At 47.0% G+C, this 141,006-nt stretch overlaps 3 protein-coding genes across 4 annotated transcripts; all 3 read right to left on the bottom strand.

Moving 5' to 3' along the window:
- Positions 1-21,674: 21,674 nt before the first annotated feature.
- LOC144133880 (uncharacterized) lies at positions 21,675-22,157 on the bottom strand. Its single transcript, XM_077666947.1, has one exon. It carries the CDS (start codon positions 22,155-22,157, stop codon positions 21,675-21,677), a length of 483 nt encoding a protein of 160 aa, XP_077523073.1.
- Positions 22,158-43,457: 21,300 nt separating this feature from the next.
- Positions 43,458-82,078, bottom strand: LOC144133879 (protein-cysteine N-palmitoyltransferase Rasp-like). Its single transcript, XM_077666946.1, has 9 exons — positions 82,058-82,078; positions 81,269-81,463; positions 71,600-71,824; positions 66,572-66,687; positions 64,711-64,917; positions 60,824-60,859; positions 57,631-57,832; positions 54,910-55,051; positions 43,458-43,637 (listed from the first exon to the last, which is right to left on the bottom strand). The coding sequence occupies exons 1-9, from the start codon at positions 82,076-82,078 to the stop codon at positions 43,525-43,527; spliced, it is 1,257 nt and encodes a 418-aa protein (XP_077523072.1). The 3' UTR covers positions 43,458-43,524.
- Positions 81,962-110,089, bottom strand: LOC144134696 (uncharacterized). Of its 2 annotated transcripts, none has more exons than XM_077667545.1 (4): positions 109,923-110,089; positions 103,068-103,147; positions 87,145-87,227; positions 81,962-86,642 (listed from the first exon to the last, which is right to left on the bottom strand). In XM_077667545.1, exons 1-4 carry the CDS (start codon positions 109,979-109,981, stop codon positions 86,340-86,342), a joined length of 525 nt encoding a protein of 174 aa, XP_077523671.1. In that variant the 5' UTR covers positions 109,982-110,089; the 3' UTR covers positions 81,962-86,339. The 2 variants fall into 2 exon arrangements, with proteins under 2 accessions (XP_077523671.1, XP_077523672.1); XM_077667546.1 differs by having other exon boundaries at positions 86,532-86,642; positions 103,072-103,147; positions 109,923-110,076.
- Positions 110,090-141,006: the final 30,917 nt, after the last annotated feature.

The raw sequence follows: 141,006 nt of genomic DNA, 5'->3' as shown, positions 1-141,006 counted from the left end.
TAGGCTTGCATGGCGCTAACACGTTCTCGAGCGCGAGAGCTCGCAAAGAAACTCGACTGCGCTCCGATGAATGAGCAGGCACCGAACCATTCTTCCGACCAGCCGGGGCATTCTTGCAGGAAAACTGATCCGTCTAAACCGCATGACCATGACCATGAAGGTGTTCTCGAACCAGCGGTAACTCATGAAATCCAAGGAACTGCCGCTTCCGTAGAGAATGGGGCAACAGGAACCAACGCGAAGGGTTCGACATTAACACCTGCTTCGACTTGTTGGGAGGAGTTGGCTAAGGTTGATAGGAAAGCACTCATTGCAGAGCAGAACAGCGACCAATCGTTAAGAGCTCTAAGCAATAATGTGAGAGAGGGAGTCGCCGGAAAGAACATCAGCTTTCACGAAAAATAAGGCCCTCAGTACCGGAAATACTGCGACTCAAAGGGACGCGCATATGAGCAACTCCTGGTGCCTGAGAAGCACCGGCGGCAGCTTCTAGAGCTCGCACACGGAAATGCATGGGCGGGCCACCTGGGCATAAAGAAAACAAAAGCTAGATTAGCCCTAGAATATTACTGGCCTCGCTGCTGGAAAGATGTGGAACAGCTTGTTAGATCATGCGACACCTGCCAGCGGGTCGGCAAGTCGACGGATAAATGGAAAGCGCCCATGACACTAGTTCCCATCATTACAGAGCCCTTTCGGCGTCTTGTAAGAGATACTGTCGGCCCATTGCCAGCGTCCAACTCTGGTTGTCGCTACATTCTGACCTCATTGTGCGTGGCAACCAAATTTCCTGAGGCCATTCCCTTGAAGAAGCTAATTTCGCATGTGCTGTTGATGCCCTTTTGTCAATTTTCTCTCGCGTGGGGTTCCTTGCAGAGATACAAAACGATAACGGGAGCGTGTTCACAAGCTGCTTGACAACAACGTTCTTTGAACGGTGTGGGATTAAAATAATCCGCCGTTCTATTCACCACCCTCAGTCAAATCCAGTCGAGCGTATGCATGCACTCAGTGGTAAAGCGGATACTTAGGTCTATGTGTTTTGAGCATAAGGGAGATTGGGAAGGCGGCATTCCAGCAGCACTCTTTGCAATGAGATCCGTCCCCACGAAAGCACAGGATTTAGCCCCGCTGAACTAGTCTACGGGCGTGACTTGAGGACCCCATTGCGCATGCTAAGGGAGTCATGGGAGGGTTACGGAGAGCATCTCTGTGTAGTGGAATACGTCCTGAAACTACTGGAAAGACTTGCGAAAACCAAAGACGCCGTGAAAGCAAATGTCAGAGCAGCGCAGTCACTGTCTAAAGTGTACTACGACAAATCGGCACGCAAGCGCACCTTTCAACCTGGCGACCAGGTGATGTTGCTGCGTCCATCAAAAAGGAACAAGCTTGAGGTGCAATGGGAAGTGCCAGCTAAGGTGGTATCCAAGCTTTCGGGCACTAACTATGATGTCAATTTTAAGAAGAAACACAATCGGATAATCCACAGTAATTTGATGAAGCCTTATGTGCAGCGTCAGGCTATGGTTAACATGGCGCTGAACATGCCAGAGGAAGAGATCTCAGACATACCTTATGTCCCTCATGAGGAGGAGCAAGCAGCGAATGAGCTGCTAAATTCAATCGACAGAGAGCCACGTTTGACGGAAAGTCAACGAGGAGACATGTAAAACATCGTCCGTGTCTTTGAGGCGGTGTTTTCAAACAAGTCAGGAAAAACAACCCTAATCGAACACGACATTCAGCTGTCCAGCGAACAGTCGATCAGGAGCAAACCGTAACCTCTCTATCCAAGACAAAAGGAAATCATTGAGACAGAGATCCGCCGTATGTGCGAACTTGGCGTCATAGCTCCCTGCGGAAGTGACTATACGTCACCAATCATTATTGTAGAGGTTCCAGGTAAGGATCCGAGACCTCGCGTTGACTACCGGAGACTGAATTTTAATCACAGTGGACCAGACCTACCCCATTCCGAACATCGAGGAGAGGGTTGAAACAGTCGCTAAATCAGAATATATATCCACCCTTGATATAGTTCGTGGTTACTGGCAGGTGCCACTCACTGAGCGCGCCAGCAGGTACGCAGCATTGGTGTCCCCCGCGGTCACGTTTCGCCCTGTAATGTAGAGCTTCGGCTTGAAAAATACTCCGTACTGTTTTTCAAAGTTAATGGACCAAGAGCTGCGGGGACTTGCAGATTTCGCTCTCGCCTACATTGACGACGTGGCCGTTTTCTTACAAAACTGGGAGGAGCACATTGAACACCTGCGTATTGTGTTGAGCCGACTGCTTGAGGCTGGTTTAACTGTGCGGGCGGGAAATTGCCACCTGGGGTGCGCCGAAGTGAACTATCTTGGGCACGTGGTTGGACGAGGCCAACGCAGACCTGCAGAACTTAAAATGGCTGCCGTGGTGGAGTACCGTCGCCCAACCACAAAATGAGAACTCAGGGCGTTTCTTGGCCTAACAGGCTATTATCAGCATTATGTAAAGGGCTACTCTGATTTAGCCAGCCCCCTGACCGACGCGCTGAGAAAAGGTGAGCCTACCAATCTTTCTTGAGACCAAAAGAAAGAGAAGGCATTTCAGAGTCTGAAAACGGCCCTAAGCGAGCACCCAATACTGGCAGCGCCAGATTTCTCGAAACCCTGTATCATACAATGTAATGCCAGCGACCGCGGGTTAGGCGCTATTTGCCAGGAAAGCGATGGCAGGAACACATGGCCTGTCCTTTACTTGAGCCGCAAGCTCAGCACGCGGGAAGAGGCGTATAGCACGTCCGAAAAAGAATAGGCATGCCTCGTTTGGGCTATATACAAACTGGCATGCTACGTCTCCGGGTCCTGTTTCACAGTAGAAACGGACCATTGCCCTTTGACTTGGCTGCACAATATGTTGACCAAAAATGGTCGTCTACTGAGGTGGAGCCTGGTACTCCAGCACCACAGCTTCGAGGTTCGCTACAAGAAAGGCAAGCTCCACACAAATGCCGACGGGCTAAGCCGAGCCTTTCAGCTGGTAAAGATTTTACCAAAAGGGGATGTCGCCCAAAATTTTAGTTTTGGAGATTTATTACATATTCTCTTCCTAATGGAGAGCGTATATCTCCAATTTTCTTTGCAGCAATGTTGTTCATAATCTGGTAACATACCTAGGAGTACGTTTTCTTTCTTTCGGCCAAGGATATGTAAGAGCGAGTGGTGTAACCTGCTTCTGACTCTGAGGTATTGGGGCGGGCAAAATTGAACGCCACGTCGGCCAAATCCAGTCACCTATTCCCGTACCGCGTGCCCTCTAAGCACCAACCTGATTTCATTTAGCGAATTTTTCCCTTCCAAGTGCGCCTCGAGCAGAAGCACACGCCTTGGTCAGGTGCCCTGTCTAAACTCCTCGTCGGGAGACACCATGTGCTCATTCAGGCAAAACAGTTGACCTCTTCAAGTTTTAGTTGAAGTTTTTTTGCTAAGTGCAGATTTGGCCCTGAGTTTTGGTCTGGTGGGATGAGTGGTTTCTGAGGGAACTTGCTTTGGTCGGGTGTGGTTTGGCGTCTGTGATCCCTTTTGGCTAGCATTGCAGAAAATTTCCCAAAACGGCCATCTGACGAGGGGAAGCGATGCCGAGCTTCGGCGCTGAAGGTCATCCGAAGACTCCCAGAGAGCATCTGGTTCCTGGCACGCCCAGTCAGCTGAGCTACGTGCGAGCAGTTCATCTTCCGTGAGCAATACCTGGCGGCGGGGGTGCTGTTGTGCTCGCGCTTCCTTCCTGCTGTTGAGTTCGGCGAATTTGGACATGTGAAGGATTCCCTGAGGACCACCGCGAAGGTGAATGAGCCCTCTGGAAGAAACGTGGCTGCAGGAATATCGGAAGCAGCGACGATAATACCGTCCCCACGTGTTCGTTCCGGTCCTCAGACGACGAAGTACAAGATCAGTGTTGCCCTCTTCAGTCACGCTGGGGTTGAACAATTGCCCGAGTGCCGCGCCTTCGACATAGGTTCCGCGTTCCGGTCATCAGTACAAGATCTTGTAACCCCTGCTGGGAGACAGCCTGCATTCCTGTGTCACGCAGGCGCCTTCCGGCTCCACATGGGCGCGGTCCGGACACACGTGCGCGCCCTCCTGGAGGCCGCGTGGACGACAACGTGACCGGGTCCTGTTCTCTTTCTCTCGACCTAGCTTCGAGAGAACATCAGGACCGCCCTGCCATGGGTGGTACCATCAGTGCCGTCGTGTGATTGGACATCATTCTTCGAAATGTATTCCCCAGCTAGGGATCTGGGGAATAAGAAGAGTATTAACGAGCTGCTGGTTTGGTACCAGAAGAGAGCCCCCTCTTGAGAGATACCCTTTGCTGGGAGAGACTCCCAACGGCTAAGAAGCTTCCTTTAGTGAGAGGCACTGAGTTGCCCTTGCTTGTACATTATGTAAATAGTCTGTATAAAGTTTTCCAAGTTCTCTTCTTGCGATTGTCCTCGTCTCTTCTCCGGCCCAGTCACGCTACATGAATGCCAACAACTGGTGGCAGCGGTGGGATGCTGCTACCTGAATCTCGACAGTATATAGCCTCTCCTTCTCCATACTTCTTGTACTAACGTCACCTGAGGATACCATGTCACACGTAATACATATGCCCGGCCTGAGCGATTACGATATCTTGCATTTCACGTTCGATTTACCATAGTCAACACGCTACTAGATAGCGACTATGACAAAGCTCATGTTGTAGCCCTTAATAACTGGGCTCCTTTTTAGATATTGTCTTATCAGGTTATCCGCGAGCACTCAGTAGAAACAAACTCGTGCGTGTGCCGAAATAAAGTGTCTTAACTGATTTATCGTCTTATGATTTGGTTTAGGGGGTTTTAACGTTCAAAAGCGACCCAGGCTATTAGAGACGCCGTAGTGAATGGCTCCGGAAATTTTTACCATCCGGGGTCCTTTAACGTGCACTGACATCGCACAGTACACGGTCCTCTAGAATTTCGCCTCCATCGAAATTCGACCACCCCGGCCGGGATCGAACCAACGTCTTTCGGGCCAGCAGCCGAGCGCCATAACCGCTCAGCCACAGCGGTGGCTTTGATTTATCGTCTTATCCCTCTTCGGCGTGTGTACTACAATAGCCACGCTCCATGGTATAAATATAAAATATATTTAAAACGATTTTATAACATAAAAGAAAACACTTTTTCAAACTGCTAAATATTCGTTTATACCTGGCGATTGGACAACATGCAATACAGCTGCTTCAGCATATTGACGAGCACGGAAGTCTACTAAACGCACCTTCTTTAACCTAACCCTCCTGAACATTCTGAAGACTAATCCAAAACGCTTCTGTAACATAATAAAACCTGGACAACGTGAACAGGGAGCTCCTGTGGAACGTATTAAAATATGAAGGCATTGGTCATGAGGTAATTGATTTTCCATAGGAAATATACCGAGATAATAAAGTTGAAATTACATGGGAGAGATAAAAAGTACGGCTGCAGTCGAGCTACACAAAGGATTAAGAGAATGTAGTCCTCTATCATCGCTGCTATTCATGATTTATATGATAAATATGAAAAGAAGGCTACAAAGAAGCAGTCTAGGTTATAATCCACCGTACACATTAGGCGGAAAAACTGTTGAGCAACGACTACGGGGTTTAATGTAAGCGGAAGATATTGTGCTGTTAGCAGATAACCAGGAAGATTTGCAAATTCCGGTTAATTGGTGTGAAGGCGAAGGAGACAGTGTAGGTTTCATTTTTACGTGTGATTATTTTCAGCGATACGACTGATCAGGCGCTTACAGTAAAAGGCCATCAAATACCCAAAGTGGCATAACACAAATGTCTCGGGGTATGGGTAAACAACGGGCATATGTACACGGACAAGCCCGAGCAGTCTCTGATAGCAAAAGGGCGGAGAGATGCCGGGATAATGAAACATGGGGCATTATGTGGGCACAACGGGTATGAAGTACTGAGAGGTGTTTGGAAAGCAATAATGGTGACAGGGCCTTCTTTTCGGGATGCGGTTCTGTGCTTAAGGGAAAAAAGTGCAATCTGCACTAGAAATCAGTCAGAGAGCTGTTGAAAGATTTTCACTTGGAGTTCATGGCAAAACCCCAAACGAGGCAGTACAGGGGGATATGGGCTGGGCATCGTTAGAAGCACGGGAAGCTCAGAGTAAAGTCCTAGCTATACGAAGAACGGCTGAGGAAATTGGATGATAACAGGTGGGCAGCTAAGGTGTTTAAATACTTATAAGGAAAGAGCGTTGACTCAAAATGGCGGAAAAGAAACTTATCAGTAAGTATGCCGGACACTACGACGGAGAAAGAAAGATCATTAAACGACAGGTTAAAAGCCCGGAAGGTAAAAATTGTATTAATTCAGTGGAAAAGATTCATAGTGTAAATCTCTCTCTCTCTCTCTCTCTCTCTCTCTATATATATATATATATATATATATATATATATATATATATATATATATATATATATATACACTCTAAAAAACAGTGCCCTGCTCTTTGAAGCTAGGTTCGGATGTCTTTGAACGCGCAGCTACAAAAAGAAATTAAACGAAGAAGACACATATGCTGTGTGTGGTAAATCTGTAGAAACAGTTGAACACCTCATACTCAAATGCGATGGCATCCATTTGGATGTCGATGCAGGCGCACTCACCCTTCCTGAGGCCCTATGGTTTAGAGATAACAATGGTCGTGTAAATAAATCTGCGGTGGAAGGTAGTGAAAAGTGATTGGAAGAGCGATTGCTCAAAAGCAGAGATGTGATATAAGATTAGAAATGTAGGAAAACGTATTTCCAGGAAATGGCAGATTTTGATAACAATTTACAATACCTTTAAATAAAATAAAGCCGCACATGGTGGCAACTGTCACCACACCGTTTCAAAGGGGACGCTCGCTCGCTCCATCCATCCATCCATCCATCCATCCATCCATCCATCCATCCATCCATCCATCCATCCATCCATCCATCCATCCATCCATCCATCCATCCATCCATCCTTCCATCCATCCATCCATCCATCCATCCATCCATCCATCCATCCATCCATCCATCCATCCATCCATCCGTCCGTCCGTCCGTCCGTCCGTCCGTCCGTCCGTCCATCCATCCATCCATCCATCCATCCATCCATCCATCCATCCATCCATCCATCCATCCATCCATCCATCCATCCATCCATCCATCCATCCATCCATCCATCCATCCATCCATCCATCCATCCATCCATCCATCCATCCATCCATCCATCCATCCATCCATCCGCCCGCCCGCCCGCCCGTCCGTCCGTCCGTCCATGATATGTTAGTTCGCACGCGGACACATAGCCCTACGGGTTGAACAGCTACCCGGCCTCACCATTCCCTTCAAAACACGTCCACAAATACCGCTGGTATTAACAACTACCGTGATTTACTAAACACTCCGACTGTCACCTGATTTCCGCATACCGCAGCTGTCGCAGGTTGTGAAATATCGCAGGCTTTATTTGAAGCTAGAAGAAGGAGACCAAGAGCGTCCAGAAAAAAAAACTTCTCGGATCGTCAAGGCAGTTTTACTGTGTAAGCACTTGTCCGATGGGTACAAACCTCGAGCACAATGCCTTGCGCAAGCGATCCGTTCTACGGCACTTCTCGCGCATCACCGTCTTCTACGCACAACTTATCTGGTGGTTCTGACCCAAGAAACTTCTTCTCGAGTGTGCGCATCTGGCCTATATCGCGAGCGCTCTGTCCCACTGCGATGCCCACTCCTTGACGTCTTCTACGTGGCACCAATCTATGCTTTCGCATCGATTCGCATGTAATCAACATTGTCTGTCGTTTTTTTATCTTGATGCTGCGGGACCTAACAATGGTGGATGTCCACATTTGCTGTCTTTAATTCGAGTTTACGAACAGATGACGGGACAACGATCAGATGCGACAAACCTTTCACCGCAGAGGAGGTAGTTGTCGCAATAGCAACGACCCACAGCGCCTCATAATATATCCTAACGCACCCCAAACTCTATTAAGAACCTTTATGCCCACGGCGGTGGCTCAGTAGTTATGGTGCTTGGCTGCTGACCCAGCTTGAGTAGGCTGCTGCTGGATTCCCAGCTTGAGTAGTGTTTCTTTTAACGCCCTGATTGGAATACCGAGAGCTCTCTTCTATGCCTTCCTAACCTGGACGTTGATTTTCTCCTTGTCTGCTTTCTCGAATCTAAGGTACGACGCGACGTACACAATTATGCTGATTATGTAAGCCTACAATATCTCTGCAAGGTGTCTTTCTTTTTCATGCAAATTCTCGTGTTGATTTTGCCTATAATTTCTGCCACATGTTCTGTAGCCTCTGCCAAGCGTCTTATTATTTCTTGATCATGGTTGTTTGCTATCAGCCCTAAGATTTTTGCCCGTGGAACTTCCCAAATTCAGGCTCCGATAAGGCCCACCTCGATGGTGCTTCTCCTTTTCCTGAATATTACAAAAGAGGAAGGACAATTTATTTTAGAACCATGGTTCCAGTCACTTTCTCAGGTCTGAGAGCTTGTTCCACCGGGTTTCTCGACCGGGTTTTAAAAACCCAACGGGTTTCTTCAACGCATAAAAAAGAACTCCTCGTGGAGATGGAATTGCATAGCCAGGCATGGGGTGCGGCCTGATCTCGGTGACCAGAACCGACACCGCACTCCCTCACCAGAGCAGATTTTTGTCACCTTGGTGCAGTGCTTGGCCACAACCTTCTATGAACAAACCAATTACCATCGGCCCTCAGTCCCCAGCGACTGCGGAGCAACTGAACAAGGCGGTGGTCACACCTGTGACACAGCGGAAGGTGCTAAGCGTCAATGACTCCGTACAGGCCGCCATTGGAATTTGAACCTTATCCAGTGAGACCAGCCTAGCAGTGCTGCTCCAGGAACTAGCGACCATTAAATGGGATGTCATAGGGCTTAGTGAAGTTAGCAGGACAGGTGAGGCGTATACAGTACTAAAGGGCGGGCACATACTGTGCTACCACGGATGAGCGGAAAGACGAAAACTAGGTGTAGGATTCTTCATCAATCAGGACATAGCTGGCAACAAAGATGAGTTTTTAGTATTAACGAGAGGTAGGCGGCTATCGTAATTAGGCTTAATAAGAGTTACAAGCTGAAGGTGGTGCAGGCATGCGCGCATACATCCAGCCATGATAACCACATCGTTGAAAGCTTCTATGAAGGCGTGGAATCGGCAATGCGCAAAGTAAAATCACTCGATACTGTACTAATGAGCGACTTCAATGCGACAGTAGGCAAGAAGCAGGCCTGGAGACCACGCGGTAGGCAACCATGGCATAGGCTCCAGGAATATCAGGGGGAGTTATTAGTACAGTTCTCAGAAAGGAATAATCTACGGGTCATGAATACCTTCTTCCGGTAAGGAAAGAACAGGAAGTGGACAAGAAGGGCCCCAATGGCGAGGCTAAAAATGAAATAGGCTTCATACTATGCGCTCACCCTGGTATCGTGGAGGATGTGGAGGTCCTCGGAAAAGTTCGTTGTAGCGACCACAGAATGGTGAGGTCTCGATTTAGCTTAGACTTGAAGAGGGAACGGAAGAAGCTAGTGAAGCGGAAGTCCACTAAATGGGCTGCGAAACTGTGCTCGAACGGATGTCGGCTACACTTCAGACGCCTAGCTGACCCAGCGATGCTTCATCGTCACGTCGACGGCGCAGAAGGGAACATTGATCAGTCACGTTCAATGACTTATGGATCCAAACTCGAGCGCGAGAGATACTGCGCCGGAGTAACGGCCTGCGCAACATACTAGATACATTTAGCATAGCACGTACCGCTACTGCTTACCGCGTACCATGGCCCGCCACTTTGAACGAGCTGATTGGTCACGGCAAGCAAGGCGCGCACGCTGTTGACTAAAGCCCCTTGATGTGCCCAGCTAAATGGGAAAATAATGGCTTTTTTCTTTGTATCCTTCCCTGGGACCGAAAAGAACCCATGTAGAGTGCAATGGCTTGATCGGATCAATTCCTCAAAGCCGTTCTCAGATAAATAAGAAATTTGCGGTGATGCGGTGGCAGCAGCTTGCACAGGACAGGGTTAATTGGTGAGACATGGGAGAGGCCTTTGCCCTGCAGTGGTCAGGGTTACTTCATCGTTTTAGAGAATGTTACATTTATGTTCCTTAAATGTTTAGAGAATAATATTTGAACATTTATTGGCAGCAGTACAAAGACGCCCCAAAAAAGGACATTCAAACATTGTTTCGCAAAACAAAATTGCAACGTTGTTGGAAAGTTTTGGCGCTACCTGGGAAATGGATATTCAGTTGGACTATTCAGTTGGAGCAATCTAATTTCCAACTTGTGATATGAATTGATCTTTCCACTTGTGTCCAATTGGTCTGTCCAGCTGCAGCCAATGTATCCACGTGAACATTTGCATATGTCCCAAAGAAGGCAGAATTATGGTTCTCATGGTAGGCATCAGCTAGCTTCACCTGCCAAATTGTATTAATCAGATCTGCACTAGCACTGTGGTCGAAATTAAATATTTGCGCTCAGTCGGCAAGTGCCACTGGCTCCAGCATGAGTGAGTTCTCTGGATGTGCTTATGTGTGCTATTAGTGCATGACTGTGTCGTTTTTGGGTGTGTGATGTATGCGTGTCTGTTGGCCTTTATTTCCATTAAAGCATACGATTTTCAATTCGCTTGTAAAAATGTTGATTGGCGCCAGGCAGAGTGTTTCTTTGCAGTCCTAACAATCAGTTTTCCTTTTGCGCATTTATGATAATTTATGTTATGGAAATATTTGTCACAATGTTTATTTTGGTGAACTTAATTATGGGGTACATTTTGTGAATATTTTCTGGATGCAAAAACTGCCGAAGGCCTAGTGAGTGCAATTGGTCGCTTGGATAAAAAAACAATTGAACCAACTGTAACCATTTGGACTGCCCAATGAGTTCCAATTGAAATTTCCAAAATTCGTTTTTTGACTGGACGGTGTTGGCGCATACATGCATCCCTCACTACCTCCGTGCGCCTAGCGCCAGGTAAGGGAACTTACGCGAGCTAAGAGCGAGAGAAGGAAGTCGGGAGGAGGACGAAAAGCGAAGATATGAGCCATTATAACGAAGGACCGGGATTGAGCTCGCACCGGTCTCAAGTGAAGAAGCGCCTCAGATTTCGACGAGGAATGCCGGAGAGAAAACCTGCTCCAAGAATCGTAATATTAGATCATGTAAACCAGCTTCCCTAATTAAAACTTCTTTAAACGCAACTGTTGTAGCCGATGACGACAACCCGCGACTGACATGGCGGCGAGGAGGAGGAGGAGGAAAAACTTTATTTATATTTGATGTTAGAATGTGTTACTAGCGGTCGCGGGCTGTCTTCATCTTCCGATGAGTTATTGCAGCCCGTCTTAACAGGGTTGGGGCCCCTGGTCCAGGGCTCCAATGAGGTATGCCGCCAGGTAGGCTCTCCGCACCAATCCGCGCTGGACGGCCGGGCCCTCACTGGAGAGCATCCCCTCCCACTGTTCCGCACTCGGGTTTTTGTTTATTGCAGCTAGATCCTTGTTTTTCTGACACACCCACGTTATGTGCATTAACGTGGGTTTTTCTCCACACCACGGACATTTGCTGCTGTATTGCGTGGGGTAGATTTTACTTAAGGTATTTAGATTGGGGAAAGTCCCCGTTTGCAGCAGCCTCCAGCCTACTGCATCTTGTTGGTGTAGGCTGTTATGGGGTGGCGGATATTTGAGTCGCGTTTCCCTGTGATAGTTTAGAATGTCTGAGTAGCTCAGGGGTACCGGGTCTGCTGCTGGGTTGTCAAGGTCAGTTTGAGTGGAGGCTCGGTTTGTGTGCTCTCGAGCAATCCTATCTACCTCTACGTTCCCGGCGATCCCGGTGTGTCCTGGTACCCACATGATTACGTGTTGCAGTTGTTGTTCCTCGGTTTTGCGGCATTTTGGCCGATTTAAGGATATGTAGAGCTTTCCGTCCTATTTTGTCATTCATGTAATTTCGGCATGCTGCTTGCGAGTCTGTTAATATTGTTAGAGACCTTCGGATACGGTAGCCCTCCGCCGCCGCCAGGGCGATGGCAGCCTCTTCGGCTTCCTCGGCCGCACAGTCCTTGAATGATGCGCTGGCTATTTCCCTGTGTGCAGAGTTTATTGCCGTTGCTACCATTCTGTTTCTGATTTCTCGAGAATCTCTCGGGTACGCAGCCGCGTCTGTGTACAGTGTGTTTTCTTTTGCGGCTAGGATTTGTTGAACGTATTTTGCCCTAGCTTCCCTGCGTCCTTTATGCAGGTTTGGATCCATGTTTTTCGGTATCGGGGCTATGCTGAGTGTGTTGCGATATTCGTCAGGTATCCGCTCTGTTCTTCTTGTTTCTTGCAGCGCACCTTCGTAGCCACACCTATTTAGGAGCGCTATCCCAGCTTTGGTTTGTTTTAGCCTTTGTAGCTGCGCCGCAAGTTGGGCTTCTCTCAGCTCTTCAAAGGTGTTGTGCAAACCCAGGGCTAGGAGTTTCTCCGTTGAGGTAGCTTGCGGTAGGTGGAGCGCTAACTTATATGCTTTCCTTATTATTGTGTCTGCCTGAAGTATTTCTCCCTTAGTGCAGTTGTAGTATGCGAGGCTGTATGTTATTCTGCTTACTGCGAGGCTTCTGACGAGTGTTAAAGTGTCATTTTCCCGCAGGCCGTGCCTCCTCCTGGAGACCCTGGTTATCATGCGCGCCACTTGCGTCGCCGAGGCTTTGATTAATTCTAGGGTGTGTGTGCATCTTTGGTTCGATTGGATCCACATTCCCAGTATTCTAATGATCGTTTTTTCCGGAATCGGTTGTCCTTCTAGATAGACGTTTATCCCGAGTTCCTCCTCCTCCGGTACTGTGTGATTTTGTCTGCTTCTCCAGATTCTTAAGAGCTCTGATTTTTCTGTTGAGCAGGCAAGGACTCTATCTCTGACATAGTTTTCTACGCATGTGGCTGCTTCCTGTAACTTTCCCTCTTTCTCACCGAGCGAGCCCTTCGTGACCCACACTGTGATGTCGTCGGCATATATTGCGTGTCGTATGCCTTCTACATTTTCCAACTGTTTTGCTAAGCCAATCATCGAGATGTTGAAGAGGATTGGGGATATTACTGATCCCTGCGGCGTTCCTTTATTGGGCGTGTGGAAACGCTCGGAGCGAATTTCACCCAGTCCTATCGTTGCTGTGCGGTTTGTTAGAAATGCTTTGACATACCTGTATATTTTCTTGCCGCAATCCAAGTTGCTGAGGCCTGTTAGTATTGCCTTATGGCTGACGTTGTCGAACGCCCCTTTAATGTCTAGCGCCATGATTACGTGCTCTCCTCGTCTCAGGATGCCGGTTAAAACCTCGTCTCTAATTTGGAGTAGTACGTCTTGCGTTGATAACTTGCTTCTAAAGCCAAACATGCTATGTGGGTATAGCTCGTTGTCTTCCATATGGTCTTGTAGGCGTCTCGTTATTATCCTTTCATATAGTTTGCCATGGCACGATGTAAGAGATATCGGTCTGAGATTTTCGACCTGCAACTTTTTCTCTGGTTTTGGGATCATTACTATCTCCACGTGTTTCCAGTCATCCGGGACAGTCTCACTGTCCCATAGCTTATTTAGGTATTCTGTTAATTCCTCGACCATCCCGTCGCTTAGGTTGCGGATGATTGCGTTATTGATTTTGTCTGGTCCCGCAGCCGTGTTTCTGGTCGAGCTTCTTATGGCAGCGTAGACTTCCTCCCTTGTTATTGGCCTGTCTAACTCAAAATTTTATTGCCCTTGGTAATGGCCCGTGTAGGCTGCTGGGTTGTCGTCTTCGAAACATTTATACTGGACTTGTTTTATGAGCTCCGAGTCCGGTCCCTGGAACTGATGGACCAGTCTATGTATGGCCTTGTTCTGTCTATTTCTTTGGTGTATTTGCGTTGCTTCTCTTTGAGCATGCTCCCCCATGCCTCAATTGAGTCTATGCTCTCGCGCTGGCTCTCTTTGCATGCCTCTCTGAACGCGTTCCAGTCCGTAATTTTCGTGGTTCCAATTCGGCGTTGGTTTTGCCGATGTGATTTGCGTGCGAATAATGTAGTGATCGCTCCCTAAATTTTCAATGAGGTTTTCCCATGTCGCCCGTCCTGTTCTTTGACGTAGGTTAAGTCTGGGTAGGTGTCCATGCTGACGCTGTTCCCGGTTCTGGTGGGGGTGCTGGGATCTGTCACTAGCTGACATCCCAATACCTCCGCCGCTTCCTTTATGTGTTTGCCCTTTTTGTCAGATACCTTGTACCCCCAGCTAAGGTCCTTGGCATTGAAATCTCCCACCACAACTAGTTTGTTTCCTCGCGCTAGTCTGCTAACACCGTGAAAGTGTTCTTGGAATTTTGCAGTTTTCTTCTTCGGGGAGCTGTAGATGTTGACCACAAAGGTGCTGCTACCCTGCCTTTTCTTCTTTGGAATAATTTCGGTAATGACGTGTTCCACGTCCGTCTCGGCTATGCTGTCGTGTGCTATAGCGACTAGGTGTTTGGCAATGAGTTGCTGTTTTGTTGCCCTCCGGGTTTATGTAGCATGTGAAGCCCTGAAGTGACGGTGTGATGTTTGTTTCTTGTAGCGCTACTACGTCGGGTGGTGTTAAATGCGTGTTTATATATTGTTGTAATAGCCCCTTCTTCTTCTTATACCCTCTGCAATTCCATTGCCAGATTTCTAAGATATCATTGTTTTGGCTGCGTTTGGTTTCGCCGGCCATGATTAATTTTCTAAGTTGCTCGTTGCCTGAATCGGGCGGCGGACGTTGAATTTGTCCTTGACGCCTTCCGATAGTTTTTGCTTGCGCTGGTTGCGGACTTCTGTCCCTATCATCTCTACGCGCTGTTCCATTATTTGTAACTTCTGTCTTACTTCTGCCATAAATTTGGTGAGGTCGTCTTGGCCTCCTACTTTTGATGTTTCTGGCTGACTACGCGGCTGCTGTTGCGGTTTAGGAGAAGGGCTACATGTCCCTTGACCTCTAATCAGACCTGCAAGCTCTTCAATCTGTTTGCTTTGCTCTTCTATTAATTTGCGGCTGGCCTCTAATTGCTGCCTGAGTTGCCTGTTATCTTCCTCTAGTTGTTTCTCCCTTTTGCTAGGGTTATTCTTTTGGTCGTTACTGTTATTATTACCCGAGTGCGGAGACAAGGAACTGGGAGGGCCTGCTCCCCAGCTCACCTTGGTGCCTCCGCCCTGGTGGGTTTGCCTTTGCTTGTTTTGTTGCTGCGGCCCGTTCTTGATGGCCGGGGTCAGCGGCGGGAAGGACCGTGATCTTCTCCGCGACCGGCTCCGTGAGCGGCTACCGGACTGGTCTCGCGGCCGCCGGGTCCGGCTCCGAGATCGGCTCCTGGAGCGGTTCGAGTCTCGTTCGGAGCTGAACCATCTCGGGTGGTGCTGCTGCTTTGGCTGTTCTTTCCATTTGCTGTTGTTGTTTCTGTAGGCCGGGCCTCGCAGTTCTCTTGATGTTTTAAGGCGCTGTTGGCAGTTCCTGGCTCCGATGGCGTGGTCGCCTCCGCAGTTCAGGCACTTTGGTTGGCATGTGTGTCCCTCCGGCGGATTCTGTGCTCCGCATTGCCTGCAGGTCTTGACGTTTGGTGTCGGGCACACGTCCGACCTGTGTCCCTGTTGATGGCATACGTAGCAGACCTGCCTTGTGGGACGGTACGGGTAGCACGTCAGCTCGCCCCCGCAGTAGATTACTTGTTTTGGGATGTAGGGGCCGTCGAAGGTAATCACGGCTGTCTGTGACTTCCCCAACATCCTGGCTCCGAGGATCGCAACTCCTTGGGACCGCAGTCGTAGCTTCGCTTTAAGAAATTCTTCCGATGTTCCGGCGTCGATCCCGTGGACCACCGCTCTCTTGAAGTCTTCTGGTACCGCTACGTAGGCGTTTACTGCGTAGTTATGGCCTTCCACGTTCAGGGTGGTTATTCCTCTGATCATTCTGGCGACGTCTTCTTTTGGAGTGCTCGCTATGATGATGTTAGAGCCTGGCCTAAGTCTTATAATGAAGTCCTCGTCCTTACACTGGTTCTTGCACGCTTGTACTATGGCTTGGGCCACTGTGTACCGCTTGAGCGTTCTGACCGGTAGGCCGTTTTTTGGTCTGATGATAATCTTTGCAGCCTCTCGGGAGTGGCGGGGCCCTGCGTCGCGGCTGCCGCGCCGCTTCCTTTTCTCCTGTGGTATTCGCGATTGTAGCTGGCGTGGCTGACGTCACGCCACCTGTCGCTGCACCGCCGGCTGCGCTGCTCTGCCTTGCGTCATCCGCCGGCGCCATCTTGCCATTGTTCTGCCCCGAGTGGGGCTCCCCGTCTTTCAAAATGGCGGCTTGCCGTAAACCGCGCTTGTGAGCCTGTTTTTGCCGTCGGGATTGGTATAGGGTCCAATCTAATTCACTTTTTGGCTGTTCGTGCAGTCCAGCCAAAGCGTCCTGCATGCTGGTGTCCCCGCGCTCGCCGGTCCCCGATGCCTCGGAGTCGGAGAGATCGTCGAGGTGATGCGCCTCCATGTCCTCATGAACTTCTGGCGAAATGTGGGCCATTACGCGGGGGGTGGGTCCGAAATCGGTATTTTCAATAGCGGGTATTGTGCTAGCTCCCGTAGCTGCCGTGGGGCTGACTTTCACGCTTGCGGGTGCCGGGCAGGCGCCGGCCCCGTGCTAGGCCTAACGGTGCGTTCTCCGCTGTCGCTACGTGGCGTCTTTCAGAACGCGATAAAAACCTGAAAAATTGGCCTACCAGTCCGAAAGTGGTATCCTCGTGGTCCTGCCCTTGGGGGGTCTTCGGTCCAACCAACGGTTGATGGCTTGATGAGCTTTTGCGGTCTTGGTGGGTCAAAATCTGCGGAGCCCATGCAGCGCACGTCCGCACCCTCCGCCTCGAAGCGTTCCTCCTCCGAGGATGGCGGCGAGGATTATTTAAACGGACCTCAGGTGGACCAACAGCAGCTAAAGATCGAAACTAGGGCCCGTGAACGGAACTCTGCAAGTGCAACCAGCGATTGCGGATGGCATGGAGAACGTTAACACGATGAAGCAAAAAACTCCGCGCTGTTTGCGGACGCAGCTGGGCCCGGCAAAGACGACACAGACACGAGATGCTTTCGGATTTCAGACGCCGCGAAGTTTTTCGCATTCGGTTGCAGCGGTGAAGTCGCGTACGTACCAGTGAGGTAGTGCAGCAATGGATAAAGGTAAATGGGAAAAGCAGCTGCATTATTGCCCTATTTTGGCGATGTGAAATTAATGAGCGTTGGTTAAAACAGATTTCTTGAAATAGGTTGTCATCTCACAAAGACAAGTGAAGGTCACTAATAGGCTCTCTTATTGTTTTTCAGTGCGTTTAAATATGATGATATAGACTTGAGAAAGTGGTTCTACAATAATTTTTCTGCTGTGTAAACTGAGTAGCTTCATCTCTCTGCTTATGTATTGCGCTTACATTTCGTCAAACACGATGGGTGGCGTTCCCTGCAGTTCTGACCGCGGCGGTCAGTGTGCCTTGACTCCATGTTTGTCACAGTTTGTGTGTAAAAGATTTCACTGAAGAACATTTGCAGCACTGTACAAGTACAATTAACTGAATAAAGCGTGAAAGGGAGCCTAACAGGTGAGGAATTATGTTGCTCTATTGTCTAGTTTTGTTTGCTTTTCTTATGCATGCAGTGGCTTTATTTAACACCGTGCGCAATTTTGCACACGAAAACAACTCTAAAGGTGTCTGTGGATGAGCCTTGAATGTAGCCAAGAACAGTTAATGTCCTACTGTGTTGTTTACGGCAGCCACTTGTTTCTTTTTTGTTAGTATTTGATGAATCGAGGCGCGCAGTATTTAAAAAAAAGCTGTGAAGTGCATTCAAACCTTGAGGTCCATTAAGTTTTTTTCCAAAGAATAGAGCTAGGTGCCATCCCAATATTTCTTTTAGCATGTATAGGCCTGAGGAGACGAGATGGCACCATTGCCCAGGTTGTAAAAGTAATGTATCCCATATATAGCCATAAGCGTTTCTGAAAGTGGGAACGGCTACGATTTCACTACAGGAATGTGTGCTTAGCAATTTTGTAGCGATAGCTTCATTACGCTAACATTTCGAGTGCTCAGCGTGGCAGCGTCGTGGCGGTGGCTGCGCCGCCACGCCGTGGGCCGGCGCCGTGGCTGATCACGTGGTTGGCGTGGTGCGGCGTGCCACGTGGTGCGGCGTGCCGGCGAAACCGAGCTGCCACAGCTGTGCACATGCGCCGTGTCAAGTGGGACGAAGATGAAGAAGGAACGCCCAGAGAAACAAAGAGGCGAAAGACTGACACTGCGATTAAACTGATCAAGTTCCACTCGGCCAGCTGTAGCTATCACGTCACTCCAGGTTTAACCAAAGCTAAACCACCGCCATTTTTTTCACCTGCATGATATGAGACTGAGTGAAATTATTATTTGTCTAAAACAGACATGTGACATGTGAGGATGTAAAAAATGGTTCCCTAAGGAGTGTGATGGTTCAAAGGAAGCCACTCATTACCCGAGAGCAATGGTCTTGCTGGCTTCTCTGAGAGAAGGGTGACACGTTTCCGCAGCAAGCTCCTTTCTTGAGGATTAAGGCCTTTTTCCGACAGGTAATTTTGATTAGAGTTTCCTGGTACTATTATCTTCTCCTGTTCTGTTCCTTTCCTCTCTGCCTAGTCCTTTCTATCCTTTCCATTTTTTTAGTCTGCCTGGTTGTGGTCTCCAATGGTCATGCAGTTTTTAATTTTTCATTGTGACGATTGTGATTGTATTGTGTGTTCTCAATAAGCTGCAAATATTATCTGTGATTATGCTGCTCCAATAAAGTTGTTTTGATGGTCTATAATGATTTATGAAACATCTGCGCTTTCTTCTTTTCCATCAAGACTGTCATGTATAGGGTCTTCTGGGTCCTGTCGAGCTCCTCACTTAGATTTTACCTCAAAAGACCACCCAGATCTTTTTCTTGTATGAAAAATATATCACTAATCAACAATTCTTGCAATGTTTTTGAATGCCGTGTTGGCCTACATAATTTTTTTAGAAATTCTAAGCTGCAAAGCACATCGACACTCTTGATTTGCTACTGATGCTTTAATTGCTTCTTGCCCCTATAGTTTGACATGAAAGCGGTTTCCAACTGATATCTTACATTTGCTTTTTTTTCTCTCATGTAAGATCATACGTTTCGTTTTCAGTGATTGCCCTCTAAACACATGTGCAAATGGAAGTAGCAGTAAGCAGTTTTTATTGCAACATAAAAATGAAAAGGAAGGTAAAAGAATTTTGCTAACCCCGGCATCTCCCATCGCAACGGCGGCGGCACCTGAGCGGGGCAGCAGAAATGAAGGATAGCAGGCAGTTTGAAGAAGCCAAATGAAGGAAGTGGGCGGCAGTAAGAAAGGATAGAGGGAGAGGTGATAAATACACTATTTACATAACAATACAGCAAATGTAACTGCAAATGCACATTACTGTCAAAGCATTAATTATTTCTTAGTTTCAAATGCAAAGCACCATTTCAGTCATTTCAAGTCAGCTGCCTGCATTGTATAAATGCAAGAACATGAAACATTCCCGAAACTGTTTTGAAAATATACTAAGGCGACAGCCTTTAATGGCTCATACTCCCGGTGACCGTCCGTCCGTTACATCGCCACCAAGGTCACGTGGCGCAACGCTCGAGCCAGCGGCTCTTCTCATCAGTCGTGAAATGAATTCAAGCGCGGCAAAAACAAATCAATGCAATGCGTCGCAAACGGCTTTCGCCTTCCCGCAGTTAAGAGACATCTAAGTGCCGGCAAAAAATTATGTACGAATATTCTCCAGAAACCAACAAGCGGTAATAGTGATGCACATACGCCGCATGCAACAATCCAAGTGCTCAGGTTTCACTGTTACAAGTTGAAACACATAGTGTGATCTCTATAAATGGTCATATATGACGGAGAAAACACGCCGGACTGTCTGTTGACTTTTCACATCCTGCGTTCACACATTAGCAGGTAAAAAAAGAAATGTCTTAAATTTTCGCAACAAGAAATAAGAATGTGATACGTAAATTGGAAATCTGATTTTAGACTGATGCTAAAACACGAGGTATGAGTTTCCGTTGAGTTCCTTGTTGCTAATTAGGAAAACATGAAGACGAAACCAGAAAGTCTAAACCCATTTTCTTAAGAGAATGAAGTTCTAAAATCGTTGTATTGTTGGCATGACTTCCGGCGAAAATGTTAACCTGATGAGTACAGGTGATGAGATGGCTTCCATATGGGTTGTCAAGACATCCCATTTTAAATCTTTAAAAACTGGGGATGAACTAAAAGATAAATCTATACAGGCAATTTTTTCCTGAGTTAGGGGAATAATAGGTTGGTTTTCCTATGTTTAGTTGGACAAATATTATTTACTGAATATAATAACCTCAATAAGTTGTCCTCAAGTGCTGGTTTTGTCACTACCGCAAAAGATGGAGGGCGCTTTAAAATCTCCGACTTTCAGATACGGCTCTGGTAGCTGCTCTAAAGGATCTTATAATTCCAGGATGTTTTCTCTTGATATGCGCAGCACATCGTAATTGTTTACAATGGGTGTAGGGTAAAGGCCACAGCTTCTAATCTGGTTTTAAGCTTATATTCTCGAGCTGCAAATACATTTTTGACTATGATGGCTACGCCACCCGAGAGTCTGCTCGCCTGCTCTCTGTCGCTCCGGAAGGCCTTGCAGTTTTTTAGAATGTCTTTGTGCTTAGAACCTAAGTTTGTCTCTTTTAAACACAAGGCCACAGGTGAGAGAGTGGCTATAGTATGTCTCTTATGTCATTTAGGTTATGCAGGAATGCCCTGCAATTCCAGCGTATCAATACCATTTGTATTATATCAGTGTAGTGAAAGAAATTGGTATTGTTCTGAGGCCACGGGATTTGGGAATTCTTTCTTCTGTGTCGATCAAAAGAGACGCGCCGCCCATCCGACATGGACGGCACAGGACAGCCCTGAGTTGTGTCCATGACATACTAGGATTGCTGGACGTGAGTGCAGTAGCGCGGGTATATTTCTGCTGGCCCTCGCTCTGTGGGGTGAGGCCTTAGGGACCGCTGACCTGGAGGGCCCGGCGGTATGTTTTGTGGGTGGTGGCACAGCGCTACCTGCTTCCACCTGGAGCAGGGACGCCAGAATTATATGTTCAGTGGGGGGGAGGGGGCTCGAACAAGTTTCTTTTTACTTGTTTTTTTGTTTATGTACCAAGGTTTTTAAGATATTACAATCGAAGTTTGACTCGACAGTGAACAATTAACTGCGTGGAAAAAATTGTTTTCCTTATTCCTTATACAGTGTTTCTTTGATCGCTAGATTATGAATATTATACAAGCATTAACAAGAAAAAAATTACAAAATGAATTTTCGGTGCGCACATATTTATTGACATTTGACCAATTTACATATTTAGGCATTCGCGCATGAACAAAACCATAACTTAAAGCAATTTAAATACCACAATACAAGCAAACGCGCTAAAGTAAATGTATACAGTTACCAATAGTGCACGCAAGCATCAGAAATTTCGTACAGTGCTGCTCTTTGTAGGTGCTTAGGCGGGACCAAAGGTTGCTGCTCGCCCCGCTGTTCTGCATACAAACTCCCTGATGACGTCGTCTAAACTTAGGAGCGCCGTTCTTTCTTTGTGTATATGCAAAATCAAAAGATGCGATAACCTCTTTTGAGTCGTTCGGCTGCGCAAATACGTTTTGATTCTGCGCAGAACACCGAAAGAGCGTTCCCCAGAAGCGACAGACGCTGGAATGAAAAACAGAAGCTGAACATACCTCACGACTTGATCGGTCAACTCGCGAATGTTTTGCGATTCCCTTTGTAGGATCTCCAAAATGCCCCGAGTTGCGGTAGAATCAGCACCGTTTAGAAGAGTTGATAATAGCATAAACTGCGCCGAGATTCTGCACAAGTCAAAATCAACTGCATGCACTCCCAAAGCCGCCTCTAGTTGATCTGCTGTATACCGACTAACTCCAGCGGCGCTGGTTAAGATGTCTTCTTGTTTTACGAGCTGTTCCATACCCGGCTGCTGAAAACACTGTTTTGTTTCACTTGCGATTCGATCGCCAGTAGCGAAAACCTCCTTGCGCAGCGCGGTCTTAACGTCAAGTGCAACTGGCTGGACAGGTCTATCAGTCGTCTCATACCTCGCAGTAGGTTTTGTCGGCCTTGACATACGAGGTTTCTTCAGGCCTAGGCGCGCTGCTGCTGGGCTCGTGTGCTGCCACAGCTTCTCAAACGCAGTTTCAGAGTGCAACTGGGAGATCGGCTCGCAGAGAGCCTCTGCCGCCTTTTTTGCACCTGCGGCGCAATAAGTTGAGCTCTGGAGAGCCCTTGCTAATTCTTCACAAGGCCCAAAAAAGGCTATGAAAATGTGAATGCCTAACAAGGTTTCAAATTTCTGCAAAAGCCGATCGTAACCTACAAAAATAGCCTTGCTGCTTTCGGTCACTGAACCGGGTGTCTGCAAGAGCTCTTTGAGGTTCTCTTGATCTCTGGCGTAATTCTCAACGAATCTTTGCATCGACTTGACTCTAACGGTCCATCGCGTCGGGCAAAGTGGAAGTAAGGTATCTGTCCTTGATTCACTCTCCACAGCTGACTCGCGTCCTGTAGGAAGCACTATGTTAGCATAAACACTTTTGCGCTTCTTGGAGTCGAAGACCGCGTTGGAAACATCCTTAACAGTGGTAAGAGCATCTCCAATTATGTCACAACTCCTGCTAGCCTCTTGCAGTACCAGATCTAAACAGTGATTACTGCAGTGGGCCTACAATGACCGTGGCTCACAATCACTGAGTTATTTTTGCACGCCTGAAAAACGACCGGACATATTAGCCGCCCCATCAAAGTAGTGGCCTCGTACACAGTGAAAGTCCAGGCCGAGGCGCAAAATGATGTCCTTGATGGCCGAGTATAGGGTCTCACATCTGATGTCAGGCGTGTTATACAGGCCGAGATACTCTTCCCGAACATCTATATTCTCGCTCTGCACCCACCACACGCAAAAGGTGAACTGCTCTTCACCATTTGCATCGGTTGTTCTATCAGCAATGATACCAAAAAATGGAGTAGACTTCACGTCCTCTATAATTTCTCGTTGCACACTATGGGCCATAATCTCTATAAACTCATTCTGCATGTCACCGCTCACCCATTTATCACTTAGTCATCCACGTCTTCAGGACCGGGATGTCCTCGTACCTGTCGTCGAGCAAATCGAGCAAATTTCAATCACCTTTACCTCGTCCTCGAAGAGCTTGACCTGTGCGGCAGAGGTAGCGCACAGAGCTAACTATGACACGAAGTGCTGCCCTGGCCTCCTCCCGCTGTTTGTTGTATTGTACAAAAGGATACGCAAAAAAGGAATGCCTGCCTGGCATGAAAAGTTTCAGCTCACGGAGGCCAAGTGAAATTTGCTCTTTTGATGTGCATGGAACTTCTAGATAGCATTTTCCAATTGTTAAAACCAACCTTAACAAATGCTGGTTCCATACTTTCAGCACTGTCCCCACTTTCATCGAAATGTCGACGGTACTCGTGAAACAAGACTACGTCACTCTTGCTTTCATAAAAAAGCCAAGGAGATCGCAAAAACCAATCACGGTGGAACGATCTACCGCCTCGGTTTCGGGGGAACCTGTAGGTTTCGACTGGAAGTGACCAACAGTCGTACAGCGCTGACTCGTCCTCCCTCGATCTGTTTCTTTAATTCGTGAAGGCAAGCGAATGCACATTGCTTGTTTCATCAGTTAGTTCCTCCTGCTGTTCGACGTGAAGGCCCCGGTGTTGGAGCTTCTACAATTGAAATCAAAGACGTATGGTCACATTTTGCTTTTCACATGGGGCTCGTTCTGCAACATTCAGTGAATGGTTTTTTAAACATGCGAAATCACATTTTCACGAATAAGTGTATAACAAGGTATTATCATTAGCATAGCCGATAGGCGACTTTCCTTTTGGTTGGAAACACTGAAAATGCTTACCCGCGAAGCAGTCTGCGGATGGTCGGGACAGCTCGGAATGATGGGTAGAGTCATCGCCGATTGGTTGAACATCGTCGGCGTTCGTGCTGTCGGGACGGGCTTGACTGACTTCTGCAGAAGAAGCGCCATCTGGTAGCGACCGGGAAAAGCGAAGAACCAAAAAATGTGATTGAACGGACGCATTGGCACAAATGGAAGTCAGGATGAAGTACTGAAACCGCCGCGGTGGCTCAGTGGTTAGGGCGCTTGACTACTGATCCGGAGTACCCGGGTTCGACCCAGACCGCGGCGGCTGCCTTTTTATGGAGGAAAAACGCTAAGGCGCCCGTGTGCTGTGCGATGTCAGTGCACGTTAAAGATCCCCAGGTGGTCGAAATTATTCTGGAGCCCTCCACTACGGCACCTTTCTTCCTTTCTTCATTCACTCCCTCCTTTATCCCTTCCCTTACGGCGCGGTTCAGGTGTCCGCCGATATGTGAGACAGATACTGCGCCAATTCCTTTCCACAAAAACCGATTATTATTATTATTATTATTATTATGAAATACTAAGAACTGTAAGATATCTTACCTTGAGATTCTCCTCTTCTTAATGTACGCATTGGAGCGCGTATGAATAATAATAATAATAATAATAATAATAATAATAATAATAATAATAATAATAATAATAATAATAATTTGTTTTGGGGGAAAGGAAATGGCGCAGTATCTGTCTCATGTATCGTTGGATATTATTATAATAATAAGTATGAAGAAACTATTTATCTTTTTTTGGAAGCCAGAAATTACGTGTAAGGCTGGAATTGATACACTAGCGAATACAAGTGACACGGAAACACCGCTTCAATGCACCGTGCATTCAATGCATTCAAGAACAGGAACACAGTCAGAGATCAAAAGTGAACTTCTCTCCGAAGAGAGGATCTTAAGGTAAGATCATAATGTAGGATGCAGATGCAGGATGCAAAAAGGAGCATCTCGAAAGGAGCATGATTCACTGAACATCGTCGTCCAGTTTTATACTGTTCTCCATCAATAGATTCCACAGGCTGAGGACGTCTCCGCCAGGGTAGGAGTGGCCTAAAACTTGCATTCTCGCGCACAAACTCGCACGCACCAACTGACACCTCCGCACACATGGACACAACCCAGGCATAAGTTGGGCACGAGGGAGAGGGGGATGCGGTCGGGACACCGCCGGGCTGGTAGGTGAGGTCAGTTGGGCCGCCAACTCTCCCACGGTCGACGAACCCTATTCTTCTATCAAAGAAGCCGACGCGCTAAGCCTGAGCGCACCGTCGGGAGATAATACAAAGTTGTTGTGCCATTAGCAAGGCTGACGACTGCCGTGGACGAGCGGCACCGAAGACCACCGAAATGGTTGATTTCCACTCTTGAGCTCTTGCTTGTTCGGATCCCGGGAAGCCATAATTGGTTGTGCCATTAGATAGTGCGGGGAAGGTATGAAGACTCCCGCGGCCGCTGGCCGCCGGCGGCGGCGTCTGGTCTCCTGAAAGGGGATTTTCGCAGAATCTTGCTCCCCGTTTTGGTCCCACACCACGACAGGGCGAAGCGCTGTAGCGGCACCGCGCTGACACATGGGCCCACCCAGTGCAGCAGCACTCAGTGCGGCCTGGGAGCGATCGTCAAGTTGCTGACGATGAGACCCGCTGGCGCCGATCTTAACAACGCGCATCCATGTGGCCCTGTTCGGCGTCTGGCCTGACTCGAGATGGTGGTGAGAAGGCGCTCACTACTAGCCGTGTTTGCGACTTAAAAAGAAAAAAATTCTTTGCGCTTCTATATTTGAATCAAATTTTTATTTGCTTATTTTGTGCATTTTTATTTATGCACATCTGGAAATGGTGGCAATCAATAATGCTGACTTAGCTGATACACGTGACTACGGCCCGGAGGGAACGGCATTTTGGGTATAATACCCTGGGCGCAGCGCGAGCCTCCGAAATGTGCAAGTATTATATGGCAATCTTGAAGGCATGAAAAAACAGCAATAAACTCAAAAGTTTGTTCGCCGTTATGCCGGTTGTTGAATCATATTACTAAAGCGCTTACATAGCTATCCCGTGAAGCCCAGCATTTGCTTCAATAGTATTTTAACTCTATGGTTTCAGTTGGTTGAACTGCTCAGGACTCCGTGAAACACGGGGAGAAAAAAACGGCATTTGAGCGTGACTAATCAGTCAAAATTATATCATAAAGCACTCACAAAATGTCTAGAAACTAATCGAGCACACACAAAAAGCTCTTTTTTGTATACACGATTTTAGTTTCGATACCTGGGCGCCGCCATGTTTGTTTTACCCGAGCGCCACCTGCCGCTGACGCCATCATGGGCTGATAATCTGCAGCCTGCGGGCTGCAGCGTGTGGTTTCTGGCAGTGTCATCCACCCGTTTTATTGATGCCAAGCCTAAAAATGGTGCGTTGGGGTTCACCTCGTGTTCATTCTCGTGTGTGCTGTGCCATTATCGCCTGCAACAACGAGCGGGAGCAATCGACCATGCTTCGACGGAGCGAACGATCATGCTCGCAGTTAGCGCTTGTGGTTTTTGTGGCCGGTTGCCTGTACGGCAAACGTTGCACAGTGTTGCATGTTGGAAAAACGAAATCGAAATGTGCTGAAACTCAAGTTCGCATAGATCAATCGAATATCTCATCTTTTGTGGAGCGCAGTTTCTATTAACGCTTGGGCTGCCTGCTTGGACATAGCGAGTGTGACAATTTAGATGCAGAGCTTAAGACAGAGTACTCTGTTCACAAACTGAACATTCGGGAGACAACAGCGAGTTCTGTGACCGAAACGAATCCATTTCTGATCATTGCAGTGTTTGCGGCGATACGCGCGATAAAATTGAAAATCACTCCCTCCTGCCACTCGCGTAGGGCTGTTCATACTACGAGCGTTGCAAGCCGGTTCACTGAAAGCAACACGCATTCTTTCCTACTCTGCTCCCGCCAGTACTCACTTGCCCACAAATACCAGAAAATGTGTAATTACACGGACTGAAAGGTTGGTACGCTAATGGAACTCTATTACCGCTTATTGACAGGCCGAATGGCCGCACCTGTGTTGAGAATTCCAATCTCAGTCGTGTAGGGGCACTGCTCAAGTCGTTTCGTTTGTCTTATCTCTGGCACAGTCATGCATAGTAGATTTTCTTACAGTACATTCGATGTGATTTCCCGTGCATGCCGTATGTTCTTTCTTCTTACGTTGCTGTGGATGCATTTTTAAATGCTCGATTTGCAGTTGGGTAAAAGTTCGTTTCGCCTTTATCATTTATGCCACTGTGCAAATGAAATTAGTATTTTGTACTAACAGTATGTTTTTTTTTCAGGTGGCGATGCCCACACGCTCCCGATATTTGTGAACATGGGGGGGGGGGGGGGAAACAAAGTTGTGGCCACATTTGCGAAGTCCTTACATCGTGTACTGCCGAATTAAAAGAGCTTTGCCAAGACAATAAAAAAGCTTGATCTCTTAAAATTATGTACAGGGTATATAGCTTAACGAACCAGGCGCTGTGCTTCGTTCCGCGCCCGATATTAAGCACGGGAAATGGGTTTGCTTCTGTCTGGATTTCCTTCACAAAATGCGCTGATGCGTCAGCTTGTTGTTGGCGCAAGTATTTTCTTTTCGCTAACTACGTCCACTACCAGTGCAACTCGGGGCCGGCGAGAAAGCGGTGAAAAAACAGACATCGCAGACACGCTGAGACCTTCCCATAACATGGTGTGCGTACATACTTGCGGATTTTTTTTACTTCCGTCGACTGTTGCTGCAACCGGCAATAAAACATTGATGTCTAGAGGAAGTTGGCTTTCCGTACAACATTGCAGTTTTTGTTGTGCAGACGCAAGCACGTGCTTGACCGGTGGCTAACCAGCCGAACGTTGCTCCGCGCGCCGGATTATCAGTCCAGGGGAGGATGGCAACAGGGGGGTGTCGCGCAGCGCACGTGTTTGAGGGTATTTGTCCCTCTCTTCCAGCTCCTCGTAAAATGGTCTATAAGGAGTGATGTTAGGCCGTGTAAAAAAACGAATGAGGAAGGGCCCGTTGCTTCGGTTAGAGTCGCATCAAGCCAAATTAATCTCGTTTACTGGCTTAAGCTAGCCACCATAGTACCGCTACTTCCGCTTATGATCTTTCCCATGGATGGAAAAACGTGACTTTTCTACCAGCGGAACGGCTCTAGTTCATTTTACCAGCGCGAACCGCTACAGCAGTTTTTTTTGGCGCTTCCGTAAGTGTCACTGTATCATCGTGATTCGTGCGCATGTAGGGCAGAGAAATACGTTTACCTTTGTGTTCACCACGAAACCCTGGGCATGTTTCAGTTGTTCGGCGTGCATCATGAATCCTTCGCACAGCGGCGGTAGAGGCGTTGTTGGTGAGGCAGCAATGACGGTAGTGCTAACCGTTGTGTGTTCGATCACGATGGTAAAAATAGAGATGTCTTAACCGACGCGAAAGAATGCAGGGAGGAAGCGGTACCGGCCCACTCTGTCTCTTGCTTTGCAGCGGACGGCGCGGTTTTCCTCGAGCTAACTTTGTGAACCATCACTTGGTCACAGCATCCCAGCTGCTGATTGCAGTTGCCGGATTTTATACGCAGATGAGCCGGCACAACGTAGGCACCGATGCAGTGCTGCATGTAACTGAAAAAAATTATCGCTGTGGCATATGTGGGTATGTGCATTGAGGATATCTAATTATAACGTATGAGATAACCTCACATTTTCATGTCCCTACTCGGTGGTTTCGCTAGCTATGGCGCTAGGCTGCTGAGCCCAAGGATGTTGGATCGAGTCCCGGCCGTGGTGGCCGCATGTCGATAGAGAGCAAATGCAAAAACGCTCATGGGCTGTGCGTTGTATGCGCGCATTGTACCCATTGGCCAAGTTTAATACGGAATCCTTCGCTATGGCGTCTATTATAGCCCATGGTTTGAGCTGCAATACCTTCCTTTAAGATTTAAATAAACTATATACATGGATGTGTGCGAAAGTTGACAACTGGTTTATGGAACAATTCCCAATTGATTCCAGCAGTAACCGAATGAAAACCAGTTTGAGCAGTTAAGATTTTCCCCTGGAATTTGACTAGTCACATTTTAAATGCGAACTGTGCTTTTGTTTCGTTATGGAAATTTATTGTATGGCAAATAAGGTCTCATATACTTACGTCAACATAGGGACAGCTGCGGTCCAAGGAGAGGGCTGAGTCGGGCTGGTTGGTTCATGTTGAACGGTACGACGAAACAGCGCTGACGGACGGGACAGAAGATGAGACAGACACATGCGCTGGTGTCTGGTGTCTGTCTCCTCTACCGTCCCGTCCGTCAGCGCTGTTTCGTCGTAACGTTCAGCTGTGGTTAATAGTCATCTGACCACATGGTTTACTTCTAAGCCTTGAATTGAAACTTTAACATCTCCAAAGACCAAAATAAATGGTGAGGACGAGGGTCTTCTGCACATCCCTAAGACAGCTTCAATTCCCCCCCCCCCCACACACGGCTCAAACAATGTTACTGAAATATGAATTGTATTTTGACAAAGAATATATTAGGCTGAAAATAAGACGGAGCCATGGTAATATGAAATCAAGCACCATGGGTTCTCGGTTTCATACTATTCCACCGCGGTGGTTAATGATGACCTGACCGCTGTCAGTGCTTGCACATAACCTGTATGTTTAACAAATTTTTCCATTTCAAAAGGAGCAAGACTAAGCAGGCATACTCAACTCTAATAATAATGTAAGCGCAGATAGAGCAGTACATAACTGAATAAGCCCCCCAAAAAGCTGGAACTGTCCACGGAAGTTGACAAACGGCGCCGGCCTTACTTGATCACGGTACAAGCTTCCGCCAAGCTCCCTAAAGACCGACCCCCCCCCCCCCCCCAAGCCCTCCCCCAGCGCTTCTTTATATATAGACACTGGAATGGACCACTTTTCCAGTAACGTCCTGAGCATGCATAAGGCCTCCTCGTCCGTCAATTTTGACGACTGAATTTTTGAACAGGAGACGAGTTCGCTGAACGTGCTTTTCCACGACGTCCCCTACTGCACACTAATGGACCATCTGAAAAAAATCTAAGTCAGTTTTCTGCAATGCTTGTGTCCCAACCAAAAGTTCTCATTCCGACGCGACACTCTCGCATGCTTTGTGCAGTCGGGTTCCCCTTCTGAGTAACTTCTGGGATATCGCAATTTGACTTCAAGATGGCCTCGAGAGAGGGGACCGCTGTCAACCTCCTGTAGCACTACAGTAGAGGTTACGCAGGAAATGCAAAAAAACGGGCTTTGCTTCCATGACGGCAGGAGTGGGCTCATACTAAACTTTCTCAGAATTTTGCGCTGAACAAATTAGACTGACCCCGCACCGTCGCGCCAAATTCTTCCCTTCACCCCTCCGTACCCCTAGCCCGAACGATGAACAGCCGAACAGCCCACCAGCCACTTCGCGACGACAAAGATCTGTCTCCCCCATTTTCATGCACCGCACTGAGCGATGAAACATCATACTGACAAAGGCGACGGTGATGGGGACTCTCGGAAAACTTCCCTTCGCATACGTTAATGGACTTCGCCAGTTTTGAACGAAGGAAAAGAGAAGACAGCTCCCTGTTTTTGCTGCTACTGCGGATTGGTACCGGTGCCAGAGTGTTTTTATTGTTAAAATTGCCGTTCTATAAAAACCAAAATGAGGGCTAGCACTCTAATTCATGCCTGTTCCAGAGGCTTGGAGGTGTCTTCAACGTGTAGTTTCCTACTGGGACGTCATGGCAACGCGGAGGTCGTAAGTTAGGTTACAGCAAAAAAAAAATGTAAATAAGGCAGGAATTCAGGTGGGGGAGGGGTTGAGCCCCCTCATGAAAATACTGGGGGGGGGGGAGCCCCTGCTCCCCTGCTCCGGCGTCCCTGACCTGGAGCATGGGTGGCCTTGCTCCAGCCTCACTGTGCGTGACCTGGGCAGGAGCCGAAGGCCGTTGTGATGTTGTGCCCTGTTGCACCACAACGAAGTAGCCAGGTTTGTGCATCAGCGAAAATTGTTTTTGTGGTTACGTGAAGGGTGTGTTTTCTTTTACTTTGTAACCATCTCCTTTTCTTGTTTCCAAACTGGACATGGGCGCAAGTACGCAGAATGGGTTCCCTCGAAATTTATCCACATGTGTGGTTCAACTTCGGAGTTCTCCGAGTGAAGTTCATGAAAAGCACACTTTGAACATTTTAGTTAATCTCGGCAGCTCTGAGAGCTGTGATCATTCCGCTGGCACTTGAACCAGAGTCGTGGATTGGGTATGTAATGCCTAAGTTGGAGTTTTATGTAGCCATTTTCTACGGAGTCTGAGAGGATGTTTCATGCCAAAGTAAGAACAGTGCACATGCTTTTGTGGGTATTTCATTATTGTCTCCTCTCATTTTTGTTCTGCATACGTTGGTCAAGCCCTGATATTTCAGACATTCAAGAAATTCTTTGGTCGCAGGGTCATCATCCGAGATAACTTCATGAAATCGCTCGAAACCGTACCATGAGAACCAGTGAACGACGCAGTGTAGCTTTTTTAAACTCGGAAACGTCAGGTGCTACAGTGCGGACCATATAAGACAGTTTATTCAGTTAAATGCTAACAGAAACGGTTTAAAACTGCTCTGCAGTGAAAGAGACAAAAACCGTGACATGAGGTATAGAAGACACAGGGAGAGCCGTTCTTGTGCCGGGTGATTGGTGCACGTGTCTAAAATTTTATTTAACAGAGCGTAAATGGCACATTAGAAAAGTGACAAATAAAAGCGCCGGTCATCCAGTGGGAGTTTTGTGTACGCATGGAATGCTCTCACACATTTTAATAGAAAACAACATTAAGGAGATATGGGACTTATCAAAGCGTAGCTGCTGTGGAAAGTATCACCTTCAAGCGTGTCCATTGAAACACGGGAAAAACTGATGCATATATTGTATTTCTTGTGCAGATAACAGGCCTCGAGCTGTCGAACACTACTTGATAACTGCTTCATGGTTCAGAACCTTTGTTGCAGCTGCACTGCATTTGCACATTACACTTAATTGACTGGTAACAAGGAAAACGAGTACAACGGATTTACATGCAATATCACTTCACAAGGGTCGATATGCTTGACAGAGTGATTGTGGGTATATCTAGTCATTTGTTTTATAGATACCCGTTCCCTATTCTGCTATGTTTACTTCTTTTTGTCTTAAGACTATAGCATATGATATGAATAGCCTAGAATTAAACGCCTGGTATGAGGCGGATAAAAGGTGCATCGAGAGCACTAAAGAGCTCATCCCTTAGTCTTCCGGGCACTAATATTGGTGTTGATAAACTCACGATTTCAATATTTTGCGCACGTCAACAAAAAGCCTCTTACTTGATTAAAGGGCGCGCTAATTCCGGACACGACGCGTGCAAGTGTATGTAAATTATATAGTGCGACTTTGGTAGCTGCGGTATGAACCGTATGTGTTTGACGACACGAGCACCTTATATGAGGGCCCTGTGAGCGGGGATTTGTAATAATTAAAAAAGACAAACACACAACTGGTGGTGGCCTAGCTCGCCGCTTGTCATTACCGATCCCTCGCCGACAAAACTATGCATACGTGGTTCATGCCTCCAGTGTACAAAGTTGCAACGCGGCAAATGGGCAGTCGCATAGGCGAGCTACTGCGCAACACCGCGCGCAGTCAGAGACTAAGCCCGACGCCACTTGCCCGTTAAGAAAAGATGCGGCAAAAAAAAAATAACCGACAGTCATAGATTGCTTCTTCTAGTTATTTAATGTTGACTTTATCCGAGTAAAATCGAGAAGGAAATTCGCTGTTATCATAGCTGCCGCTGGAGTTTTTTGTGCGTCTTGACGCTGCGATGGCACAGGCGAGACAAGCGAAATAATTCGGCAGGAGCTCCGTACCTTCGGAACCTGAGAATGATATATTAAATGCCAGGAAAGGAGTAATCGTTCGACAGGGGCGGCAAGAACAGGCAGTCGTCGTCGATGCATCGAATCCTCCTGCTCCAATCGCTATAGTAAGAAGTAGGTTAATGAAACGATGTGCCATTGCGCTGACGCGCGTTGCGGGACGCTGCAGAATTGGTTTCCCGTTCCTCTTTTTTTGTTTTCGCGGCTTCCTGAGCGTTACGCTAATTGTTGCGCTCGTCAATACGTCGTCGCTCGTCAACGCAACCTTGAACGATCCCATAGGAGGGCGAAGCCTGTTTCTTCCTGTGGGCCTCGATCCCCTCGTCTCTTATTGGATTAGACGGGAGAGACATTGCACAATGGTTTCCTGCGGCCGGACCAGCTCTCAACTCAGAGGCAACGGGCGTCACTTTGACGCGCCGCCTGCTGACGGCAACGCTCCAGACCGGCAGCGGCGGTGAAAGGTGTCTGGCGACGACCCCGAAGACCTTCAGTCACGCGCAGCTCGCCGGTGCACGTGCAGCCTACCACGTGACTCTGCAATTTTGCGGCGACGGGGTGACCGCCGAGAGAGTGCGTGGCATAGTGATTGGTAGCCTGTTCCAAGGGCGTGGGGAAAGCAGAAGAGGGGGATGTAGCGCTCCGCCCCAGGGCGTGGACATGTGTGTGATTGGAGTTCTTTGTTTTGGAACGGTTTTTAATTGTGTGTTTTGAGTGACCAGGAGGCAGATGCAATAAACGAAGTAAATCTTCGTGTCTCAGCTTGCCTCCAAGGTAATCCAGGCGTACCCCGGATTAGGCCAAATTTTTTTAACACTTTGTGCGCGGATATATTCGCTCTTTCGGGTATCTGTGACACTTAGAATGCATACTCATTTTAAAAGCGTTTCCAACGCTTAGCACTCGAACACTGCCGGCGTGAGTGACGCATGGAGTGAAGAACAGCCGTTCTGAACAACACTCTATAGGAGTAATGAGAGATGTTTGAGAAGTCTGCGTAAATATCTCCGACACTCTTATTCGTGCGAAACAGCGCGACAAACGGGACAAGGAAGACGGACAATACGATACCTGACTATCCACTGGCGATTTTTTAGAAGGAAGGAAAATGTAGGCCTCGAACGGCTTGAAAACAAAAGGTCAGAAATAGAAAAAGAACAACTTGGCATATGATAACAGCGGGCAGGCACAAGTCCAGCTCGACTGTTAACAATTGTGCGTAAAAAAGGAACAAAAACAAGGAGGGTCAGCAAAAGTGTGTAAACAGCAACAGCAAAAGGCTAACTTCTGGGTTATCGCGTGTTTAGGAAATGGTGGCTAAGAAATATGATTTCCTTTGGGAACAAGATGAGGGATGATGTGCAGGAGTAAGCATGAATTATCTTACGAATGATGAAGGCTTTCCATATTTCGCGCAGTTGTCATAATACTTCTTTAATATGCGTGTTTGGTTAAGAAGAGGAAAGCAATCTTTATAACGTGCGCAGCGAATAGGAAGGTTACAACCTGTTGTCGCTCGCTCCAAGAGAAATAGCGTGCACACGCAACCTCTCATCGATATACCTTCCAGTTTTTCCTACATACTTGTCACATGAAACCGATATTTAATACACAACAAGCGTCTTACATTGCGTTAATCTTCGCCAGTGGTTCGTGTCACATGCTGCAACGTGAGCCTCATCTGGGTTAACCCGCTTACAGAGGGTCACGAACCTGTTAGCACCGAGAATACTAGAAGTACAGTAGACGACAAAAGTGCATGGACCATGTGTCCCTCAAAAGAAGCCGATAGCTCTGCTATTAGCTGGCGGCTGGAGACCACACCTGTGGAGGTGAAAGTGAAAATTTTGTTCTTCTATCTCCACATGTGTGATCTCCAGCCGCCAACGAACAGTACAGATACCGCCTTCGATTGAAGTACGCGAGGTCCACAGGCTTTTGTCTCCCTATTGTACTATTGCCCTCCCTGCTGTTTTCTTGAGCCTGTGTGACATACCCTGCAAATACTGAATGGCAGCGATTTGTGATCAGTCGACGCCTCGGCGCTCTTTCTTGGAGTGTTGGGGCCTGTTTTTCAGTAGTTTTTTTACCCAGACTCCACAGGATGTCGCCAGGAAATCCTGCGGGTGCCAGTCTGTTTATTTGCGAGAGGAAGCTTGTGAAGACCAGATACGGGCACGACAGGCAGAGTGCATTTTCATCACAGAGGTTCCTGTGCCTCGGTTGTCTAGCTTGGAGTGGGCAGAAAGAAAATGGGAGCAGGCTTTTCTGTGTGCGGGGCATGAAGCGCGAGCAGACATGGTTTTGTGAAAAAAGTTTCCGAAAAATTCAAGAATCAAAGCTGGTTTTCCACATGAAGTCCCTTGGTCCAAGTAAGGCCTTTAGTCCGGAAGCAAAAAACTGCTGTGACGTCTTGTAGTTCTTTCTAGGTGTTTCCTGATGTACTTTTGAATATAACGAGTTGGTCATCGACGTACTACATGACGATTCGGCATGCTACTGTATTCCGAAAGCTGGCCTTTATGCTTCTGTCGTAGCTAGCTAAGATCAGGTTACTGAGCACAATTGCCAGGCAAGACACAATGCAGATGCCTTCTTTTTTATGTACATCTGACAATTGAAGTTAATTGAAGGCTATTGAAGCTCTACACTTTGGTTAACTGTAGAGTTGGAAACATTAAAGCACAGTCTCTCTAGAAACTTGCTCACGTCAGTTCCACTGGCATTTTGTAATCGAACACTGCCATAGCCGTGGATGCACTTCCAGACGGTTTGCAGTAGGGCGGCAAGTGGCAGGGAGTGGTATAGGTCCTTGATAGCTAAAGAAAAGACACATACAGAGGGCAACACACATGCCTAGAACGGCAAAAAATGTGTGTTCCGCAGCTCCCAAAGCCGCTGCGACCAGGAAGTCAAATAACGGTAAAATCCTATGAGTTTGACTGTCCATGCTTACATCCAGACCATTTTTTGACCGAATGTTATCACTAGCTATCGCGTATTGAGCCCGAAATACGCCCAAAACCTGTTCTAGACAAGCGCTTTTGCCCTCTGTACACCTTCAATTCTGGTAGTTCACTACTGCCGCCGAGTTTTTCAGGAGGTAGGGGTCCTCTGCCTGTAGCACATCGGATAACATGTGCAGGTAGACGCCGAGAGGCTTTTGCAACTCTTCCGCTCGCTGACATCGACGCGAAAAAGGCACCAATCCTTGCGGGCTTTTGGTGTGAAGAAGGCTTTGAGGCAAGGCCTCTTGCCGTTCTTGACTGAAGCTGCCAGTCTTGTCAGCTTTGCCTCTGTGCATTTTCTTTCACCTTCTTCCCGCAGCTTCATTTGATCAAGCTCCAAACAGAATACCCCTGCCTCCTGAAAAGAAAAAGGAAATGTAGGGCCCGCCCCGAGGGACTTCGCAGGCATATTAGCCAGTTTAGTTCCTTTGCTGTAAATTTCGGTCAATACGCATTTTTGATAGCCTTAGCCCATGGCAACATTGTGTAATTCTATTTAGAGAGACCAGATATGTGGGAGTTCTCAATTTCTTAAAATAAGGAAATTTCATTCCTCGTGTTTAATAATAAATAAAAAGGTGAGGAAGGGTTGAGGGGTTTTGTCACTATTCTTTATCATAGGAAGTTTCAGCTTTTTCGTATCGAATAGCGCCCTTCTGAAAACGTGCGATTGACACTTGATACTCTATCAGTTCCTTTGGTTGTGATGTGGAAACGGCACTCCACAAAACCTCCTCCGTAAGCGGACTTATTTGACTCCAACGCATCGCTTCAAACTTTGCTTTCACTGGCAACAATCTCATATGAAAATCGTTGTTCAGCGTCTGAAGTCGAAATTTGTTGTGTAAAACAGTACTGCGACTGTCAATCTAAAACCTAATAAACGATATTGCAATTCTCTTCGCTCTACGGGTACTGGAGGTCCACATAGGCCTAAAAGAAGCATAACATTTCAAGGCACAGGTTACAGAACCCATAACGGTTGTCATACCCCAGTATACACGCGTTCAGTTTTCCGGCTAATGTAGCTGGCTTCGACTACCCGCCCAAAACGAGGCCACTCCCAGCCAAGCCAGCACTATGCTCACAGTGTCTTTGTTGTTGCATACGTGGGTGCAGGCGACCCTACATGGGAATCTTCAGCTGGATATATGCTGTATGTTTGGGAAATTTTACCGGATTTCCACATCGTCTACGATATCATTCTCCATGTGCTTCGGTTTGAAATACATTTTCGACACTTCTCATTGCGTTTTCAAAGAACAGTGAGCTTAACTCACGCACTAGGTACGCAAAAATCCTAGCTGCCCCGATATACACTCCAAGCATATCATATCAGCTTTTTAAGGTTTTCTACTAAAGTACATTTGTGAACTCGCCGAAACAAAGCTTCCAGCCTTGTTGCCTCTTTCGGCGTTTTTATTTTCGCCAATATTTCGTCCAATGCGCTTCACAGACAGCTGCGTCGTCCTCTGCATCGAATTTTCAAAGCTATTTGTAGAAAGAAAAGCGAGACACGGCTAGCTCGAACACTTCGAATTCATTTACCAAATGAAAATTCTACAGGGCACTTTATCGGCGCCGTGTATGCTAGCCGACGCTACACTGTTAGTAGCACGTTGCTCACCACAAAAATAAAAGCGCGCCTTCTCTCTCTGTGCAGCGTTTTACTCGTTAATTTGTTTTTTTTAAATTCCTGTGTTGAAAGTACTTAACGGCAGCCACAATAAATCAAGGCATTGTGTATACACACTTCACAGCCGAGATTTACTGTACTTGCCTAATTTTCTAAGCTGGTAACTTAGGCCCTCATACTGCAGTCAGAAAGCCTTTGTATGAAGGTTTTTTGTCACTCTGCGCAAACGTTTGCCCGGACCTCAGAAGAAGAAGAGCGCTGCGAACGGCAGCATCTCTTGATCGAGCTCCTGTTTTTTTGAAATACTTTGTGCTTCTGTAGCCTTCAAGGCAACCTCGCCGTCCCAGGCGATGGCGGATGACCCGCCGCCTCTGCTGCCTTCTGTGGCTAGCAGTGTGAACTGCACAGATCAGCCTGGATGCAGTATGGATCTCCCCTCAGAGCTCCCGGGATCGTCCAGTTTCTCTGACTCGGATGACATGGAGTTCGACGGAGGCTACACCGAGATTGTGAGTCGGCGCCTGAAGAGGAAGCTTTCCAAAACCCCGACTGAGTGTGGGCCCAGTGTGTGTACGAAGCGGGCTAACAAGTCCATTGTGCCAGCGAAGATGCCTCACCAATCCAGTGTGAGCAAGAAAACAACCAACGAGGCCAATGTAAGTGAGCAATCTCTCACTTACACAATTTCATACATGCCTGTTGAGGAAGAGAATCTCAACTCCATCAACAGGCAGACTTTGACTCTTCTTCTTGAACGACTGGTTCCGGGCCAAGTCAAAGAAGTGCGTATTAACGCAAGAAGGAATATCCTCTCTGTTGATGTCTCTAGCCGGGCAACCCTGGATAAGTTGAAGACCGTGTCTGTCCTTGGCAACATACGAGTCCGCTCGTTCTTCGCTCATGGACTTAACACTACTGCTGGTGTGATTTCTGACGTGGACATAGAGATCAAGGATATGGACTTGGTGCAACTGCTATCAAGTTCTGTTCGCATAACTGACATCCATCGTTTCGGCAAATCACGGTGTGTCAAACTAGTGTTTGAGGGTACTACTTTACCATCGCATGTGAAAGTGGGTTTTGTGAGGCACCCAGTGCGTCCTTATGTGCCCCGACCGGTGCAGTGCCGAAAATGCCAGAAGATTGGACATGTAAGTGCTGCGTGTACGAGCACGAAAACATGTCCGCGTTGTGGTGGCGTGCACGATGGACCTACATGTACGATTGAGTCTCCAGTTTGTGCCAACTGCAAAGGTCCTCATGAGGCAACATCTAGGGAATGTCCGAAGGTGAAAACAGAGATGAAGATCTTGAAGAAAATGGTGAGAGACCATTCTACTCACCGAGAAGCAGCAATCGCAGTACGTCGCTTCAGGAGGAGGACACGAAGTCGGCAGAAGAAATTGAGCTCAGTAAATGACGTGTCAACACATCAGGAGGACCGCGACCGCTCTGCCGCGCAAAAGCCACTGCCTCCAGCTCCGCAAGAGCCAAGACTGACAACCCCCCAGGAGGACCCCGCAGAGTGGCCACTTCTACCATCGCGTACTGTAAGCTCTGTGACACGTCCGCCTGTGCGTCCGCCGGCTGTGTCGACAACAGATGATCAAATCAGGGCGATGCTGAAACAGCTGATAGGCACCTTACGGCTGATAATTGCTGGAGTGGACACGCCAATTGCTAAGGCTGCTGTCCAAATTTTAGACGCTATTGAACCGGTGCTTGCCACCCTTTAATAGCAGTCAAAATTATGGCTCTACCGTCGTCAGCACCCTCACTGCAGGAGAGAATCTCTCGATCGGCAGTATTACAATGGAATGCTCGAGGTCTGCGAGGCCGCCTAGCAGATCTCAGGCAGAGGATCTTCAAATACCGATTTCCGGTGCTTGTAATATGTGAGCCCAATATCACATCTCCTTTTCGACTGTCCGGTTATGAAAGTTTCCTCTCTGAAGCGGCTGGGCATTTGAGCAAGGTACTACTATGCGTCCGTCGTGACCTCACTTACGTTCGGCATCAAATTCCTGGGGGCAGTAGCAACGAGTATGTAGCAATCACTGTGACTTTGAATGGGCGCACAATCTCTATTATAGGTGGCTACATACCACCAAGGGGTCGATTTGATGCCCTACGACTACAATCGCTACTTGACAGCGTTTCGGAACCCCATATAATAGTAGATTTCAATGCGCATCACCACGGCTGGGGAAGCGCCGTTACGAACGTTCGAGGACGGGATATCGCCACGTTCATGAACAATGCAGGTCTCGTTTTGCTCAATGATGGCACGCCGACATTTCTACGCGGGACTACCTACAGCAGCTGCCTGGACCTTGCATTTGTATCCAGGCGCCTGTCATCGTTCGCAACGTGGTGTGCTGATATTGAAAGTTATGGAAGTGACCACATATCGACGTATGTGCAGCTACGGTGGTTTCACCGTCTTCCAAATGCCAAAATACGTTGCACCGACTGGAGTGCTTTCCGCATTGTTCTAGAAAAAACCTGTGGGAAACTCGCTGATCCAACAGATGTGGAACAGCGTATTATTTCGGCCATGCACGATGCAACACGCAATATCTCAGCGCCAAATTCCACAGCACCAGTGGATGTGATCTACGCGCAGCTTCGGGCGATTCGTCGGCGCGCAGAAAGAAAATACCGGAGGACAAAGGATGTCTCGGATCTCCGGGCCTCTCGACGTGCCCAGAAGCAAATACAGCGCTATTTGGAGAACCTAGGCAAACAACGGTGGCGGTCATTTTGCAGCAGATTGGATCCCCGCAAACCACTCTCCACAATCTGGCACGTTGTTCGAGCACTGCCGACATTTCCCCAGCAGAAACACCCTTTCCGTGCATTGGCACTTCATGATAGACGGCAAGAACTAGAGGTGGCGGAGGATTTCTGCTCGAGAATTGCCGGAAGCGCTTCTTTACCTCGGCAGCATCGATGTGCTCCCCCCACGATGGACGATCGACTGGACATCCCCTTCACAATTCAAGAACTGAAAGCAGCTCTTTCTGCTTGCACGCATCCTTCATCCCCAGGACCTGATGGAATAACATACAATGCGCTTCGTCATCTAGGCCCACAGGTAATGGAAGCCCTCTTAACATTGTTCAACCACTCTTGGGCCTCTGCCACTGTACCACAGCAGTGGAAAAGAAGCCGCATTGTGGCCTTGCTCAAACCAGGGAAATCGCCACTCACATTAACATCCTACAGACCAGTAGCTCTGGCAAGTTGTATTGGCAAGACGATGGAGCGTATGGTGCTAACCCGTCTAGAATGGTTCCTTGAAAAACATGGGCTATACCCTTCCACAATGACGGGTTTCCGCAAAGGCCGGTCTGCCATCGACAGTGTAATTGATCTCGTGTCAACGGTAGAACATGAAAAACGCCGTCACAGGTTGACTGCTGCTCTTTTCCTCGACATAAAGGGCGCATTCGATAATGTTCAGCATGATGCAGTACTAAATGCACTCGAAGAATGTGGTATAGGCGGACGTCTACACAATTGGATTGCAAGCTATTTGACAAACCGGACAGTCTACATGGAGACTCTTGAAGGTGACACAGCAGATCATCATGTTGCTTGTGGTGTTCCTCAGGGAGGAGTGCTCAGTCCAACGTTGTTCAATCTCGTGCTCATTGGCCTTTTCAAACAACTACCGAAGACTGTTTCAATATCCGCCTACGCAGACGATATTTGCATCTGGACATCAAGTGTCACGCGTCCCCAAGTGCAAGCAAGATTGCAGCGTTCGGTGTCCATTACGTCTGCGTACTTGCGCCGCCAGGGGCTTGAACTTTCGCCAACTAAAAGCGTAACATTGGCTTTCACACGCAAGATAATGGCGTGGTATCCGGTCACAATCGACGGGCAAATTGTTCCATACGTAACACATCACAAATTCTTAGGTGTTACGATAGACCGTGACCTGTCCTGGACGAAGCACATTTCTGTGCTCAAGAAAAAGCTCGACAGCTTTGCAAGCATTGTGCGGTGTATGGCAGGAAAATGTTGGGGTCCCTCTGAGCGATCTTTACTACACGTGTACCAGGCGCTGGTAGTCGGCCTTCTCAGATACAGTGCACCCGTTCTCTCGGGGGTCAGACTATCAGGCCTGCGTGTGCTTGAAAGCGCGCAGGCTCGTGCTTTAAGAGTATGCTTGGGTTTGCCATGTAAAACTTCTACATGGGGCACATTTTATGAGGCCCGCGCCTGCCCAGCACGAATTTATTTTCAACAGGAGCCACTTCGTGTGCATTTGCGGCATCTGACCAGGCATCGTCATCACCCCTGACTAACATTAGTGCGGTGCGTCCAGATGCAGCCTTTTCCAAAGCCCTTTGGATGCAGCGCAATGCGCTGCCTTCGAACTACGCGCCACATCAGATTGCGGAGGTGCCACTTTGGGCAGTACCAAAACCATCTATAGGGACAACAATCCCAGGGATAACAAAGAAAACGCACATTCCAACAGTCGGACTGAAACAGCTGGCGCTGTCATACATTACATCTATGTATACTAACACCCAGCATGTTTTCGTGGACGGATCCGTTACAACCACTTCTTCAGCTGCAGCGGTGATAGTGCCAGGAAATGCCTCATGTCACCGTTTCAGGCTCATGCACAAAACGTCCTCTACGGCAACCGAATTGGCAGCCATACGAGAAGCCGTCCTTTATATTGGTCACCAGCCAGCGCAGCAATGGACTATATTCTGCGACTCGAGATCGGCATTACAGGTCGTACAAACTTATCTAAAACCAAGAGCATGCGAGCAGCTGGTTCAACAGATTGTGCTTTTGTTAGCCGAGGCTTTCCACCGCGGCCATATCATAAAGTTTCAATGGATACCGAGCCATTGCGGCATAGCGGGAAACGAGCGTGCTGACGCCGAGGCTCGGATGGCACATAGTGATGGTGCTTTCATTGAGATAGCCTTTTCAAGATCAGACATTGGAGCCTTGTTGGCGCATTTAATGCAGGCGGCAATGCAGTCGCACTGGCATGATCCGAGTCATCAACAGGACCGCGTGTGTAAGCTTGACGCTGGCTCACGATTACATTTCCCATCTGTGGTGGTGCGACGTCATGGGACTTTACTCCACCGGCTACGGCTTGGCGTTGCCTACACCAAACACTATCTTCACAAGATCGGCATCGAAAGTAACCCAAATTGCGCACAGTGCAACACACCAGAGACTATTGGACACCTTCTTTGCGCGTGCCCGAAGTATACTTCTGAAAGAACAACATTGGAGGCGACCGTGAAAAACCTGGACTCTCGCCCTCTCTCTGAGGAAACTCTTCTGGGCGCAAGGACGAGACGTTCTGATTGGTGGCGTGTGACAAAAGCCCTGCTCAACTTTTTGTGTGAAACAGGCCTGGATACTCGTTTGTGACCGCCTGTGCACAACCTACATGGTTAATGACATGTGTCGGTGTTGTGTTGCAGACACCAGTTTTGAGTTTTATGTGTGTCCAGTAACCGCGATGCGAGCGCCAGCCAGTGTTGTGTGTGTGTGTGTGCGTGTGCATAGACATCACCCGTGCAACTCATTGTATTATGTCATCATCAGCCTTCATTCACACTTTCCTTTTCCTCCTCTTCCCTTTCCCCTGTGTGGAGTAGCAGGCCAGGGCCCTGTTACCACCGGCCGACCTCTCCGCCTTTCTTTCATTAAAATTCCCTTTCTCTCTCTCCTTTGTATGAACGTCCACACTGTATGCATTTGGTGGCAGTGAACGCACTTCGTGCTAGCAAGCACGCTACTGCACTCTGCTTTTCTCGGCAGCTGATGACTCCCACTCCATGACATCTTGCGACGCATAAGCACCGAAGTACAGCGAGACCAGCAATGGAATCAGCGGCATGGGGAAACCTGATGACAAAAAGACAAAAGGCACTTTAGAAAACATCACATTGTTATACAACTTTTACTATTTTTAATCTACATTAACAATCTTCCCAATAATCTATCATTGACTGTTCGGTTGTTCCTTGAAGACTGCGTCAACCACCGAAGCATCACTAACAACAGTGACTCATTCCATCAGCAAAATGTCTTAGCACTCATTGGAAATTGGTGTTCTTACTGGTTAATGATACTGAATGCTAACAAGACAACGCTTGTCTCCTTTCTTCGTCGTTAGACGTATCATCCGTCAAGTTACAGTATACGCGGTGGCGCGATAACACACGCACCACCATACAAATACCTAGGAATCCGCCTAACATATGACCTGATTTGGACGTGCCACATCAAGAATATTACTAATGATGCTAACCGGGTCCTTGACTATCTAAAACACAACATAAGGCTTACTCCGCCGTCAGTAAATCTGACCGCCTATTTATCTTCAGTCAGGCCGAAACTTGAATATGCATCTGCCCTCTGGGACCCCCATCAAGTCAACCTTACCAAAGGCCTGGAATCATTGCAGAATCGCACGGTGCGTTTCGTATTGCCGCGAATCTTTGTAGTGTTTGTTTGTTCATTCTTCAAAGCTGCCGGAACGCCCCTTTATCGCTTTGTTTGCGATGCAAGACGCGACCAGATATATCTCGATTGATCGCATCCAGACAGAGCTGTGTCTGCGTTGTTCCAGAATGTTCTATTAACTTTGCACGCTTTATATCGAAAGTTCGCTATCAGCTTTAAATTGAGCATGGCCGACAGCGGCGGGCATTCTGTTCGACGACCGCGGAGCACGCTTGTTGCTATGCCACCGCCGAGTGATTCAGTCCATTGTGGGCGCAAGTCAGCCCAAATAAAGAGCTTTGTTTAGACACCATTTTAGTAGCCTTTCTGCTCCCCTGACTGGTAACCATTTCGCGACATCTGGTTGAGGTGCTGGGTTACCTTCCATGTACCGGACACCTCCTTTAAGTCGTGACGCCAGCCCTCTGCGCTTCGCACACGAGGACGGGCCAGCAGCTCACCGAGCCAGCCGACGTCTCCAGGGAGAGCAGCCTGAGTTCGGGACCCTACCGTACCGCACCAGATAACGAAAAGACGCTGGTACGAGCACCGCAACCTCGCCAAAGATGTCGACACCGATAATACTGTCAAAAAAGTGACTGTCAAAGGACATACCTATCCTGCGACCTTCTTTGTGCCCCGGCAATGTTCCTGCGAAGTGATCTTGGGCATGGTTTTTTTTAATGAGCATCAGGTGATCATTGGCCTGCGATCCAAGCCGATCACGCTTTCGACGGACGAGGCCATCCCTTCGATGAAAACTCTGGAAAATCACGTTGCCCTGAGTGTCCTGGAGAAAGAAGTGAGCGTCCCATCCCGATCAAGCGTTATCCTGACCGTAGGTGCCACGAAAGCAATTAACGCTGAAGGCATCATCGAGGGGGACATGCAGTTGCTTCTAGACCGAGGAATCAGCATCGCAAGAGGAATCGAACATTTCCACAATGGCCAGGCCGAAGTACTGGTCACTAACTTCAGCGAAGAATACCGGCACATTAACAGAGGAACAATGATTGCTTTCTTCGACGAAATATCCGAAGTACGGGACCTGATCGCCTTTTCCGACCTATCTGTAGAAGATTCGCCTGATCAAGAGACCTCGCCCACTTTCGACATCAACCCGACCCTGCCCCGGAACAGACAAGAACCACAATCTGCTTCGAAGCTACAGCGAGTGTTTTTCGACATCGCCGAATGTCCGACAAAAACATATTGCCAAGCATCGCATCATAATCGACCAGCACACCCGACCTCATCGTTAAAACCCCTACCATGTGTCGCCGCCAGAACGACTAGCCATCCGGGACCAAGTGGAAGATTTCGCGATGACGTCATCCTGCGTTCAAACAGCCCATGGGCGGCACTGGTTGTTGTAGTGAGAAAGGAAGACAGCGCACTTTGATTCTGCGTTGATTAAAAACGTTTGAACAACATAACAAAGCAGGATCGACGTCTACTCCCTACCCCGCATCGACGACACATTGGACCGGCTCTGCCAGGCCAAGTATTTTTCATCGATGGACCTCAAGAGCGGCTACTGGCAAATTGAGGCCGATGAAAGGGATGGCAAGAAGACGGCATTCATCACTTCAGATGGGCTCTTTGAGTTCAAGGTGATGCCATTTTGTCTGTGTTCCGCACAAGCGACGTTTCAGCGAGTAATGGATACAGTGGTGGCAGGCGTAAAGTGCCAAATTTGTCTGGTATAGTTACATAACGCCGTCGTCTTCGCATCGAACTTTGAAGAGCACCTCAAAAGACTTCGGACAGTACTAGACGCCATCAAGTCGTCTGGTCTAACCTTGAAAGCAGAGAAGTGCCACTTTGCCTATGAAGAGCTGCTGTTTCTAGGCCACATCGTTAGGGAGGAGAAGCACGCCCAGACCCGCAGAAAACAGCTGCTATTGAACAGTTTCCACCGCCGGCCGGTAAGAAAGCAGAGCGAAGACTCCTCGGACTGTGCGAATATTACCGGCGATTTGTGAAAAACGTTTCGCGCATCGCCGAGCCCCTGACCCAACTGACGAAGGTAGACGTGCCATTTAAATGGGAAGCGCCACAAGCAGAAGCCTTCAAAGAACTTCAGCGTCGTTTACAGTCCCCACCGCTCCTCGCCCATGGACGAAAGCGCCGATACTGAAGTTCATACCGACGCAAGCAGCGTGGGCCTAGGCGCCGTCCTGGTTCAAAATAGCGATGGGCTGGAGAAAATCATCGCATACGCTAGCCGTTCCCTTTCCAAGGCCGAGGATAACTATTCGACAAACGAGAAGGAGTGCCTTGCCATCAGCTGGGCAACGTCGAAATTCCGCCCCTACTTGTACGGACGACCCTTCAAAGTGGTCAGCGATCACCACGCGCTGTACTGGCTTGCCAGTTTGAAGGACCCCTCTGGTCGACTCTCTCGATGGAGTCTGCGCATCCAGGAGTTTGACGTCACCGTCGTTTACAAGTTTGGACTCAAGCAGTCTGAAGCCGATTGCCTCTCCCGAGCCCCTTTAGATGCACCGCTGACGGACGACGATGAGGACGCCTTTCTGAGACCCATCAGCCCCAGCTCTTTTGCACAGCAGCAACGCTCTGACCCCGACCTAAAACGCCTCATCGTGTACTTGGAAGGCAATGTTTCTTCACCACCCGCCTCATTCAAGCGAGGACTGTCGTCCTTCTGTGTACAGAATGATGTCTCCGTGAAGAACTTCGCAGCGAACAAAACAGCCTACCTCCTTGTTGTATCTACTTGTCTCCGCGAAGAAGTTCTAGAGGCTTCACACGACGAGCCGACAGCTGGACATCTCGGGTTTGCTCGCACCTTCTGCCGCATTCAAGACAATTATTCCTGTCCCCGACTGTTTGCCGATGTCGCACGTTATGTGAAAATCTGCCGAGATTGTCAGCGACGAAAGACCCCTCCCAGCCGACCAGCAGGATTTCTGAACCCCATTGAACCTCCCTCAAGGCCCTTTCAGCAGATCGCCATGAACTTGCTTTGCCCTTCCCAAAAGTCAACATCTGGAAATAAGTGGATCATAGCGCGGTGTGAGAATAATATACTGAGGTGTCGACACTCATCTCCCCCCCCCCCCCCCCCCCGCGCACGAGAGCGCCGTCCGCTCGCGGCCACAATATGTTCGGGGGGGGGGGGGGGGGTTGCCATGGCAACCGGTCGCTAACTTAGAGGGCGCTGCGAAAGGCGGGCCCACGCTGGGCGGCTCGGTCCGGCGTGGCGCGGGACTGCGCACGTGCTTTGCCACATTTCGGAGTTTACGGCTGCATTTCTGTGCTGTTTTAAACACGTTTTTTATTTTGCATCAAGACCTATTCTTCGGCTATGGTCGGCAGAGTAGGCCACAGCTGGTGAGTGCTGCGCTGTGTGCTACGCAATGGGAAGAAAGTGCTTCGTGCCGAACTGCAATTCGGGCTACCGGACATGTGCGGAGCGTGTGCCATTTAAAGCTCCTTCCGACAATGTTCGTTTGGAGAAGCAGCGCCGTGCGATTATTAGGGCAGACCGGACATTCGTTTGCAGCATATGTAGACACCCAGACTGTATACTGGGACACAATTTATGGTGTTCTTGACAAATACGCCACTATTTTTCTACTTGATGAGAACAAGGAAGAAACAGTGGCTCAGTTGCTTCACTGCTATGTTAGCATGTGGACGAGGCAGCACTGCAGGCATGTTAACATGAGAATGAAAAAGGAGGCTCGAGAAAAAAAGAATCTGGCTGAGCTGTGTCCCTTTTAGCCGCAATTTTCATTAATATTTTCCTATATACAACAGTTTTGGCGACTTTTGCTGTTTACGTTAGACGGAAAACTGGCGCTACCGCGAATTGACACTGTGTATATCTTGAACATTTCACCCAGTTACTACATGTTTTGTTCGCACTGGGCATATGGTGTGTAACAAAGTTGTGAAATTTTTCATTCCGTTTTTTAATTGTGGGAGTACATGACAGTGTAACGTTCTGAGATGGTGATTTACTTACATTTTTTTTAACCTCATGGTGAGTTTCTAAAACGTACTTGGCTGAACGCTGACCCCTGCACACTTGAGTTCGTCAAGAGCCATTTAGCTTTCAATAGAAAGGAGCTTATTGAAAATTATGACCGTTCTATGATAATTTGCTTCGGAATAAAAACGCCTTTTTCTCAAGCTTTCATGTTGGGTTATGGTCCATGATCCGAGGTGCGCTTTCGGTTTGGTTTGGTTTATGTGTGTTTAACGCCTCAAAGCGACTCAAGCTATGTAGGACGCCGTAGTGAAGGGATCCAGAAGTTTCGACCCCCAGGGGCTCTTTAACGTGCACTTACATCGCACAGTACACGGTCCTCTAAAATTTCGCCTCCATGAAAATTCGACCGCCGCGGCCGGGATCGAACTCGCGTCTTTCGGGTAAGGTGCCGAGCGCCACAAACACTGAGCTACCGCGGCGACCGACGCGACCTTTCATTCCGTCTGATACATATTCCGCGTGTGAAAGTTTTTACCTAGTGCGCAGCCTCTTCACAAATTATGTCGTAAATAGCTGCGTTATACTAGTGCGCTGCATCTTGAAAATTAGACCACTCAGCGAAACAAGGTTTGTACGATCTTCATATAGAGTGAAGAAGCAACAACAAGCGTGGAGCGAAAAATTTCCGGTGCAATAATTTTCTGCCATTGTGAACGGAAAAGGCCACGAGAACACCAACTTATATTTAATATGCTTAGATCTATGATTAGTTTGCATGAAACATGAATTGAGGGAGGAAGCGAAAAGTGAATGGTCTTTGAGTGCTGCTATACAGAGTCTATATCATTAACGGCTTTAAACAAGATAATTTAATACAAATAAGTTTTAAGACAGGAAAACTACTGATTTTAATTTCAAGCCACTAATTTCCTTATTGTCTTTAATTAAATTCACGCCACCAAAGCGAAAATTGAGCTCGGATAGTGGAATCTCAAAGCGCCAGCAGCGCTCAACTCGGTGGGTGGGTTGGTGGGTGGATGGGTGGATGGATGGATGGGTGGGTGGATGGATGGATAAGGCTGAACTTTTTAAATCGGGCGGTGGTTCAAGCCACATAGCCATGTATTGTGAAATTTTACTCTTGACTTGATTTTAGCCACAAATCAGATAACCTTCGCTTGGTTACTTCTACCCGCTTGAAATCTACTTTCCCTCCACTTTCCTTAAGCCTCAATGCCTTGGATAAATCAGCCCCGTTGCTTTCCACTGTAGGGTGAAGCCCTTTGCAGAAAAGTATCAAGTGTTAAGCCATTTCCGCCTCCTCTCCACACGCAACGCACAAAGTGTCTATCCCGTGGTACCTGACTCTATATGTCTTAGTCCGCAAAACTCCCGTCCTGGCCTCAAAGAACAACGATCTTCCCTTACAATTATCATAGATATTTTCTTTGGCAATTTCCTGCTTAAAATCCTTTTTGTTCCCAGTGCCGATTTCGTCAGCATCCCTGTTTTCCACAGAGCTCTCTCTGTTTCTTTAACCTTTTTCATAACCCATAATGGCTTATTTGCCCCCCTACTGCGGTCCAGATATTTGCTTGGTAATTTTCTAGTTCGCCTTCTCAATTTCAACATTCCTTATGTACAAGTATCTGAGAACTTTCCTACCCCACCGTTTTTCCCCCATTTTTCTCAATCGCTCCTCAAATGCTATCTTACTGCTAGCTTCTCTCCTCTCGAACGACACCCATCCCATATCACCCTGTACCCCCTGATTTGGTGTATTGCCATGTGCTCCCAAAGCTAGCCTCCCTACGCTGCGTTGTTTGATTTCTAACCTTGCTTGAACATCTGGTCTCATGCACAGGACCGCATTACCGAAAGTCTTTATTCATTACATGGATGGATGGATGGATGGATACGGCTTGAACCTGTAAATCGGGTGGTGGCTCAAGCCACCTAGCCATGACTTATGAAATTTTCGCTCTTCTCTTGATTTCAGCCACCACTCAGATAACCTTCGCTTGGTTATTTCTACCCGCTTGAAATCTACTTTCCCTTCACTGTCCTTAAACCCCAGTGCCTTGTGATAAATCAGCCCCGGTGCTTTCCACTGTAGGGTGAAGCCCTTTACAGAAAAGTATCAAGTGTTAAGCCGTTTCCTCCTCCTCTGACACGGCTGACATCGGCGCCGTTTGTCGGCTTGCAGCTGAACTGCAAGGAGCGCTCCGCCGCGTCCGGACATAATCTGGACGCGCCAGCGGGCGCAGTGTTAACACCCCAGTATTTTTGCACCGTGATCATAGCGACCGAGTACCTGACCAGTTACGCCGAAGCAAACGCCCTACCGAAGGGAAGAGCAGCAGTAGTCACCAAATTTTTCGTGGAGTGCACTCTTCTGCGACACGGCGCCCCTATGTGCTCATCACGGAAAGAGGAACAGCATTCACGCCGGAACTAACGCAAACGATCCTGCGTTACAGCCAAACCTCCGACCGGAGGACAACTGCATACCACCCGCAGAGGAACGGACTGACCTAGCGCCTGAACAAAACCATCACCGATATGCTCGCCATGTATGTCTATGCAGAAGACCTGGGACGTCATATTGCCTTACGTCGTCTTCGCCTACAACACCGCAGTGCAGGAGACTACTCAGATGACGCCTTTTAGGCTCGTCCATGGCAGGGAGGCCACGACCACGCTAGACACCATGCTACCAAACGTTACAGAAGAAGAGAACGTCGGCGTTGCCGCCTACCTTCAACGCGCAGAAGCTCGAAGGCTTGCCCGATTACGGATCAAAGATCAGCAGCGGCCCGACGCCAGACGCTACAACCTACGAAGATGCAACGCGGAATACAAGCCAGGAGACCGAGTCTTGGTTTGGACGCCCATTCACCGCCGTGGATTGAGTGAAAAGCTTTTGCATCGCTGCTATTTCAGCCCGTACAAGGTTCTTCGTCGGCTAGGTGAACTGGATTAGGAAGTCGTCCCTGACCCATTGACTGCGTCCCAGCGACTCCGCGTACGACCAGAAGTTGTCCATGTAATCCATCTGAAGCCCTATTATGCGAGCTGAAGGACGCTATGTTTCCACACTGTGTTTATTTTCGCATGATCCGTTTTATTTGTTGCTAGTCGCCTTTTTGTTTCAACGCATCGGGTCGATGCTTCGTTGAGAAGGGAGTAATGCGGCGAATCTGCAGTGTTTGTTCATTCTTCAAAGCTGCCGGAACGCCGCTTTATCGCTTTGTTTGCGATGCAAGACACGACCAGATTTATCTCGATTGCTCGCATCAAGGCAGAGCTGATTCTGCGTTGTTCCAGAATGTTCTAGCAACTTTGCACGCTTTATCTTGGAAGTTCGCTATCAGCTTCAAATTGAGGACGGCTGACAGCGGCGGGCATTCTGTTCGACGACCGCCGAGCACGCTTGTGCTACCCCGCCGCAGAGTGATTCAGTCCATTGTGGGTGCAAGTCAGCCCAAATAAAAAGTTTTGTTTAGACACCATTTTCGCAGCCTTTCTGCTCTCCGTACTACTGCCACCACTTCGTGACAATAATTTCAGATTATTCTCCACAGCGGTGGCCTAGTGGTTTAGCATCCGCCGCGCATGAAGGTGGTGCGGGGTTCGATCCTCAGTGCCACCGCGAGATCATCATCATCATAATCATAATCAGCCTGTCTGCATCCACTGCAGGGCAAATACCTCTCCCATGTCTCTTCAATAAACTCTCTCCTTTGCCAGCTGTGGCCCCCGTATGCCCGCAAACGTTGTAATCTCAACCGCCAACCTAACCTGTTCCCGTCCCCTGATACGCTTTCCTTCTCTTCGAATCCACTCCGTTACCCTTAAGAGCCAGCGGTTATGTTGCCTTCGCCTTACATGCCCTGCCCAAGCCCATTTATTCCTCTTGATTTCGACTAGGATGTCATTAACCCGCTTTTTTTGCTCTCACCCACTCTGTCCGCTTCCGGTTTCTTAACGTTACACCTATCATTTTTCTTTCCATGGCTCGCTGCGTTGTCCTTAACTTAAGCTGAACGCTTTTAGTTAGCCTCTATGTTTCTGCCCCGTAGGTGAGTACCGGTAAGCTACAGCTGTTGTACACTTTTCTCTTGAGTGAAATTGGTAACCTGCCATTCATCTGAGAGAACTTGCCATATGCGCTCCACCCCATTCTTATCCGTCTAGTTATTTCCCTCTCAAGATCCGAATCAGCTGTCACAACCTGATTACCACTTCCAGGCCATCGCTGCCAATTTTGAACTGCTCTTCTCTTAATTGCTAGACTGTTGAACATTATTTTGGTTTTCTGCACGTTAAATTTTCGACCCACCGTTCTGCTCTGCCTGTCTAACTCATTGAATATGATTTGCAGCATCCTCCTGAGAGACTCAGCACCGCAATGTAATCAGTGAGTCGCAGATTTTTTAGGTATTCTCCATTAACTCATATCCCCAACTGTTCCCAATTGAAGGCTCGGAATACCTCTCGCAAACTGGCGGTGAATAGCATTGGCGAGATCGTGTCTCCTTGCCTGACGCCCTTCCTTATTGGAATTTTATTGCTGGCTTTTGGAGGTCTATGGTGGCGGTGCAGTTGCTATATGTAGTATCTCACATCCACCGCGTAGGCTATACAGTGGGTACAAGCTTCCCCTGCCTGGCACTCGGCTTAATCAGGGTGAAATGCTTGGGAAATGGGTCCTTGACCCCACCAGGAGCAATTGAAAATACCTTGTGCCATGGCGCTCTTTGGCCGCTGACGCCCTTGCGCCATAAAAATTCACCATCATGATCATCATCAGATTATTCTTATCATACCAGCGTTACATCACCAAAATCTCGAGCTAATCGCCCCTGCCTTGAATCGCACTGAAAGATAAGTGGACTTTGCCTTTATCATAAGTTCTACTACTCATCCCTGAGCTCTTACGTTATCACCCCAACCCACCGTTGCTCACGCCGCCTTAACCACCCGAAAATGCCGTGCGTCCACCTCGAGCATCACCTCTGCTCATCTGAAGTCATTCTTAAGCCAGACTGCCAGACAGTGGAACTACTTGCCAATAGAAACTGCATTACATACCACCCCGGACCACTTCAAGGCATCATTCGAAGAACCATTTACTTTATTCATATGTCAGCCCATCCTTTACGTAATTCCCCCTTGCAGGCCTTTGAGGTATACAGAAATAAATAAAAACATTTTGAGCGTTTCCATCCAGTTATTACTGCACCAACAAAGCTGCGGAAATATTAGAGAGTGAGACAGCGAACAGAATGCAGGGAAGTTAACCATGTAATATAACAGTAAAATGTATTGTACCGTAAGTGCTCGCATAAATGAGCGCCCTTTTTCCCGACAAATTCTATGAGAATAAGTGGCAAACCTGGTCTTACTGTTGTCACGGATCTTAAAGGATAGCGCTCAGGCAGATGGAAGGAACATTGCAAGCGTGGTAGCTCCACAAGCACACTTATAATACACGCTAAACAACAGACGCTACAACAGAAAGACTACAAACAAAACCAACACAGAGACTATCCCGAGGCGCGTAGGGACGTTTTTCGACCGGCATGGTTCGTGCAGCCAGCTCTTAATTCTGGTGTATTATTACTTATTACGATTGCACAGTGTACGTAAACAACGGAATCATTCACATTTATTCGCTGTGTGTATATTATCCACCTAAACACATTACTAATGCAGACGGCATGGTTGCTCAGTGGTTATGGCGCTCGGCTACTGACTCGAAAGACGCGGGTTCGATCCCAGCCGCAGAGATCGCATTCCAATGGAGGCAACATGCTACAGGCCATAGTGTACTGTGCGATGTCAGTGCACATTAAAGAACCCCAGGTGGTCGAAATTCCCGGAGCCCTTCACTACGGTGCCCCTCATAGCCTGAGTTGCTTCGGGGCGTTAAGCCCCCATTAACCAAATCAAACATTACATATCAGTATGCTGTCAATCAATATATTGTATCTATGGCAGCTCTGTATTCATTCCTACTATGGATGCGTTGTATATACGTTCACGCTTATCGCTACACTCTTCATTGAGCTTTTTGTATATAATTATCATGACTAGCGACAAGCATGTAAACAGCGACCGATTCTGTGCTATACCTGTGTGATGTTCTCGTGTTCTCAGGTCTCACGTGGAAACTGTTTAATGTTCTCTACTTTCATCATTCTTGCGTCTCGTTACAGCTCGTTCCCGTTCTCAGTCTCAAATAAACTTTTCGAACAACCCATTACCATCGGTCTCCGTCCGCCGTGGTAGACCAAATGCGCCGTTGTGCTTTCACTCCTTCCCGTCGACTGGGGAGCCAAAACGGCGGGACTGAGAGCCACCGGTCAATTTTGAGGAAACGAACGGCATAGTAATTCCCTCTTCACGTTTTACAGCTCAACCTCTAAGGCGTTAGGCGTAACGCATAACGCGTTATGGCTGCAGTTGTACCCCCACTGCCTTATACAAACCCAGAACAGCTTTCGCTATTATTAGAAAATGCGTGTTAATTTTAATAAAATCGCCAAAAATCAATCGCCAGTAAAAAAACAAACCTCGCGGAAGGCTTGCTCTTGACGCACACTGCAATTTAGAAACTTAAGCGATGCTCACATTAAACCTTGCTCATCCATGCTTTCTCGTTCAGTACAAAAACTTTCTTTGTTAAGAGATTCAAATGAATCTTACCGAGGATGACTCTTTTGAAGAATATTGTGGTTATTTCCATGTTGGTAAGATAGAACATGCAGGCGAATATGGTGAGCAGGTAGTGGGGTGATCCAATGGCGGCTTTGAGAAATCTGGCCCAGCCGGGGTTCATATTCTTGACCTACGAGAATGAGGGGTTTGTTAATTAAGGCAATGGAACGCAGGATATCAACATAGAATAGTGGTGCTTTGATAAGCATGTCAATTATAACGGAAGTTATCGACGACAATAAAAAGTGCTTAGTGACATTGTTTAAAAAAATCTCAAGAAGTGAATGAAGTTCTACCTAGGAAAAAATAAAGTTTGCGACACTAGCAAGGTGTTAGATGTAAGCGAACTTTCAGGACGGCATTTAAGATGTGAATGAGCATTTCATGGGCACCCCAAGTAATGAATCGCATTTTGCCGATGCTCATCAAAGAAAATGCATAAAACGAATTTTTTTCTCGTTATTGAGGCCGTAACTAGTATTTGTTTTGAAACTTGGCATGAGGCCGACGACTGCAGATTTGTAGGGCTGTGGTTCTGAAAAAGGTGTTAAAGGAATTCTCTTGTCAGAAAAGAAATGTTACTCAGTGGTAGAAAAGCCGGAAAGAAAAGAATTGTCTGAATGCCGGTCTTTTGCAAAATAGGGTATCAAGGCGAGTAACAGGTTATAGAAGGTGAAAAAGTGATGATGGGGATCACAACTCGGCAGGCCCATACAAAAATGTCCTATGGCCGGCTATAGAATTTTGGCCCAAATAGCTATAGACCTATTCTATTTCTGTCTATAGCTGTCTATACAGGCTGATATATTTTTCTATACAGAGCTTAAGACAATTATATGGTTCCAAAGCTATAGCTTTAGTGGCATAGATTTTTCAATGGCTGGCAATAAGCCCCTCTTGGGTGCCTATAGACGTTCATAAAAGGCCATAGACGGACATAGCTTTTTCCATAGACACCCATAGGACTTTTTTGTAGGGGGGGATAGTTAGAATGTTGAGGATGAGTAGAGGGATATTAACCGCATTGTGGAAGCCAGCTGTTCGTGGTCTTCTTAACGATGCCCATGAGTCTAATAACAATGATGGAGACTGAATGTTTACTCTAAGTTAAAGAAGTGATCAGTCCTCAAGGCAATTATATACGTTGTTGGAATAATCCACGCATAATTTGAACACACACGTCAGAGAAAAAACAAAAAAGGACAAAAAATCGCAGACGAAGCCTGTGCTTCACTACTTTCGTATTGTTTTTGTTCGTGCTCCAGTTGCCAAGACATGTACCAACACGCCCGATATGTCACATTAGTCAGAGGTTAACATAGCTTCGATAGCAGCTCGCTACCTGCCTATTTGGGCCTTTTAATGAAACTCGGACTTTTCTTTCCGCTAGAAAGGTTTCAGTGCGTGCCACCGATGTGCAGCTAAGAAGGCATGAGACGCAAGCAGAAGGAGAAGTAGGGACGAAGCCCTCTACTACGAAATTCAGGGAGGACCCGTTTTGTAGAGGTGCCCAGTAGGCTGCCGCTTAAGTTCGTACTACAGGTGGTAACCGTCCTTCTAGATTTCTACTGATAAAACAAACACGGCTTCTACTACTGCTACTACTATTAGTACTACTACAACTGCTACTACTACTATTACTACTGCTACTACTGTTACTCCTGCTACTACTGCTACTACTGTTACTGTTGCTGCTACTGCTGCTACTGCTACTACTGCTGCTACTACTACTACTACTACTACTACTACTACTACTACGACTACTACTACTACGACTACTACTACGACTACGACTAGTACGACTACGACTACAACTACGACTACTACTACGGCTACGACTACTACGGCTACTACTACTACGACTACTACTACTACTACGACGACAACTACTACGACGACTACTACTACGACGACTACTACTACGGCTACTACTACTACTACGGCTACTACTACTACTACGACTACGACTGCTATGACTACTACGACTACGACTACAACTACTACTACTACGACTACTATTACGACTACGACTACTATTACCACTACTACTACGACGACTACTACTACTACTACGACTACTACTACTACTACTGCTGCTACTACTGCTGCTACTTCTGCTACTACTACTACTACTGCTACTACTACTACTACTACTACTATGATAAATGTGCGACTTTCTTAAGGCAAAAAGGGGTGCAGTGCCAAGCTGAAACAGCATTTCGAGTTGCACTGTCCAGTTGGTAACATCTTCACTGCAAGTAACTTGCCCAGAGTGTTAGCGGTAAAGGGAGGGCCATTTCTTAGATGGAAACTTTTAAGCACGGGCTCGACTACATCAACGGATGCCAAGTACCTTAGAAGGCAATATTAGAAATGAGCACAGCACCCTTTTAGACCGAACAGAACCGGCACTGACTAGTTCCCCATATTTCTACTGCTGATGAGTGTGATGTTTTGCTTTTACCGAAAAAAAAGGTTTACGTAAGCAATGTGTTCTGCAGCTACACGCCAAAATAATGCTGCAAAATGAGGTCTAGAAGTCGTTACACTCCCAGAAAAAGATATCAGCCATTCATTTATATACAATGTTGATATTGCGTCGTGTTTTCATAGCACCTGCCAGCTATAGTAATTGAAATTCACTCCTGAACGCATTGACATTACAAGCGTGCACTTTTGTAGTGTTTCCACAAGCAACAGCTTACGTACATCAAACCTCTTGCAGCAGTTGAGTCTCTTGATTTGTTCTAGTGCCACCTCGAGTGCGACACCAGCGAAGCTTAGCGTTGCCCAAAAAGTAACGGCGGTGGTCATGCTGTGCCAGACCCAAACGCATCCGAAAGCCATAGCGATTGCCATCACCCTTCTCATGGCACTCCTCTTTGCACCCACGATGGGCAGATAGACGTACCTGCGAACATCGAGTGACCATTAATAGAGAAACATGCCAAAGAAAAAGCTGGTTAGATGACAATCACGACTCAAAAGAGCAAAGGTAACGAAGGCGTTTTTATTGTGTGGGACATACCCCTTTCCAAGTATCATTGATAAAAACATGGGTAGCACGTGTGTAGAAGTGACGGCTATAGGGCAAAACAGAGAGAAACCCAATTAGGGAAGCGGGAGAGAATAGCGAATAACAAAAGGGAAGGCAGGTGGTAGAGCAAAGGGAATATTTAATTTTCTGCGTTGAACAGGGCAGAAGGGGTTGAATGGACAAGGGAAGAGAAAGAGGCAAGCTGTAAAATACGGGCGCATGAAGCGCCCGCCCAATAGTATTAAAACCACCCAAGGGAGAGGCCTTTATGGTGCATCATCATCATCATAATCATCATCATCAGCCTTACTACACCCACTGCAGGGCAAAGGCCTTTCCCAAGTCTCTCCAATTAACCCTGTCCTTTGCCAGCTGCATCCACCCTTTGCCTGCAAACTTCTTAATCTCATCCGCCCACCTAACCTTCTGCCGCCCCCTGTTACGCTTACTTTCTCTTGGAATCCATTCCCTCACCCTTAAGGACCAGCGGTTATCTTGCATTCGCATTACATGCCCTGCCGAAGGCCATTTCTTCCTCTTGATTTCGATTAGGATGTCATTAACCCGCGTTTGTTCCCTATCCCACTCTCCCCGCTTCCGGTCTCTTAACGTTACACCTATCATTTTTCTTTCAATGGGTCGCTGCGTTGTCCTTAACTTAAGCTGAACTCTTTTCGTTAGCCTCCACGTTTCTGCCCCATAGGTGAGTACCGGTAAGATAAAGCTGTTGTACACTTTTCTCTTGAGGGAAATTGGTAAACTGGCACTCCTGATCTGCGAGAACCTGCCATATGCTCTCCACCACATTCTTATCCTTCTAGTTATCTCCCTCTCATGATCCGGATCAGCTGTCACTACCTGCCCTAAGTAGACGTATTCCTTCACAACTTCCAGGCTCTCGTTGCCAATTGTGAACTGCGGCTCCTTTGCAAGACAGTTGAACATTACCTTGGTTTTCTGCATGTTAAGTTTTAGACCCATCGTTTTGCTCTGCCTGTCTAACTCATTGATCATGATTTGCAGTTCACCTCCTGAGTGACTCAGCATGACAATGTCATCAGCGAATTGCAGATTTTTTAGGTATTCTCTATTTAGTTTTATTCCCAACTGTTCCCAATTCAGGCCTCGGAATACCTCCTCTAAACAGGCGGTGAATAGCATTGGCGAGATCGTTTCTCCATGCCATGACGTCCTTCCTTATTGGCATTTTATTTTTGACTTTATGGAGGACTATGGTAGCTGTGCAGTTGCTATATATATCTTCCAGTATTTTGACATAAGGATCTTCTACCCCCTGATTACGCAATGCCTGTATGACTGCTGAGGTTTCCACTGAGTCGAATGCTTTCTCGGAATCAATGAAAGTTATATATAGAGGTTGGTTATATTCTGCACATTTCTCTATCACCTGATTGATAGTGTGAATATGATCTATTGTGGTATATCCTTTACGAAAGCCTGCCTGATCATTTGGTTGATTAAAGTCTAAGGTTGCCCTTACTCTATTAGCGATAACCTTAGTAAATGTTTTGTAGGCTATGAATAGTAAGCTGATCGGCCTGTAATTTTTCAAGTCTTTTGCGTCTCCCTTCTTATGAATTAAGATGTTTGCATTTTTCCAAGCTTCTGGCGATGGCGTAGAGGTAGAGCATCCGCCTCGCGTGAAAGAGGACTGGGGTTCGAATCCTGGTGGCGCGCAATTCTCCACCGGGTTTGAAAAAAAATCCGCGTGTCGATGGAGTTGCATAACCAGGCCTGGAGTGCGGCCTGATCTCGGTGACCAGAACCGACAACGCACTCTCTCACTAGACAGACCAGGATTTGGCCACCCTAGTGTAGTACTTGGCCAAAACCTTCTATGATCGAACCAATTATGGTGCATACAGCTTAGCAGAGACAGCTGCCAAGACATGCAGCAACATGAAGTCCCGCGGGGAGGAGGACTCTGAAGTCACTCGAGCTTAACGAGGTCAGCGTGGGGTAGGCTCTGTACGCACTAGCATTCGCAACCTCCCTACTGAAGACTGATCTCGTTGCCGCGCGGTTTATTATGCAGCCGTTTATTCCAGGCCTTCGGAATCAATGTTTCACTCACTCACTTCATGGCAAATGTTTTGCGTCGTCACAGCAAAGTTCACTTGGATAACAATCTATGTTCAAACTTATCTAAATAACAATGAAGGCAGTACATGTGTTTAGATGTGCGCACTGTTTACATCAACGCATATAGCGTACACTGCGTACATGGCTTAGTAGGATAAAGTTCTGCATGTTTTCCAGGTGAAGTTGGATGAATATGGAAAAAAAGGAATAGACGGGGGCTCCTGCACTCAATCGGTAGGACTGCAATAATGCAGCATTTGCACCCATAGCTTCCTGTCCGGACGTCAAAATAAATATTTTACGCGGGTGTACGCATTGTTCAACTCCCTGTTGTGGACGTGCGCACTCATGCTGCTTTACTGAAGAGCCAGGCCTACGCACTCGCCCACCTCCCTCCATCCTTAATTTCTGTTCTCTGATATCACTATTTACTCGGTAGTCTATTCAGGCTTTGGGTTTGGTAACAGGCGAGTAATTAAAGCTCAGTATAAATTTCGAACCAGAAGTGTAACGGCAGGTGTTCAATAATTAGGCACGGCTTCTAGCACTTCCCCTTACGAGACTATAGTTGTGATACTAGCAGACTGCTTTCCGGCTGAAAAAGCTAACATGCCGATGAAAAAAAACCTTACGAGCAGTAAAAGCTCTGTTTAGAAAGCACAATCACTTTGCCACCTGCCAGGAAATAATTCACTGCTTCAGTGACTACAATTGCCTGTAATACTACTTGGACTATTGCATTAAAGCGAACTGACAACATACTTCTTGATCCACAGGTGAAGGCCATGGTCGAAATACCTGGAAAAGAGTACGATTAACCGTTACTTTGTCGTCATGATTGTTAAAATTCACTTCAACATTCCTAACAAACATTTGCAAACGCAAACACACACACCAGAATTGCACATATGTACAGGGCGTTTCAGTTGACCTGTACCAAGCTTTAATGCTAGACAACTTGCTCTACAAAGATTCGACTGCTGGTTGGTTATAGGCAGATGTTCGATTAGGTCAGCATATCTTTAAGGGCTCCTGGTTTGCTAATCACCACAAATAAATTGACTAACTTTACAATCGCAAAATTTAGGAAAAAAGTTTCCAATCTAAATTCGTAAAACCAGTTGAGAAATATCGATTTCAGTTATGTTCTTGAAAGCAATTAATATAGGTTTGTTTTTTCTCGCTTAAATATAAAGCACATGGAATATAAGAATTGTTACGTCATTATGTGCTCTGGCGGAACAAGCATGGTTACTTATAGCCGAAATGAATGTAGCGCCCACCGGTCACAGTGAAGATTCCGAGGTCAGTACGCTTCGTCTTGCTGGAATTATGATGCTGCAGCTTAGGCGCGACCACGCCTTAATGGAAGGAATTATTTATGGTGGGCCGTGCAACAGCACCGGCGTTGTTGCGTACCTCGAACAGCACAGTGATCACAACAAAATGAAGCACCTGCGCCCACTCCTCTTTCATTGCGGCCTTACATAATCGTGCTTGTTCCCTCGGCGCACGTTTCAGGCCTCTAACTTCCCGATGCTGGAACGCCTATTCCAGTTAGAAGTTTAAACATTGTGGAATTATTTCATGCTCGAAAAACGAAACTATACGCAAAAGTTAGTTTGTAAGAAAATAACTGAAACTGGCATTTCGCAATTTTCTCTACGAATTCCACATTGAAAATACTGTACTGAATTTAAAGAGTATATAGCTCATTTATATTTTTAATTAGCAACTCAGCGCGAGTTACATTAATGCTGTTTTAAACAAGACAACTGCGGTATTTCTGACTTTGTTAGAGCGTCTTGTCATTTCTTAAAGCCGGGTACATGTCAGATGAAACATCCTGCATATAATCAGCAGTCATGGAAGACGCCGGCGGGAGCCAAAAAAACATAAAAAAACGAAATGCAGCACCTTGTTTGCTCGCCAGACCCTTAGCGCCTGATTGCGTACGCTAGCGCCTGTGTATGTAAATTTTAGATCACCATTAAAATGATAATAGTGGATGCCTTGAGTGCAAGAACGTTTCAGTAGACCTCTGCATAACGGAAGTGGTATGTGCGTGGCATGCGGCTTGTGATTCACTGTGGCTGATAACAATGCCACTAGAACGTGGTGCATAAGCAGTGCACCGACGCGTGTAAAACACCATGGTATCATTCAGTTACAATACGGCTTGTCCTTCGGAACCCGCCTTTACATTTTGGCGATGCCAAGTCTTCTAAAGGCACTCATGAACGATTTCGCTATTGCCGCAGCTTCTATCAAGTTTCTAGGCCATAAATCAATTCTGTCTAAGATGGTAACATGTTGATTTAATTGTTGACTATATGCCCATGCCATATGGTAATGCGGTATCCTGCTTGCAGCTTTCATCTTTACCCAATATTTAGTTCGATTGTATACGTTAAGATATCGAATGATTTTCCGTCACTGAATTTTTTTTCTGTTTCAACTGTTTCACCTCATGTTTCAGACACCGGATGGAAAGCGCAAGCCATTTCCTTTCCGACTATTCAGGGGAAGTTCTCTCAATCTGGGGCCGTTTTAGAGAGCGGGAATGTACTGAAATGGTAAAAAGCATTTTTCTTTATCGTTTTTGAATTTTCTACCCGTGGGAGACGTTGTAAGAGCCGTCCGTAGCGTATGCTTGCTTCGGGAGCTGCGTCGGCCCTGTTGTCTGGGGCATTATTTCCTGGTTTGCGGCATTGGTTACTTCAGCGTTTTGTTCCTTCATGTATTAGTGATCAGGCGCAGCAACAACTGCGTGGTGTTTGTTTTTGTGCTCGCGACATTCGAGACGGCGAAACACTAAAGCAAGATTCTCACGGACTGTGAAGACCACCGCTACCTGCGTCACGTGTTCACTCCCACGCCTGCATAGTTCAATCCTCCGTTACATAAGAGGCAAAGGAGCCATAGTACCTGCCCCCTACGGCAGGATTGTAACTGAAGGAGGATCTGGAGCTATCGTCTGTATTACTTGGCCAACGGGAGGGTTTTCAGTGGCGTGTTCCGAGCGCTCGATACTCTTATGATCAACTCTATGTCACCTTAGGCCACCAGTGTCCGTCTTACTCACACTACGGTTCCGAGCGCGTTGATTATTAGCACAAAGAGAATTGCTGGCTACAAAAATTTTTTTTTTCAAATGATATATTTTCACGCAATTTCCTCCCAATTGAATTTTACGTATCACGTTGTGGGTAAATAAATATTAAGGCCCGAAGACATTACACAGACATTGTTTATTTTTTTCAGAAAGTTATTTAAGCCTTCTGCGTTAGTGCCGCATTAATCGACGGAAAGGGTTAACTGCGGCGTTTTTACGCGTTCTCCTATTTTAGTGAAAATTCCAAGCTATGTTCTCCCAAGTTTTCTGGTCCTTCGTATGTTTTGCAGCGGTGCGGTGCTTTGTTAAAGCGCAAACAAATTTTATCATTTATGATTTCGTGGCCCCAACCTGGAAGATTTATACGGGCGTTCTTGCGTCTTTGACATCGGTGCATGGACCGCCGAAGATAATCTAAAGGGCAAATTGCTGAAGGCCAAATTTCTAGCTTGATTAGGTCGTTTCAGGATATTAATGGCGCAAGCTCTCAATTACAGTCGCCAGTTCAGCCTGTAAACGTGCACACAATAGGCTTTGCGGCAGTGAAAGCGACATCACAGGACAGCCTGTCGTGGCGCCATCGTTTGGTTGAAACCCAGTTTTGGTTTCCTTGTTTGGTTGTTGTTTGGCATATTTCTACTTTACTTTTTATTTTGGAAACCATTTTTTTTTACCGGAATAAGGAATTCTTTCTTCAAATATTGCAAAACATTAGACAACATGGTGTTGTGCTCAGTATTCTTCAGTTTGACACGTATGCACCCTCCCAGTGCTGAAATTTTCGCGCACTAAAACGGATCTGAAAATTCTGTCTGATCTTAGTACTCATGAACATACGAGTAAATTTTCTGTCCTGCCATTTCTCACAACATGGTATTCCATGCAGGTAATATTTTCTCCGATAAATTCATCAGTTTCTGGTAGTTGTAGATCGCCATTATTTTTGTAGCACCTTTTCCCCAGATTGCGAGTTCTCAGCCAGCATTTATTTTTTTGTATATATCAGTAGATTCTTCCATAACTAAAGCATACTAATTCTTCTTGCTCTCACCATTTTAAAACCATCAAAGATATTTTCTAAGAGCTCGCGCAGAGGCCGGATACTGCCACAACAGTCGATGGTATATTCACCTTGTAATTCATTTTAGGTTTGCCTTCTGCGCCTGCTGCAAGATAGTTCAAGTGGCTATGCCTGATACCTCTTGCTTTCTGTCGAGTTGTATCTGGGATGCCGCTTCACACAACGCCATGATTTTGCGATAGATTGGCTGGAGTCCGTTTAATTTTGATCCCTGAAATATGCGAAGGCCAGGAATAAACATATGGTCTTTTTACTGCTGAAAACGTTTTATGAAAACAGCGCAACTCTAATAAATAAATTAGGATTAGTAATTTTGTAAAAAAACTCAGTTTTAAGTATTACACACGACGAATGAGTAAAGCTTGATTCAAGCTGTGTGCCCGGTTAAAGGGCAAGATGTGTCGCCCTCTTACAGCATGGGCTTCCAAGGACGTTTCCCTTGTCAGAACTCACCTCCAGAAATGGGAACAGAGGTGCCCTCTTGCGACGCATTTCGGAGGAGCCGGGAGGTGAATGCCCTCTATTCGGGCACAGCCGCCGGACACGCCGTACTGGATGAGGTACTTCAGGAAGAACATCACGTTGAGTGTGGCTCCGTAGCCCAGGAGGCTCGTATTGTCCAGTTTTTCTACCAAGTGTGGAGCCGCATTCAACGCGGAACTGCGTGGAACAAGACAATGCTCAGCAAAAATATGGCGGAGTGACTGGGCTGCTACATTCCAAGTGCACTGCTCAGGAACTTGCGCATTCTGTTCCAATCGTTCATGAAAGCGGAGTCTTTGCTCCACAAAAGTTTCATTTATCAAGGAGGAGATCCTCTACACGCCACCACGCGTGTCTCTGCCACTGCTTCGGCTTTTCCGGAAGGTGAAAACTTCGACGCTCTTTTTTTAGAATAAAAGCTTTTGGAGAAGCACCAACAGGCTTGCTTACCCCCTGACGATGTATGACTCCTTCGTGTTGTCAACACGCCGGTGCATTGTCGCTTGATATACCACTGATTGAAGCACGAAGGTTCGTAGCCTTAACGACAAGGGCGAGAACTTCAGTACAATAATCTGTTGAACGTAATCAGTGGCAACGAAAAGATAATGTGAATCTGTGAATGATGTTATCATTTTTCATACTCAAGTGCTTGTCTTTTTCGTTTGCTGTGCATAATATGATGCTATGATTAGTTGATTGCTTATTATCTGTCCAATTACATGTTGTTAACATAGGCCCATTATCATTGTAAGTTTATGCGAATGCCTGTCTGAGTCAACGTCTGCAAGCTTTTCTAACCAACAAGTGTAAAAATTTATTAAATGATTGGCAGTGTCACGAAATAAATAAATAAATAAATAAATAAATACACGAAGAGTCGGAACATGTAGCAAGCAAAAGTAAGGGCTGTACCTTAGCGTGGCAAAAAACCATCAAGCTCTGCTGCCTAGAACAAACGCTACTAGAAAAAAGGGATTTAAAAAATTACATGCATTCATGAATACATCACTGCCGCTTCATCCATTGCATTATCGGTTACGCAGCATCAGTATTCTGAAGTGTAGGCCGCGCATCACCCTTTTTGGCGAGTTATGTTGATCTTCAATAGGCGTAAGCAGGCAACTATCTCTTTATTCTCGCTCACGTAGTTATTATATTACTTCAAGGAATGGTTAGGAAAACAACTCCACCCTTACGATACATGCTACATGACAGCGCGAGTTTTCTTTTGATTTCAATTTTCGGCACTTTCAAAGCACCGAAAGAAACGAACCATAGGATTTTATATTCACTTATGAAACGGCTTAGTTTAAAGCTCCTTATGACGCTCTTACTGTTCGCAATTGCGTTTCCTACGTTTAGAGAACAGAAAGATTTCCTTTTCGATCGTATTCGGAGGCGTTGATGCCATTGTTAAAAATTCGGGGCATAGATGCCCGGAAAAGAAGTTAGAAGTTGATAGCCACATTTCAAGCTCTACTATTACTGAGATTAGCTTGGTTTTTAAAAGTATCGAGTTATATATTACCTCCGCTACTGATCCGGAGTTCCCGGGTTCGAACCCGACCGCGGCGGTTGCGTTTTGATGGAGGCGAAATTCTAAGGAGCCCGTGTGCTGTGCGATGTCAGTGCACGTTAAAATCCCTAGGTGGTCGAAATTATTCCGGTGCCCTCCACAACGGCACCCCTTTCTTCCTTTCTTCTTTCCCTCCCTCCTTTATCCCTTCCGTTACGGCGCGGTTCAGGTGTCCGCCGATATGTGTGACAGATACTGCGCCATTTCCTTTCCCCCAAAACTAATTTTCACTTTTCAATTTTCATATATTACCTGTAGAAGTATTGACACATGAGGTCCATGAGCAAGAGGTGGGCAGCCGAACGCAAAACGCCAGCAACGCAGGTGTAAACCTCACGCAGCGTGATCGGTGGCTTCGTCCTGTCTACCTGAGAGTGTCGAAGACATACACAGTAATATCAGTCAGCTCTCACGGGGCTGTCAGTGTGGCTGCAGGCTGCACATTTTTCTCGTATTTCCCTGGACCAAAAACTTCGGCATGAATTATTCATCCACAAGGCCAGTCTGGGGCAGTGTTCAGTTTTTGTTTAACTTTTCTACTACATGGCCGAAAGCAAGTATTCGTCTACCGCAGCATTGCTGTACGTCGCCGGAGACCCCTTAAATGTGCCAAGAGAAATTCAGTGTACACAGTATAAACATATTGCGTGCATAAAACGTAATATTTATTGAAAAACGTATGCTTTTAGAGATTTTACCTGATGCACAGGGGTACCACAGATTTATTTCGTGCCAAATTGAGAGACCTACACTAAGAGGTACATTTTTCCCTGACTGCACGAGCCCCGCTTTTTTCGTAACAAGTGATGTCAGTTCAAATGTATAATAATCAGAGTTATGGTGCGGTCGTATTTATGCTTTCAGATGCACCTTACTGTCCAGATAATGCTAGATGCCCCACACGCGATATATAGGAACGAAGAATTCGTGCAGTTGAAGAATCCCTCTTTGGGAGCTTGCACAGACAGTATCACATAAATCAAAGAAAATCTGAGACTGCAGCCTCTCAAAATTTTAAGTCGGTCAGAACGTGACCCGAGGGCCACAGTACCCAGCCCTGCCGTCTCGTGGTCGCCTGTGTAAGGTACGTGCCAGTCGTTGCAGCCAACGCGTGGTTTACGTAACCTGCGCTGTGCCGGCTTTTCAACGAATACCGTGTTTACACTGCATTCCGGGCCATGTCTAGAGAGCAGAGAACTCACGACAAGCAGTAGAAGTGCAGATCAACGTTAATTTTCTTGAACTAACATTTGATGCCTTGAATTTTTAGGGCGAGTATGCAAAACTTGCGGCGAGCGAAACCAAACCCCTAAGGGGTGACTGGCAAAGAGCAATAGGTTCACCACACAACCACCCCTACGTTCCTCACTCCGTTCACATTAGCTTTGACAGCGGAATCAGCTCTAAACCTTCCGGTACATGAGAAATATCGGTCCTCTTTTGCATTTAAGGACACTAAATTACCTCCAAGAGACTGTGCCAGGGGTTGGGGCCCGATGCATGTACACATCTTGTGCAGAATTATTATTCACAATATTGAAGAAATTAATACTTACAGCAAGTAGGAACAAAAGCGCATGAAGAAAAACGATAAACAGTGTTTAGCTACCTTATTAGCAAAAACAAGAAGTGGCGTACAACACCTTAAAAGACCCACATGGAGTACTTCACGCTCAGTCTACTTAGAAGCGGCACCTCCTTGTGACTAGCGCACTTTCTGGCTGGTTCTTTATAGGGGTTGTCACACGAGCACGACACGACGACGATTCGGTCTACTAACCTGTGTCGCCGTGATGTCTATGCTTATGTCTCGCTGCGCCGACACAAATAGTAGGCCGACCGTCGGCGTCGGCCCCGTCTCGCTCGCAGGATGGTTGTTGGCCGAATGTCCGCCAACTGCCACGTCACACTAGCGAAACAGCGTGCGAGACCTCCCGCCGACTCAGCCCTTTCTCGTTCTCACTCTCTGTCTTTTGTCACTACTGTTCCGTTCCTTTATTCTTTTAATCTGTTATTTTTTGCAATGCGAAATTGACGTGCCGGGGCGCTTAATTTTTAATTCTTTTTATTAAATGCCACAATCCTAAAACAAACAAAAGCCTTAACAGTCGTTATTATGAGCCTAGATTGAATGCAATAGTTGCTGGATGAGGAAGGCAGGGCTTGAATAATAAAAGCAATCGCGCGCAGCCAAATAAGAAAGGAGGATATTCTTAAAGGCTAAAAATTAAAACTACGGACTTTCAGTAGGGTGAATTCGAAAGAGTGACCTCCGGATTGCGAGCATACTAGGATACCGACTACGACACGGGGGACAGATTCGTTCTTTGGCTTTAGGAGTGTAGATACGGTTCTTGGAGTGTGAAATTCTCTACGGCAGTAGGCGTTTGTCGCTGACAGTAGCCTGAAACTTCTCTCAACTTCGCTGGGAGCATACCACTGATTTTTAAATCTTGCCCTGCAGTGCAGTAATCGGTGAAGTCTTTGCCAGCTTTTACAGGTCTGGCTGCGGGGTCGACTGTTGGCTCTTCTCTCTTCGCACACTCAAATCTTGAAACACATCGAGGTGTACCACAAAACATTTTTAGCGTGATGCTTCACGTGGCTTCAAAATTTCCCTGTGAACCAGATGCGCGCATAATTCTCTGGCAACTAAAAGCTTTGGTGGAAGTGGTGGAGGATCGAGCAGCTCTACGCTGGCTGGAGGAAAAAAAAACAGAGCATGACACAGAGAGACGATATTTTCCTTTTTTGCTAGCATGCTGTTTATTATCGCTTTTTCGTAATTTCTTAACAACTCTTTCCTTCTTTTTGCACTGCCCTTTGCAATTTGGAAATGCGCCGGTGTAATTAATCCTGATTGCGACTTCTACGCGCACTACAACTAATTTTTTTTTCGCAAAATTGACGGCCGTTGAATGCTTCGGATGTCTTTTTGAATACAACTTCGTTGAAACCTCGCCAATGGCTTTTCGTGTTTCCCATCCCAGTTCTTCACCTAGCGACATACCGCTGGTTTTATGTGGAAAAGGCTGTCGCAGAAATTTTCACTCCTGTGAAGGCCCCATGGACAGAGCCTCTCCATTGTCAAGAGTTGTCAAAGGACAGGCTCTGTCCGAAACTACAACTCTTAAAAAATGTCTACCTAAGTGAAGCGTGTCTCGATTTCGCATTTTACCTCTAAGCACGGTGATCTTTTAGCTCTCTCTCTCTATCTCTATTATATATATATATATATATATATATATATATATATATATATATATATATATATATATATATATATATATATATATATTCCGAGGGGTGGTACGTCCGCCGCTATAAACGAGGGTGGCGCTGGTGAACACTCTCAAGGTTCGCTTACACGCAAAAACATAAATACCCACGAAAGCGGCAGATTAGACAGCCGTCGCCGTAGCTCAGTTGGTAGAGCACCGGACGCGACATTCGGAGGTCGTGCTTCCGGATAACACAGGCGGCATGGTTGTTTTTTCTGCTGCCTTATAAATAACTTTCTTTAAGTGACAGATTAATCGAAGTATTATTCTCTCATTGATTGGCAGTAAAAATTAAAAAAAAAGAAACATTCCCCTCTGCACCTTGGTATCGGCGACTGATGGTATATATATATATATATATATATATATATATATATATATATATATATATATATATATATATATATATATATATATATATATATATATATATATATATATATATATATATATATATATATATACATACATCGGAGGTGCCGGCATGGTTGTTTTTCTGCTGCCTTATAAATAACTTTCTTTAAGTGACAGATTAATCGAAGTATTATTCTCTCATTGATTGGCACTACAAATTAAGAAAAAAGAAACATTCCCCTCTGCACCTTGGTTTCGGCGACTGTTGGCATATATATACCACCAGTCACCGGCGACTGTTGGTATATATATATATATATATATATATATATATATATATATATATATATATATATATATATATATATATATATATATATATATATATATATGCGGAAAATTATTCTTCCTCTACAGTTGGTATACAGAAACAGGTTCGTGTTTGGTGAATGTTTTAGCTCGGCGGCCGACCTCGCGAAGTCAGTCGCCGATGGTCGGCAGGCTGCTTTGGTCGCGTCCCTGGCCGCAAGGCATGTCAAACTGCGAAGAAATCTGGTCTTCGGCTTTGTTTTGGTCGTTATCGGCCTAGTGTGACAGCTTGGTCTGCCACAGACACTGTCTGCGGTAGTCGTTGTCGCCGTTGGGTCGGCATCACCGTCGTGTCATGCTAGTGTGACAACACCTTTAAGAAGCTACTAGGAATTGCATGCGCAGTATCTCGCGCATGCATAGGCATGTCTAGAACACTATTTCAAGCAGATCTCTCGATCAGTCAGTAGGAGTCATTGACTGAACTTTTCTGAAAGCATACGAGATGCAATGGCACCTGCTCACATCATAGTGATTTACAAGTCACGCAAAACAGACTAATCTGCTTTAATATCATGGCCCGTAATGAACGAAAACAAGCAGGGCACTGATATTTCAGCTTATTTTAATAACATGCAATGATGTCAGTGATATGCCCTCGAATAAGATCCGCACTGACCGCTGTCCACCGCACTTCACAGTCTGACGACGAGAATCTCCGTGAAATACTACTCGGCCGCGATCCACATTTATTATTTAATGCTGGAGTAGTCCTCACTTACCGCTTTTTTAACGCCTAGGGTAAAATATTTTCAGTGTTGCTGTCGTGTAATAGTTAATCGGCTTATTAAAGTCTTTATTCTGGCGAGTAAAGACGGCAGTAGATTTTTTGACGGCATACTCGTGAAATTTCATTAGCGAACCGCTTTGTCTAGAAGCCGAGACGGAGACATCTGAAAACGGAGCGCGCAGCTTGAAGGATGTACTCAAATCTTGAGCCTTTAACTGCTGCTTTCCATGCCATAACAAGTTTGCTTGCCTACCATTATGAAATCGTCTCGCAGTAACGGCAGTGGGAGTAGATGCAGTATGATGACCACTATCAAAGTAACTAGACAAATAGTTGTTCCTGATTTAGTTTCATTGAAGCACGGCGAAATGTTTTGCATTTTGTATTAAAGTTGCACAAAGATGTTCCCTGGGAATGCTTCTTTACAGTATTAGCGGTGCACAGTGTATATAAACATTTTTTACAAGAAACTTCCTGCATAAACCGCCGCTACTTCAAGAGGGATGTTAGCAACCACCATCTCTGGAGTACCCAAAGGCATCGTACCGACGTGATGAAGTCCTCGTAGTTCTGGACCGGTCCTAAAAAGAGCGGAGGTAGGTAGACTGCGTACGCCAGCGTCTTCCAGTAGTCGGGCCAATCTCCGGCGCTGGTGTCCTCCTTGGCTCGTGACATATGGTCCATGCAAAAGCTCAAGCAGCGGAGAACCGTCCAGTAGAAGGCCACCACGCTGATGAAATAGCAATGGTCACCCCGGTTATCGAAGAGAACCTGAAAAGGCCAAGAGCAACCGGTGGTGAACTCGAGCAAATATCAGGACTCACGAACACTGGCGAACTATCTTTATAGAAAGCTTCAAAGGCTGGAGAGTTTATTTCATAGTGTCCAGTAAGTAGTCTTATTCTGGTGATGCCTGTGTGGAAAAAGGCCGAGGTGAAGATGCGGCGAAAATGGTTGCACCCAATTCCACTTCCGGTTCCCATGTGTCTTCATAGTACCAGGCCAGCATCGAGAACGTGGTCCTCTTTCTCCTCCCTCTCCCTACCGACGACGTGACCACCGGTGGCGCATTGTTGAGAACGCGCTCTGCCTTGTCGACCTGTCCTTTACTACTCATTCCCAGGTGTCACAGATCCCCGGAGAACAATCCGGCCGAAAGAATTAATGGACTAGGCGATAGGTGTACCCACAGAAACGCACATTTAATACACCCCACGTGAGACAAACACTATCCCACTACCCCACAGCGCTTGTCTTTGTGTATCTTCCTGTGGTCCTTGTCTTTTCGCGCTGTTCTTCTTGAACATGGCATACCAACTCGCCCAAGCATCAGTCCTAACTATCCCACAATCCTAACAAACCTAACACAAAACACAAAGACTACCAATATACACTACTCGGGACCACCCAGTCTACTAGCGTTCGGCATCCGTGCTCACGGCTCGGTGATGATTCTGCTCATTCACACTTACTGCGTGCGGTGCGTGCAGTCTAGGGAGGTAAGCGCTGTAATAAATGTCTCAGCTGTCGTCGGCGTCGCCTACGCTTTCCTTCCTCCTTCTCGTCGCCTGTTTCCCTCACTGCGCCTAGAACGCCCGGCAGCCGCCTTGTTTGAATGAATGAGCGACCGTACGTGAAACACAGTCCCACGTGTGAAGCATCCCGACCTTACATCTCAAAACTAATTAGTGCACCCAAATCATGATCTAACTACGCCCACTGCAGGCCTTTGCCATAATTCTCCAATTAACCACGTCCTGTGCAAGCTACGGCCAATTTAGCCCCGAAAACTTCCAAATCTCAACCGCCCATTTGACCCGCAGACGCTACCTGCTACGGTTGCCCTCTCCTGGAATCCACTGCGTTACCTTCAATGACTATCGGCTGTCTTGCCTTAGCATTACATGTCTATGCCCTCGTCTTGGTTTCGATTAGGACGTTATTAACTCGCACGTCGAACACCGCCAGCGACGCCAGCCCAAGCACGGCGAACGCCGCTTCGACGCCGCCTACGGGATCCATACAACGCCGCAGCCACACCGAACCAGCTGTGAGCATGAACGCCGAACGCGAATAGTAGAACGCAGTAGTAGACGCTCTGGCAGTAGTGTGCCCGGGTCGTGTGTATTTATAGCCTTTGTGTGTTGTGTTAGTTTTGTTAGTTTTGTGTTCTAGTGTGTGTCGCGTAGGGTGTATTAAATGTGCGTTTGTGTGGGTACACCCGTCGCCTAGTCCATTGTTTCGGTTCGAGTGTTCTCCGGAGAGATCCGTGACAAAGATAAGTGGCGAGCGTGTGCCAGGATACATTTCTTTTTCTTTTTTTGCTTTGTCTCGGATTTTTCCAATCTCTCGACGGCAGAAAGGATGGATTTGGCAAGAACGTTAGAACTGGCGCTCAAGCTAGGGTTAAGCAAGGAAGAGGCGATGCATCTCTATGAGGAGGAGGGAAAGAGGCAGAGAGAGGAAAGGGCGCAAGCACGCGCAGACGCGCGCGAGGCGGAAGAGCGAGAAGAGAACAGAGCTCGTGATGCAGAAGAGCGCGAGGCGCAAAGAGCTCGCGAGGCAGAAGAGCGAGAAGCTAGAAGAACCCGCTCACATAACAGCACAGTGGCGGTAGTTATTGATTCGAACTTAAAGGAATTAGCTAGCGCCTCAGTGAGGGATTGCACGGTAACCGAAGGGGAGGAGCTGGCCGTAGCTCTAGCGGCGGTAGCCGGTTATCGAAGCAACATGTCCCTTACCATCCTTACAGATTCGAGAGAAGCGTGCCGTAACTACATGAACGGCCGCATAGGTCGCGCCGCGCTCCGGCTCCTCCAGAGCGCGACCCCACCAAAAGTCATACATAGCATTTACGGGGTGCCAGGACACACCGACATAGCGGGGAACGAACGCGCCGACGAGGTAGCTCGAGGGTATACGAGCCGAGCTTCCTCCCAATCGGACGATCTACCCGACCGAGTCAGTCCTACGTACTCAGACATTCTCAACTACTATAAGGGGGTACGGATCCGCTATCCGCCGCCTCATCCTGATCTAAATCAACTAGAGGCAGTGTATTGGCGAAGATTGCAGACAGGAACATTCCCAAACCTGCATATCCTTAGCAAGATTTACCCGACGCAATATCGGGACACTTGCCCGTGGTGTGGCAGCAAACCATCGTTGTACCACATCACGTGGGAATGCAGTAAAAACGACAGCTTTCGCAAAGACCCGAGTGCGGAACAGTGGGAGAGCCGGCTCTCCAGCGGCGATCTGGGTTGCCAACAAGGTCTGATCCAGCACGCCCAACGAGCAGCGAAGCTCAGCGGAGCCCTGGAATAGGGGCACCGACCCTGTGAGAAGAAGGAAGATGGACCTCTTCTTTCTCGTCTGCTACTAGCACCTTTCTAGAGCATTAAAAGTCTTTCCTACCTACCTACCTACCTACCTACCTACCTAGAAGAACCCGCGAGGCAGAAGAACAGGAGAAAAGAAGGATAGAACGGGAGAAGGAGTTTATTTTGTGGAAACAGGCGCATGTCGCGGGAGGATATGAGGAGATCACGGACAATAATCAGCGTTCCTTAGCGGGTACAGAATCTCCTAGACCAGCCAGAGTTTGTCCAAGGAAGCTGATGGCTCCTTTTGATGACAAGAGAGATGATTTGGATGCATATCTGCAACGATTCGAGCGGATAGCTTTGGGGCAAGGCTGGGAGCGCTGTGAATGGGCCACGGCATTGAGCATGTGTTTAGTCGGAGAGGCGCTGAATGTTTTTGGAAGGAAGCCTGCTGCTGATTCTATGGACTACGAGAAAGTTAAATAGGCACTCCTCCAAAGATTCAGGCTTACGGCAGAGGGTTTACGTGAGAGATTTCGCACCGCGAAACCTGAGTATTCGGAAACCGTTAAGCAGTTTTCCTTCAGGCTATCCAACTATTTTGTTAGGTGGCTTGATATGTCAAACACAGAAAAGAGTTTTGAAGGGGTGCGTGACAAGCTGGTCACAGAGCAATTTTCAGCGTGTTGCAGCTCAAAGCTGGCGCTATTCCTGAAGGAAAGAAAGTTGTGTTCATTAGAAGTGTTAGCCGACACTGCAGACCAATTCCTCTAGGCTCAAGGGTTAAGAAATTTGAGTAAGGCAAAAGAGGAAACCCAAAAGGTCCTAGAGACAGATGCGGTAAAACCAAGAGCTTATGGCGGTGCGTCTAAGGCGCCAGTAAGGTGTTTTCTCTGCGGCAAGGTGGGACACCGTTCAGCTGACTGTCGGACTAGTAGCGCTGCCCAGAAAACACAGGTTGTGTGTCAAGGTTGTAAGAGGAGGGGTCATACTCTGGATGAGTGCCGATACGAACGCAGGACCGAGCTGCATGCGTTGTCGACTCAAAGGTAGAACTTGTCACGCCACCCGAAGTTCCACAGCTGAAAGGAGAGCAAACGCCGCTGGAAAATGAGGAAGTGAGTGGAACACCCAAGTCGAAAGCAGCAATGCCAGTGGTGGTTGGGCAAATAGGGGACCGTCCTATATTGGTGCTTAGAGACAGCGGAGCTAACACAGTCTTGGTTCGTAGAAGCCTAGTGAAGGACGAGGATCTTACAGGGGAAGCGTCGGCCGTCACTCTGGTAGACGGCACAGTAAGGTACCTTCCTGAAGCAAAGATTCTAGTGTCCACGCCAGATTATACTGGGCAGGTAGTGGCAAAATGCGTAGACCAACCCATGTACGATCTCATCCTGGAAACATTACGGGTTCAAGTGTCGAAGACCCCCATCCCGAGTGCAGGATGCTCGACGTTGAAGAGCATTCATAGGAGGAAAGGCCTGCGACAGCTCAGACGGGTGCAGTCAGTTTTTCGTCGGCAGTGGAGACAAGAGCTCAAGCGACAGCCCGAGCAACGCAGCGTCCGCTCTCTACACCGGGTGCGATGTGCTTGAGCGTAACACCGGGCGAAATTGCAATTAGGCAAAAAGAAGACCCGAGCCTGAAGACCTGCTTCCAAAGAGTCGGGGAAAAGGTGAAACAAAGAAGAGTCGGACGTCATTCGAGTATCAATTGCTAAATGGTCTTTTGCACAGGGAATGCATATTTAGTTCAGGAAGGCGGGTCCAACAGCTGGTGTTATCAAGAGTTTTGCGAGAGACCGTGCTAATCTTAGGGCATGACGCCATTATGGCCGGACACCAGGGTGTTCAAAAAACGGTGTGCAGGATCTCCGAGGAGTTCTTTTGGCCGGGTGTTCAGAGTGACGTTAAGCGCTTTGTTCGTTCATGTGACGTACGCCAGCGCACAGTTCCGAAGGGAAGAGTTGGTCCCGTACCTCTGGTCAAGATGCCAGCCATCGACCTACCGTTTCAGCGAGCGACGATTGATATTGTGGGGCCAATCTCTCCAGTATCCGCCAAAGGCAATAGATATGTGCTTACTCTGGTTGACGTGGCCACTCGTTATCCTGACGCTATTCCACTGAGAAATATTGACAGTATCCAAGAGGCGGAGGGTCTTCTGGAAATGTTTTCGCGTTATGAGTTCCCGAGGGAAATTTTGAGTGACCGGGGCTCGAACTTCACATTGGAGCTAATGAAGGAGGTTAACCGCCTTTTGTCAGTAAGACAGTTACTGTCGATGCCTTACCATCCCATGTGTAATGGGCTTGTAGAGCGGTTAAACGGCACCCTCAAAAATATGATGAAGAAAATGTGCCAGGAGCGACCTACTGATTGGGATAGACATCTCCCAGCTCTTTTGTTCGCTTACCGTGAAGTACCGCAAACGAGTCTTGGTTTTTCGCCTTTCGAGATGTTATATGGGAGAACCGTTAGAAGTCCACTTGCAATACTCAATGAGCTGTGGGCTAGTAAAGAGATTGCATCAGATCTCAAGACAACATACACATACGTTCTTGAGTTGCGGGACAGGTTGAAGGAAACATGCAGACTTGCACATCAAGGCCTGGAAAAGGTGCGTGAACGCCATAAGGGATATTATGACAGGAAAGACATTCACAGAAACCTGAATCCGGGCGACAGGTTTCTCGTCTTGCTACCCACGGACCATAATAAGTTACTGATGCAATGGAAGGGCCCGTATCTTGCGGCGGAGAAGAAAAATGATATGAATTATGAATTATTGATTGATGACACTAAGGAGGTTTTCCATGTAAATATGTTGAAGAAGTACGAAGAAAGGGGTCCCGTACGGTACGCCCCCAAGGTAGCATGTGCAGTAGGGGCCGAGGAGACAGGGGATATTCCCGAGGCGTCCACGTGCAGTGGCAAGAAGTATGCAGGAAGGGATGAGGTACTGAAGAAGCCCAATAGGAATGAAGACAGGATTACAGCTCTACTCCAAATCAAGGGGGAGATGTTTTCGAATGGGCCTGGCCAAACGGAGGCCATATGTTACAAATTAGACTTGTATACATATAGAGCTAACTGAAAAGCTCTAGGTATATCTGGTATTTATCTTGTTGTTGTTGCTGTGTTAATATATCTCTGGGATTTTTCTTCTTGTTGTTGCTGTTGTTGCTGTTATGTGATTATACAAGGGAGTGTGTTGTGGACACGAAGATGTTTATTAAGGACTCTGTGCGGACAGTGACAGTTGTGTGTTAGTGTTATGAAAACGCAATTTGGTGTGCTGTCTTAGTGGTGACCGTTTGGTGTGTGCTGGACCTCTGCGGTGTGTTGTGTGCTGGGTCCAGAATCGCCACAGAAGATAGTCGGTTCGCTGGATGACTTGGAGACGAGAGTGACGTGAGCAGTTTTTCATGGAAAAACTCTTGAGAGCGGGGGCCCTTGTCACATATATTAAGGAGCCTAAATTAAATTTTAAAGGAAAAAGATGTGAAGAAGACGACGCGAATTAACCGAAGAATAAAGAAGAGGAAGACGCATTCGTTGAGGTGGAGAGAGCTGATTGGTGGATAAGCATTCGGTGAGGTGGAGAGAGATGATTGGTGGAGAAGAGAAGACGACAGCAAGGCTTACGTGGACTAACACCGAGGCTATAAAAGGGCGAGTGAGAGCGAGGCACTGGGGGGAAGAGCAGAGAAGCGGAGGCTCCGGCAGGTCAGGGACACATCGGCTGGAAGAGAGCGACGCCGGCTACTGCTCCGGTGAGCTCGCGTTCTACGACATCGCATCGTGGACTTCCTGCCGTGCCTGAACCCGTTCCGGGGAGTCAACAGAGGACGCTACCACCTGCTACGGCCAGGCGTGTCTCCAGCGCTGTTGCCACCCATCCGGGTGGCGCCCCCAACGCCAACAACACCGGCATCACCTCCACGGGCGCTTGGACCGGGAGCTTGTACGACGCAGCCAGCGACGCCGCCAGCGACGCCAGCCCAAGCACGTCGAACACCGCCAGCGACGCCAGCCCAAGCACGGCGAACGCCGCTTCGACGCCGCCTACGGGAGCCATGCAACGCCGCAGCCGCACCGAACCAACCGTGAGCACGAACGCCGACCACGAATAGTAGAACGCTAGTAGTAGACGCTGGTAGGAGTGTGCCCGGGTCGTCTCTATTTATAGCCTTTGTGTGTTGTGTTAGTTTTGTTAGTTTTTTCTTCTAGTGTGTGTGTGTCACGTAGGGTGTATTAAATGTGCATTTGTGTGGGTACACCCGTCGCCTAGTCCATTCTTTCGGTCCGAGCGTTCTCCGGAGAGCCGGGGAGATCCGTGACAGATATATAGACTGGAACTCGGCCTTCCTTTTGTTATGTGGTGTTCTTTCAGCTGAAGTTGTTGTAGATTTAACTTAGCCATATAGCCCTGAGTTCTGCTGTGGAATCTACAGCGTGAGTCGGAAGACCTTTAATTGCTCATTGAATTAATTGAAGGTATTCTAAGTATGAAATTTTTATTTATTTAATTCAATTGCCACCTGTCAACCATGTCAGGCGGCAAAGTGGTGAAGCAGAAATCCTCCTAATAGCTCCAGAGGACAGGAGGGAGAGGAAAATATGAGAAGCAAGTGAGAGAGAGGGATGGGAGGAGACGGCTGGGCCTAGTAGCGTGGGAGGGTATGTTGAGAGCGGTCGAATGCGCAGCCGGGAGGTGGTTGTCACGGCAGAATGCTGGGATATCTGGCAAAAACAAAACTATAACTGACTTCGCTGATTCATGCTCTAGTGTGGAAACCCTAGCTCTAGAAACGTTAATGGCTGTGTGCATCAACTGCAGTTTTTGTTTCGTAAGGGGCCTTTGGTACATGGCCTATATTAATAATTCCATCAACGTATGAGCAGCACGGCATATTTATCAAGGCGTGATTTCTACCAAGGCGCAGTTGCGCAGTTGTGAATGCATTCTCCGTTCGTTCGTGCGTCTGATTTCATCTGGAAGTTGATCCTTCGCGCTGCAGTTGTTTCAGGAACGGCTGGGTAGGGGATCGAAAAAACTTATAGCATAAATGGTGGTGCAGTGTTCTGAGAGTAGAATCAGTTCTCATCACGCTTAACCCTTATCCTCTCGCATATGTGGTTGCCCTCTCATTTCTTTCTAAGTCGGTAGGGGAGCATTCAGAGAGGCTGGTTAGCTTATTATAGTGCAGGCCAGTTGACTCAGCCACACTCGAGAAGCACTTGCTTTGCGCACTAATGGGATAATGATACCACACTCGGCGCTCACGCACCATGCCGCATTCTTCTCTTTCTCAGATGTTCTGCCTTTCCGCCGTGTGTCTTACCGTGGGAGTTTTTTGTTCTTCGCTCCTTCGGCGTTCTTCGTGCGAATCAGACGTTCCTTCTCGTGAATTGCCGCGATACGAGCCGAATCGGGAGCTATTAATGCGAAAGCGTTATATGTCCCATTGGCACAAAAGCCACGTCCGCCGTCCATGGCAAGAAATTCGCACGTTGTCAGAACAACGCTGTATGATGTTACAACATGTTAGCGAATAAATGTAGCCAGGAATGATGAAACGTAACGTACTATAAGCAACGAAAGTCATGACTCATAATCGTTCTGAAGCACTTTACATGTGACGTAAAGTAAGGTGTATAGAGTTTGTACAAAGTGTGTGCAGTCATGACGCGTAGTCATAGTCATAACACATGACTCAGCACTTTGCTTCTCCACCGCAGCATGACCACTTAACAAGTAACGTCATATAAGGTTTATAGAATTTGTACAAATTATGCATAGCTATACCTCGTAGTCATTCTGCAGCGTAAGATAGCAAAGAACTTTAATGCATTCACATTACAACGCGTAAACAGTCTTAAGTGTCTGCGCCGAATTTTTATTTTGCGCTTTCACCTCTAGCAACGGAAAAGTTAAAGGAAGACACGCGGTGGACGCGGAGATCGCGTGCCACGGACCCAGTGTTCAGAAGGGCGTGCTGTCGCGCTAGATGATGACTCATTATGTAAACAAATTAGTGCGAAAAACAAAAGTAAAATACAAAGAAGGAAGCACATGAGGCGATTAACAAGCGCTGTTAACTGCTTTATTTTGGTGCAATGGAAAAAATTTAAAGGAAAATATGAGCATGTGCGAAGACGGCGGGCAGTGGAAGCACACACATCACGCAGCCGCGGTTTGACGTGGCAAAAAGGAATTGAGATGGAGGCATTCAGAGTCATAAATGTGATGATTTCTGCTTAGGAAATCTGCTAATTAGTTTACATAAGCAGTGTTCCCGTACGGTTAGCCGCGTTGAAGTAGTTTCTCCAACGAGTCGCGAAACTACTCATCGCCATAAACATTCAGGTGTATACACCGTCTGCTGCTGTCACCTCACCAAGTTACTGAGTGGACGGGATCTCTGAAGTGCGCCTCTGACACAGAAATTTAGTATTTCCTGAGCTCTCTTCCGAACGAAAAATACTATTGTGCTACGTATACGGAAAGGATACTACCGGTATATGACCTGCCATGAAAATGCCAGCGTGCTGTAACCTTCCAAATAAAAACCAAGTGCTGATATTTTGATTCAAGAAGTGTAACCAACTGACTAACTGTAGTGGAGTAATAGCTCCTTTTCCAGTCTCTGAAAACACTCATTTGCCATACAACTCTTGAGAATAGCTGAGCAACACGTACCGTTTGTCTTAGTACTTATCGCCTCACGTTACTTGGCACTCTCGGTGCACTTTGCAATAAACGAGAAAGCATTGCAAACCCATACTAAATCTTTCTACATAAGCCACGCACGTAATTGTTACTTGCCTTAAATATTCTGAATAATCACCACAGGAGCTGCATGGCTATTAATCGGATTACTCACCTTGAGTAGGTCCAGCTCAAAGACATCGTGGTGAGACACCAGTAGTAAAGCCAGTCCGTAGCACAGTGCGGGCACTTGCATCCAGGAGAGTACGAAAAACACGGCGTGCACGGCGACGAAATAGGCGGTGGTCATCCAACTCAACTTGAGCGACACGAAGAGCAGTGAGAAGGTAATGCGGTAGTGCGGCAGCAGCTGCGTACGACAACCAGACATTGCGCAAGACGTTGTGAAGCGTGAGTGCCGATTGTAGATTGCCGCAAGAATTGTTACCAGATATAAGAGTAGTGTGTCAAGTCCTACTCCTCTACTCCACGTGTGTCAAGTACTCCTCTTATGTGAAGTAGGAAACGCTGTTAAAGTACATGGTTGCTTTGTTCCAAAAATGTTTCTAACAGATACAAACATCATATTTGTAATCGCTTTATAATCTGATTCTGCGCCTTTGTTATGTACTGTATAGATTGTATTTTTCTTGCTTTCTTGATCTCAATTTGATGTCTTTGTCATGATGATTCCGCAACATTTTCGATTTTGTCATTTAGTTTATGAGTTGCTTTTCTTTGTTCTCTGTTTTCTTGTTCAGCTTTATTTCAGCGGCTAGTGTGAGTTGTCTGAGGCTGTCATACATTATATACGTATTTTTAAAGCTATTGTCCTGACACCACTGTTTTCATTTTTTTGTTTCTTTTTATCACATTTCCCTTATTAAATCGAAGGGTTTCTGCTTCCTATTTTCCTTAATTTTATATCAGCTTACTTGTCATGCTATTTATTACTCTGACTTACCGTGAGAACGTCATCTTTCATCCTGCTCGTTGTTTTGAACCTTTTCGCTGTTTTCGCCCCTCTTCCCCCCTATGTAATGGCCTACTGGGACTTCAGAGTATTTCATAAAAATAAATAAATAAATAAATAAATAAATAAATAAATAAATAAACATCTGACGGTAGCAGCCATGACTTGAATTTAGTTCATCGCAAGGCGACTTGCTTTGGCACTTATAACAGGCAAAAGTGGGCCAGTTGGTGGTTAACAGGGGAGTGCATATTGCAACCGCGCAAAACGACGAGGGACGAAGACAGAAAAGCACAGTACAAAACGCGGAACCTCAACTGAGGTTTACTACAAGAAAAACCACATTTATACAAGATTCGTAATCACACCTGATAGACAGCAGACACCTTCACGTGACACTAGCACGCGGGCGCGCGTGGAGCAAGTTAGCATCTAGATAGTTGAGATCCATCTAGGATAAGGATACAGAAGTGTCGCTTATGCAACGGTTATTTTCTTTTTTTATGCAGTAGGCTTCAAAAATTTCCCTGTTAAGCTGGGTCGGTAATTTTTTCAGGACCACTGTGTGCAGTTACGGCAATGGCGACAATGTTTCGCCAGTTCACCGCCCCCCGCCAATGATTCAACGTGTGCGCGGTGCTCCTGAAGTCTAACAGTCAAACAACGTTTAGTTTGCTCTATGAAATAATTCCTACAAGTGAGGGGTATTTGGTACACCACCCTTGTTTTGCAGGGAACGAACCTGCCTACGTGCTTAGTGCGGCATTCGTTCTTTTTTTCATTTGCCTGCACCATATAGCAGATGCTCGAAAGCTTTTTGGGCGTCGTGAAGACCACCGGGACCTCGCATTTCATGGCCACTTTTTTGAGGTGATGGGAAATCTGATGGAAGTACGGCATAGCCCCGGGTCTCCGGCGTTGCGGCCCTTCTTTTGAGCAGTGCTTCGGTGGGCATCGAGTTTCCTTGGCAAGTGCTTCTATCACAGAAGTGACCATCTCACAAAGGAAACCCGCAGTAGTCAGTCGTTGTAACCAAAATTGCACGCTATGATGCATTTCATGTGAGCAAGACTTATGAAGAGCGGCGCGCAGGCAGTTTTTTGCTATTCCCCTTTTTATAAGCTTTGAATGAGCTGACTGGTGGTTTAGAATACCTTTTTTGAGCGAGGCTGGTACCTCCAGCACATAAGGGTTCCACTAGTACTAGTAACAATACAGGTGTCCAAAAACTGCAAGCATCCCTGCGACGGCAACTCATAGGTGAAGCTCAACCCAGACGCACACTCATTGAAAATTTTAAGAATTCGGTTCACTACTGCAATGGCCCCTTTCAAGAAAATGGCATAATCATCTTGCCCGACCTCCATCTTCCTCTTGTCCGACCTCCATCTCTGCCTCTTTTCCTATGGAGGACAATGGACAACCTCCATAACTGTTATGCCTGCGGCTTTAGCTGGCACATGATGCGTCACTGCCGCCGCTGCGTTCTCCCCCTGCTGACGATGCCGACCTTCAGGTCTATGCATATGCCATTCTCCAGCCCTTTCATGTACTTAGCCTCTTGGGACGCTCGATTCGCTATCGTTCCTGATCTCCGCGTCGGTTCTCAGTTTGCCCGGTGCGCCATTGGCCCATTCCGCCTCCAGAACACTAGTGATTAAAAACACTAGTCCATTAAAAAATGCGTTTAACATTGAAATCTTCTGTGCAGCACCCCTTCGAAGTAGTCTCTCTTGAAGTCTATACACAGCTTCCAAGGCTTCTTGAGGTCTTGGAAACAGTTGGAAAATGCTTCTTTTGGCAGGGATGTCAGGTCCTTAGTCCTGGCGTTTTGAATGGCCCGCACGCTCCCCATCTAGTGACTTTTTAGGGATCTCTTCACATTAGGAAACAGGAAAAAATCGCATGGGAAAAAGTTCGGCGAGTATGGCGGATGGGGAAGTACAGTATTGCTGTGCTTGGCGAGAAATTATGCCACGCTGAGAGTAGTGTGCTGCCTTGCGTTATCCTGGGGAAGGCTCTATTGTCCAGATGCCCTTAAATCAGGGCGACGGCGTCACAGTGCATCACGCATGTGTTGGAGCACGCGGTTATAAAACTCCTGATTCACCGTCTGCCCTTGTGGGACGAACTCGTGGGACGAACTATCAGCATTGTTTTCGTTTTGGACTTCTGTCGCCTTACCTTTCTCGACGCCGGAGAGCTTGTGAACCGCCATTCGGCGCTCTACCTCTTTATTTGAGGATCGTATTAAAAACACTATGTTTCGTCTTCAGCAATGATGCTGTCGACGAATGCAGCATCCTTCTCTGCCTCAGAGAGCAAATCAGCGCTCACTGATGACCGCATGTCCTTCTGGTCCTGTGTGAGGAGGTGCGGCACAAGTCTGGCATTCAGCTTTCGTTTCCCTATGTTCTCGCGCAAAATGTGGTGGAATGTTGTCTTACTAATGTCGAAAGCATCTGATAGCATGATGACTGTAATGGCTCGGTCTTGCTGCACGATTTCTCTGATCCGAGCCACGTTGTTCTCATTCCGTGAGGGTGAAGGGCGCCCCTGCCTTGTGTCGTCTTCCACCGACGTTCTCCCCGAAACGAACCTCTTGGGCCACTCGAAAACTCGCGCCCGCGACAATGTGTCGTTCCGTAAGCGTAAAGAAGGAGCTCATACGTCTGTGTGGCTGTCTTGCCAAGCTTCACACAGAATTGTATGCTTACACGCTGTTCGAGGTGTACGTCGATCTCTCCACATTCACTCACAGTAGAATGCGCTGATGACTAGTGACAACGTATTTTTCTATATGTAGTGCCATCTAGCGGCTGCTACATCAATTAACATAATTAGCTACGGTTATCTCGAAAATGTGGCGCTACACACGGGCACCAGACCCGCCGCGGTGGCTGAGTGGTTAGGGCGCTCGACTACTGATCCGGAGTTCCCGGGTTCGAACCCGACCGCGGCGGCTGCGTTTTTATGGAGGAAAAACGCTAAGGCGCCCGTGTGCTGTGCGATGTCAGTGCACGTTAAAGATACCCAGGTGGTCGAAATTATTCCGGAGCCCTCCACTACGGAACCTATTATACTTTCTTCTTTCACTCCCTCCTTTATCCCTTCCCTTACGGCACGGTTCAGGTGTCCAACAATATATGAGACAGATACTGCGCCATTTCCTCCCCCCCCCAAAAAAACCAATTATTATTATTATTATTACACACGGGCACCACCAATTGTTGTGGGGAATCATTTCTAGAGAAGGAAATAAATCAGTCTCGAAACTTTACGGACAAAGGTTGTAGAGTGCTACAGCAACTTTCTTCAGTTCATCAGGTGTCTAGGCACACCTCGGTGCAGGCGAGCGCTTGGTGCGTCTCAAAAGGTGTTGTTGTTAAGCATCGTACTTGTTGTCTCGTCTGAGTCTTTGTCCCTTTTTATGTGCTGCCGTCCCTTCAAATTTACAGCCATCTTTTTTTCGCGATGCTTATCTAATACCATTATGGTAAAGATTGACATCGGCACCGATGCATGTGTCTCGATCATAACGAAACGAAGGATGGGAGGGTGCATTATGCAGGGAAAATTTTTCCTAAGAAATAGAGGCCGTACCTAATGCTTTATGCAAGTCGTCTCTTTATAATGTATCATACCGTCCTTCGTTTCAAGGTAACTGAGGCACCCTTATGAGTGCCGAAAAGTCTATCGGTTTTCTTTTCCTTGCAGCATTTGTAGTAGTAGTAAGTAGTAAGTGGTTTTTAATAAAATAATAATAAAAATGAAGGAAAACATTTTTGCTAGCCCCAGCATCTGCTATCAATACTAAAGCACCTGAGCTGGGGCAGCGTAAATAAAGGATAACAGGTAGTAGGAGAATTAGAGGATAGGATAGCAAAGATAAAGAGAAAAGGCGCGCACTAATATGCCCCGGGCCGATCCCGGAGGCAGTGCAATACCGGGCCGACCCGTGCCAGAGTGCTTCAAGCCGAGCACTTAGCGAGTGTACGTTTTCTATTAAATCATTACGAGATTGCAATCCAAACGAGCCGGAAAATAGGCTGCTTTTGCGGATATGCTTTCTACGATGTTGTAGTGCACGTAAAAATTTTCTATCCAGTCTTGGGCGGGTGATATCACGGGTTTAGGGGAAGAGGAAGAAGGCCTTGGTGTAGCAGACGTTGCCGGTGGGTAGGGATGTGTTTGTGTGAGAACTGAGTGGGCCGCGGAACTCGGTAGTAATTCGACCTTAGTGTCTGCATTTGCTTTCAAAGGACAGCGACCTTTAGTATAGACTGACAGCAAGCTGCTTTTCTGACAGCTTCCTCACAGAGCACATTCTCTTCTCTCTGAAGACATTGTCTAATACTGATGCAAAGTTGCTGCAGTCAGCTTCACAGGACGTGATAATTATATGGCTAGGAAACGATTCAGGCGAGCAACATGAGCTAGTCGTTAGAAGGTCTAGATCGCTTACCGACGGTACTGAGTAGGCGAATGCTCGGCCAACGATGGAGTGCAGCACCATCCAGGGCCAAGCCGTTAAGATGAATCGCCGTCCATGCCTCCACTCCCGATCAGAAATGTCCTGCATAAACGCAGCAAGTGTTGGATGCATTGTCGCGCATTGAAGCGTAAGGAAGTGAAACACCTTTCTCAATGGGAGCTTTGATAAGGAAAGTGATGTGGATATGGCCTACCATGCTGTATTATATCCAACGTGGCGATTTTCTAGTACATCCGGCTAGGATGTGGTACGGGTAGGGATTGTAAAGCGAATGTGGCGTTTATTACTATACTTGTTTTTATATCTCGTGCCACACCGCCATTTTTCTGATCTGTCGGTTGTTCTTAGCGACGTTGTTTCTAATTCATAAAAAATTGAATAACTTAAAATAAAGCAGTCGCTGTCACCCCCGGAGAAATATGATCACCTTGGAGAAAATAATAACTTCGCCGCCATTCACGTTCTTAGCACAGCGAAGTCACGTGGGACTACAGGTTCTATGCAGTTACTTGCAGTCCAGATGTTTGAGCTGGACTGAACAGATTAACTTATATATACCAGCGATCACATGAGGTTCACTTACCCATTTCCTCGTGACACCGTAGTAGGGACTTCTACCTTGCTGGTAACGAAAACGGTAAGACACCTTCTGTGGAAGGCTTCTGTCTGAAAGGAACATGGTAGCAAATGTCTGTGACGTTGATAGATCGTCCTTAGTTTTCGAAGGAAGAAAATCAACAAAATACACCATTGATCGCTCAGACAAAACTCCTCACCTATGATATAAGTGATCTTCCTATATGAGGTTTATAACGGCATTTGCGAAGACCTCGCCAGCACTAGGAGTACATTACGTTCTGAGCGTGCAGTTTATTTCCCGGCATAAGCTAAGTTACGCGATCTTACTAGCCAACTGGAAAGTGTACATAATGAGAGGAGAAAGCGAATGAAAGTCTTTTGCCCCGATGAAGTAGGTTCAGTGTCCTATTTCTGTGTTCATCTTCATGGCTTGCCCTAGACGCCAACTATACTACGTTTTAGGCAACTAACCGGCCATGAGTGCGTTTTCTTGATCTTCTAGCTGCCCCAGTCTGTTATCTTTCGTGCGCACAGTTTTCTAACCTTAGTGTAATACTTCGGAATCGCTTTCCGAAATAAAATCACCGCCACTGTGAAAATACCGCAATTGTTTTCTTTTCGCCGCCACACTGCTTATTGGCCAGTTGCGATCACTTGTCCAGGTGCCAGCACGGATGGTCCACTCGCTCGAGTAGGTGACTCGGCGCAACGAGAAGAAGATCCGGTAAATTTCTTTTTTTTGGTGGCGAGGAAGAAGTGAGGCAGAAAGCGAAGGAATCTGTGAAAGCATGGGATTCGGCGCAACCGATGTAAGTGTCATGCCGAAATTGTCACCCTTTTCTTATTCCGGAAGTTCTTTGCAATATCAGCAATAGTTTATAGATGCCCTCCGACATTCGGCGTTGCCACGGCCGGACGGCCATGCTTTGACGCCGAAGGCGACTTAAAGGTGCACTAAAGAGGAATCTGAACTAGTCTTTTTACCGCGGGAGCTCTATCTAAACGTTCCTGGCATACTTAGAAACTTCAAATAATTGTACTGTGCAATCGATTTCACTAATTAAATCAGATTAAACGTCCCGGCTTCCGCCTTTTTTTTTTTGAACTCAACGCGGAAGGTAGGAGGAGTCAACCAACGCGTCAGGCAGTCCCGTGTCGGCTTGCCGCTCTGCCATTGGCGGAGTGATACGTAAATCAAAGAGTCCACGTGTTTTCTTATTTCTGAGGGCCTAATTTGCGGCTATATTTTCTGTGACTGAAACTGTTTATTCACAGAAACCTAAAAAAACTGGAACTCCACGCTTTAGTTGACTGCGCCTCCCTATAGCGTTGAGTTCAAGAAAATGCGGGAAGTGGGATGTTTAATCCGATTTAATTAGGGCAATCGGCCACGCACGGCAATAATTCGAAGTTTCTAAGAATGCCCGGAACGCGTAGATAGAGTTCCCTTGGTAAAAAGACCAGTTGAGATACCTCTTTAGTGCACCTTTAAGATACGTTTGTAAGTGGACAAGCGTATTCTAAACAATGTCCGCGAGAAACGTTGGTGGTAATCATTATCATCATTTATTTACCCTTAAATGCTCTTAGGTTGGGGAATTGCATAAGAAATATGTAAAATGCACTACAAATGGACCCGCCAAGATATGAAACAAAGAAAAATGTGAACGATGAAAACTTGCAGCTTGCACTTACAACAACAAGCTAAAATGTATGAGCCGTTCCAAGCGGTTGCGTTCATCGATTTCTCCGCTTGGGAGGTTCAGTCGCCCTCTGTCCGAGGTAGTGCTTGATATGCCGCCAGCGCTAATGAATGCGGCATGGTTCTACCTCGTCTCAAAACCGGCAAGTTGGATGCTGACTCCTTTTTTCTGCATGCGAACATTTCCAGGTGCCCATACCGGGCCGAAACTTCAGAGATTTCTCAGAATTTTAGTAGATCTGAACGAAATAAGTTTTGTTGGACGGCTTTAAACGTTGCGTGTATGAGTGGTCACCTGCAAGTGGGAACAACTGAAAGATAAGCTTGCGTCATGTGGCGAACTGTTGGTTAAGAGCCGATGCGGTGTTGTAGACCGTGAACTTAAAGAGGTGAAACTGAAGCCTCTGTGACTTCCCCGGCGCTTAGAAGACTCCATAACACGAGAGGCGCTTTAGACGTACGTGAAGGTAACGTCGAGAGGTGGTATTCGCAGCGCAGAATTCGCGCGTCCTTAGATCTTGCGGGAAGCCGGTACAACTCCACCAATTTTCAACATCGTCCGTCCGGATTTTGTGGCCGCCCAGCAGGCAAAGATTGAGGATGAGAAGGCTACCGACAGGTCACGAGGGTTTGTTTTCGTCCAAATATAACGTCTTTGTTAAGCATGCTGTTGGCTTTTAGGTGGTTTGTTTTTTTCTTCCTGCTAAAGGCCCTTTCTTATGCTGGGTTGTGTTAGAATACCGATAATGAAGGTTGGTTAATAAGCTGTGATTTTCTGCTCTACAGGAAGCACCAGCTACTGACCTCAGTTTATGCGTTCAGTAAGGTGGCACAGCGCACCGATCTGATTGAAAGCAAAGCTACCTTACTCGACTGTAACCGGCATGTTGTACTAATGGGAGACTTTAATTATGTATGCGACCTAGGAATGATCAAGCCGCACCTAATGTGGAGTAGTATTGTTACGTGTTACTGATGATGCAGGAGCTTCATGCTACGCTTGTCGCTTATTCGCGCACATTCATGGCGTTGGGACGCACACCTGGATAGAATTTATTCATCTTGCGCGCTATTTTGCATTGGAAGGTCATGCGAAATAGTCTCCAGTTTCATCTTCTCACCATTATATAGTGGTATACGATTTAGGCCGCAGTGGGAGATTTCAAAACTTAATTCATGGCTTGTAACTGACTGGGAATTTATTGTTAGTCCACAATTGCAAGCTTGTTTTACTGGTATGAAGCCATTGCGTTTCGATTGGGAGATTTTTTGGCATGAGGAGCTAGCGATTGCTACTGAAATTGAGTCTCTTAGGCTTGTACAACCTCCATGAATCAGAATGTTAAACACTTGGGTTGTATTTGAACGAAATTTCTACTCTTAAATGTCAGCTACAAAAGCACGAGTTCGTTCACGTAATCCAAGCGTGCTTTGCACTGCGAGCCGGCGAGGCGACAAGGTCTACTTGATGAACGCTGTCACGCGACTCCTAAACGTATTCCGGAGATGCTGTCCAATGATATGCTGGTGACCAGTACGTGTGAAGTAATCTCCGTGTTTATGAATTATTAAACAGAGTTGTTCTGTGTTACTCCCTCCAATTCACAATTCTGTCCTCCTAACGAACTTAGGGAACTTGTTACTTTTCATCAGATGACGACTGCGTTGTAATGAGAAGAGGACAACGGCCCTCATTTTTGCCTTTCCTCCCTCACAATCATCATTAAATGATTGCCCCCCCCCCCTTCATCTTTACCCTCGGTTTGCCAAATTCTCTAGTTCTTTCTCGCCCTCACCTCCGCTTCAAAAAACTGTCTGGCCCACACTCACACTCCTCCTCACTTTGTCAGCACTCCCTCATCCTAAAAATTTGTGGGGAGCACATAATTAGTTCTCTTCGGTTTGCTTCCGCGCGATTCGTCTTCCCTAGTTAGTTACTTTAGCAAGAGAGTAGGACGACCTCGATTAGTTAGCGTATTTGTTGCTAGCTGGTGTTATTGTTGTTGCCGCAGTTAATGCCTTGGTCATGTCAGCCAGAGTGTCGTTCCTTTGTTCCCCTCAGAGCAAGGCCCGCCGTGGTCGGCGTGCGCTATCACGGGGTGGGCTGCGGCCGCTTTGAACTGTCTCAGCTGCGGTTAAGCTGGGAGAAAATATTTATCTTCCCTACTACGACCCATGAATTAGAAATTTTAAAAGACAAGTTATTTTTCCCCCGTAGAGTCATGTGTCGGTGTTAGAGTCGCTCTAGGCGCAAACCATTGTTTACTGCGTGTGCTTTCGGCTTTGGAAAATTTTTCTTAGTACTCCGATGTTGTGAGCAGCTAGTAATGGCCACAAGAAATAACGCAGGGACAGCACTCATCCTATAGCCGATCATTGGCAAGAAACCGGTTAGTCCTGGACTTCCGGCAGTGGTTAAATTAACTGTACCGGGAGAATCGGAGCCATGAAAAGTGCGAGAAACGCTGTAACTACCAGGTTATAAGAGAGTGCCGGGAAATTTTCAGGCAGGAATTTCTCCTGGCTGCTGGTAGTATAGACAGTGCCATAATTAATCAGGCCGACCTACCCACCACTCAAAACATCATTAGTTTGGACGGCGTAGAGTGAAAGTCTGTTCACCCAACGTGTGGAAAAAGGAGATTCGATCTCTTGACCGACTATGAGGGTCACGCCTTTGTTAGCAGCTGGCCGAAGGCATGGGGAGTACACTGCAGTTTAGACAACAAAAAAGAAAACTATTCTGAATCAACTTGCAACAAAACATTGCCTCGCGTGGAGCGTAAGATGAACAACGTGATTTTCAAAAAGCAAGTAAGAGAAGCGTCCACGACTGAGGAATTACGGAGTTGCATTTATAAGACAAAAGATAGGGTATGGTGAAATTGATTGACATACGGGTACTACGGGTGCAGTGACCGAAAAAAAGATGCATAAATGTACAGAATGTACGTGAGTGAACAAAGAATTACAAAAGCACTATAAGAGCCGCAAAGATCGAGCTACACGGACAAAGAAAGAGTTCGAATAAGCGGGCGGAAGCGGTGGCTTATCGGCGGAGTGGCAAGGTCCGGTCGCAAGAAGCCGCACCGAGCTGCAGATGCGCGCGGTGGCGCCAGTGTGGTGCCAACGATGTCGGTGAGCCCCGCATCTTCGAGGCAGTCGTCACCGCGCACGACGTATCAGATACAGGCCTGAGGCTCGCTTGCCGGCCGCATCCCTGGCTGGCTTCACACGCGAGGCATGCACGAATATCTTGCAATCAACTTGCCCGGGTCTTGGTTTTCTGGACGCCGCATCTTCGTGGTAAAGAAAGACGACTAAAGGAGCGGCGTGCAAACGCTAAAGCTACATCTCGAAGAGCAGGTGAAGAGAACGGGGGAGAGACAAGAGCAGTTAGAGACGGACGAGCGCTGAGGGCAAATATTTCGTACAGCAGGGGGTAGAAACCGGTAAGGCGGCAGTGCTAAAACTAGCCTTCGACAAAAATCGACCATCACTTTTTTCCAGCCGCCTCCTGTCGGTATGTGCCCAAACTTGGTCTGTTTTTTTTCGCACGCTGGATGCCTCGTCCTCGTCACTTTTGGTGACAGACGACGGATCCCTGCTGGCTGTGGCTTTTATCTAAAAATGCCTTATTGTCCGCAGCCGCCACTCCTTCATAGAAGCGTCGTGTTCGATGAAGCACCTGAGAATCCGGGCCTTTGTGTCTTCTGTTGCGAGGTTTTTCCATGGTGATACGAGCATCGAGACATACCATAACCCATGCGTCCTTTTCTCCCTCACCCTCTCCTCACAACCTCTGTCCTCCTCCACCTAACCACGAGATATCTATATGCACCAATACTCCCTCAACCTCACCTACGAGAAGGATTCCCTCATGACAAGGAGGTGAGGATGCCCCAATGAGTGCTCGTCCATATCCGGTTGTAATTAATAACCTTTCATGCCGCAAGAAGTGGGACTTGCAACTGATAAGTTACCTCTTTCTAAAACGCCTCGTAGTGATAGCATTTCATACGAGTTTTACACAGGTTCTAAACTTAAGCTGAATGTGGTCCTGCTTCAGATTTCCATGATGAGGTTTGACGTAAACGCCCTTCCTCACTCATTTGACAAAAAACACGCAGTCTTAATTCCAAAGAGTACTGACGAAGAAAAAAATGTGCTATGCGGGCGGCTGCAGGCGCATTACGCTGGCAAATGTGAAGTGCAAACTTTTCGCGATAGTTTTGTGAACCCTTCCTCAATATACGAATACGGCTCTCATTGGCCCTTACCAGACGTACGCTTTGAGAAGCCGCTTCATTCAAAGCTACACATTGCACCTACCATTATCGAATCTTGGGTGACCAGCCTGGTTTGCTTCAAATTAACCTTGAGAAAGCATTGTATCATACCCGGCATTCTTTTCTATTTTTTCTTCTCGAGCGAGCGAATCTTGGATCAGCTGTATATTATGGGGTTCCACTTTGTTGGAACTGTTCTACTCCAATTCATAATGACCGCCTCTCGGAGCCCATACCAATCGGGTAGTCCGCAAATCAAGGCTGTCCTACGCCATCGCTACTTTTTGTTCATTATATTGTGTTACTTTGTTCCACGGTTCCGCAAAACAAATTCATTGCCTGCGATGATAATTTCGAGCTCTCAAATTTGATAAGCCCAGTTTGACAAAACTATAGCCACGATTGTACTGTTTAGCATTGTCTCTGGAGCTCAGATGAATCGCTCTAAATGTACTGGTTAGTGGATTGGTTCATGGGGCTCAATGCCACCTCGTTAAGCTAGAATAGGATAGTCTTATGCTCCCTGTAAATATAATGGTGTTCCGCTTTACGCGTTCAAGTCAAACACGCAGGGCTGGACGGCGCGGGTTCCAGCCTTTCAGAGTTCTGCTGAGGCTCTTTTTCTGCACCGCCTTTTCATTTTTGGTTGACTCCACGCGTGTAAAATTTTCCTGGTGAGAAAAACGGATTATGCACTGTACGTATTCCGGTGCGCAAGATTGTGCATTCAAAGCATTGACGGAACATTTGCGACGTTTCTGTGGTCCTCCAATTTTGAGTCCATGCGGCGCGATAACCTCTTCAGACCTATTTCCGCGCTCTGAGTTTGGTGCACCTTAATGTGAGACAATTAAATGCACGTTCCTTCTTTTTTTCGCGACAGTTCCCATATATTTATCAGATCATTACTGCATGTCAGCTTTGTGGACCTCATCTCAAATTAGTGGTGTCTTCTAATTTTACCAAACGCTTCTCTTTACTCGGTTTTGTGCAAGAGGTTTCTGCTTCGGTGCGGTTTCTGAAGTTCGCTTTTCCATTGAGTATGCTTATACTCTGTTTCGCGCAAAACTCTCTGCAAAGAATTAATAACAATGCTGTTTCATCAGTGTATCACGCTCTATACCTTGCTTTTAAAGGGCAAACCGCGCACTGAAGCTCTCCCTGTTAAACGTGGCTGCAGTGGTAAATAGATTGTCTCTCCTGTAAATTGTCGCCTGTGCGTTGCATCGGAAATTATCGAATGCTGCTTTATTCACTGCAGAGGTGCCATTTTGTTTTTGGACGTTCTATAAAATACACTAAAGAAATAATTTGTTCGAAATTCCCTCAGTGAGTGGTATCTTTATCATCAACATCATTAGCCTGACTACACTCACTGCAGTGCAAAGGCCTCTTTCATGTCTCTCCAATTAACCCTGTCCTTTGCCAGCTGTGCCCACCCTATCCCTGCAAACTTCCTGATGTTATCCGCCCACTTGACCTTCTGCCGTCCACTGCGACGCTAGCTTTCTCTGGAATCCACACAGTTACCCTTAAGGACCAGCGGTTATCTTGCCTTTGTGTTACATGCCCAGCCCAAGTGCATCTCTTTCTCTTGATTTCGACTAGGATGTCATTAATACGTGTTTTGTTCCCTCACCCATTCTGCCCGCTTCCGGTCGCTTAACGTTACACCTAACATTTTTTTCCCATGGCTCGCTGCGTTGTCCTTAACTTAAGCTGAACCATTTTCGTTAGCCTCCACGTTTCGGCCCCGTAGGTGAGTACCGGTAGGATACAGCTGTTGTACATTTTTCTTTTGAGGGATATTGGTAAACTGCTATTCATGATCTGAGAGAACCCGCCATATGCGCTCCACCCTTTTCTTATCACTCTGGTTACTTCCCTCTCATGATCCAGATAAACTGTCATTACCTGCCATTTACCACTTCCAACATCTCGCAGCCAATTGTGAAGTGCTCTTCCCTTGCTAGACTGTTGGACATTACTTTGGTTTTCAGCATGTTAATTTTTAGACCAACAGTTTTACTCGGCCTGTCTAACTCATTGATCATGAGTTGCAGTTCGTGTCCTGAGTGACTCAGCATGGCAATGTAATCAGCGAATCGCATATTATTCAGCTATTTTTCAATAACTGTTATCCCCAACTGTTCCCAATTCTGGCCTCGGAAGAATACTAAGAACCATATGACGTGATTCTTCTGCATGAACTTCGCAACCCGTGAAAAACATGCGTGATGGATCGCAATAATGAGCCTGTCGTTTCCTTCTGAGAGCATTTTCGCCGAATGATGCTCCAACTGAAGGATACTTACGATGAAAGTGAGTTTACGCCGGATTTATGTATTTATTTTACCCTCAAGGCCTGAGGCATTACAGAGGGGAGTGGTTGAATAAGATACAATACAGAAAACGTAACACGAAGCAGACAAATTAATGATCGACATATACAATGGTGGCTAATGCAGTTCTGGAATGAGTAATGTCTACAATGCTGGCAATTGTTCTGGGAAGGTGGTTTCAGTCCTTGGATGTTCGAGGAATGAAGGAGTTGCTGCATGTTTTCGTCCTGAGTGGAGAAATTCCAACCTTGAGTGCATGGTCCAGACGAGATGAGATGTATGAAGGCGAAGGGATGAGTGCCTAGGGGCATTCATCCCCTCTCGCAGAGCGGACTCATTTAAACTTCACCTAACTCGCAACACTCCTTGCGACCTCTCAACTTACTCACGAACCACCTTTGCAGGCTGATTGTGTTCGAAACTGGTTTTGCCCCTGGGCAAAACCAGTTTCCAGAAGTGGTTTTGCCCCAGCAGTGGTTTTGCACCAGCAGTGGTTTTGCCCCGGAAGGGCAAAACCACTGCTGCTGCAGGTGATCAATGTTCGAGCCACATTGGCCGAAGGGGCACCACATTTAGCAGGCTGCGAGCTTGTCCGAGACTGGGGGCTTCGCCCGCCAGGGACGCAGCGGGGTTTAGGAAGCTTCTCTCAAGCGAACACCCCTAAAGAAAGCCGGGCGCCAGGCCGGGGGCCGCTTGTACTCATTTTTACCGGTGGGTGTCCGGCGGTGGGTTTCGAACCAACCACCTCCCGCAGCCGAGACGGGCGCCCAACCCAATGAGCCACGGCTGTGGTCAGGTTCAAACACATGGTCCTTCGTCAGAAGCGATTCAGAGTATCAGTACGGTCATGGGCTAGTCCGGCTTTTCGACTGCCCGACTTTGTGAGATGATGGCGCAGCATGCTGAACTTCTTCGAGCGCATTCTCATCTGCTGAACTCCCTAGAGCGAGCTCAATTAAACTTCAACGAGCTCCAAGATCAACTGAATGTCTCATCTGAATCATGAACCACCTTTGTAGGCTGAGTGTTCGAAACTGGTTTTGCCCCCCGTGGGGCGCAGTGGGGCGCAACCCGTGAAAAACATGCGTGATGGGCCGCAATGATGAGCCGGCCGGGCGCCGAGCCGGGGGACGCTTGTGCCCACTTTTGCCGGTGTGTGGCCGGCCGTGGGGTTCGAACCAACCACCTTCCGCAGCCGAGGCGGACGCCCAAGCCCCTAGACCACGACTATGAAAAATTTTATGGAATAAGCAAATTCGAGAAAATTTCCGACCAGAAGCTAATGAAGGAAGGTTTAACATGCGTTTCATTTATGATATGCTGGCAGTACGATGGTAGTTATGCAGAATGAAACGAACGGAGTTATTCTGGACAAGCTCCAGGGCATAGGTTAGTTATCACAGCTAGGGTCCCTAATGGATGCAGCGTATTCTAGTTTGCTACGGATTAGTGTCTTGTACAGGAGATCTTTAAGTGAGCTGGGGGCAGAAGAAAAATTACGGCGAAGATAACCTAGCATGCGATTAGCATTGTTAATTATGGTGTTAATGTGAAGGGATCAAGTAAGATCAAAAGAGATTTCAATGCCGAGATAACGATAGGAAGTGACGGATTCGAGCGCACTGTTATTTAAGTAATAGACGCTAGTACTGCAGGAATTTCTAGAGACACGTAAGGCTTTACATTTAGATGTATTAAGGTCCATTTCCACAAGTCACACCAATTAGTAATAGCATTCATATCATGTTGCAAGGCATTAGTATCGTCCGAACTGTTAATTTCCCGAAAGACAACACAATCATCAGCAAATAAATGAATGTTCAAAGATGCACAGTCAGGTAGGTCATTAATGTATATTAGGAACAACAGAGGACCTAACACAGAGCCCTGGGGCACGCCAGAACCAACGGAACATAATGATGAGTTGCGATTGTTAGACGATACAAACTGGAAACGGTTTAAAAGAAATTGTTCAAGCCAAAGTAGTATGTTAGGTTCAAGGTTTAGTTTGGCTAGTTTGAAGAGGAGGAGTCGATGACAAACTTTTTCAAAAGTTTTCTTGAAATCAAGGAATATTCAGTCAGCTATTGAGCCTTTATCAATGATAATATGAAGATTGTGAGGGAATGATGTTAATTGCGTTTCACATGAAAGAACTTTTCGAAAACCGTGCTGGGCGCTGTTGAAGAACCAGTTAATTTCCAGAAAGTTAGCGATATGGGAGTACAGGATGTGCTCTAGTAATTTGCAGGGAATACTGGTTAAAGAAATTGGGCGGTAGTTGAGAGGAGAATTTTTGCTACCTGATTTGTGGACCGGGACCACCTTCCCGACTTTCCAGTCAGCAGGAAGAGTGCAGGAGTCGATGGACTGCTGAAAAATCTTGCAAAGCACAAGTGTCGGATGTCGGAAGTAGGCGCTATTAATAGCATCGAGCAACTGTTCGCAGAAGTTTGATGTGAAGTTCGGGGGCCGATAATATAGACCAAGAATTATTTTACGGTGGTAGATTTCAACGCATGCCCAGATGGTTTCAAGTTTGGTATCAATGTGTATCGGATACGACCTAATATTTTCAGAAATAGCCAGCAGAACACCACCGCCTTAGCGTTGCGTGCGGTCGCAACGGAAAACTGCGATAAATCATTTATTACTTCGCGGTCGTGGATGTTATAATGAAGCCATGTCTCGGTGAGCGCGATGATGTCGGCGTTGCATGTGTCAATAAGGGAATGCAAAGAGACACGCTTGCTAATAATGCTTCTTACATTAGCTTCTAAGACAGATATGCTGCGGGACGGAGACAATTTCCTACTTCCCTTCTCGCATTCCTAGGGCGTGTTATTGACGGTAAGTGAAGAAGCTTGACTAACATCCCGCGAGGAGCCAGCCTGTGGTTTGGGACTGGGCTGTAAATCAGCTCGTGACTGAATTAATAATTCAACATTCTTAGTTTTTTCGTTGTAGATGTAGAATTGATTGTTTACGAACAGTTTGTTGTAGCGAAGCTGGAACTTCGGGGAGTGAGGCAGCCCTTTGCCAAATTCGACAAGCCGGCTCCTCGCTAGGCGAGTAGCGTTCGAGAAATCCTCAGATACGGAAAGATTGTTTTCCTTAAGGATATCGCTGGAGCTCACAATTTTTTCTTTGATTTTAAAGGAACAGACCTTAATGTTTATGGGGCGACACTTCGAGGCTGGAAAAGAGCCCAAACGATGAGCACGCTCTATGCATGGGGGACAGTGAAACAGGGTCAACGACAGGACATAAGGCAGAAATAACAACCTTTATCTCTGTTTCATTTCATGTTTCGCGTGCGTCAGGGATTCCACGCAAAATGAGATTGTTCCGTTTCGATCTATCTTCAAGATCGTCTAAGCGAGACTGTAGAACAGCCTGTTGAGAGATGAGATCTCCTGCGGAACTTTGGATGGTTGAAAGGCTTTGCTCAAAGACATCTATGGGGCTTATCTTATTCTCGAGGGCTTGTAGCCAGCCAAATATATCTAAGAACTTAATTTCAATGTGTTCCTGGCTTGTCTTGATTTGTTTAATGTCTGCCTAAAGTTCCTCTTGGTTTTTGCCAAATTCTAGCGTACGCTCATTGATATCTTTGAGCATCTGATACATAGCGTCAGATTGATCCGTATCGTCAGTCGTTGAGCCAAGTTTTGGGCCAGGATTGGTCTCAATATCGCCAGAACAAAGCAACAATAACGCTACATCGAAGCAATCACTCATTAAATCACAGAGCGTATGTGAGCATGGGAGCACAACCAGAAACCGATTGTTGGGTTTTTTAGCGTATAAAGACGAGCGTTTACACACCTGCGGGGAGAACAGAAGACTCGTGTTGGCCACGCTGTCGCAGTAGCAGCTCCCATGCTCACTGACGCGGAAGACGGAGTGCAGTCAATTTATACTGCCGATGGGAATGGGCGTTGACATGGTCGACCAGAAGTTATCAGGGAAGCCGGTGATAACCTTTCCGTCAGGGAATAAAAACGTGTGATCGAAGGAACCAGGTGGATTGAAGATATCTGGGGGCCGCTCAGGGGCGCATGCGCCGTCGGGTAGAGGAGTCGTGACGACGTATCCCGGTAAAGATGGTCCGAAGAGCACTGAAGAATTGATTTCGTTTTTATAAATGCTGTTTTTCCTTGCCACGAAAAGTTTTAGCTTTGGTATTTGTGTTTAGCTGTGTTTTCTGGTAGGCTGTTGTAGCCCAGGCACTAGCTGCTCGCCACGTTGAAAATATGTTTTGTGCATGGCTCGTTGCGGTGCAAAAACGCCTGTAATTAATTCCACGTTAGGAAAACAGTGCTGGCTTAGTCGAGGGGTAATCTCCGTCTACTGGCATCTTTTGCTCAAAGATCAGCGGTTCGACTCATGTGTTCGCGTATGTTCGCATACGCTACTTTCAATTTTTTTTTTCAGCGCTGCTATTCGTTTTACAAATGCGGAAAAAAAATAAAACGCCTACTTGACCTTTTTTCTTCCTTCTAGCAATTTAGTACGGGTTAGACTAATCATGCACTATCCACGTCAAAGCTGCGGCAGCGCGCTCACTGCCGTCAGCGATACGGCGGCGCTCTTGTTGCTAGGGCTCCCGGTACCACGGTACGAATCGGCGGAATGCTGAGAGTCCTTTCGGGCGCGTTTCTGCAGTAAGCAGCGGAGCATGAGCAGTTGGGCTCCCGGTACTCCGGGAACGGTAACGGGGTGCACGGTACGCAAAATGTATCTAATATTCCGACATCCTGACCTCTCGATATTACAACAAAGCATACAGAACACCAGTCAACAAAGAAAGAACATTAAGGGAAACGGAAAGGGGTACCATATTCCGCGGGTGTACACCACCGGGAAAAGAGTTAGAAACTACTATGTGCCACATCTCTTTAACAAATTTCCTGAGGAACAGGTGCAATAGAGTAGCATCAAAGAAGTGAGAAAGATGGAAATATCTGATGGCTTCTTCTTTCATAAATTGTATTTTTTAGAAAGCGTCTAAGCTTTCTTATATGCTCTGAATTGGAAAGTAATGCATCCCGACATTGGTTTGCACTTATATATTTATGTTCAATCGGTGCTGACTGCTAGCATTGTGTAAGTGTTTTTTCTTTTTATATTTTGTTCTGTATTTTGTTTTGGTTAAAATTGTAGCCAAAGCTCGTAACTTACCAACTTTGAATCTTGTTGTCTTTCCATGACGTCTGTTTGCCCGGTACGTTCCTGCCGATCTGCCCACCCAACCACAAGCAACGCTACCCACCCACAAGCAAAATGTAACCACCGAAAAGAGAAGGACAATAAAGATTATTATTGTTATTATTATTATTATTATTATTATTATTATTATTATTATTATTATTATTATTATTATTATTATTATTATTATTATTATTATTATTATTATTATTATTATTGAAGATCAAAACGCTGCGCTTATGAGTGCTTTAATGAATTGCTTATAGCCTTTTTGAAGTGACCTTTTGCGGAACCTGAAGATACACTTGAAAGCTCTGTGTTGACCGCGGTCGCTCTCTGTTTATCATGAAGATGCACGTGTTCCTGTTTTGTTTTGTTTCCTTTTTGCGTAGTCCTTATCTTGGTCCTCTATTTGTGAATTCTTTAATAATTTAGTTTTAGTGTTCTTTGTAGCGATTAGTGTTTCCTATTGGTCTCTTGCCATTTTGTCGCTTTGCTTTGACTACCGGGCCCAGTCCGGCAAGCCTCTTGTTGGCTTTGGCTGGCCTGAACCTCTCTGGTACTGTATACAAAGGGGCAATAAAGACTATTATTATTATTATTATTATTATTATTATTATTATTATTATTATTATTATTATTATTATTATTATTATTATTATTATTATTATTATTATTATTATTAATAATATTAATATTATACAGTGACCAGCGCTTCTCTTCGCTTGGAACCGGACGTGTACGGCATGACTGTGCACCACCCCACGACAATTCGATGTAGAAAGCTACACGCCTCTCATCCCTTACATGCGGTGACGCAGGTCTTCGGGAAGCCCTTTCTCCCCCTCCCGCTTTCTCTCCCTTTTCCCCTCGCCCTCCGTCGTTCTTTCCTTAGTGTGTTTCTTATGTAACTAAAGCCAGTCGGCTATGAACCTTCACCCTGCCTGCACGAGTCGTCTCTTCTCTACTACGACGGAGCAAGCTCGCCCTACAAGATAATAATCAACAGAAGTACAATCTGAGGATACTACTCCTCAGTGCCCTAGACGTGGCTTCTAGCGACTTCCCAGTGGCTGCCATACTTGAGACAGGAGCACGGCGAAGGAATACACGCTTTTGTGGTCTGCTTATCGCCACCTCCTCTGACTCGCAATGTGGAATCTGTGCCCTACGTTCACAGTTTTCAGACGCTTTAAACCAATGCCCAGATACAAAAGCATTTTTAACTATTAAATTTAATTATCGCGACCAGAAGCCAGCTGTGAAGACATGCAAACATGCCGATCAGTTCGTGAAATGTTGTGAAATAACTAACTTTTCGTTAGGCCTTCGTCAGCACTCTAGACAACGTACCTTTTGTACACACCGACATCTGGTTGTCTAATTGTGTGGTTACCGAAAAGCCAGAGTGCATGGTAGCTATCGCCTGTTATGATTGTGGGCAATCTCTACCCATGCTGCCACCTGGTTTCCCGTGTGTCCTTTCTGCTTGTATATTTGGTTCCTGTTAAGCGGACCGACGCAGACGGTTGACGACACTGGACTACGCATTTTGCACGCCTTTCGAGTTTTGCTGACGCTAATCTCATTTAGGAAAAGAAGCTTTGGTGGGGCCATGCAACACACTGGCTGGGCGCGGTCGCTGTGGATCTGCAATAGCCTACAAGATGCACTGCAGCCTAAGCAGCACAGTAGAGGACGGCTAGTGGCTGCGCGGCGACCAGATTCACGTGGGGGTCGTTGGTTGTCTGCTTTCCACCTGCGGTTGCTTTCGTTTTGATCAACCTCATGAGTGATAAAATAACATCTAAAAAATATGGCTGGCTGTTTAGCATTGCTAAACAACGGCTTTTGCAGGTGGACACCACCGCCTGGTGCCCCAAAGCGCGATTGTGGTGCCCACTGACGCAGAGAGCCACTTAAGCCCATTTCGTTTCATCAGAATCAACAGAGTCTAAACCTTCAGCTGGTTTTGAGTGATGGAAAGGCGCATAACTGCCTTAATTAGTCGGTGGAAGCCACTGCCTACTCACAGCACGACTGGCTCAAGTATACCTGGCTCAACCAGTGAGCCAGGTACACTTGCTACTCAGAAGCTTCACACACACCAATGAAACCCGAGGAGTGCAAATAAAAGTGCTTTCGCACTGAACACGGTTGAAAAGTAGGCACCTGCTGTTTACTTTGTCAGGACGTCTCGATACGACCCCTTACTACTCTCCCGCACACTGCAGGGAGAGAAAACGCGACTTAATTTCTATAACTGCTGTATCTGGTGTTTCGTTTCTTACCGCTACGTTTTTTTAACAGCGCACACGGTTGCGAAGATCATTATAGACCACTATAGGTTCAGAGAAATGCCGAAAGATAATCAGGGACTTACTCACTTCGCTGGTGGCGAAGTGCCCCATTGCGTATGCGACGACGGCAATCCACACGAACCAGTGAAATCGGGATGTAAGGCTGGAAACATTGCAAGGGTGAATGAAGTGTCCAGTGAATTGTTAAATGACAATTCGCTGGCACGATAAGGGGTGTACTATAAAAAATTCGCACCCTGAATGGTGCATTTCCGGGTCTATAACGCGCACCTTTGCACCCTCCCAAAAGGATACAAACTATAGTTGTCACACCCGTACAGTAAGAGTACGATCGTTACAGTTGCACCATTTGCTTTACGGTTTCACAGGTTATGAGTTCTTTAAAAGACTCTGGTTAGTTTTTTGTTTGCGTGCTTTCTTGGTGGCAAGCTAAACAAGCTACCGATGGCCTGTTTAACTTTGCACTAGAGTTAAGGCAGCCCCAACAAGAAATATGATGCCGAGATATGTCTTTCACGGCGTGTCTGAACCTTTTCGCTTTGAAGTCGGATCTGTGATCTATGCATTATGTTCACGGCATGTTCTTTTTAACACATTAAAAAAAAGAAAGAGCTCGTTTAAAAGAGGCCAGCTTTCTGCACTCTTTCGCACAGTAACACGATGCTAGCGTGTTCCACATATTTTTGCCAAATTACAATAAAAGGAATGGTTTATGGGGGTTTAACGTCCTAAGGAGACTCAGGCTATAAGCAAAGCCGTAGTGAACGGCTCCTATAAAAGCTATAAGCGTCCCAGGAATAAGTCACACAAAGCAACTGAGGCTATAGAGTTCAGCAATGAAAGCACCATTGCTGCACCCAATACTAGCTTGCCATGACGCGCATACTTTCTCCATGTTTATATATGCCATTTCCGCGATCCTCTGTTTAATGACAGTAATGCTTACCTCTTCAGCTAAAATAATTTAGCTAATTTTCACACTATGGGAGCGCAAATCGCAGGCATAGCTGCATGCATCAAAGCTGCAGCTGAAAATTAAGTGGAAAGCTCGAGTAGCTAACATCATTTTAAAAATACGCTTGATTGCACTATTCCAATGTTGTTCAAAAATTCGAAGCGCTCCCGTACACATTTATGCACCTTACACACGAAGAAGTGCAATACCCTTGCACCCGTGTACCTTTGAAGGGTGCATGGTGCATTAAGGTGCTAACGTACTGAGCGCACCCATTAAAGAAAAGAAAAAACAAGGGTGTGAAAAGGTTTATGAGGGCTTAACGTCCCAAAGCTACTCAGACTATGAGGGACATCGTAGTGAAAGACTCCAGAAATTTTGACCCTCTGGGGTTCTTTAACGTGCACAGACATCGCACAATACACGGGCTTCTAGAATTTCACCACGATCGAAATGAGACCGCTGCGGCCGGGATCGAAGCCGCGTCCCTCGAGTCAGCAGCCCAGCACCATAACCAATGAGCCACCGCGGCAGCCGGGGTGTGAAAAGGTTGCAGTCATTAGTGTGACGCCTTTAAGGGTGCAAATTTTTTTACGGTGCGCTTAACTTCTTGAACACATTTTATACCTTCACGCTTGTTTTTTTGCCTGTGCAGAGCTCAGGTAATATCACTTTAAACTATGTGAATGCCGTGATCGGCAGATGACTTAAAATAAGATTGAAGCTAATTTTACTTCCAGGACTGTTAAGAAAAAAATATGACCGGCATATTATCGCAAATTTGCAAGAAAGAAGCACTTACGCTTGCCTAAGCGGTTCGGCAGTAAGGATTCGGAATACGCGAGAAGAAAGCAAATTACGGTTAAAAAAGGCATGACGCGGCTGGATGGGTAGTGCGGATTTTTACTTGAAAAGTAACATTTTTATAAAAGAAGAGCAAGAAAAAATCGCTAACGGAAACTAGTTACTTTTTGCTTTGAGGCGTAAGGAGTTTTGAGAAAATTACGCAAAAAATGATGAAAATCAGGAAATTTGCTGAACCGCCATGTTGGCAGGGAAATGTAATGTAATTGAGTATGTGGCTATCCAGTTAAAAGGTAGTGAGGCAAGCTGAAAGAAGGGTTAGGGTTCGGGCTAGTGGGTAATCGACATAAGGTTCCATAGAGCACAACAAGGAAGAGAGCCAACTCCAGCGCTAAACTTCCACTAAACGGTTTTTATTTCGTGCTTATAGCTTTATAAAGCAATAATCAGAGCACGAGGATACAAGTATACCAACGATCATCTTGTCAGCACCATGATGTGTGAAAACATAAAAACAACAAAGACACACAAAACCCCAAAACTACTAGTGAGCATGTCTCACACTGTCACCCGCTGTCCGGAATCCACGAAAGCTTATCTTTTTTTGCTAATGATGGAGAACGACTGCTAACACAATCCTCCATCCCCGCTTGTTCCATTGCCGCGGCTTCAATTATATTTGTTTAGTTTTTTGATCGCCATTTTCGACTATCACCGAACTTTCCTGAAAGTTAGGTGCGCACTTGTGAACACGGCAGTGGCGAGCCACATTACCAGATCGCTCATCTCTAAGATTTCTGTGGTGTTCACTGAGGCGCTTATTTATGCAACGGCTGTCTGCCCTATATACATCTTGCCACACGAAAACGGTATCTTGTAGACTACTCTGTCGGCACAAGGCACAAACGAATTCTTATGCCGTATTGAGCAGGGATTCCGATCAATGACGTCTGGGCAAATGGCCTTGCACTCGCGGGAAAATCTTTCTGGCGCCGACATGCAAACTTTAATTTTCTGTGAAACGTTTGAGAGCGTGGGAAAGCTTATGAATATACAGCATTACGACGATTTTGTTGAGAACTTCGCCTTTATCTGTCAACCTCGTGTTTTTGTCCTGCCTGTGCAAGCCTTCTGTTATCGCTATTACGAGGTGCCCCGGGTGGCCTTGTTGTGCCCGGACAACCAGCCCGGTTTCTACATTTACAAGATGCACAAATTCTCCTACGAACGCCCTTGGACAGGCCCCTTGGACTAGCCTGGTGCTGCGCCGCAAGGCAACCGCGCCCTAACGCTCCCTTGTCAAGCAAAGATGCTGCGCCGCTTGACAGAAGTGCCTTATGGAGAAGCATCGGCGAGCAACGTGTCCAAACGTGTTGCAGCATTGCTAGACAGCCAGGCGCCGGTTCCCTTTCCCCCTGGGAGTCACCGCGCGCGGCAAACATGAAGCGGGTGGCCAGCGCGGTCGCTGGTTGGACCTCTCGGACGGCTGTCAAGTGCTGGATTTTTATTGGTCCGTTTGTGTGACGACCGTTTCTCGGGGCTATATAAGCCTGGGAAACTGGGAAACTTTGGACATTAGGGATAAATAATATTCAAGAAACCAACATAGAATGAATAATTACATAACCTGAACTCAGAGGAGTAGCGGGATATCACGGGAGAGCAGATTTGTTAATAAATAGAAGTAAATGTTCGAATTCCTAACCGCAAGGTCATAAACGTGGCTAAACTGCACTAATAAACAAGAACATCCCGACATCCTCACAGCAGCGTCAGCTGCAGACATTGCATGCGTTAATACTGCAAAAGCTCAGGGGCGATGCTGCAAACGTGTCGTTTTACAGGAATGAATGTAACAGGCTGTACGGAGTAAGGTCGAAATTCTATATGCCGAAATTCCATACGCCGAAATTCTTCAGGAATGCACTTTTCAACGGAAAGTTATTTATGGACGAAATTTTTTCACATATCGTAGGCTTGCACTATAACAATCAATATATCCGCATGTCTCCCCTCGACAGGCTTGAATTTTTTCGCTATTAATGTTCTGGTCATCGCCAAAACGCTCCCCATTGGCTTGTTATTGGAATTGATCGAGTTGATAGAAGTGATGGATAAACTTTAAAGGGACACTGAGGAGAACCCTTTCAAATTTTTTTTTGTTTGCAAAAATTTGATAGTTTGGCATTTTACGGCTTTGTTTCCGCTTGTCCGGTAGCGAAAGATGCATTTATTTCAAAGAAATTTGGATTCGAAGTTGAAAAAGCTTTTCCCGCCGCTCCGATTCAAACTCGAGAACTCTTATGACGTCGCGGAAAACTCTTATGACGTCACAGGACGGAGCGACGTGAAACGTGACGTAAACGGAGACTCCGTGATTTCCGGCAGCTAGCGGTGCGGTCTAGCAGCTGTCGAAATAAAAGCTACCGCCGCCGCACGTTGAAGGCATCTATGGGGGGTCGCTACCGTCGCTCTGTTTACGTTTGCACCGGCGGCTTGCTAGTGTTGCGATGGATCCCGTTCCCGAACCCGACGACGTAGTTCTCGCAAAATCTCCGGCCTGCATTATAGCGACCTCAGCCCCACAGAGCGTGCGATGCTTTTGAGGGAGCACGGTTAGGTAAGCGCCGGCGGGTCGTTTCCCCTTTCCTCAGTGAGCAGCCGTTGCAAACTAAATATCATAACCCCAGTGCGGGGAGTCGCGAGGCGCCAGGACAAGGTCGGCGCGCTGCGCCCACCAGAGGCTGGCCGGGGCTTTGGGGCCAACGGATTGTGATTCCTTGAACGGCGCGGTTACACGGGGCAGCAGGCGGCGTCGAGGTCTCCCACGGTTGCAAGGGCCAAGTTATTTATTTTATTGCCACAAAAAACGGATAGGTGCTCAAGGGCGGTCGCGTTTAAAGTTGGCGGCTTAAAACTAAAGCCGGCGCTAGACGCTTCAACGGCTTCCGCTAGATCCTACGGGTCCACTGGATCGGGCTCTCTCGCCCACTTGGATGTACCTTCAGATGTGGACTGTAAAGGATTAAATTAGCCGAGAGCTCAAAAAGAACAGCTCCACCCAACTGCCAAAGTTATTGAATTACGTCACAACGCGCGCCTCGCCGTGGAGCCGAATCAGTGTGGCCGGGCCGGCGGCGGCTGGCGCACTCGGCGCGAAATAGAGACATGCTCCAAGTCTCCCCGCCAGTGCGGTCAGAGTGCGCCGAAGCAGCCGAAGCCGCCGAACGCGTCGGCGGTCAGGCGCAGTTGGAGTATAGAGGGTATCGCTTTGACCGACGTGACGGCGCCGTGCAGCGCGCGCGCGCGCGCGTGTTACGCCGGAGCATAAACGCGCCTTAACAGTGTCTGCGCTTAACCGCTCACCAACGTATTTCGTGGCGGAATCTATGGGAGCCACTGAATCCCCCCGCCCGCTCACTGACTAAGAAATAAAATCCTGTGCCGAGGTTCGGAATCGAACCAAGGCCTTAGGCGTTTGACGCGCAGGCGCTACCACTCCGCCACGACGGCTCAAGTTGCAATTCTCAATAAAGGCGCGTCTAGTGAACGCACTCTTCCGATGCAGAAATCTCCGCGCTTTCGCTACGTATATCCTGGCCTAACCGAGTTAGGCCATCAGCAATTTTGCTGAACTGCCTCGTACCTTGTCTCCCGTCCCTAATAAACGATTTCCGTTAAGTAGTTTGAAGTTGACTGGCACAGCCGGGAATGTTTCTCCGGATGAGCGTGCGGAGACACAAGTGCTGCCTTGTACGATTACCGACCATCGTGTCATCACAGTTTTTCATCGACAGTGGCGATCATCTGACAAGCCTGAACAGGCTCCATGAAAGGTTAACGAGCACTTGAAGCTGCACTTGGAGTTCCTCTGCTGTTCGGCGCTTGTAAATCGAGGCGCGTCAAAAACAAAACCACGGGGCACGCGAAGCGCCTTAACAAATCGAAACTCTCCTGGCCGCCCGTGGCGCCGCCAAGCATCGGGTTTCTTTGCTTCCAACATTAAGGTTGTCTTTTGTCTGCCTTCCTTGTGTGATAAAAGTGCACTATCGGTTTTAAAAATAAACTTACTTCAATACTAAACCGCGCAATCTTCCTTTGTCAGCCTCAGAGATTCGCGAAGAAATGTAGGAAGGACAATTCCTCCAAGGTGGCGTCTCTTGTCCTATGACGTCACCAAGCTTGTACTTGCGAGTTGGCCTGTGGCGACGATACCTGTATTTTGGTTCTTGCTATTTTCTACCTTACAAGAACTTTGTTTTCAGTAAGAGCGGCGTTTTTGTGATCAGGAGCTGGTATTCTATCGATACAAGCCAACTTCAATTTCTCCTCAGTGTCCCTTTAAAAGAAAGATTGTGCTATAAGTCGGAAGAATGAACTGTTATCTTCAACATTACCGTAACAGTACCTTACAATATCACACAGCTGCCTCACAGTTAAAAATGATCGCAAGGAATCCTGGACCTGCTACCGCGAAAATGTAGCAAAACAAAAGAATGTAGCACAGCAAAACAAAATGTGCCAGTCGGATACGTTCCTGCCCGGACGCAGATCGACAACTTTCACTGTGACCTATGCGCCCCTGAGCTTGCCCGTAAGAAAACTCAGGCACGGCAAGTAAACCCGTGTTTCTACAGGAGCGAAGAGTACCCTTAGTGTTAAACGTTCTTTCTCCGATATTGCTTACGGAGCGCACATATTATAAGAATATTAGCCACTCATGCATTGAAGCCTGTAAGAGATTACCGAAGGGTGATAGCAACATTTATTAGATCAATGTTTTGACTTTATTAACAGACTTCCTGCCTCTACACTCGGCTCGTTTTACGACTTTGATAAACAAATCGGCGTTTGTTTGCACACTGTCTGTGGAGAGCCGACATAATATAAAGTGTACAGCCAGCGCAGTCCTGGAGACGTCGAACTGTACATATATTTACAAATGACAGCTAAATATTTGCCTTCCTGCTACATTCGTTAAACGCATTTATAATTAAATAAATTACCTTTCATGTTTACTGTTTGATGTCACTCCTATGATACGTATAGAAAGTCAGCAACTGCGTTCTAAGAAGTGCCATATTGCACTTGATCTAAAGCGCTAGGAGCAGTCGTTAGTTTAAACGCAGGCTGTGTCCTCACATACAAAATGCTTTACCTTTGGTTTCGGAAGCTCTGTCGGTGTTCTGAACACGTTGCGGTTTGTTTCTCAGCCATAACAACGGCAATGTGGAACTGCTCAAGATGCGTCTCCCACTGTTGGCTATCAGGAATGCTTTCACAAACTGTATCCTTATTCTACGCTTCAAGCCTTTGCGTGCTACTAGCGTGAAGAGATTCGATGACCCCAGGCCGTAAATGCCTGCAGCTGTCGGCACGACGTGGGTGTCAAGAAAGCAGGTGGCAAGAGTGGAGTGCTATATGACGCTCAGCTCTGTTATTCTCGGTTTTACAAGTGATGAAGCACTTGAAGAGCGCGCAGCAAGCTGGCTCAAGCAGAAAAGGTCGAAAAGCCAGAACGTATATCTAAAAGGAATGAGGAAAAGGCCAGTGAGTCTCTGGAAGACAAATCAAGATATCTCCGGCAAGCATAGCGCGCATACCTGTCGTCACTTCCTGTAGTGTCTCGTTTGAAAGTTCGCAAAAGCTGTTCTTCTAAAGAACTGTTTGTGTAAATTGCGAAATAATGTTTGTAATGTGATAACAAAGTGTCCTTTGCAGTATCTTGACCTTATCGAATAACAAAACAAAATTTTCGATGGTCACAAAAAATTTTTGTGGTACTTTTTGTCATCAACTTGCAGTAATAAAAAAATTTCAGTAAGAATATAACTTTGTGTAGTACCGTTTTGTCTCTTGTTGTAACCAAAGAACTAAAAAAAACTGCAATACCAAATAAAAAATGTTGTCACGACAAATTGTAAAACGTTTTGTCTTATTTTGGGCAAGATTATCTCATTTTTTTGGAACGGGGAGGAGCGTAATAATGAAAAGTTATGAAATGACCAGCTCACAATTTCAATCCTGCGGAGCAGGTCTAACCGTTATAAAAATAACTTGAGCAAGAGCGCAAAGATGACCCGCGGTACTCCGCGCCTGAGAATTCGAAAGTAAGAAAACAGTAATAGATTACAACGTGCTCTATCTTCAGTAAACATGCTAACACACTTCTGATGCCCAATAGCGAAATTCCTTCAGGAGCTCTTTGTGGACATCACCTCGATAGCATACCATCGCTGGTGCTCCGATCAAAATAGAGCTGCCTTATTTCTAAGCGCACATGGGGAGTCTTTTTGTAGTAACTCCGAGCGCATGTAATCCGGTATCCCGTAGGGCAAACGTTCTCAACAGCGTTTCTCCGCGCGACGTCAAGGTCGACAGCTGCTTGTCGACCTTTTTTGGCACGCGCACTCACCGCGGCCGCACCAAAGGTTGCGATGCGTTAAGGCCGCGCTACGATCGCTTTTTTTCGCATGCGCACGCGTCGTGGCGACAGTGCGCAAGGGCCGCACGCCGAACAATGAGCACATGAACGCATCCTCCTGTGCGCACGAAGTTGGTTAACTTCAACTCTTTGACGCACGAGCGGATGGTCGCATCACGCTATTGGCTGCTGTCCCGTGACATAGCAGCGCAGCAGTGCCAGGCCGCGCCTCCTCAGAAAGATGGCCGCCCGTGAAGCGGAGTGAGAAACCAGGCCTAGTAGGTGGTAGCTGTGCCGAGAAACACATAATATTGGTCGCATGTAACTATGGATGGATGGAAGGTAGGAGCGTCCTCTTTGAAACGGGATGATGGCAATTGCCACCATGCTCAGCTTTTTCCCTCTTTATTTTTGTTTAACTGTGTTGTTAGTTATTAAAATTCGTCATTTTCTCTAAACACGTCTTCGTATACTTTTTTGTATCATATCAGGTATCAGTACGTGCCTGTTATCAACGGCCGATTGAGTGCAACGTGCTCCATTCCCCTTTCCTTTGTCAACTCTTACCTTTTCTCCCCACGGCGATATAAATGTACGGACCACAAAAAACCAGATTCATTGTTTCCTGAGTTCGTGCCGTTCGTCGTTCCTATACATGGTGTCAGAAGTGGGATAGGCATCCTCGTCCATGAGTAGCAGGGTGGTCGCAACTACAACGCAAGAATGGACAGCATCAGAACACCGGAGCAATTATGCATCAACGGAGACGGCGGTAAGAGCTGGAGCATCTTCAAACAAGTTTGAAATTTTTTGGCAAGCAACGTCTTGCACCGAAAAGCGAAGATCCAGCCCAGTGAAAACAGTACAGCTCCTCAGCTTGGCGGGCGAAGACGCTTTAGAGGTCTTCAATAATTTCAGTTTTTCTGCGGGAGAAAGCAAAGGGAACTATGATACGGTCGTCACCAAGTTCGAGTCGTACTGCGTCGACCAGCAAAACGAAGTGCATGAAAAATACATCTTTCGCACTCGCCTTCAGGCTGAAGGGCAATCTTTCGAGCAGTTTCTGCGGGACCTGAAGAAACTAGCCAGGTACTGAAACTTCGGCAACATTCATGGTAGACGACATGGTGCGTGACCAAATCGTTTTTGGCACGAACTCCTGCAAGCTTCGGGGGAAGTTGCTAGGGGACAAACAGCTGAAGCTGGAAAAAGCTGTCACGCTATGTAAGACGGCAGAGACTGCGGCCCGCCAAAACGAAGTTTGGAACACACGAAAGGACGAGACTGAAGTGGATGCGATCAGTTCGAGCAGGCAAACGCCGAAAGTACCGAAGCGTCCTCAACGCGATAACAGATGTACTCGCTGCGGCCGAGTACACGCCCCACGCCGTTGCCCAGCGTATGGGAAAACATGCCACACATGCCAGGGGCTCAACCACTTCGCATCTTGTTGCAGATCAACAAGCGTAAACGAGATTCAGCATGAAGACAACTTGGAAGTGTTAAACGTCGCTGTTGGAACCATCGACAACAACTGCTTCTGGTAGGTCAAGGCAAACATTGGCGGCCGAGAAGTTGTGTTCAAAGTCGACACCGGCTCACAAGCAAACATCATACCTTTCTCAGTGTACTGCAAGCTGCGCATTGCTGCGTTGATGCCGACTGGCGCGACACTCCGCTCGTATAACGGTAGGATCATCAAACATTGCGGCCTGGTTGCAACAAATGTACTAGTGGGAGACTGTGATGTAACTGCTGACTCTTCCGTGGTAAAAAGAACCACCAAGAGATACTGAGACTCCAGACAAGCGAGCGGTAGAGGCAGTCACGACCACAGCGGGAGACGTAGCCCAGAAGTTTTCTGGACTGTTCAAAAGAATCGGTGTCTTGAGCGAAAAGACAGAATAATACTGAGCAAATGCGCAATACTTGTCATCCGGCCGGCGCGAAGAGTGCCCCTGTCTCCTCAGCAGCCGCTGCGCGCCGAATTAGAATGGAACAAGAGGGCATCGTAAGGAAAATGAACAACCCGACCGACTGGGTAAGCCCATTAGACCTCCCGCGCAAAAAAGACGGCAAGCTGAGAGTATGTCTTGACCATGGGCAAAATTGACTACATACTGAAGCTCGAACATTATCAGATGCCTCGACGAGATGACACTGAGGCGGAGCTGACTGGTGGAAATTTTTTTCACGTCCGGACGCGAATGCTGTGTTCCATCAAATTCCGTTAGATGAGGTGTCGTCTAAACTATGCACGTTAGCAACGCCCTTTGGACGCTATCTTTTTCTGCGGCTCCCTTTCGGCATTGCGTCAGCCAGCGAAGTGTTCCAGAAAGCCCTGAATGAGATATTTGATGGCCTTCCAGGCGTGCGTGTGTAGGTCGATGATGTACTCATTTGGGGCGCAACTAGGGCAGAGCATGACGAAAGGCTGTGAACTGTTCTATCCGCGGCTGATGGGGCAGGCTTAACGTTTAATGCGGCAAAATGCCAGTTCGGCACTTTAGAAATCGCATTCTTGGGTGACATTATTAGCAGCAGAGGCATAAGACCAAACCCCACTCTAGTGAAGAGCGTTGTTGAAATGCCAAAACCGAAAGATAAACAAGGGTGCAAAGAATGCTTGGTGCTATGAACCACTTCAGCAAATACCCGCCAGCACTATCTCAGCGAACAACTGCGTTCTGTTGCCTTATCAAGCAGGACATGCTGTTTGAGTGGACATCTAATCACGAGAGGGTCTGGCAGGAAATTTGCAAAGCATTGACCGAAGCACCGTTCCTGGCAATGTCTGACCCAACCAAAGAAACGAAAGGGACATCAGACGCCTCACAAGCTGGCGTGGGCTGAGCCCTGGATGGATGGATGGATGGATGGATGGATGGATGGATGGATGGATGGATGGATGGATGGATGGATGGATGGATGGATGGATGGATGGATGGATGGATGGATGGATGGATGGATGGATGGATGGATGGATGGATGGATGGATGGATGGATGGATGGATGGATGGATGGATGGATGGATGGATGGATGGATGGATGGATGGATGGATGGATGGATGGATGGATAGATGGATGGATGGATGGATGGATGGATGGATGGATGGATGGATGGATGGATGGATGGATGGATGGATGGATGGATGGATGGATGGATGGATGGATGGATGGATGGATGGATGGATGGATGGATGGATGGATGGATGGATGGATGGATGGATGGATGGATGGATGGATGGATGGATGGATGGATGGATGGATGGATGGATGGATGGATGGATGGATGGATGGATGGATGGATGGATGGATGGATGGATGGATGGATGGATGGATGGATGGATGGATGGATGGATGGATGGATGGATGGATGGATGGATGGATGGATGGATGGATGGATGGATGGATGGATGGATGGATGGATGGATGGATGGATACGGCTGAATCCTCTAAATCGGGTGGTGGCTCAAGCCACCTAGCCATGACATGAAATTTTACTCTTGTCGAGATTTTAGCTAACAATAAGATAACCTTCGCTTGGTTACATCTACCCGCTTAAAATCTACTTTCTCTTCACTGTCCTTAAACCCCAATGCCTTGGGTAAATCAGCTCCGCTGCTTTCCACTGTAGGGTGAAGCCCTTTACAGAAAACTATCAAGTGTTCAGACGTTTTGTCCTCCTCTCCGCACGCAACGCACAACGTGTCTATCTCGTGGTACCTGATTCTATATATCTTAGTCCACAAAACTCCCGTCCTGGCCTCAAACAACAAAGAGCTTCCCCTACAATTATCATAGGTATTTTTTTTTTGGAAATTTCCTGTTTAAAAATTGTAGAGCATCCGCCTTGCATACCGGAGGTGCTGGGTTCGATCGCCAGTGCCGCCGGGTACCAACCGTATTTTTTATGAGTAAAAGATTTCCCCCGGCCTGGTGCTCGGCTCTTCTGGGTGAGATGCTTGGGAAAAGGGTCTTTGGGAAGGGCTGCAGCGTCAGGGTGCCGCCTTCAGGCCGTAGGCATTTGCGTCACGAGTCCTGACAGAAACCGAACAGCGATATTCGCAAACCGGGAAAGAAGCGCTTGCTCTTGTCTATGGATGCGGGAAATTTCATCACTTTGGTACGCCTGTCCGGTTTTCTTGGAAAGTGACCACCGGCCGCTAATGGATATAGCGAAAAAAGCAATTGGGGATATGCCGTCCAGAGTTCAGAAATTGTTTTTTCGACTAGTAAAGTACAACTACTCACTATCATACGTTCCTGGCAAACAGATGGACCTCGACGATATGCTGTAAAGATCGCCGATCCCTTAGGACGCCGCCACGGCGGACACGGATGACGTTGAAGTACACGCCATCAAGATACTGTAGGCAACCATGAGTGAAAGAACAATGACGCGCCTTCTGCTCGAGACTTCGGTGGATCCTTATCTGCAGTGTGTCATAGAACGCATTTCGGCAGGAACGGCCATAGAGGGACGCCTAAAGTCGGTTGCATCAGAGCTGTCAGTGGTAAGCGGCATACTCATGAAAGGCACTAAAGTGATAATTACCCTAAGCATGCGTGCTGGGACATTAAAGCTGTTTCATGCAAGACATCATGGTATCGCTAAGAGCAAAGAGCTAGGCAAATCGTTTACTGGCTTGGGATAAATTCTGGCACTGAAGCATGGAACCAGAAATGTGGAATCTGCAGAAAGTGCACTTACAGTCAGCCCGCAGAACCACTAATGCTCCGTTCAACACCGACCTAAGCCTGGCAGCGACTTGGTGTCGATATATTTCAATACGGAGGAAAGTATTATTTTTGCGCTTATGACGCGATGTCAAACTTCCCAGACATTGAGAAGTTGCCCGAGCGCAGTGAGTGTACTGTGATCGAAAGACTTAGCCCAATGTTTTCAAGATAAGGAATACGATCTGAAGTTTGCACCGATAACGAACCGCAATCTTCTTCCCACGAGTTTGAACGCTTTCGAAGCCGTATGACTTTAAGCACGTGACATCTAGCCCAAAATTACAGTGCTCCAATGGCCTTGCGGAAAAGGGCGTACAGGTGATCAAAAGGATTCTTAAAAGACAAGCGGAGGAAATTAGGATTTTTGGTTTGGCATATTAAAATACAGAACAAGTCTTTTGGAACATGGTCGCTGGCCTGGAGAGCTGCTTCAAGGAAGGAGCCTTCGCACCCCCTTGCCGGACTTCTACCCACATCCGATCACCCAGGTCAGCAAGCACAAGCAGTTACGACAGCACTGCCGGAACCTGCTACCCATTGAAGAAGGTCATGTCGTGCGCATAAGAGGGTCCTGATGGGCAAGAAAAGGTCAAGTTTTCGCACCGGCCGGACTGCGCTCCTACCTAGTTCAAGCCGATGATAGCGTTCAGCGGCGCAACCGGCAGCACTTGCTCGTGACCAGGGAGCGGTTAGCTTCATGCTCATTGGATTACAGCAACAACGCTGAGAACCGACCAACTGAAACCTAGCAGGTCCCATTATCGCCACAGGACCCTGCAGCCGCTAGTGCGACGGCACAGCCTCCACTGTCGAGGCGGCCGCGCGACACACAACGCCACCCACGCGGGTTGTCTAGAACATGCACTTTCAACAAATTACCAATGGCCAATAACGAACATTAAAAGGGGGGGGGACGTATCATATCAGGCATCAGTACTTGCCTGTTATCAACAGCCGGTTGAGTGCGACGTGTTCCATTCCCCTCAACTCCCACCTTCTCTCCCCACGGCCCTATAAATTTACGGACCGCAATAAACCAGGTTCATCGTTTCCTGAGTTCGTACCATTCGTCGTTCCAATACATTTTTAACCTCATGACGCCTCTCTGCTTTTGACCCATCAATCCTACAATCGCTTTTTGCTAAGTTCTACCGCAAATTTATTAACATGACTATTGCTATCTGTAAACCCTAGGGCCTCAGGAAGAGTGACTGTGCCTGCATCGACATCGGGATGGATACCATCACATTTTAGTATGAGGTGTTCTATCGTTTCTACAGGTTTACCACACACAGCACATGTGTTCTTCGTTAAATTTCTTTTTGTAGCTGCGTGTTCTAATACATTTTGACCTAGCTTCAAAGAGTAGGGCAATGCCTCTTAAGTTATCATAAAACGCTTCCTTCCTGATCTGCCTTTTCCGGCATCGATATTGTTCTACACCATGCTTCTTTTCTATTGAATGTATCCAATTTTTACTTTCGACGTTTTTAACCTGTCATTTAATGCTCTGTCTTTCTCCGCTCTCGTGTCTGGCATACTTACTTGTTAGCTTCCTAGTTCTTTTCCGCCACTGTGAGTCAACGCTCTTTCTGTATACCGGTATTTGAATACCTTAGCTGCCCACCTGCTATCGCGCAATTTCCTCAGGCTTTCTTCGTAGAGTATTTTGCTCTGAGCTTCCCGTGCTTCGAACGATGCCCAGCCCATATCCCGTTGTACTGCCTTGTTTGTGATTTTCCCGTGGGCACCCAGTGCTAATCGTGCAACAGCTCTCTGATTCACTTTCAATCTGGACTGAACTTTTGCCCTTAAGCACAGAACCGTATTCCTGAAAGTAAGCCCCGGCACCATTACTCCTTTCCAAATTCCTCTCAGTACTTCATACCTGTTATACCCCCCCCCCCTCCCCAGTGCCCTATGTTTCATTATGCCGGCATCTCTTCGCCCTTTTCCTATGAGAGACTGTTCGCGCTTTTCCGTGTACATCTGCCCTTCGTTTACACATACCCCGATATATTTGTATTCGGCCACTCGGGGCATTTTATACCCTTGTATTGTAAGCTCCTGATCAGTTGTATCGTAGAAAATCATCAGAGCTGACTTAGTTGCGCTAAAACTGAAACCTAGACTGCCTTCTTCGTCTCCGCAGCAATTAACTCGATTTTGCAAATCTTCCTGGCTGTCTGCTAAAAGTACAATATCGCCCGCATACATTAAACTCGGTAGTCGTAGCTCAACAACCCTTGCGCCTGATCTGTATGAGAGATTATAACTTAGATTGCTTCCTTGTAGCCTTCTTTCCATACTTATCATATAAAGCATGAACAGCAGCAGTGTTAGAGGATAACCTTGCATTAATCCTTTGTGTACCTCGGCAGTTGTTGTACTCTTAATTCCTTAGCTTGTAATTTCAACTTTATTTTCTCGATATATTTTCTGTACAAAATCAACTACCTCAAGACCGATACCTTCTTCTTTTAATCGGTTCCACAGAAGTTCCCTGTTTAAGTTGTCGTATGCACCGCTTATGTCCAGGAAGGCTAAATACAGAGGTCTGTTTTCTGACTTAACTATTTCTAGGCACAGGGTAAGCATGAGTGTTGACAGCGACTTCGAGCTTCACCGTGTGCAACAGCGGCAAGCGGCAGTTTCCCCCAAGTTGTTTTGTCGCCGTCTACACCGGGTGACCGAGCGGCCTTGAAACCTATGCTGTCTACGCAAGGCGTAACAGCGCCGGTGTCGCGAAGCGTTTATTTGGAACCGTTTGTGATAGTTACAAGTGTTCTTTATTCGCGCGACGATCTTCACGAACAGCAGCGATATGCAGCTCCCCAGGGTGAATGTTATGTGCATACAGCAAGCTTCACAGCGCAGTGACAAGTGTCAGTGTAGTGAAAGCGATTGCAGTCGGAACGAGTGCTTTTGCATCAGTCAGTGATATCGCCTGCAAGTACAATTACGATTGAAAAGCTTACTACGGACGCCTTGTGTTCCGAATGCTAAAATGAACTTAGAGCTGTACAGCAGATTGTGATTCGGGTGCACGCGTGTGCACGGAGTTTGAGAACTGCCGTGAGTGCGACGTGACAACGTGAACTTCATGCTCGGCAGCGAGGCGCATTCGTTACAGCGGTTGCAGTGATCGCGAGCACAAGTCGTTGTGCTGTGGCGTAGCCAGCATCGATAGCGATCGTAGTTGGTGTGTACTGTATTGCACAACCGCCGTGAGTGCGACGAGACCATTCTGAAACTTGCGTTTTGCGTATGCGAAACGACCTCGGCTGCACGGCCGTTGGGCTGTTTTCTGCCGGGTCTACAGAAGCGTCGCCAGAATTCTGTGGCATTGTGCTCCACAAAGTGCAATTTGCGACTATGAGTGGCCGGATTACGATCGTATGCCGGCGGCACTGTGAAATCGATGTGAAAACATCGGTGTGCATTGCAGCTCTGACATCTGGAGCCTCTTTATTTCCTGCCGGCTAAGCGGGCCCATATCTGCAATAAATATTTGCGTGACAGATTGAATGAATCTAACTTCCCCTGCATGTGATCATGGTCTTAGCGAAAGCAGTAGTGTTAAGCTTGGGTTGTAACATGTTATCACCAGATCAGGAACACTTATGTACGAAGAAAAACCATTGTCGCAAGTCATTCACCGGTGTTTCACAGTGCACGTCTCTAATATGGGCCCACTAGTGCAGCTGTTTTTCATGAGGATTTCATTACATCTGGTGCAAAAAAAGAAAAAAAAAGACCACAGCAGATGCTTACGCCCCTCAAAGCAAGCACTCTATATATAATTATTTGGTTTGGTTTGGTTTATGGGGGTTTAACGTCCCAAAGCGACTCAGGCTATGAGAGACGCCGTAGTGAAGGGCTCCGGAAATTTCGACCACCTGGGCTTCTTTAACGTGCACTGACATCGCACAGTACACGGGCCTCTAGAATTTCGCCTCCATCAAAATTCGACCGCCGCGGCCGGGATCGAACCCGCGTCTTTCGGGCCGGCAGCCGAGCGCCGTAACCACTCAGCCACCGCGGCGACGCTCTATATATAATTGTGCCTTATTAATATGAACACTTTGGTTCTATACCAGAACTGTGCATACAGAGTTTTCCATAATAGCGAACCGTGATTAATAATGAAACGAATTTTCAGTAAACTGCTGTGATTACAATTTATTTTTTGCTTAGCAGCGTGGAGTGAAGTTGGAGTTTAGAAAAATGCTTGCAATATTAAGTTCATTATCAAGGTTGCCAATGGCTATTGATAAAATGCAGCGATCTCGAAGTGCTTCATGAGCGATGACAATCGGGATAGAGACTGCACTCTTTGAATCAGCACCTGATCCTATATTTATTGTTGCTTTCACTACCCTGTTGTCACCGAGGTGCTCAACAACTTGGCTTTATTGGTGTCGAACAGTTCTTAACTAGCGCTTCTAAGTAAGCTGTACAAGCTGTACATTCTCGAAGCCTTTAAAAGCATGTGCCATCAATGCACATGCACACATGCCTATGCTGCGTTCATTTACCTGTGACTACCTGCAATGAACATTATTTGCCTCCTTGGTGAAGGCGATGGTGGGCCTATTGAATGTATTGGTCAGAATTGTAGAGTGCTTCCTAGATTTCCTTCGCCTTGTTTGCATTTACTGCATTTCTAAATTTGTTTGCTTGAATGTTGATACTTTTTTGCACCTTCCACAATGCTCAGCTATAGATTTCGGTGGACACACATCTGTCCACATTTGTCGTATGGTCGTGACAGGGCCATATTTGTGCATGTTGCCAAAACCACGTTAACAAGGTTTAGTTTGATTTTTCAAAACGTGCAATGTGTTTTTTGAACTGTGGTTGGCCCTGAAATGCTGACCTTGTGCCATTTCGGAAAGTCTTAAAGTGCCGGTGCAGCCATCGGCCTGTGTAGATTGAGTTCACATTTAATTTCAACCAATTTTCTTGCTGCTTGGATTGCATTTGCAGATTCCCTGCTTTGCACCGGGGCTGAGTTCTCCTCATGCGTGACATGCTTTAACTCGAGTAGTTTTTTTCTTCTTGTCGTGTGCTCTGTTTAAAAAAAAAACATTAAGTAAGTGTTGCAAGTAAACATCTGTGAGATTATAACAAAAACGTTACACAGTCAGCGAGCAGCTTAATTAATTAATTTGTGCAGTGAACAAAGTACGCCAGGAGATGCGTCGCCGAGCCTTTAAGTGCCAATTGTTTTGACACCAGAAAAAGAAGTGCTTTGTCAGTCAGAAAGTGCAAGCAGAGAGAGTCGGCTTGCCAGGCACTTCAAGGTTTAACAAAAACTTCACGCTAAGATACAAGTGGTAGAAGGGAAATTCTAGGGTGCAAGAGCCATATGATTCAGTCTGTATTTGTCGCCAAACACTTCTAGCAGTCCTTGCGCTGTGTTATAGTATCTGGTTACAACAGTCCAGACGTTCGCATTGCAGTCCATATTACACGACAAAAATATGCGGGTCCTAATGGGCTTTGTGCCTTTAAACCCTGTCAGTTGTCCAAACAGCAAGTTTACATGTTAAGGCACGCATGTTTTGATAAAGTTTCATCCCCAGAAAAACTGTTCACAATTCAAGCCATCATAATACAGACCGGATATTAACGAGACATGACTGCGTACAGCAGAATGTGGTAAATGTTTTAGTTCTGATAATGTCACAAGCACCAAATCATTGCACCATTTCTATGACTAGCATGGGTTCCTAATCGTGAAAAACACTATGTGCTCTCACACTGCTAAATTGTTGTGCCCCATTAAATTGTTCCTTCCTAATCGGTACGCTTTTTGAAAAGCATTCCAATGATAGCCAACTTTTCGTTCGTGACATACACTTGCAGCTTAGTCTGTTTGAGAAACAATGCAATAAAATACTTTATAGAATGATGCTTTCCATGTACTGTTCTCCGCGTGATTTGAGTGATCCTAGCCAGCTAACAACAGTCGGCCCATGCTGACTCTTGCTCATCCTGCCTTTCTTTATTTGGAATATCGGGCAACCCCAAAGGTATCGTACTTGGCTCTTCACTTTTTCTTACAATAATTAATGACCTCCCTCTCGCTGTTTCATTTAACTAATCTTCATTGATTGCTATATGGTCTGCCATCCCACTATCAATATCAACATCCCTACCCTCCAGAACAACCGCCTGCATGCTTGAGAATGGCCTATTTGCCAATGTTAACAGCACTGCATTAGTAGTTTTTACTGTCAGCCATACCCGTCTCTATTACAAGCTATGTGTCAGTATTTCTATTATGCTTGTATCGTACCCTGTTTGAATCTAAACAACAGAGATTCTTCCATGTGATCTGGTTAAAATGCTAGGTGCGTATGTGTATAATAATAATAATCGGTTATTGAGTAAAGGAAATGGCGCAGTGTCTGTCTCATATATCGTTGGACACCTGAACCGCACCGAAAGGGACGGAATTAACTAAAACTATATTTATAATAAAGCTAAATAATAAAGGTATGGATTATAATAAAGCTAAATTTCATATAGAGTCCTGTCCTCATCAAGGGAATCAGATTACAGCTGGTGTGAATTTTGTGCGTGAATGTGATTTTCTTACATTAATGGCAGTGAAACGCATCTTAATAAGGTAGAACTTTAGGCTTGTTGGTGCATCACTTTTCAAAAAGACATAGCGCATGAAGACAGGACAGTGCAGAGACAACACAGGACGAGCGCTAACTCTTGTGTACGAGCGCTGTGGACGGGCGCTAAGTGTACGAAATCCCTCTAAGGGGCGCTCACATTAGCGGGAAAACGCGCAACGCCGGGCGTTTCCCGCGTGCCGCTTCCCGCCCAAGCCGGTTTTTCTCCCGCGGACAGCCTGCTCTCCCGTCCCGCGGAGCGATGGGTTCGGTACCTATTTTTCCCGTGCCGGTGACAGAACAGCCAATGGGCGCCGACCGTGAACCGTGACGTCGGTCCCAGTTCAGTGACCCCGTCGGCGGAGGCGGAGGCTGCGCGCGTCCGGCCGGCCGGCCCCGGCCGGCCGGGGCACTCGGCGGCTGCTTTGCCAGGGCGACGGGAGGGGAGCTAGCAGGGTGCGCTTTCCAGTCTTCTCTAGTGTCACGTGACTATCCCCTTCTCTTTCTGCTCGTTCGGGTCCTCCTTCAGCGCCTCCTCTCTCCACATTCCAAGACAACCGCAGCGAGAAAACGCGCGTAGTGTGAGCGTCATTCCGAGGAGCTGCGAGGCAGCGTCGACGTTGACGCTGTGCCGGCGCGGGAAGCTTCCCGCCAGTGTGAGCGCGCCTTAAGCCGCGGCAGCGTCTACATAGGCCAAATTGGCCGATTCTTGAATGATCGCTTTCGCGAGCACTCCAATTCACTCGAGGGTGTAAGCGGTAGGCATTTATCCATGCATTGTAGGGACTGCGGGTGCCGCCCTCTTTTGTACAAAACTAAGGTTGTTGGCCGCGCCAAAGACCAGCTTGCCAGAGAAATTCTGGAGGCGTCTAACATCCAAAGGACTGGAAGGGACAAGTTTGTTAGCGAACCTTCCCTTGCTCTCTTGCATAAATAATTTTGTTTCCTCAATTCAAATAAATATTTTCCTTCGTGCTGGAAGTTAAAGATCAAAGGGGGTGTTTGCCGTTACCTATTGTCTGGGGCTCTGAATTTATGTACATGTGATGTTTTCATAACTGTATCGGCGTCCTAATCTTTCCGCTTGTTGCTGCGTTGCTGAACATGCGCGCTGGTTTCCTCGAGTGTGGATTTCAAATAAACCTGCAGTTGTGAGCGCTCGTCCTGTGTTGTCTCTGCACTCTCCTGTCTTCATGCGCTATGGTTTTTTCAAAAGTGAAACGCATGGAAAGGAACAAACCTGTACTCAATATTAATGTATTCATAGAGTTGCTGTTTTCCTTACATTAGTAACACGAGTTTTCATGTAATGCCCTGTGGAGGATTATCATTTTGGTGCATTATGTTGAAAAAGAAGGCCACAAAACAAGGCATTTGTTTGCCTAATGCATGCAGCCCTTCTAGGACTACTTACACTCACATGCACTCCCTGTATGAAGCCAAAAGTTAGGCACAACGAACGCAAACATCTTCAAGCAGTTAGGTTAACAATTAAGTCATGTTAAGATAAGGTATGCTTAAAGGAACTTTGACAGTTTGAAAATCAAACTGGCCATGAAATATGCTTTACTTTGCAGAATATGTTGCTAATAACAACACCTAGCACGTTCCAAAATTTTACATATAACAAGTGATGCAGACAATGCTCAATTTTATCTGCTGTTTTGGTAACCAGAATCACTGTTACAGTCCCTCATTGTTTTCTGCTCAGAAAAAAATTCTTAAATATTACTGTAAATCTATATGGGAGGATATATGCATATGTACCCTACACACACTGAAATGCTTATTTTATTTTATTGCATTTTTCAACAACACAACTTTCACCTTGTAAATATATTTTTACACATTATGCTTCAGATAACCACTATGCATGGTCAGTGCATGTTGTTTCCTTGAATATATGAAGTATTCTTTCCGAACCTCAACCAGGAGCCGTGCAGATGTAAGCCAATTTACCAACTCCCACATCATGTTATGTTTACACCGAAGGTAAAAGGCATGTATGGCCTTTTACTAAGTACTAAGCAGCCAATTTGTTTTCCTTCACATGGGCACTTTAAGAAGTTTTGGAGTTGTACAGACAACATGCCAGCTTGTTTCTGCATGCGTCACCACTGACTGGCTCTGAGCACAACTCTCCAAGCTTGTTTGCACTGGTGCATTCCAGCTTGTGCAATTCTCATTACAATATGAGCTAAGGAATGACTGCTAAAATAAAACTGGTCGCCCGCTGTCACTGTGCAAAAAACAAAGGCATGCATTTTAAGGCAGTAATAGATGGCTTGGCCCCTTTAATTGTCACCACACTGTGCTATTTAAATTTTGGCTTTTCGAACGGCCTGAATAACATTACAGAGAGAAAGCAGTACTGTTGCACGGTCGCCTTTCTGTGAACTGCACCACTGCTGCAGCTTCAACTGATTTTACATATTCCAATGTACTGGGAATGCCATAATTTTCTCGTGCATTCGGGTTCGTATTCGATAGCAGTGTGCTAAAATATGGAATTTTTAATACACGCAGAATTCAGACACACACTTTTTGATATCGATGAATAGAAAAGTGTCTTTTGCAATACCAGTTAAGTGGACAGACAGCAAGAAAGCCTGTTTACTTGACAGTGACAACCAACGTTTGTAGATTACAACTAAAGTGTGCTTGGGTTAATGAAAAAGCTACAAAATAAAAGCAATTATAATACATGTAAAAATACCCCGGTGTGATAGTTTGAATAACTGATGATTTAACCTGTGCCTGATCTCAGCTATGTGAATTTCCCTCTTATAATTACAAACGATCGAATATGTACTGCTAACCTATAGCTTATTCTAGTACCGATATCCTTGGCTCCGAGAATTCGTGATATGAATCGCAACGTCATTCTAAAATTGTTAGTGCATGTTAATGTATAGCGTAACTTTCAATGAGACATTCTTCAAGTATCAGGAGGCAAAAATCTTAGATCGTAGATAGACCGGTTGCATATATGATTGGTCTTCAGAGGAGTCTAGCCGATTATCGGTCGAACGAGTTGTGTCGCAATCGCGGTGTGATGCCTTTTTTCCCTTTCTGGAGTAGAAAAAGCGCAAACGTTAATCGTTTTCCGCGACGCTGTTTTAGAACCTCGCCTGCGGTGTTGCAAGGTTTGTTGCGACTTCGTTCGCGGACGTCCGAATCGGCCGCGCCGAGATCCATGGCTATTACAGCCGACCGCGGTTTCACCTGATACGAAAAATTTCACAGCTAAGCATGTTTCGGGTGAGCCACAATATAAATGTGTGTGTATTCATACGGCAAGATATCTTCGTGTTTTGCTACAGCCCATGCCTCTGTTGCCGCACAGGCGGCACTGACGAGTGCGCCAATCGGAACACCGGAGTCGTCCGCTCGGTCGCATGCAGCAAACTTGGCCGTATAGCACCTCATCCGCAATGCGGCCTCATGCGCCCGTGCACATGGTCGAAAGGACGCATGCGCATTCGAAAAAAAAAATCGTACAGCCTTTAATGCTGAGCAAGTGTCGGCTTTTAGTCAGCATTTATGCGACGGTCGCAGGAAAAGTTCTCTTATGAGTTGATAGCACGGGCCGACAATCATGGCCGAGCTAGCTCTTTTAAGCACCTATCCCGCCCTGTACTCTTCATGCGAGATTTCATTTATAGGGCCCATTACAAGTCACGGTCGACCGGCTCGATATTGCGTTGCTCCCATTTCCAAAGACCTGCCGGGATCAGCAATTGAGTTGGTGGCATTTTTCAACACTAAACAGTGGTAGTGGTCCTTAAAACATAATTTACGCTTTTAATGTGTCTTTTACGACTTACTGCAGTCCTTTTCACCAAAAATCGCCAAAAAGTTTACAACCTTGGTCCATTTTCTGGAAATTTTGGGGCAGTTCACGGGTTAGCTAATACAAGACAGGGGTGGGCGCTAGTATCCCAGCAGACAACGTCATGATGGGCACCCTTGTCCAAAGTAAAAAGACCTTGGAAGGGGCCTGCTTTGAAGCCTAGTAGTAGCGCTTCTGCTCTGTTCTAGAAAAATGAAAATGAAAATTGGTTTTCAGGAAAGAAAATGGCGCCGTATCTGTATCACATCTCGGTGGACACCCGAACCGCGCCGTAAGGGAAAGGATAAAGAAGCGAGTGAAAGAAGAAAGGAAGAAAGAGGTGCCGTAGTGGAGGGCTCCGGAATAATTTAGACCACCTGGGGATCCTTAACGCGCACTGACATCGAAGCAAAAAAAATTATTTTTGCTGCGGCATAATTCGCTGGGGTAGAGCACTATTTATTTGCTTGTAACGTAGTACGCCCATTGCAGTTGCTTGAGAGGAAGCATATATGACGCACTCGCTCAGGATCTGCACCAAAATCAATCGCACGGCTTTTTATAATCAATAATTCTTCAACCAAACTGTCAATAAGCGTCGATACTAATAGGTGAGCTGGTGGTTTGACGGTATATGCTCATTGCCGCCGAAAGAGCGTTGCCTCAGAAAGCGATGATCCCAAACGTGGCTTGCGAATAAACAATTCCAACAATTCTGGAAAAAAGCATTTTCCAGCAAGAAAGCGTTGATGAACTCAACTTTTTCATATAATGGGAGATTTCGCTACAACAGATCACCCGACGGCAGTCTTGCATTTTTTTTCTATTAAAGTTTTTGCTGTCTTGAAAAGCGTTGCGCATTTCTTCTCTATGGCATCCTTAATTGCTCGATTTGATCGATGGAAACACTAAAAAATGATTTTTCTACATATAAGTAGAAGGGACCATTACCTTTGATATTTTCGTGAGAGCATCTTACATTTTTTGTTCAATTTTCAAACTTTTTTTCCGGGAATGCTGGACAGGCACGACATCAGGCGCAGTTAAAGGAACTCGCGAGGGGTTTCACCTTTTGTACTTCATATTTACCTAATTTTTTGTCTCAACGCTTTTATATTTTCCATGAAAATTATATACTTTTAATTACAAGGCTGTAAACTATCAGTGTGAGATCACTCTTTACCAACGCGATAGATTTATGGCTTCCGTCTGCAGAAAATCTGTCCTCGTCGTCGTCCGCAGTGTTTTGAGCAAAATGCAGCTAACCTACCTGCCATATAGGCCACGTGATCTTGTGACGTCATCACAACCTGCCCAGCGCATTGTGAGCAAACTGCCCACAGTATACCAGGCGGAAGTTAACTTAATGATTGGCCACCAGAGGTTGCTTGGGGAAAGCAACGTGGGTCTCACAAGCCCCACCGGTGGCTGTGTTTGAAACAGTCACATGCCAGGGCAGTGACGCATCACTTAACCGCTTCACTAGGAATTGTATGAGGACTCACAACAATAAACAAAGGTGAAGTAGCAAATAGTCAATTCCGCAGAAATAGGAGATGGGCATTAACCAATTTACGCTTCCGCGTCATACCCTTATAGTGGAGCTTAAGTGTTCCGTGCAGTTTTTCTTGTTCAGGGCCCCATAAAACAGTGAGAAGAAAACCTGCGCCCCCTTCAACAAAGCAAAACTACAGACAAAAGTACTGTGCCAGAGATTCCAATAGAGACCTTTAAGACGTCGGAGACCGTGCTACCGTTATCTTTGCAAAGGGTGTACGACTGCGCTTGCGTGATACCGTAATGGTCGGAGGCTTTCACCTTACTTAGTGGCAAGTTGCACTTTCTCTCCGCTAAGTCGCTTCATTGGCAACGAATCCTCATATTGCCGCTGTGACATATATACTTAGAAGCGCAGCGATGGCGTAGAGGCAGAGCGTCCGCCTCCTGTTCAAGTGGACCGGGGCTCGAATCCCGGTGCCGAGCAATTCTCCACCGGGTTTAAAAAAGAAAAAAAAAGCAAACTCCGCGGGTCGATGGAATTGCATAAGCAGGCCTGGGGTGTGGCCTGATCTCGGTGACCAGACAAAGCGCTCCCTCACATGAACAGGATTTGGCCACCCTGGTGTAGTACTTGGCCACGACCTTCTATGAAAAAACCAATTCACCCTCGGTCCTCAGTCCCCAGCGGCTGTGGAGCAACTGACCAGGGCGGCGGTCAGACCTGTGACGCAGCGGAGGATGCTAAGAATCTCTGGCTCCGGACAGGCCGCCATTATAATCTGAACCTAGCAACGTTTAACGCTAGAGCCTTATTCAGTGAGGCTATCCTAGCAGAGCTATCGAAGCAAATAAAAAAAAACGCAAGGGGGAGGGGGAGAAGCCGACATAAGAAAGTTTATTATGGAGAGAATCGAGCATGCTCTAATGGATAGAGGTAGCCTAAAAGCGGTGAAGAGGAAACTAGGCATAGGTAAAAACCAAATGTATGCATTAAAAGACAAGCAGGGCAATGCCATTACCAATAATGGATAAGATAGTTAAAGTAGTTGAAGAGTTCTCAACAAATCTGTACAGTAGCCAGTGTAATGAGAACGTTAATTATAGACCCAGTAGCGCACAAGAATGCGTCATCCTGCTAGTAACGAAACAGGAAGTAAAGAAAGCTTTAGGTGCAATGCCAAGGGAAAAGCAGCTGGTGCGAATCAGGTAACAGCAGATCTGTTGAAAGATGGAGGCGAGATTGTGCTAGAAAAACTAGCCACCTTTTATACGCAATGCCTTACGACCTCGACAGTACCAGAAGCTTGGAAGAACAAAAATATCCTAGTTCATAAGGAAGGAGACGCCAAGGAGTTTAAAAATCACAGGCCGATCAGTTCACTTTCCGTTGCCTACAAGGTATTTATAAAGGTAATCGCTAATTGACCAGGCAACCTTAGTCTTCAATCAAGTAAATGATCAGACAGGCTTTAATAAAGGATATTCCACAATAGATCATGTTCACTCTATCAATCAGATGATAGAGAAATGCGCAGAATATAACCAACCCCTATATATACCCTTCATTGATTACAACAAGGCGTTTGACTAAGTGGAAACCTCAGCAGTCTTACATGCATTGCGGAATCAGGATGTAGAAGAGCCTTATGTAAAAGTACTGGAAGATGCATATAGCAACTGCACAGCTACCGTAGTCCTCCCCTCCATAACGTCAGCAGTAAAATTCCAAAGTTTAAGGGCGTCAGGCAGGGAGACATGATCTGACCAATGCTATTCACCGCCTGTTTACAGGAGGTATTCCGAGGCCTGAATTGGGAACAGTTGGGGATAAGAGTTAATGAAGAATACCTAAATAATCTGCGATTCGCTGATGGCATTGCCTTCCTTAGTCACTCTGAAGATGCACTGCAAATCATGATCAATGAGTTAGACAGGCAGAGTGGAACGGTGGGTCTAAAACTTAACATGCGGAAAAAACAAGTAAAAAAGGACTGAACTAACCGTTGAGGCGGTTCACAGCCAGCACATCTATCACCAAAGCGCAGCTCGCATGCACGACGACGATGCTAGTTTCTATTCAGACTGACCACCACCCGCGAGTCCACCAGCTTCCAAGCCATGTTTACATTGCTCAAAATAGCGATGCCGACACTCAAATGGCAGAGGTGCGGAAGAATGGCATTTACACTGCATGCAGGCATTAGCACCGCAGCTTCGGCGTGACAGTCTCTTATCCGGTGGCGAAGCGGACACGCAAATGATTGCCAATCTGTGTGGCTTGTCTCACTGAGTGAACTATTCTCGGTTGATTTGTCAAAGCTCGGTCCAATAGACGTTCTTTCGCTCAGGGTATTTTATAGGCTGATATAACGTCATGCTATTAGTTTTAAAAGCAGCAATGCCACTTCCTTTTTATCTTGTTGCTTTGCTGCAACAGTGCAGGGCTGCGGCATTTCTCGGCGACCCTTCTAGAAGCTAGAGATGTCCCGTATTCCAGGATGTAAAAGAAGGCGAGCTGTAGATTTGAGCCTAGAAGCCTACTCTCAGAGAGATATATCTATGTCGATCCATCGGACAATTTAAACCATCAGTTAATCTAAGCGTACAAAAAAGCGACAAATTAAGAATGCTCTGCAGAAAGGCCATCAAAAATCCGCCACAGAGGAGGGCCGCATGGACATCGTTGCGGAAATCCTTGTCTAACCAGCTGCAAGTGTGGATGAATTAAGGACAGTGTCGCGCTTCCAAGAGTGTCGAACACAACAGTAAAGCGTGCCTCGTGCAAGACTTTTCTCAAATCCACAATAGCTGTACAAAACCCAGTTTTGAGTTGCACCAAGAGGAACAATCAGCTTAATTGGCCGGCAGGATGAAGAAGACCATGGAGCAGGAGGAAAAGGTTGTATCATGTATGTACGGACGAATCTGCATTTAGGACTAGGTGGGACCAGCGGAAGCGAGTCTGGAGGCCCGAAAACTGTTCGTAAGGATAAAACATAATCTATAACATCCCAAAAAGCGCGTTTCATGCAATACAATTGATTACTGAAGAAATATTCAAACCTACAGGGCTACTTTCTACGCTGTTAAGCCAGTTGTGGTAAATAATAATTAATAATTTGCAGCATTACCTAATTTATGTTTTTGGAACGCGTGTACTTCGGCAAAGTGTCAAGTAAAAAATCAGAAAAAAGCGAATTCTCGAAGATCAGCAAGTTGATTCAGTTGTGAAAACTCAATTTATATAAGTGAAAACGATAAGGAAATGCGAACGCGTGCTCCAAGGCAATGTGGCATTCTGTGAAATCATGCTTCGCCTGAATCTTGGAAAATATTGTGATCTTTCAAAACAAATGAACTGGAGAAAGAGTGGCCCTGTTGGCCGTATTTCTTAAACAAAGTGTGAAGAAGATGATGACCCAGACAGAGCAGATGACTCGTGAAAACGAAGAAGATGGCCCTGCGCGTCAGCCGTATTGCTATCGCCACGTGTGTCTGTGCCCGACCTGGTTGCTCTCGGATTGTTCTCGCCGCTGCTCCCTTCCTCCCAGCTCTTTTAAATATACCCCCGCCTTACATTTGGTGGAGGAGCCGGGTAACAGCCCTGTAATTGCGCAACCGTACTCTCTCGCCACCTGCGATGCCTAACGACGTTCAACATCAAGCCGTGCAAGTGGGCCGAGCTGTTACCTGCGCCGGCTCCCTTCGCCAACGGGACCCGGCCATCTTCAGTGGGACCGATGAGCAAGATGTCGAAGATTGGCTCACGTCTTACGAGAGGGTGAGCCTTTACAACAAATGGGACGATGCCACCAAATTAAATAACGTAATTTTTTATCTCACCGGCGTGGCTAACCTGTGGTATTGGAACCACGAGGTGGACATTCGCACCTGGTCTGCTTTCAAGACAACCTTCTCCGAAGTGTTTGGTCGTCCTGCTGTTCGGAAGCTCCGCACCGAACAAGGCTTGCGTGAACGGTCTCGGCAGGTCGGCGAAAGCTTTACCAGTTACATCGAAGACGTCATTGACCTATGCAAGCGTGTCAACCTCAACATGTCAGAAGCTGACAAGATTAAACACATTTTGAAGGGTGTTGACGACGGCGCCTTTCAGATGCTGGTAGCGCGCAACTTGCGCACCGTTGCTGAAGTCGTCACCCTCTGCCAAAGCTTCGAGGAGCTGCGGAAGCAGAGGCTCCTGAGTCGACAGCACCCTCGACAGGTTGAGTAGCTTGCTGGACTGACACCAGCACCTGACACCTCATCGCTGCTGCAACAAATCAAAGACTTTGTTCGGGAAGAAGTGGCGCGTCAGCTTTCTCTTCTGCCGAACCCTACAGGGCAAGCTCCAGATTTGGCTCCGGCCCTTCGACACGCCATCCAAGAGCAGGTTGCCGAGGCTCTTCCGCCCGCCCATCCGCCGCCACCTGTCGCCGCTCCGCTGACATACGCGGACGTCGTCGCCAGACCTCGATCGCCTACCTATGCTTTGCCTCCAACACCTGCGCGAGCGGTGGCTCCTTCGCTTCGGCCGGCTCCGCGAGTCAGCATCCCCTGGCGCACCATCGACAACCGGCCTATATCTGCTACAATTGCTGATTGCCTGGTCATGTGGCCAGGCTTTGCCGCCGCCGTCTCCCAGTCTACGCGCCACCTCCTCCAGCTCCCGCGTACTGGCCTTCCACGAGTCAGTACACCGGATCTGCTGAGCCGCCGTCTAGTCGTCCTTTTTCTCCTGACTGTTCAGCCCTTTCTAGACGCCGTTCACCTTCACCGAGGCGCCGCTCCATTTGTCCTATGCGACGTCGCCCCAATCTGCCTCAGGAGGAAAACTAGGTACACCAGTTCCTGAGGCGAAAACTGCGTCCCCGTCGAACTTTCCAAGGCCTCACATATCCCCTGCTAATCTGATCGAAATTTCTGTCGAGGGCATTACTGTCTTGGCCCTTGTGGACACCGGTGCTGCGATTTCTGTTATGGAGGAAAAGTTTTGTAGTTCGTTGAAGAAGGTAAAGACGCCGATTGATGTACTGTCGCTGCGAAACGGACAGCGCTGATCACATCAAGCCGTCCGCAGCGTGTACCGCTCGAGTTGTGATTCAGGACTCCCTCTACACGATAGAATTCGTCGTGCTGCCTTCCTGTTCCCATCCTGTTATTCTGGGCTGGGATTTCCTTTCCGTCCATGAAGCTATCATCGACTGTGCTCGAGCGGAAGTCGGGTTCTCTTCTCTGCCCAATCCTGTTCTGGACGCTACTCCTCCTGTTGCCTGTGTTAAAGCCCTCGCCGCCGAAGACATCGACATTCCCCCGTGCTCTTTCGTTCTTGTACACTTGTCTTGCGACTCTATCGGTGACGACACTGTCCTATTTACTCCAGGCCATACTTTTCTGCACCGCAAGTGTCTCTCTCTGCCATACGCCGTACTGACTGTGTCCGCTGGCCTTTCGATACTTTTGGTTTCTAACCCGTTTTCCTGCCCTACCGCTCTGCGCCTTGGTGAATGCCTCGGCAGTGTGCAACCCATCGCATCTCTGCTCATCCGCTAGGAGACCGACGATACACCGCTCCTCGCGTGAACGCGCTGAGCCCTCCTGCCTCTACGCCAGATCGCTCTTCTACCGAATTGTTCTTGCGCTCCATCGAGGCCGATCTTACCCCGCCGCACAGAACACAGCTTCTCGACCTCATTCATCAATTTCGCTCCTCCTTCGACGCTCCCCAGACTTCCTTGGGCCAAACTTCCACCGTCACCCATCGCATCGACACTGGTGCCCACGCGCCGCTGCGGCCGCGCCCCTATCGTGCGTCTCCAGCCGAGCGCCAGACTATTACAGAGCAAGTCGACCAAATGCTTCAAAACGGCGTCATTCAGCCCTCAAGTAGCCCTTGGGCATCGCCTGTTGTCCTTGTGAAAAAGAAAGATGGCTCACTGTGTCGATTACCGCCGCCTTAATAAGATAACGCGCAAGGATGTGTATCCGCTCCCCCGCATAGATGACGCTCTGGACTGTTTGCAAGGGGCGGAGCTCTTTTTTTCCTCCCTCGATGGAAGCGGCCGATCGTCCCAAAACTGCTTTTGTGACACCCGACGGATTGTATGAATTTACTGTGATGCCAATCGGCCTTTGTAATACCCCTGCAACCTTCGAACGGATGATGGACACCATTTTGCGTGGACTCAAGTGAAAAATGTGTCTATGCTATCTCGACGACATTTTCGTCTTTTCCCCCGACTTTGAAACCCATCTATCCCGCCTGAAGCACGTTTTGACCTGCCTTTCTGACGCTGGCCTGCAGCTCAACTTGAAGAAATGCCGTTTTGCTGCGCGTCAGCTGACAATTTTAGGACACGTTGTCTCTAAGCAAGGCGTTCATCCCGACCCAGCTAAACTTCGCGCTGTCGCAGACTTTCCCAAACCCACTTCCATCAAGGATTTGCGCAGCTTCTCAGGTCTGTGCTCTTACTTTCGGAGGTTTATTCGCAACTTTGCTTCGATTGCTGCGCCTTTAACACAACTGTCCGGCAGTTCCGACTTATCGATGTGGTCTCCGGCGTGCGACGATGCGTATAACACCTTGCGCCGCCTCCTTACAGCGCCGCCCATACGGCGCCATTCCGACTCGACCGCTCCTACCGAGGTCCACACGGACGCCAGTGGTGTCGGCCTCGGCGCCGTACGCGCCCCGCGAATCCGTGGTTTTGATTAGTACGTTGTTTCCTACGCAAGCCGCACACTTACAAAGGCTGAAACTAATTACTCCGTAAGCGAAAAAGAGTGTTTGGCCATCGTATGGTCTCTTGCCAAATTCCGCCCGTACCTCTATGGCCGCTCTTTTGACGTTGTGACGGACCATCATGCGCTTTGTTGGCTTTTCTCCTTGAAAGACCCATCCGGCCGCCTTGCCAGGTGGGCTCTTCGTCTGCAAGAATATGACATCCGCGTGGTCTATCGTTCTGGCCGCAAGCATCAAGACGCTGATGCCCTGTCCCGCTGCCCACTTCCAGCCGAGATCGCCAGCCTTTCCATCTCTGACGCCTCCCCGTCGTTCCTTCACATCAGCGACATGCCCTCAGCGCAACGTACTGACCCCTGGATCGCTTCTCTTCTCGACTTTCTCTCCAACCCCACGGCAGCTTCTCCATCCCGTGCTCTCCGCCGCCATGCTTCCCACTTCGTGATTCGCGATAACCTCCTCTATCGCCGGAACTATAGCACCGACGGCCGCAAGTGGTTACTCGTTATTCCTCGCCACCTGCGCACAAACATATGCGCCTATTTCCATGCTGACCCACAATCCGGTCACGCGGGAGCTTTCAAGACATACACCCGCATCCGGCTGCGCTATTACTGGCGCGGCATGTACACTTTCGTACTTAAATACGTACGCGCCTGCTTCGCCTGTCAATGTCGCAAGCCATCTCCTCATCGTTCTGCTGGAGAGTTGCAGCCACTCCCTTGCCCACCACGCCCTTTCGACCGTATCGGCATTGATTTCTACAGCCCGCTTCCGTACACTGTGGCCGGCAACCATTTGGGCTATCGTTGCGGTTGATCATCGGACGCGGTATGCCGAAGCCACCGCCCTTCCGCCTGCGACAGCGATAGACGTTGCCACCTTCCTTTCGTAGCGTTTCGTCCTTCGTTAGGGTGCACCTCGTGAACTGCTTAGCGAGCGCGGACGCGCCTTTTCGTCCGGTGTCGTCAAAACCCTGCTCTGCCAGTGCAACATAATGCATCGAACCACCTCCGCCTATCATACGCAGACCAGCGGCCTCACCGAGCAATTTAACCGCACCCTCGGGGACATGCTCTTTATGTACGTCGCATCCAACCACTCGAATTGGGATCTCATCCTTCCTCATGTGACTTTCGCCTACAACACCGCCCAGCAGTCTACTACTGGCTTCTCTCCCTTCTTTCTTCTTTACGGCCGTCATCCATCTGCTACCATAGACACCATTCTGCCTTATCAACCTGACGCCTCCGAATATACCCCTGTTTCCGAAGCCGCGCAACACGCTGAAGATTGTCGCCAAATCGCCCGGTCACTCACAACTGACGCCGTGTCGCCAGAAATTCCGCCACAACAACGCTCCCACCACATCGCACTTCTCTCCTGGTGCGCTTGTGTGGCTCTGGGTACCATCAAGTACTCCTGGACTTTCCTCGAAATTTCTTGCCAAGTATCACGGCCTCTACCGTGTCCTGGAGCGCACATCTCCCGTTAATTACGTCGTCGAACCCCTCACGCCATCTCCCGATCTCCGCCGCCGCGGCCGCGAGACAGTTCACATCCAGCGTCTCAGGCCTTACTACAACCGCTCCATATTGCAGTCGCCGTAAGTCGCCAGGATGGCTCCTCTTCGCCCCGGGGCTGATTTTGAAGACGATGATGACCCAGACAAAGCAGATCACTCGTGAAAACGAAAATGGCCCTGCGCGTCAGCCGTATTGCTATCGCCACGTGTGTCTGTGCCCGACCTGGTTGCCCTCGGATTGTTCTCGCCGCTGCTCCCTTCCTACCAGCTCTTTTAAATAAACCGCCGCCTTACAAAAGGAGTTTAGTTTTGGAAGAATTTCGTTTGAGGGATTTCAGTGTAAAGAATATTAGTAACAGTAATATGCGATATGAGAGTGTTAACGTCGTAAGCTACGCATGGGCTGAGAGAGACGCAATGAAGTCGAATTGAATTCCTATTCACGTTGTGATGATCTAGCTAAAGATTTCAAACGGAGTATTGAGCGGACAAATCTTATCAGTGAAGAATGGTGACATCACAATTGTTTGAGTTTCACCCAAGTTTAGATAAATTATGGCCGAAATTTACTTGCATTGATTGTAGTTAAAAATCCACTAACTTTTAAATCACGTGGAATGTTTCGTTCCCTGAGAAATAGTGGCTCTTAGGGAACCGATTTTCATGCACTGTGGCATACAGTGAAATCATGCTTCGCCTGAATCTGGGAATATATGGTGCTCTTTCAAAACAAATGAAAAGGGGGAAAAAGTGGCCCCGTTGGCCGTATTTTTTATGACGGTGTTAAGCGAACATGACTTCCCGCTAGTTATTGCCTACTAGAAAACGGTAAGTATAAAATTTCTCAATACTTGTTAATTGTAATTTACCGCTTACATCTATTTTTATATCAACGCTAACAAAAGTTTTTCATTTTTTTGCAGCAATATGCCGGAGTTTATGCAGCGAATCACGTCCTTAGGCCGGACTGCTGTGAATGCTTGGGGGCTGTGAGAGCCGAAGGCCAGGGACCCTTAGTTTGAATAGAGAGGCGCTTGATTGAAGATGCCTGCGGTGCCATCCTGGACGATGTGCTTCTTCCATACCTTATTTGGGGACCATTTATCGAAAATGATTACGTTTTGCAGAATGATAACATCTCCATGCAAAAATAAAAATAAGAGTTGCTGCGTTTCTTGAGCTTCGTGACGTCGCAGTGCTCGAACGGCATCCATAGCTGCCTCACCTCAATGTCAGTGAGAATATCTGTGGCAACATGAAGTTTGTTATGGCCCGCCAACAGATCCATGCCCTCCAAGCGGACACACTATGGACTGTTGTCCAACAGGAGTTGGAGCGACTTAGGTCCAACGCCTGCATTTGTAGGTTTCTGTACAGCTCCCTCCAGCGCAGAATGCAGGTTTTTATGGACGCTGGAGGCGAACCCACAAAATACGGAGCTTAGTCCGGGGAATCGTTGATGCGTGCCACATACGCGAATATAAGAGTCTATACATGAGAAAAGCCTCACTATGCTGGGCGCAAAACGAATTTATATTGCACAATTAAGCATTTCGTATTCAGTGATATTGTCTCTTTTTCGCTCTCAAACATCTGTTCCTCGGTGAAGTGACACGTGCTGTGTGCTGTTGCAACTTCGTCGTCGGTCGTCGTTTCAGTTCTGTTGTTGTTTTTTCACCATGGCGGTTTTTAATTGTGTGCTGTATACTAATCATGAATGAAAAGTCCAAAGGAAAAAAACCGACAAACTCGGCGACTATAATAAAATAAAATTTAGCATTTTGACATGCTATGAGTACCGTTGTGTGAAAAATGAATTCGCAGCATTCGTTAAGTGTCCGGCACGTAGGAGGAATTTATTTGATCCGGGGGAATTGCGCAACCTGCATGTGTGCAAAGAAGGGGGTGTATAATGCTATATGGCAAACGCAGTGCATATTATTTCGCGCCACAACGAGCGGGGTAGCAGGTCTTCCGACCTTCTCATGCTGACATACTCTGCCCCAAGTAAGAGCACCTATTGTTTAGTAGTTTCATGCGTAATGAGTATCTTCGAAGTATAAATTGCTTCCAAGCTTCTTAGAGTGTTTTCTCGATATGTAGAGGCATTTGGATGCTGCTATTTCCTTATATTATGCCATTTCTTCGAAATTTTGTACATCCCTACAAAATATTAACCAATGGAATTTCCGCAGGAAAAGCAACCACTCTGCAGTCTACAATTATAAGACTGGACTTGTGAAGTCCAGACTTCCTGTATACCGCAAGCTAGTTTACACTCGAAATAAGATTAGACTTAGCGCACTTATTTCGTGCAAGCGGGGTCAGTTGTCTTTCTGAAAGATTGAAAAAATACTTACAACCACTGGCGTGCGAAATTGGTAAAAAACGCAGTTATAATGACAGTTAGCAGTGCGCTGAGCAATCTAAACAGTAAAGAAATCAGCTTTTTATGTTCGACTATGTGAATGAGCCAGAGAGGTTGAAATTGTTGAGCTTATTATTTAATTTATTAGCCTCTTGCTTAGGTGCCAGGAAAGTTTATAGCAGTAGAGTATATTTCAGTAGGGGGGGGGGGATAATTCTGAGTGGCGATCATGAATGTGAGCCCAGCTTCCCTTAAGACTTAAGTTTATCCGACTGACGTATGAAAGGGTTTTCAATTTTTCGCTTCCGTTCCCAGCGCCCCAAATCACGGGGCATCTGGCACCAAGTATCCTATTGCAGGGAGCGTTTAACTCACCGAGAGCTCAGGTGCCACATCCTCAAAATCGCGATCATCAGCGTCAGGGACCTCGTGACTGGCAGCCTACTATACAAGTGCTTCCTGTAATGGAATTTGTGTTCCTAGTTAGCCGTTCTCCAAGATGTAGTTAACGGCAATCACTTTGTTTTGAGCTGCGTTCCACAAAGTCCGAATAAAGAAATGCTAGCAGAAAAGCTTCAGCGCAGGAAAGAAAAAAGGGTAAGGTTTTAATGGAGTTAAACCGAGTAAACGTGCGAAAGCATGCTTTCATTCCTCGCCTCTTATTTTCTGGCATCTGCATGTGCACGCAACTACGTTCCTCGCTCTTCATGGTCATGCCCTCTCTTCACTCGGCGGCAGCTGGCGCTGTGCCATCCTCGCATTCGCTACTGCTGGCGCAACGCTCCTCCGAACTTACACGTTCTTAGTCGAGTTACTCCGAGGCCTCACACAAGATTTCTAGTTGGGTTTTACCCGGTTAAGTAATATTTTCGCCCTAAAACGTCCTAGGTATGGGGGAACCACAGAACGAAATCTAGACACATTATAAGGGATTTCAGCGCTACAATTAGGTTCCTGTGGCTGGTGGCATGAGCTTCCGACCAAATTCGTTGCAGTCCAGAGTTCTTAATGCTGCAAGGATTGATTGGTTTGGTTTGGTTTAAGAGGGTTTAACGTCCCAAAGCGACTCAGGCTATCAGGGACGCCGTAGTGAAGAGCTCCAGAAATTTTGACCACCTGGGGTTCTTTAACGTGCACTGACGTCGCACAGTACACGGGCCTTTAGAATTTCGACTCCATCAAAATTCGACCGCCGCGGCGGGGATCGGCTGCATGCAATGGCTCGCATATAAAGATACATTGCATCTTTTTGAACTCAATACTATTGTGGGCTATTTCTACAAGTTTTTCAATAAAATATCAAGTAATCTGCGAGCTCTTTCGCGCTAGTGTTGTCTTGGGACCACCCGGACCAAGGAAAGTGAGCCCAATGCTCTATCTGTGCACACGGCTTCGCAGCTGCTACTATAAAACATCTCATCTGCCTTAGACAGCGCCCGCAGAAAATGCAGCTGTGTTCCGTTACCGATGTCATTTGCGGGGTGCGGTCAAGTCCTGAGTATGCCTCGCCACGCTAGCTCAACTGAGAACGCCCTACTACTGAGCATGTGGACTTAAGTGCGACCTTGGCTGCGGCGGTTCCGTTTCGACGGCGGCGAAACGCTAGGCGGTCGTTTAACGCGCGATGTCAGTGCATGGGAAGAATTCCAGGTGGTCGAAGTAATACGGAGCCCTTCACTGTGGCGTCCCCTATAGTCTTAGTCGCTTTCGGACGTTAAATCCCCTAAACAAAGCCAAACAAGAGCTAAGAAAGTCGCAACAATGCACGGATTATCCGACGTCGTGCCACTGAAAACAGGCCGGTGCGTTGTACGCGGAACCAATGACAACGCGCTCCACTGAGTGAAGTGCGCTTTCCCGAAGCGCCGGCTCAGAGCGTTCGGGGCTCTCGGGCGCTGTCAGCGCGATGTTAGTCAGGTGCGCTGCACAACAAAGCAAGCAATGTGCGTTTCCATGCTGTAGCAGACGACACGAAGCACCGCATCCAGGCCCCTGTGCGCCTGCGCCGCTTAGCTGATATGCGCTGCGGCGCCGTATGCGCCGAAACACCACGGAGGGCATCCACGCTGCTGGGAATAAGCTAGCGTGACTGGGCCGGAGAAGAAACGAGGAAGATCGTAGGAAGAAAACTTGGAAAACTTTATACAAAGACAATTCACATAATGTACAAGTAGGGAAACTGAGAGTGCTTCTCAGTAAAGAGAGCTTCTTAGCAGACGGGAGTCTCTCCCAGCAAAGGGTATCTCTCAAGAGGGGGGGCTCTCCGCTGGTACCAAACCAGCAGCTCGTTAAATACTCTTCCTATTCCCCGAATCCCTAGCTGGGGAATACAGTTCGAAGAATGATGTCCAACCACACGATGCCACTGATGGTACCATCCACGGCAGGGCGGTCCTGATGTTCTCTCGCAGATTGATCGAGGGAAAGGGAACAGGAACCGGCCACGTTGTCGTCCACGCGGCCTCCAGGTGGGTGCGCA

Source organism: Amblyomma americanum, chromosome 5, assembly GCF_052857255.1.
Source record: "Amblyomma americanum isolate KBUSLIRL-KWMA chromosome 5, ASM5285725v1, whole genome shotgun sequence".
In the NCBI taxonomy this organism is placed as follows: Eukaryota; Metazoa; Arthropoda; class Arachnida; order Ixodida; family Ixodidae; genus Amblyomma; species Amblyomma americanum.
Note: the sequence above shows the minus strand (reverse complement) of the source record. Positions and strands in the feature narration are given on the sequence as shown.

Excerpts from the sequence above, each read along its gene's own strand:
- LOC144133879 (XM_077666946.1), bottom strand. The coding sequence starts at position 82,078 with ATGAAAGATGACGTTCTCACG. Across the intron at positions 64,918-66,571 it reads ATGTGTCAATACTTCTACAG|TTCCGCGTTGAATGCGGCTC; the intron begins GTAATATATGAA and ends TGTTCCACGCAG. Across the intron at positions 43,638-54,909 it reads CTTCAAAAGAGTCATCCTCG|GTTTCCCCATGCCGCTGATT; the intron begins GTAAGATTCATT and ends TTTTGTCATCAG.
- LOC144134696 (XM_077667545.1), bottom strand. The coding sequence starts at position 109,981 with ATGGCTGAGAAACAAACCGCAACGTGTTCAGAACACCGACAGAGCTTC. Across the intron at positions 87,228-103,067 it reads CTTCGCCACCAGCGAAGTGA|ACAGAAGCCTTCCACAGAAG; the intron begins GTAAGTCCCTGA and ends TGTTCCTTTCAG. Across the intron at positions 86,643-87,144 it reads ACGGTGTCACGAGGAAATGG|GACATTTCTGATCGGGAGTG; the intron begins GTAAGTGAACCT and ends GCGTTTATGCAG.
- LOC144133880 (XM_077666947.1), bottom strand. The coding sequence starts at position 22,157 with ATGGAACAGCTCGTAAAACAAGAAGACATCTTAACCAGCGCCGCTGGA.